Below are 121,896 nucleotides of genomic sequence, written 5' to 3'. Positions count from 1 at the left end.
ACCAGCCGACCCTCAGCCTCCACACTAGTCAGACTACAGGAACAAGAGTGTGCCCCCAGGTGGGAAAGTCAGTGGCGGATCTTGGGAGAAGCCCCTGGCAATGCCCACAAGCCAGGTGCCCAGCAGCCAGCTTCAGAGGGGAGAAGCAGGCTCAGCACACAGAGGCCTCTAAGGGGAGTCTCCCCCACACACTCAAAAATCGCCAAGCACGGGGCGCCTGGGTGGCTCAGTCATTAACGTCTGCCTTCGGCTCAGGTCATGGTCCCAGGGTCCTGGGATCGAGCCCCGCATTGGGCTCCCTGCTCGGTGGGGAGCCTGCTTCTCCCTCTGCCGCTCCCCCTGCTTGTGCTCTCTCTTCTCTGACAAATAAATAATAAAATCTTAAAAAAACAAAAAACAAAAAAAACCACTACCAGTCAAGGCAAGGGGTCTAGAGGAGAGAGCCTTGGGTGGAGAGACCCCTCATAGGATGGGACACAACCGCCACCCTGGAAGGGGGTCCCAGCTCCTGACCACTGCACACATCACACCCCGCCCGACTGAGGGGACAAAACCACCACAAAATGGAGCCACTTCGAGGCCGCTTCCACCCCAGAATTCCACATAAAAAAGCCCCCTCTTGTCTACCGGCCGCCAAAATTGCTGTGTTTGCCAGATCGTCTTATATCCCTCCTCTTTTATCCTTTTATTGTATTTTACTTTGGCAGCGGAGAGATCTTTAAATCAGCCTCCTTGCCTGTTTTCACAGACCCCAAGAGGTAGAACTGCTAGAAAGGAAATCATCGAGAAGCTTAGAGTCTTTGAAACTCAACCCCACACAAGTCACTGTCCTAAGCTTCAGAGGCAGTAGGAATATAACTGTCCCCAATTCTTCGTGTTCAAGGGAATTGCCCCTGCTTTATTGCCCCCCAACCTGGGAGGAGGGTGACACCTGAATTCATCCAAGCTTAAGGGGGTTCAGGGGAACCACAGCCACCTCAGGCAGCCCTTTTCCCAAACTTCTGGGTCCAGGACGGCTGAGGAGAGCCGGGGGGTGCTAACTACAGGTAGATGGCGGGAGACGTCCTCAGAAGGCTGTGTTCTCAGCTTGGCCCCGGGGGCCAAAGAGATGCTCAGCAACCACCTTGCCATCATACTTGGGCAGTGTGCCCCCAAAGTCGGAGGGCAGGATGTCCTCGTCAATCTCCTGGAAGAAGCCAGAGAGGTCATCTCCATGGACATAGACCTGCAGGGAAGCCGGGGAGACAGAGCTGAGTGGGGGGGGGGGTGCCCTCAGGATGGGAGACGGAGGGGAGGAAAGGGACAGGAGGAGAAAGGCACAGCATGCCCCGTCTGCCTGATGGTGTCCGTCTCCACAGTCCTCCGTGTCGTGCTGTCACTCAGCTCAGGACCACGGCACAGAGTCTGAGGAGGGCTCAGGTGGGGTCCCCTCCTCCTCCCACCCTCATCCCCCTTGTCTCGTGAACTCTTTCCTGCTATGGCCACCACCCCCTCACTGGCCAGAGAATTGGTGAGCACCCTCCCTGTGTGACCACGCACTCACCCGTTGGAGCAACTTGTTCTTCAGAAAAGGCTTGACCATGTTGTAGGTGGTGGTGAAGTACCACGGCTGGTGGATGAAGTGGACGGCTTTGAACCGGGCTGGGAAGGAATCCTGCAGTGACAGAGAGTGCTCCAGCCCATGGCCCCAGTGGCCTCAGAGGCTCCCACTCACTCCCCCACTGCCTCCCCCATGACTTGAGGACACACTTGTCTCATCACATGATTGCCCCAAAGGATAGCCCACTAAAGGTTCCATTCCTGGGCCAGCAACTGGGGAGCCTTGGCTTCACCAAGGCTCCAAACTGCAGGGAGGAAATCCCAGAGGCCATCCCTGCTGATGTGTAACACCTTGCCATTAGGCGAAGTGAGGAAATGAAATGCTAGCCTTGCTTGGTTTTTAGGTGACCAAGCTTTTTCAAACCCACTTGCCTGCTGAGTGGACTGAAAACTATTAGAGACCCCAGGGACACTACTATCATACCTCATTGTCCTTCAACACCTACCGCCCCCCATGACCCCCATCTCCCACCCCTCCTTTCCCAGATATACATAAAGCAGATTTCGGAAGGACTTCTGACACATCAGTATACACAGGAGTGAGCTGTCAGGGACATTAACAATCATCCCTTTCTTGGGACAAATTCACATTCAAAGAGAAGCACTGTGACATGTGTGGACAGAGAAGGGGATTCCAGGTCAGAAGGTGTAGGTTCAAGTCTGACCTCTTCCACTTTAGAGTTTTATGATCTTGAGAAGTCACTCAAGTCTCTGAGCCTGGGTTTCAAGGTTTGTAAAATGAAGCAGAGAGGAGGAAGGGTCTGCTCTCAAGGAGTTAAGGAATGAATGTGAATGCTTGGCACACTGTGGATCACCATCCAAGCCTCTGTGGTTGTCATTCCTCATTATGGTGCTAGGTGGTGGTTAGATCTAGGGTCCTGGCGAGCACCATTAAGCAGGGCACCTGGGCCCAGCTTCCCAGCCTCCTGCCCTGTGAGAGGCTCCTGCAGGAGAGAGGGCGGAAGCCTCACCTGGAGCATGTCCACCATCTTCCTAAGATCAGAAGCCCGAAGTCCGGCAGCCTGCTGCATGGTAAAGCCCTTGAAGTTCTCGATGATGCAGAAACCATTAATCTGAGTTTCCTCGTTCTCTAGTAGCTTCTCCAGGATGAAACAATATGCCTGCAAGATCTTGGACACAGAGTGGACAGGCTGTAAGACCCAACATGCAAAGATAATTAAGGCTTAAGGTCCTGAGGGGAGAACTAACTAGTACATCCTTTACCGGAGGAAATTTGTCACAGGCTTTAAATGGGGACATTCCACCTCTGTGGATATGTCCCAAGAAAATAACCTTGAATGTCATATCCATGGTTAGATGCTAGGGTGTTTTTCCTTGCACCCTTTTAATAGTAGAAACATTGGAAACAACCTAAATGCCCAATAATAAGGGACTGGTGAAATTATGGTACATTCATGCCATGGAATATTCTGGAGCAGTTAAAATTATATATATACAATGAAATGATACAGGAAAATATTCATTCGTGATATATTATTGTAGTATATGATCCCATTTTTATAAGAAAAAATTGTGTGTAGTGTGCATGTGTGTGCATGTTTCTAGAAAAAGTAGATTGGGGGATGCCTGGGTGGCTCAGTCAGTTGAGGGTCTGCCTTCAGCTTGGGTCATATCTCGGGGTCCTGGGATCAATTCCCATGAGAGGCTCCCTGCTCAGCGGGGAGTCTGCTTCTCCCTCTTACTCTCCCTCTGTGCTCTCCCCATCTCTCAAATAAATAAATAAAATCTTAAAAAAAAAGAAAGTCGATTGGAAGGATGTCAATGGTAGAAATCTCTGGTAGAATTGTGGATGATTTTTAATTTATTATTTTTTTGCATTTTCTAATAAGTAGATGTCACCATGTAATAAGAAAAAGTATTTTTAAATAGTGTTTTTTGTAAAAGATTTTATTTTTGGGGGGGTGGCTCGGTCAGTTAAGCATCTGACTCGATCTCAGCTTGGGTCTTGATCTCAGGGTTATGAGTTCAAGACCTGCATTGGGCTCCACGCCTACTTTAAAAAAAAATTTTTTTTTTAATTTTTTTAAAGATTTTATTTATTTGAGAAAGAGAGAAGAATGAGCAGGAGGGAGAGAGAAACTGAGGCAGGCTCCGCACTGAGTACAGAGCCTGACACGGGGCTCGATCCCACGACCCTGAGATCATGACCTGAGCCAAAACCAAGAGTCAGATGCTTAACTGACTGAGCCACCCAGGCGCCCCTAAAGATTTATTTTTAAGTAATCTCTACACCCAATGTGGGGCTCGAATTCACAACCCCACGATCAAGAGGTGCATGCTCCACTGACTGAGCCAGCCAGTACCCCAAGAAAAAATATTTTTAAATCTCTCCCACAAACACATACACGCCCCTCAGTCCTAAAGCCAGTATCTTAGTTAGTCTAAGACACCACGCCTGCTCCTAGCATCAGGAACAAGATAGGGATGCTCGCTAGCTCTACACCATTTAACCCTCTGTTGCAGGTGTTAGCCAATGTGACCAAGTGTTTTTAAAAAAATGCGTAAGTAGAGGGGCGCCTGGGTGGCTCAGTCGTTAAGCGTCTGCCTTCAGCTCAGGTCATGATCCCAGGGTCCTGGGATCGAGCCCCGCATCGGGCTCCCTGCTCCGCGGGAAGCCTGCTTCTCCCTCTCCCACTCCCCCTGCTTGTGTTCCCTCTCTCGCTGTGTCTCTCTGTCAAATAAATAAATAAAATCCTAAAAAAAAAAATTCATAAGTAGAAAAGGAAAAGAAAAACTGTCTTTTCTATTTACAATAATATGATAGCATTCTTGGAAAACCCAAGGGAATCAATTAAAAAACTACCATAAATAAAAGAATTCAGGATATAAAACTAATAACCAAAACCAATAATTTCATATATACCAACAATAACCAATCAGAAGATATAATGGCAGAGAAAACCCCATTTATAGCAACACTTAAGACAAACTTAAGGAAAAATGTGCATAATGTTTATGAGGAAAACTTGAAAAGGCTCCTAAAAGTTCAAAAGTAGGGGGCACTTGGCTGGCTTAGTCAGTAGAGTGTGTGACTCTTGATCTTGGGGTCATGAGTTTGAGCCCCATGTTGGGTGCAGAGATTTCTTTAGCTAATTAATTAATTAAAATAATAAAGGGGCTTCTGGGTGGCTCAGTCATTAAGCATCTGCCTTCGGCTCAAGTCATGATCCCAGGGTCCTGGGATCGAGCCCCACATCGGGCTCCCTGCTCCGCGGGAAGCCTGGTCCTCCCTCTCCCACTCCCCCTGCTTGTGTTCCGGCTCTCGCTGTGTCTCTCTCTGTCAAATAAATAAAGAAAATCTTAAAAATAAATAAATGAATAAATAAATAAATATAAATTAAAAAATAAAAAAATAATAAAAATACAAGTTCAAAAGTAGGCATGTAAAAGGGACGGTGAGGCGCTCTTCATTCGTGGGTAGTATGGCAGGACATGATGTTGCATTCATAAAGATGCTAATTTCCCCCAAATTTGCTCCCAATAAAAGTACATTTCTCCTGGAGCTAGACAAGTTAATTCTAAAGTCTATAGGAAAAGGTAGACATAAAAGAATAGCTAGAAAATCCCTGAAAAAGAGGAGTCATAGGACAGAACTAACCTTAACATATTAAACATTCTACACAATCTCTGTAATTAAAACTGTGTGTATTGGAGCATGAATAGACAGAGACTGACACAGAATACAAGTCCAGAGATCATCCCAAATGTATATGAAAATAGAGACTGTGATTAAGATGGCATCTCAAGTCACTGGGAAAAAAGATGGACTGCTCAATAAATCATGCTGAGACAACAAGACAGCGTCTTCAAAAGTGGGTCTGTACATTTTTTTTTTTTTAAGACTTGGAGGCACATGCCAAAGTCCTCCTGAGACAAACCCTAATTCCCCCCACTTAGGGTAGCTCTCTTAAGGGCCTGACAAGCAAAATCACACACATATATATAAATGCAGAGACCAGAAAATACAAAAACACTAATTCAAAGGGATACATGTACCGTTATGTTTATTGCAGCATTATCTACGGTAGCCAAATAATGGAAGCAGCCCAAGTGTCCCTGGAGAGATGAATGGATGAAGAAGACGTGGTACACATGTGCAATGGACTATTACTCAGCCATAGAAAGGAATGAAATCTTGCCATTTGCAATGACGTGGAAGGAGCTAGAGAGTATAATGCTAAGTGAAATAAGTCCATCAGAGAAAGACAAACACCATATGATTTCACTCATATGTGGAATTTAAGAAACAAACGAGCAAAAGGGAAAAAAGAGAGAGAGGCAAACCAAGAAACAGACTCTTAACTATAGAGAACAAACTGATGGTCACCAGAGGGGAGGTGGGTGAGGCGACGGGTAAATAGGTGATGGGGATTACAGAGTACCCTTATCATGAAGAAAAAAATAAAATCACATGATAAAAAAGAAATCAAACGAATACTCTTCAAGTCATATGGTCAAGTAAATAAATATATGCAGAGAACTCAGGCTGCTTAATAGGTTGAAACTTGGGCTTTCCAGAATCTCTCCCAACCCCCAGTCCATTAATCCCCGTTCTCTGTGTCGCTCTCAGCTTTCAGCATTCGGCAGGGCTGACCCACGGCTGTCACTGCCACTTGGCAGGGGTACCAGGGAGTAGTCATGTATGGGCCAATGGGCCCTGCCTGCAAATTCTCCCCTGCCCGGGAAGGTCAGCCCCCACTGACCTCGTCGAAGGTGATTTCTTCGGAGTCCCAGTTCTCGATGTTGAAGAGCATGACCACCCGGCCATACTTGTCCCGAGTGGAAAGGACACCAGGGTAGCCGGCCTCCACGGTGCAGCGGACCGCCTCCAGGGACAGGCTGTCGAAGAGCTCGGGGTACTGCAGCCGGAAGTTCACGTAGCCTGGCGGAGGGAGAGCAGACGAGCCCCTCAGGGAGCCAGCCCCTCGGGGAATGGCACACAGCAAGATTCCAGAGACCCGGACTCCTGCCTGGCTCCTCCACAAGCGTCCTGTGTGCGACCAAGCAGGGCACAAGCAACCTTTCTGAGCCCCTTGTCTCCTCTTCAAAACACGGTTGGCCTATCTCACCAAACTGCTGCAGTAATCAAATGCGATTCTAGGTATGAACCTGTAAACCGTGCCAACATGAGGTGTAATCCTGAATCTGAGGACGATTATTACTTGTTATTTTCTCTTGCCCACGGGCAGAGATTCAGGCTTCCCAGTTGGGCACAGGGTTAGCTGCATAGAAAAGACGCCAAGATCAAACCTCAACCCCACGCAGAAGCCAAAGGCCCTTCCTGATTCCAGAAGCACTTCTCCCACCCACAAACCCCCCCTTACCTGTCCTGAACAAGTCCCCGCCTCTCGACCACCGAACCCTAGAGGGACCAGGCCCAGGAGAGGTTCTTGGGGAGCATTTGCCTAGGGAATGCCACTGACCTCCTCACCGTTCCTACCACCCTCCAGGTATAGCCCCACCCCCATCTCATTTCCTTTGCATTTTTCTTCAGAAGTTCCCTTTGCCCTGGAGCCTTCCTGGCCACTTTACCTAAAACTCCAACCCCTCGGGTCTTTACATCCACCTCCTTTATTTTTTCCTCATTATCCTTTCTTACTACCAAACAGTCTAGGTAATTTTATTTTATTTCTCTGGTTTATTATTCCGCAGTTAGCATATGAAGTCCATGATGGCAGTTCCTGTCTGCTTTGTTCTCTGCTGCATCCTTTGGCCTAAAAGAGTGGTTGGCACAGCGTGGCTGTGAATTCACTTTTGGGGAAGGAAGAAGTAAAAAAAGGAGAATCGTTAGCCTGCAGAGGGCCTGCTGGGACACCCCTTTCTCTCTCCCCCCCTCCCCCCACTAAAGATTGGATTTCCTTAGGAAACCTGTCTTGAGCCAGCCAACAGGCCCAGGCAGTTCTGTCTTCAGGGCTCCTTCCCAGGGCTGGCACCGTCTCCAGCCCCACTCCGCATGAGGCTTAGGTACCTGCAGGGCGACGGGCACACACCCCCCCTTTCCTGCAGCCATGGTCAGCCAAAGCCTAGGCTGGGGTGGGGGTGACGGGAACGCTCTCCAGGCCTGGGAGAAAGGGGAGGGGAGCCAGACCTCTAGGAACGCGGAGGCTGTTGAATTCACACCCCATTTTCCAGGTAAGGAGAAGGAGGCTCCGGGTAAGGATAAGGACTCGCACAAGGTAGGGAACGAGTGGGGAGGGGAGGGGACAGCCTCCTCCGTGCCCGGGTGAGAGTCAACGCCACCCTCACCACCTGGGCGCCCCAGCCTTCGGGAGGCGCTGCCTCGGGGCGCGGGTCTCACCTCTGAGCAGCTCGTAGGCGCGCCCCACGTGGAACTTCCGCGCGCGGATGAAGCGCAGGAAGAAGGCGCTGTCCCTCCCCTGCACGCGCTCGGCCACCGCCCGGGCCAGCTCCTGCCCGGAGGCCGCCTCGGCCTGCACCAGCTCCTGCAGCTCTCGCACCACCTCCTCCCGGGTCTCTTCCCGCTCGTTCAGCTCGTCCTTGGCCTGGAACGGGGTGGGGTGGAGGCAGCGAGGCCCAGACGGGCGCGCGGGTGCGGAGCAGGCCGCCCAGGCGAGGAGTCCCCTGCCAGTGCCAGCCCGGCCGAGGGGCCGAGGGCTTGCCGCTGGGGCCATGGCTCCTCTGCCCCCAAGAGCAGCATCTGCACTGGCAGCCCCTGAGACTGCCGGTTACTTTCGCAGAACATTGGGTCAAACCCGCATCCTGGGTTTGTTGGCAGGAGACCAACAAAGGGGTGAGCGTTTCTAAGGACAGCGGCTTCCCCTTCCTGGAGCCCTTACGTAGCACTCTGCTAAGGCCTTGAAATACCGAAGGCCGAAACCCACCGCCATAAAGTGAGTATCCACATCCCATTTCTCAGGATGAGCAGACTGAGGCCCCTAGAGGTGAAGGTGACCCAAGCAGGAAGGGGTGGAGCTGGGGCTCACACTCAGGCTGGACTTTCAGTCACTTCTCTCTGCAGCCTCCCAGGCTTGATTCTGATCTTTTCAAAAACAAAGATACCCCGCAGAGGGGCGCCTGGGTGGCTCAGTCGTTGAGCGTCTGCCTTCAGCTCAGGTCATGATCCCAGGGTCCTGGGATCGAGCCCCGCATCGGGCTCCCTGCTTGGCAGGAAGCCTGCTTCTCCCTCTCCCACTCCCCTGCTTGTGTTCCCTCTCTCACTGTGTCTCTCTCTGTCAAATAAATAAAAATCTTTAAAAAAAAAAAAAAAAAGATACCCCGCAGACCGCAGCCTGCCCCCTGCCCCAGAGCCTCTTATTCCTCCCCTTGTTTGGGTCTGCAGAACTCTTGCGCATGCCTCAGGCAGCTCTCTCCTTGGACAGCAGGAGTTGGGGGGGAAGGCAAAGGAGGGGGACTCAGGTCTGGGGGAACTCAGAGCGCCTTTCCCTTGGCAACAGAGATGCAAGCTAGGAGCCCAGGCTCAGCTCAGGCCAGGACAGCTCTGCCACTTTCTGCAGAGCACAGTCTGATCCTCTCTGAGCTGGTCCAACAACCTTCTTCAGAGGTACAAAGGGCAAGACCCAGAGAGGGAAAGCTACTTGCTCAAGGTCACACAGCAAGTTGAAAGTTAGGTCTGATTCTAGAGCTCAGGCTTCTTGCCTATCCAGTGGGGGCAGCAGCTGGGTTCCTGTTCCCCTGGGCCACTTGCAAACCAGTGTTCCTCATATCTGCCTCTAGTCACTCAGGGGCTCTAGGTCCTGGCATTGATATCTGTTGGTGCTATAGTCTCGGATTAGGCTAGCCTGGATGCTGGTCAGCGCAGTGTTGCTGCCATGGCCCTGACCTCCAGAACGGCCCCTAGAACAGGCCAGTCCGTTCGCTCCAGGATATCCTGGAGAGCTGGGGCTGGACCCGTCCTACAGGAGAGAGGATGCTGTCAACATTCCCCCTTGTTCGCCCGCCCCAGCCCGCCCCTCCCTGCACCCCGGGCCACCTCACCTTCTGTAAGGTGTGGCGGGGGAGCTGACTGCACGGGCCAAAGACAGGTCCATGGTCCTTGGTCGTAAGCCGCTCCAGCTGGGCACGGAGCTCTTGTTCCTCTTCAGGGACCACTCGGAACGTGCCCACCTAGGCAGAGAGAAGTCAGGAAAAAACAGGGAGAGCCCCCCATCAGCTTGAGCAGGCCAGTGCAATGGGCCTGCTCAGACCCTAAACTAGTACTTTTGTCCAAGGTCACTGTTAAGCCTTCTCCCTTTGGGTGGGGTCCCGGACCACAAAGGGATTGTACGGGTGAGTGCCCATAAGGGTCCTGAGCAGACCAAACAATAGAGAAATGGGGAGGGAGAGAAGGAGGAGGGAAGGCAGATGTGGGGGGAGACCAGAGCACAGGGGTACTCACGCCCTCTGACATGCTGCCTCTCTGGAAGACTGAGTCCTCAGAAAAATAAGGGCCTCACTTCTGTGCTGGCCTCTCCAGGCGGCCTCCTCCCTAGGGCAGGAAGTCAAGGGGGGCAGTAGTCTGGACAGACCATTCTCTTAATGTCTCAGAACAATGGATCTCAAACTTTTGAGTGCATAAGAATCGCCTGAGGAATCTGGTAGAAATACAGGTGCCTGGGTCCTGCATGCACCCTGTGATTCCGACTCAGGGGGTCTGAACTGGGGCCAGGAATCTGCATTTTAAAGCAGCACCCCATCACCCCATCACCACCACGGCCCTGAAGAAAATGATCCTTGGGCTACACTTTGGGAAAGACTCCTTTGAGAAGGAATACACACAAATACCGCAAACCTTAGTTCTTAAGATGAGTTGGTGCAGCCAGGGAGAGCCTAGTTTTGGCCTCCATTCTGAAGTTACATGATCACTGCAGAATAAGGCAATCGCTCCTCCTGTCTGTGGCCCTCCTTCTCCAGCCCAAAGGGGGATCTCGGAAACTTCCCAGCCTAGTGGATGGCCCCTTCTCTGGTGCATTCATTCCCAGGAGGGGTGATGACTAGTTATGTAACCAGAATACCGGGTGTGTGTTCTGTGCTCTGTGATGCGCTAAGTAATTTCAGATGAGTATCTCAGAGCCAGAGCCGGCATTATTCTCCCCATCTTACATGGGAAGGAGCAGACCCCAGGGAGAGTAAGTGACTTGTCCACTGTCGCACAACCAGAAACAGCCAGGGATCAGGCCCGGAGCCCAAGCTGTGACTTCCCATGAGCATCGGGACGCAGCCTCTTGGGGCAAAAGTTGGGCCTGGGTTCAAAGTCTGTCTCTTCCACTTGCAAGCTATGTAATTTAACCTGAGTCTTGGTTGTCCCCTGGAAAAGGGAGGTGGAAGGAGGGTAATGAAGGTTCAATTAAATAACGTGCAGAGAGGCAGTGCTTGGCCACCAGAACAAATCTCATCCATTGCCCACATGACAACCTGCTCAACCCACTGAGTATTTTTGGAGACAGCTTTCCTGTAGCCAGATTTTTTTTCCTCTCCCCCTAAACATCCCCACTGCCTTTAAAGGAGCTGTCACCACCCTGCTCCTGTCTCTGACCAGGTTCCCACTTGTCAGTTCTGTCACCTGCTCATTTTTGGAAAGTAACGAAGGTGAGACTTGAACCACCGCTTTGACAGCTAGGGCCAAGACCTCTCCAGGCAAACTCCCTAGGAGAATGGGTGTTACAGAAAACCCTTTAGGGTCAGAGAAACCTGGGTTGGAACCGAGAGTCGTCATTTACCACCCACATGACCTTAGGCAAGTTATTGAACCATTCTGAGCCTCAGTTTCCCCATCTTCAGATTGGGGATAATAATTGTACCTACCAAATAGAGTTGTAATGAAGAGCCTATCATTTCTGTAAGGTACCTAGCACAATGTTTTGCTCTAAAACGTGATTTCCCTTCCCTTTCTTAGCATCAGACTGATCATTGCCCTAGTGTGCCCAGAGAGACTGAGAGGATCCCAGAGCCCAGGGAATATCTGAGGATCTCCTAATTCCCTGCCTCTCCCACTCCCCAGCTCCAGCCAGGGCAGGGAACCCACCAACTGGAATCAAATCTAAGCCTTGTCTCTGGCAGGTAGACTTCCAACTGTGTGGACACAGAGACAGACTGAAATACTGGTGTGGCCTCCCTCACTTGCGTTTTGCTGGAACAGGAATGGAGAGGCTGATAGAATTGAGCTTAGGCAGGCGAGATAGTGGCAGGACACCCCCAGCCAGTTAAGCAGATCGTTAGGACAAGATCCTAGAGCCTCGAATTAGAAGGTGAAAGTCAGTACAGTAGTTCTTTTAAAAATATGCCCAATCTAATTAATTTTGAGTTTTTAAAATACTGATTTATGAACTATATACAATGAAAACACATTCACCCCCATTCCGTGGTGAAGCTGTTCCCTGCCATCTAGGGTTGCCAGATAAAATACAGAATGCCCAATCCCGTGTCCATTCCAGATGAACAACAAAGACTTTTGAAGCATAAGTATGTCCCATGCAATATTTGGGACATACTTACACTAAAAAAGTCTTTGTTGTTCATCTGAAATTCACATTTAACTGGGTGCCTTGTATTTTTATTTGCTAAATCTGCCATCAGGTTGATCTAGCAGCACTTGGAGAATGGCCAGTTGGTTTCAGTTTTACAGGCAGCCTGGGATGTGGTCTCCCCACCCCCACCCCCCCAATCCTCATCCCAGTCCTGGGCTCCTTGGCCCAGCCAGACCCCTGCTACTGACTTACCTACGAGCTCTCCTTAGGGCTACCTGGTACCTGCGTCCGCCGTCCTCCTCCTCCTCCTCCTCCTCGGGGAGCCTGGAGGTTGCCTCCACTGGGGGCGTGGTCCAGTCAGCAGCCTGGGATTAGTGTGTCACAAGGAACTTCTCAAGGCCCACAGTTTCCCCGTTAAATCAGGCTTACAGGGAGGCCCAGATTGGGGCAAGTGAAGCACCAGGGGGGCGGGGGGATTGGCCTGGGCCTGGCTGCAGCCACCTCAAAGCCCTCTTTTGTGTGCTTCTGCTCCTGAGTTCCTGCTCAGCCATGTGGAAGCTGGGCAGTGGGGGTGGGATCTGGGCCAGCCCCATTCCCTCCTCCTTGCTCACTCGCTCGCTCTCTCTCATTGCAGGGGGGTCTGAGAAAGCACATCGCAGGGTAAGACATGCAAGAGATGGAGGGAAATTTTAAATGTGATTGTGGACGCAGTGGTCTTGGTGGCAGATCCAGGCCTGTCACTCTCCCGCCGGGTGTGGTAGATGTCACCTCCGCAGTGAGTGGGGCGCCTTGGATAAGGCGGAGCGGGAAGAGGGCAAGACAGGCTGAGCCGCCTTCTAGGCAGTACGGCGGAGTGATAGGAGCCTGCTTTGGAATCAGGCTGCCCACTTTTAAATCCTAACTCCAGCACCTTCTAGCTGTGAGAATTAACTTCACCACTCTGACTCAGTGTCCTCCTCTGAGAAGCTGGGATGATGGGAGGACAGGCTCGGGGCTTTAGTGAGGATGAAAGTGCTTAGCTCAGTGACTGACACTTAGTAAATGTAAATACGCGGTGAATGCTGACAATTACCCCAAATGTGCAATTAATATGCATCTGGGTGGAGGGACCCACATTATCCAACCCTCCGTAAGATAAGAAACCCCTCTGCTGCCGCCCCTCAGCAGGTGGCTTCCCAGTCTCCGCTTTGGTATTTCACTGCTGGGGGTGCAGTGGAGGGTGGGCGCGGGATGATTTCTCTAGAGTATTCTTTCTCTGGGATGCCAAGGGCAGGGAGCTCCCTGTTTTTACTACTGGATGATCCTCCTTGTTTTAAAACTCATCCTTGGTCTGACCCCCAAGCAGCCTTCTGTAATGTCACCCTCGGTCCTGATTTTGCCTCCCGGGGGTGTCTGGGACAGGTTCTGTGCACAGGACATTCTCCAGAATCCATCCCCAGAAATGCTTTTTGGTTTTCCCCCGAAATAGTTCTTGGTTTACAACCGATTCCTACTTAGGTAGATTTGGGATCCCTTCATCCTCTTATGCTCTCTCCAGACATCCTGGGGCTTATGAGAGTGTCACGGAGGGGCAGTCCCTCGGAGCAGCGCCTGACCCCCACTTGTCTCTCTAGACCCCTTCCTCTAGAGCAGACCGCAATGCCTGGGCTTGGATCTTGGGGTGCAGCTAAGTAACCTTAATCTCTTTTCTTCTGACAGCCCCTTTCCTGGGCTCCTGCTCAGGCTGCTGTCTGACTTTATTTCCTCCCAAGTCCTCCCCGGAGCTGGAGAACCCCTCATTTCTATCTTTCTGCTCCCTGAGGGTCTAGTCCTGCACTGTCCACTAGCCCGCCGTAGCTTTTTAGCACATGAAATCGGATAATGGCACCAAAGAATTGTAACTTTAATGAACTTAAATTTAAATGGAAAGGTTGGTACTAGATCCAGTTATTGGAAAACTGTGAAGTATGTTTGGAATGACTTAGGTGTGTGCTTCTACTTTTTCAACTGTAAATTCTGTGATCAAGTATTGAGAGTCCAACGTGAGATGTGCTATAAATATAAGATACCTACTGGATTTTGAAGACTAAGCACAAAAAAGAGCATAAAATTTCTTTTTTTTAATTAAAGATTTGTATTTTTTTATTTTAGAGAGAGCACGCGTGCACGAGCGGGGGGAGGGGCAGAGGGAGAGGGAGACTCTCAAGCAGACACCCTGCTAAGCACAGAGCCCAACAAGGGGCTTGATCTCAAGACCACCGTGAGATCATGACCTGAGCCGAAATCAAGAGTCAGATGCTTAACCGACTCAGCCACCTAGGCACCCCAGCATAAAATTTATTAAGGATTTTTACATGACTTAATATTCTGAAGTGGTAGTGCTTTGGAGTATACTGGGTTGAAAATATATGAGTTAATTTCACTTGTTTCTTTCTCCTTTTTTTGATGTGGTTATTAGAAAATTTAAAATTTTCGGGGCGCCTGGGTGGCTCAGTTGGTTAAGCATCTGCCTTCGGCTCAGGTCATGATCCCAGGGTCCTGGGATTGAGCCCCGCATTGGGCTCCCTGCTCGGCGGGGATCCTGCTTCTCCCTCTCCCTCTGCCTGCAGCTCCCCCTGCTTGTTCTCTCTTTCTGTCTCTCTCAAATAAATAAATAAAATCTTTAAAAAAAAATTTTTTTTTTTAATTTTCTAATTTTAATGGCTCTCATTGTATTTCTAATGGACAGTGCTGGTCTAAACCTTACTATTCCTTGGAGTGTGGCCTGTAGCCCAAGAGCATCAGCATCATCTGGGAGCTTGTTAGAAATGCAGAGTCTTAGGCTCTTCCCCAGACAAGCTAACTCAGAATCTGCAGGTTAACAAGGACCACCCCCCCAGTGATTCTTATGCACAGAGAAGTTTGAAAAGCACTGCCCTAGAGTATCTGGCCCTCTCCCCCTCCTGCCTGTGCCCAACTCACTACCTTGCCTGACCTCTCATGCCCCATCAGCTCTGAGGATTGGTGGGGAAGTAGATTGAGGATTATCCTTACCACCACCCTCTTCCTCTTTGGGGCTGGCCAATGGTGAGGTGGGGGGGGGGTGCAGGAAGCGGAGAAAGGAGGATGGGGGGGGATCCTAAGCTAATTCCAGGCCACGATTGCTCTCATGGGTGTGCTGGACACCTGTAAAATGGTGTTACGGACTGAATTGTGTTCCCCCAAATTTACGTATAGGAATTACTATCCCCTCTCAGAAAGTGACTGTATTTGGAGATAAGGCCTTTAAAGGGTAAGGTAAAATGAGGTCATGGGATAGGCCCTAATCTGGCTGGTGTCCTTATATGAAGAGGAAATTTGGACACAGACAGTTACAGAGGGAAGACGATGTGAAGACAGAGGGAGAAGACAGCTATCTACACGCCAAGGAGAGAGGCCTGGGGAGAAACCAGTCCTGCCGATGCCTTGATCTTGGATGCCTAACCTCCAGAACTGTGAGAAAATACATTTCTGTTGTGTAAGTCACTCAGTATGTAGTACTCTGATACGGCAGCTTTAGCAAACTAACATAGATGTGATTCAGGACTTGTCCCCCGGTGCTTCCAAGAGCGTGAGCTTCCAAGAGCGTGAGCTTCGTGGGAGATAAGGGAGGGTGGATGAGAGCTCTGGAGGAAGGAAGGACAGAAGGCCCAGCATAGCCTCAGTCAAAGCCAGCTGAGAGAGTGCCTCGCGAGGAACACTCCTGTGCACCGAGAACACTTGCGGGTTAAAGACCCAAACAAGAGCTTTTCAGGATGCTAGCAGACCATGAGGCCCTTTTTAGGGAGCAGAGCTTCCTGTAACACTATTTTCTGCTCACGGTCCTGCCTCTGCCCTCCCCCCTCCCCCTCCCCCCCCCCCGCCCCCAAGAGTCACGTTCATGTCTAGCTCCTGTGCTAGAACAATAGTTCCCTTGTGTGAGGGGGGACGCTGCCCTCATTGGCCCAGACACCTGTGCTGGCCATGTGGGCAGACAACCGCAGCCTCCCTGGCTCTCTCTCCCAGGCTGGAGGCAGGCAGGGAGGGGGCTCGGATTGGCTGTGCCCCCATTCTGTACTGTGACAGGTCCCTTACCTGTGGTCCTTCCAGATGTGAGGTAGAGAGGATCTTCCCCTTTTTTACAGAATAGGGAGCTGAGAGTCAGAGAGATGGGAGGCCCTGCCCAAAGCCGCACAGTTGGTGGGGAGTGGGGTCCTGGTCATTCTAAAGCCCTCTTACCGTGCAACACGCAGGCTGTGCTCCGTCCTCCAGAAGTGACTGCTCAGGAAAGTCACACCTGCCCCCTGGCTTCTGGGGAAGGTGACATCACCTCACTTTCCTGAGGGCAAGAATCTGGTCACCACCATTCCCTTTTGGCCGGTAATAATTGTCCTGGGCTCAACCCCTCCTTCGGAAAATGGGAAAACCCAGGTCGGGGGACATTCTGCACCTTCCTTACAGTTACACGGTGGGAATGAGGGTGCCTTGACCAGCATGGGCTGCCCCACAGAGCTAAAAAGCTGCAGGTCTCCCGGAGCCATGCTCATTCCCCAAAGAAGGGTCTGCTGTGGTCGTGGGGAAGTGCGCAGTGCCAGGGGTAAAAGCAATGAGGATAAATAAAATCTATCGGTATGCTTGTTCAAAGGTTATTTTTGGTGAGGTAAGGTTTAACAATATGAGGAAAAACAAACAGGGTGTATTTCCAAAAAAAACTAGGGACATTCTCATAATGAACCACGGTATAATGACCAAAATCACAAAATGAACATTGATATAATACAATTGGATAATCTACAAACCTTTATTTAAATTCCAGTTAGGGGGCGCCTGGGTGGCTCAGCCGTTAAGCGTCTGCCTTCGGCTCAGGTCGTGATCTCAGGGTCCTGGGATCGAGCCCCACATTGGGCTCCCTGCTCGGTGGGAAGCCTGCTTCTCCCTCTCCCACTCCCCCTGCTTGTGTTCCCTCTCTCGCTGTGTCTCTGTCAAATAAATAAATAAAATCTTTAAAAAAATAAAAATAAAAAAATAAATTCCAGTTAGTTAGCATACAGTGTACTGGGATAATCTACAAACCTTAATCAAACATCACCAATTGCGAGAGGCCAGTTTTTAAGGATTACTCCCCCCCAGGCCCCCCGTCCTGTCTTTCAGGCCTCTGAGAAAAAAGAGACCAGTAGGGGAAGGGAGCTAACATTTTTATTTGTTGTGGTTGTTCTGAACTTTTCTTTTTCTTTTTTTTTTTTGTTTTTTAAGGCTTATTCATTTATTTGAGAGAGAGAAGGAGGGGCAGAGAGAAAGGCAGAGAGAGTCCCAAGCAGATTCCCCCCTCCAAGCTTGGAGCCCGTTGCGGGGCTCGATCTCATGACCCCGAGATCAGGACCTGAGCCAAAACCAAGAGTCAGACACTCAACAAGTTGTACCGCCCCTGGTGCCCTGTTTTGGACTTTTAATCTTCAAATGATTTCAAATTCACAAAAACCTTTAAAAGTAGTAATATATTTTTAAGTCAAAATCTTGGGTTTGAACTGTTAACATTTCACTGAGATAATTTAAAACTGTATTTTTCTAAGGGTGAGTTCATAATTCTGTACCCATTTAATAAATATTTATGAAGCCACTCTGTGTGTCAGTTTTCTAGACCCTGGGGATACACATAGTAGCTGTTAAACCTCTACCTCAAATCCTACCAGGTTGGAATTTCTTCAGGGTAGACTCAGCTGGTTCTCCTTAACAATCCTATGAGCTGCCCAGATAGTATTGTCCTTTTTTTTTTTTTGGCTAATTATCTTCACCATTTTCAAATGTACACTTTAGTAGTGTGAAGTATTCCTATTATTGTGAAACAGATCTCCAGAACTTTTTCATCTTGCAAAACTGAAACTTCGTATCTATTAAGCAATAATTCCCTATTTCTCCCTCCTCCCCAGACCCTGGTCAAGCATCATCCTACTTTGTGTTTCTGTGAATTTCACTCCTTTTGATACCTCTTATGAGTGGAATCATACAGTACTTGTCTTTTTGTGATGGGCTGATTTCACTTAGCATAATGTCCTTTGGGTTCATCCACGTTGTAGTAAGTGACAGATAGCATTTCTTCCTTTTTAAGGCTGAAGATTATTCCTTTGTCTGGATATATCACATTCTGTTTATCCATTCAATGTCCACGAAGACTTGGGTTGTTTCCACCTTTTACTTCTGTGAACAATGCTGCCGTGAACACGGGTGTACAAATATGTGTTTGAGACCCTGAGTCCAATTCTTCCATATTTAGACCCAAATGTGGGACTGCTGGAGGGAACTAACAGTATGAAGGGTTTCTAAGTGCTAGGCTTTCGATACGTGCTACCTTGATTATTCTCTTAATCGAGTCGCCCTTAAACCCAGGCAACTAGAGCTCTTGGTCTGGGTGGCTGCCTTATTAGCCCCCTTCCTAGATGATGAGATCAAGGATCCTAGAGAGTGTAACCACCAAAACCCACATGCCTGCCTTCAGACCACGCTCTGAGTACCTTCCAAAACATCCCCAAAGTTGCTTCCTTGGCCTATACAGACCCCTTCCTCGGTCCACCCTCTCCAGGGTAGGCGGGCTGGTGTGCACAACTATAGACCCAAAGGGGAGCCAACAGCAGCTCTAGGGGGGAGGCATGGGGTAGATCTTCATGCAAACATATGAAGCCCCTCACACTGCAAGACCCAGTATCCTGAATGAAAGGGGGCCTCCATTTGTCCTTTTTCTCTGGACTCTTGCAAATATCAGTAGTTATAATGTTACCACACAAATGAGAACTACTGACAAGGTCTGAAGAACATTTAGTTCCACTATTGCAAACCTGGTTTTAATTGGCTGTTTCTTCTAAAGTCAGTGTTCTCACCAGCTGCCCAGTGTAGGAATTTAGTTGGTTGAAGCAGATGAATATGGTTTGTTGCTTAGTAAGGAAGCCTGCACCAGGGGGGGAAACACTGTTATTCATTTGAGTCCAGTCTTTTCCTTTGCATGTGTAACAAGAGGGAGAAAAGACACTGAACTGTCGATGCCACTGGGTAGACACTCACACAGGCAGTTTAGTAAGTGCAGCTGGGATGCACGACTGGAGGCTCAAAAAGGCAAATGAGTCTGCTGGATGACACAAACACATACATTCGTGGCTGTATGGCTCAGTCCCATAAGCAGCCGAGAAGGGAGGCTTTGTGGGGAGAAGATGAGGTAAAGTCATCTGTATCCTTGGCAAGCTAAAGGATTCCTTTCAGGAATCATCTTCCAACTCAGCTGCTCTGTTTTAGCCATATATTACAGCTCAGTATTGGGCCAGAAACGTGATAGAAGTAAAAGTTGCTTAAGAAGGGTCATAAGCAAGAAGCAGGCCTGGACAGCTGAGAGGCATCCTTCTCTTCCAGGGGTTGTTTCTTCCAGTACTGGCCAAGTAGACCCATCCCACCCCTGGGGACGGGCGGACGGGGGCGGGGGGGTGGTGGTGGTGTCAGGCTCCACACTGAATACCTCTGATCTTAGCATTCCTTCACATGCCATTTGGCAAGTCCAAATCTGAAGGCTTCCTCATCACCCTGTCCCCAAACCTGCAGCTTTCCCTGTGCTCCCTGTGTCAGTTCCCTGGCATTATCAACCCACCCCCACCTATCACTCAAGCCTGAATATTCCTCAGCTCCTCCCACATCTCCCCCAAGCCGGTGCACTCTACTTCCTAACCTTTTTCACATGCAGTCAACTCCCTTCCGCCTGTCCCCACTGCAACTACCTATTTCCAGGGCAATTTACCTAAAGGGTCCTGCTTTCAGTCCTCCCCGCCCCCATCATCTCTTTTTAAGTCTCTGCAGCACTCACCTACCAGAGAGATTTTTCTACAATGTGAATACAGTCACGTCCTTCCACTTCTGCTGTTTTTCCACACTACCCCTGATGTGAAAAGGACTTCCAAGCCCCTGCTTTCTCACCCCCACCCCAAGCACCTTCACCTCCCGAACTAGTCAGGGGCTTGCTTGCTTGTTGCTCTCAGGCCCTTTGCCCAAGCTGCTCCTTCAACCTAAAATAGATTCTAGATCTGCCCCTCCATTGCTCTTTGCTCTACTGTCGGTTGTTCAGTTAATAAATACTTACTGAGCATTTACTGCTTTGCCAGACTATGCGCTAAATGCTAAGGTTTTGCAGGGGTAAGAACAAAAAGCCGCCTGGCCACTTGGGGCTTACATCTTGGGGGTTACTGGTACCTCCCCTAACGCAAGGAGTGGGACACCTTCATCTGCCTTCCAGGTGCTTCCAATGCAAAGACCTGGAGGTCCCTTGATTCGGCCCATCTCGTGCTCACTCTTTCCCTAACAGTAACCAAGAGGTGTTAACGGGTGAACACCACGCTCCAGGTACGTTCAGGCCACACTGCGCATGCTCTCTGCGGTCCTGAATGCGAGTTCGCCTGCTGCGCCTCCCCGCGACTGGGAGTGGGAACGTCCGAGGACTCCCGACCCCTTCTGCCTTAATGGTACATCCCACGCGCGTGCGCCCGGGCAGCGGAACTAAGCCGCGGGGGGCGGGGCCTGTAGTGTCCCGTGACGGAAGCGCGGCGGCGTGCGGTTGAGCGCGCTTTTTGGAAGTTGGTTGTGGCGGCGAGGCCGAGGTAACTGTGCGGCGGGGGCGGAGGGGGAGGCTTCGCTCGCTGCCCGGGCGTAGGGCCTCAGCGCCTCAGGGAGGGAGTGGGTCTGTGAGGACCGGAGGGCTGCTGTTGCGAGCTGGCGCTCTGGTGTTTTCTCTGGCCTGTCTCCCGCCGCGTCCCTCGGGTTCCGCGGCTCCCTCCTCCCGGGCGGGCCACCCTCTCCGCCCTCCTGTTCTGCGTCTGAGACATCTCACCCCGTTTCGCCTCTGTGGCCCGGTCACGGCCCGCATCGCCAGCCGCTTCGCTTCCAAGTTTGCGTTTCCGTGTTGCTCTCGGGGGAGCCCCGGCCCGGAAACCCGCGCGTTTCCCGTCCCTGAGCCGCGCTGGTGTCTGGACGAGAGGTGCTGCGCGCTTCGCAGTCGCCTGGCAGTTCATCTCTGGTTTTCGGCCGAATTTAGCAAATGCACCCGCTGAGATAGATTTCAGCGTGTTCTCCCTCTGGCTGCAAGGCTCTCTCGGTCAGTGTGCCCTTTCTGCATTTTCTCGGCCCTCCCCAGCCCCCCCACCCCACCTAGGCCCTGACGGGGGCGGGGGTAGTAATTAAGAGCATGGGATCTTGGGGTCTGGAGCTGAACAGGACTGGGTTTCATTTCTGCCTCTGCTACTACTGGCCGCCTAACCCTTGGGACGATTATGTAATCTCTCCAAATCCCGAAAGATCTTCATCTAAATTGGAACTAGTAACACCTACTTCATAGGGTTGGTATGAGGATCAAATTAGTGAATGTAAAGGGCTGGGGCCCAGGGCCTAGGGAGTTCAGTAATTCATTTGTTCAGCCAGTATTTATTGGGCACCTATTACAAGGGAGGTACTGGGGACGCCTGGGTGGCTCAGTCGGTTGGGAGTCTGCCTTCCGCTGGGGTCATGATCCCAGGGTCGTGGGAGGGAGTCCCAAGTGGGGCTCCTTGTTCGGCGGGGAGCCTGCTTTTGCCTCTGCCTGCCATTAACCCTGCTTGTGTGCTCTCTCTCTCTGACAAAATCTGAAAAACAAAAAAACAAGGGAGGTACTGTGATTAAGTACTGGAGGTTCGGTGGTAAACAAGACCAGACATGCCGCCCCCTCCCCCCGCCATGGAGTTTATAGTCAAGTGGGAGATACAGTCCTAATCTAGTAATTACAAAAACGTTAAAGGTGTAGTGAGGGTAAGAGAAATTACTGCTGCCTTGAAAAGATGTAATAGGGGAGTATTTAGGGGCGCCTGGGTGGCTCAGTCAGTTTCTGCTCAGGTCCTGATCTCCGGATCCTGGGTAGGGCTGAGTGGGGAGTCATCTTGAGATTCTCTCTCCCTCTCCCCCTGCTCGCTCCCTCTCTTTCTCTCTAAATAAATAATTCTTAAAAAAAAAAAAAAAAAATAGGGGAACGTTTAACCTAGACTGAGCTTCTGGGGAAGTGTAGATTGAGCTGAGATCTGAAGGATTTGTAGGAATTAAAAGACTGGCGGGCAGGGGATGAAAGGAGGGGTATGTATAGAAGTTCCAGACTGAAAGTTAAGTGTAAGGGCCTGTGGCAGGAGAACTTGGGGGTTCGAAGGACTGAAAGCAAGGAGTATATAGTGATGAAGGGGAGTTAGGTGCTGGCCAGACCCTGCAGGACCTTTTAAACTGACTTCTGGATATTGGACTGCTAGGACAGCAGTGGAAAGGCTCCGAAGACTTTTAAGGTGAGGATGGAGGTGGAAGGAGTGTAAGCCACATAATCTGGTTTCTGTTTCAAAACGATTACTTTAGTTGCTGTGTGGGGGCCAAGTTAAAAGCTTTTGTAGTAGTTCAGGTGAGAGATGGTGGTGGCTGTGGAGTGATACGGCAGTAGTGGAGCCGAGAAGTAGACAGATCTGAGAGATGTTTAGGGGCTGACATTGCCAGGACTTGTCAGTGGATGTGAAGGATGAAGGTGAAATTGTGAAGAATGTTCTCCAGGAAAAAAAAAAAAGGATGTCCAGGCGTCTGGTTTCAGTAGCTGCGTGGAGGATAGTACATTTTATGGGGATGGGAAACAAGAAGAAATACAGGAGGGGAACAGGTCTTCGCACCAGTCTGCATTTCCCCCTTCCCATTATATTCCCATAGCTGCGCACTGAATCCTGCCTCCCAATAGGCTTCCATTTCATCTCTTCCTTTCCACGCCCCAGAGTCACCACCCTAATACAGGCCTTTGTGTCTGTCGCTAAAATAGCCCTCCATAACTTCTTAGTCTCTCCTCTTTGTCCTTACTCTCTCCCCACTTTAATCTATGTGTTGATGCCAGATTGTTTGCTCAAACACTTGTTCAGTCTGAAACAGGCCGAATCTGAATCAGGCAGATTTTCTTTTGCTCCAGAAATTTTGGTTGTTATCATTTACAGAATAAAATCTAAATCCCTTAATCTGTCATTTAAGATCTTGCACAATTTAGGGGCACCAGCCTGGCTCAGTTGGTAGAGCATGTGACTCTTGATCTTGGGGTTGTGAGTTCGAGCCCCATGTTGGGTGTAGAGATTACTTAAAAATAAAATCTTGAAGAAAAAAAAAAAAGATCTTGTACAGTTTATTCTCAGCCTGTCTTTCTAGCCTTTGTACTCATTGCTCCCCTACTTGAACTTCATACCTCTGTCCCTCATTTTCCCTAAATAGGTTTTTCAGATTCTCCTATGAAGAAGTCCTTTGTTCATGACATTCTCCTTCTCAGTAGTGTATAAAGTATACCATCTGGTTATCTTGACTATCTAAATTTAATTTCTAAGTTCCAGTTCAAGCTCTCTGCTGGGAAGCCTTCTTGACCTCTAGGCACACATTTATTTCATTAGTCTTGTTAATTTCTCATTTGTTTTTATACCATTTATTTTTTTTTAATTTATTTTTTTAGAGAGAGCAAGAGAGTGTGCACAAGCGAGGGGAGGGGCAGAGGGAGAAGCAGACTCCCCTCTGAGCAGGGAGCCTGATGCAGGACTTGATCTTAGGACCCTGAGATCATGACCTGAGCCAAAGGCAGACTCTTAACCAGCTGAGCCACCCAGGCACCCTGTTTTTATACCATTTAATTGGCACTTTGCATTTACAGTGTTGTTGATTTATTCATTTATCAAATACTACTTTAAGCTTATAATACATATTCTTGTGTATATGTTTATAATTATTTGATATACTGTTATGTGGCAGCTTTGTTCTAGGCAGTGTGCTAGGGAGATGCTAAAAAAATATAAAAATGTGGGCAAAAATTATGAGACTACTTGATTAGAATACAAGTTTCTAATATGGAAATTCCAGGGAATTCTCCAGATTATTTTGGCTTGGATAAGAATCACCTACTCATACTAGGGACGCCTGGGTGGCTCGGTTGTTAAGCGTCTGCCTTCGGCTCAGGTCATGATCCCAGGGTCCTGGGATCGAGTCCCACATCGGGCTCCTTGCTCAGTGAGGAGCCTGCTTCTCCCTCTCCCTCTGCTGCTCCCCCTGCTTGTGCTCTCTCTCTCTCTCTCACAAATAAATAAATAAAAATCTTAAAAAAAAAAAAAAAAAAAGAATCACCTACTCATACTAATGAGTACCCACTGTTACATGGTCTATAATATGTATGAAATAGTTAACAGGAAAGAAAATAATCATTTAGAGAAAATAATTGTTTACTTCTGGAAGTTTCATCCAGCTCTGATACTTTCCCTACAGTTCCCTGATATGTGCAACAATGGACCAGAAAATAATATCTCTAGCATCAGAGAAAACAGCAGATAGACTGCAGGAATTTCTTCAGACCCTGAAAGAAGATTATGTAAGTATTAGGAAGCATGTTCTCCTAAAACCAAATGTCAAGCATGATGACAAATTCACAGGACATGTTAGAAAAATTATTCTGCCACTTCATCTACCTCCACTCTCCTTAGGAGACAATGATTTATTTGATAACTCAGATGTAAAGAAATGAGGAAGAGAAGTAGACAACATTCGTCTACAACTATATAACATTTAAACATTTATGCAACTGTATGTATATAAACAAATTAGTGTACTTTCAAGGTTCTTAGAACAATCCTATTTGAAGAGAATATCCGGACTATAGTTACATATGAGACATTTTGCCTATTGATATTCCTTTATTAATATTTTCCTTTAAAGAAGATTAGAAGCAGTAAAATATTTTTAAGTTATTATTTGAATCTTCTTACTCTCCTGATATACTTCCCTTTTTCCATAATAAGTGATCTCAGCTTATTCAGATTCCTGCATGGAAAGGAATCCCTGCTTAACATTAACTCTAAACATTAATATGTATGTCTGAACAAGTTAAGACTTTGAGTGTCATGTTTTTAAAGGAATTTTTGCATGCTTGTGTTGTGGTCATTGAAGCTAGGTATAATCTAGCTTGTAATCTCTGTTAATATGTGACACTATTGGGAATTGTTGCAGGCATGGACTCAGGCTCTGTTTTTGGTTGGTTGGGTTTTTTTTTGTTTTTTTTTTGTTGTTGTTGTTACACAGGATTGCTTTTGTAGCACCTTTTTGAGACAATCCACTGCATGAATTTCAACTTGGATCATTCTATAGACATTTAAGATTCGGTTAAAACTAGCTTTTAATTAATGTATTGATTTAGAATTTGTGTTTTATATGCTTCCAAAAGGAGTTTGAAGAGGCTTTAACATTTTAAGTAAAACTAAGAATTAGAACAAAATTCATGATATAAATAGATGCTGTGAATTACTTCTCTGATTCTTACTTATCCCTAGGAAGGATCCCTATCTCTTGGTTTTTGTAAAGATGGAATGAGTTAATGCTCGTAAACCATCTAATATCTAACAGATACTGAGAAATGTTAGCAAAGTTCCTTCACCAATATGGACACAGTCTTCTGAACATTTCTGTTAACATTTCCATTTTAAGTTTTATACCTTAAATTGAACACAGGACTTCACATGTTTTCTACCACTAGAGTAGAATGGACTAATGTTTCTCTTATTTCTCCATTAATGCAGAATCAGCTTGTTGGCCACAATATCATACTGTTGTCCTATTGCTCTTGCAAGCAACCAAAAACCCCAACTCATTTTTGCACATGTTGATATTAGGCTAGTTCCTTCATCTCTGAATTTCTATAGTTAGTTTTTAGAACCCACATACAAAATTTTACATTTGTATCTGTTAATTATCTTTTTAAATTAATTTCATTTTACTCCATCAAGATCTTTTTGTATCTTGATTCTGTTGACCAGTGTATGTCATTTTTTTTATATCTTCTACAAATTTGTTAAGTATTCCAGCAATATATACTTCACTTTATTTAATAAAATGTCCAAAGAAGATGTGCTTAAAATAAAGTATAAAACACATAAAGAAGTCCATGGCAAGACAGACTGACATATCCAGCAATAGGAAAATTCACATTCGAAGATTTAGAGAGACTAGAGGAATCTAAAAGGGACTTTATATTTCACACAAATACTTAATGTGATTTTTAACATATTCAAATATATCAGCGAAGAAGTAGAATCCATAAAATAAGAAGGAATAGATTTGGAAAACAATCAGAAAACTTCTAGAAATGAAAACCTTGATAGTTAACAGTAGACTAAACACTGCTAAAGAGGAAATCAGTGAAAGTGGAATACAGACCTTGGGATACCTAAACAAAGCAAAGATTGTAAAGAGATGGTAAATATGAAGAGTACTTAAAGTATGTGGGAAGACTTTACTAAGAGAATATATCTTCAGGGTGCCTGGCTAGCTCAGTCAGTAGAGCATGCAACTCTTGATCTTGGGATTGTGAGTTTGACCCCCCACATTGAGTGTAGAGCTTACTTAAAAAAAATAGATCTTTAAAGAAATATATATATATCTTCTTAAACATGTAAAATGTTCACAAAAAATGATCATTGTGTCATATACTAGAGCACAAAGAAAACATTGATAGGTCCCATAAGGTAGAAATACATAAACCACCCTCTTTGATCACAACTCAGTAAAAACTAGAAATGAGAAATGAAATAAAAAGTAAAAAAGTGTTTTGTTTTGTTTTGTTTGAGAGAGAGAGGAGGGGCAGAGGGAAAGAGAGAAAGAATCTTAGGTAGACTCCCCACTGAGCGTGGAGCCTGATGCAGGGCTTGATCCCCAATCCTGAGATCATGACCTGAGCCAAAATCAAGAGCTGGCACTTAACTGACTGAGCCACCCAGGTACCCCAAAAAGGTTTTCTACCTTGAAATAAAATACCTTCTAAAAAACTTTTTGATAAAAAGGAATATACCAACAGAAATTACAGGACTTCTAAAAAATAATGAGAACACTACATATCAGTCTGTGGAATACTTTTAAAAATCACCTAAGTCAATTAAGAAATAAAATAAATGAATTAAATTATTGAAAGAGCAGTAAACAAAAGAAAGACACAAAGAAGAAACTACTAAAATGAAAGTGGAAACTAATCAAGTAGAGAACAGAAAACCAGTAGATCAAATTAATACATCAAAAGCCTGATTCTTTGAAAAAAATAGACAAAACCATTATCTAATCAAGAAAGTAATGTGCTAAACACAAATGTACAAAATAAGAAATGAGAAGGGGGAAATAACCTTTTTCTTTTTTTAAAGATTTTATTTATTTATTTGACAGAGAGACACAGCGAGAGAGGGAACACAAGCAGGGGGAGCAGGAGAGGGAGAAGCAGGCTTCCCGCGGAGCAGGGAGCCCGATGCGGGGCTCGATCCCAGGACCCCGAGATCATGACCTGAGCCGAAGGCAGATGCTTAACGACTGAGCCACCCAGGCGCCCCGAAATAACCTTTTTCTAAAAGATTTTTATTTGAGAGCATGAGCAGGGGGAGGGGCGGGGGAGAGGGACAAACAGACTCCTGGAGCCCAAGTCGGGGCTTGATCCCAGGATCCCAAGATCATGACCTGAGCTAAAGTCAGATGCTTAACTGATCAAGCCAACCAGGCGCCCCGGAAATAACTATTAATAAAGAGAAAATGTCAAAAATACTAAGAGACTACTTTGTACACATTTATGCAAATAAATTTGAAAATCTAGAGGAAATGGGTAATTAAGAACACAGAGGTTAATAAAATTGACCCAATTTGAGATGGAAAGCTTAACCAGACCAATTTATATAGAAGAAAAAGAGTTAAGTAGTTAATTCACAAGAAACACCAGGCTCAGATAATTTCATAGGAGACTTCTACCAAACTCTTAGAAATCAGAGATTAGAGATAGACAGTCTCAATGCTACAGAATTTTTTGACAGCGTATATAACACAGAAAAAAATGTACATACATAAGGAAAACTTCTAGATGCTTTTATAAAGCATAACCTTGATACCCTAAACCTGATAAAGATAGCATACAGGAGGGGAGCCTGGGTGGCTGTGTCTCTCCCTGTCAAATAAATAAATAAATAAAATCTTAAAAAAAAAAAGATAGCATATGGGATGCCTGGGTGGCTCAGTCAGTTGGGCGTCTGCCTTCAGCTCAGGTCATGATCCCAGGATCCTGGGATTGAGCCCCACATTGGGCTCCTTGCTCAGCGGGGAGCTTGCTTCTCCCTCTGCCTGCTGCACACTCTCTCTCTCTGACAAATAAATAAAATCTTAAAAAAAAAAATAGAAAAAGAAAATTAAAGGGTATTTTCATTTACGGACATTGATGCAAAAATCTTAAATACTAGGGAACAGATTCCAATACCACATGAAAAGAAAATATGTCATGACTAAGTGGAATTTATTCCAGAAATACAAAGTTGGTTCAGTGTTAGAAAGTCTATTACTCCAAAGACCCTATGATTATCTTCATAAGTTAGAGAAAGCCTTTGAAAAAATCACCCATTCCTGGTAAAAACTCTTTGAGAAAATGGGATTGGGGGTCTATTTCCTTAACATGATAAAATGTATGTGTAAATCCTAAAGTCAGCATCTCAATGGGAAACCCTAGGGGCATGGTAATGAGACTACTGAGATCAGGAACCAGGCAGCCTACTCTTTCCACTGTGATTTAACGTTGTCCTGGTCTGTGAGCCAATGCAGTTAAACTAGAGAAAACAATGAAAGGCATAGGAATAGGAAAAAAAGGTATAAAACCATCTGTCTTTGCAGATGTCATACTAGTATACCTGGAAAACCCTGAAGAATCTGTGATCAAACCATCTACAACAAGAAGTCAGCAAGGTAGCAGAATACAAAATTATGTAAAAATAGCATTTCATACACATAGCAGAAACGAAGTTCATATAGAAAAATAGGCAAGAATAGCTAGGAAAACACTGAAATGGAAGATATCTGAGGAAGGACCAACCCTACAAGATACTAAATGTACCAAAAATCCTCTCTAATTCAGTGTGGTATTGGTGCATGAAGAGAAGAACAGATAATGGAATAACAAAGTCTCAAAATAGACCCAACTACATATAAAATTTAGTATATGATAAAGTGGTATTCCAAATAATTGGGACAAAGATCGTATTTAATAAATGGTGTTGGGACAACTAGATAGCCATTTAGGAAAAAAATAGATAAAATTAGATTTATTCTTCATATACTGTTCAAGAATAAGCTCCACACGAATCAGGTCTAAATGTAAAAAAAAAAAAAATCTAGGGTACCTGGGTGGCTCAGTCGTTTAAGTGTCTGATTGCACCTCAGGTCATGATTTCAGGGTCCTAGGATCAAGCCCCGCCCCCTCCTTTTCAGGCTCTGTGCTCAGTGGGAAGTCTGCTTGTCCCTTCCCCCTTGTGTGTGCACTCTCTCTAAATCTTAAATCTAAATATTAGAAGAAAATGGTTGAGATTCCTCTTTTTAATTTCAGTGCAGAGAAGGCTTTTCTAGGACTCAAAATCTAGATACACTAAAAGATTGATAAATTTACCTACATATAAGTAAAATTTACATGACCAAAAACACCATAAGCAGAATCAAAACACAGATGACAAATTGGGAGAAGATAGTTGCAACGTACCACAGATAAAGGGTTAATATCCCTAATTCATAGATAACTAATAATAATTGAGGGGGGAGGCCAAAAATCCCATAGAAAAAGAGCAAAAGGAATGAAGAGGATAATGACAAAAAGACATAAAAATGGCTGTAAACATAAGAAAAGATGCTTCACTCGTAAGAGAAATACTAATTAAAATGAAACTGCTACTATTATCTGTCAGAGTAGGAAAAAAATGAACACCTTGTCTATACACTCTTGGTGAGATTGGGGAAAGAGTCACTCATACATTGCTGGTAGGAATGCAAAAATGGTAAGACCATGATTAGAATTTGATGCTATCTAACAAAACTACTTAAATATATTTCCCCTCAACCCACTCATCCCACATCTAGGAATACCCTAAAGATGTACCTCCAACAATATGAAATTATATTATGCACTATGTGCTTGAATCTGTAAAAAAGAATGAAGTTCACTATGGACTGATAATGATTTCCAGGAGATATTAAGTTAAAAAGGCAAAATGAAAAATGTGTACTTTCTACCTTTTATATAAGAAAGAAGGGAAATAAAGCATACATATATCTGTGTATCCTTACAAAAAAGAAACTCAGGAAGAATTCCATAACCATACTGAAGGTGAGGAGGTAGAAAAAAAGAACTAATCCAAGTATTTGACTATATACCCTCAGTCTTGGGCAGAGGACTGAAGGGAGAAATATAAATAAACCATGAAGTTTTTAAATAGGATTATTTAATGTAGTGATATGTGCAAAGCAATTCTGAAATGATTTTAGATGTATTACAGGGTTCAGCAAATGAGTAAATGTGTTGACGTTGGGAAGTCAGCATTTCTACTGTGGTAGAAGGGACAAATATAGGATATAGGAAGGCAAGAAAGAACCCTGTGGGGATTAATTAGAAATGGAAGTGTTGATATGAACTTAATGACTTCTCACATATGTGTACATATATGCATATCTACACATACATGTATATTTGTATGTATTTACATATACATGCATATATATATATATATTTAGCTCTGTTCACTGAAAGACCTAAGATGTGGCAACAAAGATGCCACAGTAGTAACAAGCACAGCCATGACTTAGATCTTTGGTCTCTAATACTCATTCCTCACTAAAAGGAACCAGGGCTTTTCAGAGAAATGGCTGCTTTCAAGAGTGGGCCATGATAGATACAAGATGAGCCTGGAACATCTTGCTGAGCCAGAAAGTAAAGAAGTGCTCAGAAAAAATGATGAGGGCATGTCACAAGGACATATGATCTAACTCAGAGGGGTTCTACCACCTAGATCTGAGGCTATTAGAACATCAAAATAATTAAGTTCAGTTATGAATTATAAGACTTTGAAAAATAAATTTGTGATTCCATACTGATAATAAATAAATTTTAGGGAGAAGGAAGGTCTCTTGCTTACTGTGCTAGCATTAGAAAATCATCATTTTGCAGCTGTCATGATGAAGATTGGATCAGGCAAGAAACCAGTGGATGCTAAATCCAGGGAGAATTTTCTTTTTCTTTCTTTTTTTTTGCTTTTTATTTTGAGCTACTTTTAGACTTACAGAAAAGTTGTGTGGGGCGCCTGGGTGGCTCAGTTGGTTAAGCGACTGCCTTCGGCTCAGGTCATGATCCTGGAGTCCCGGGATCGAGTTCCGCATCGGGCTCCCTGTTTGGCAGGGAGTCTGCTTCTCCCTCTGACCCTCCTCCCTCTCATGCTCTCTGTCTCTCATTCTCTCTCTTTCTCAAATAAATAAATAAAATCTTTAAAAAAAAAGAAAAAAAAAAAAGTTGTGTGTATCCCTCCCATAGCATCTTACATAACCTTAGAATTTTAAGAATCAAGAAATTAACATGGGTACAATACCATTAGCAAACCTAAAGACCCTATTCAGACTCTATATGGTAGTTTTTCCACTGATGTCATTTTTTCCCCCAAGAATCCCACTCAGCATACTACATTGCACTTGTTATTTTTCCCTGATTTTTGAGTTTGCAGCATTCCTCAGTCTGTCTTTGTTTCTCATGATCTTGATAACCCTGAGGAGTATTGATCAGTTATTTTGCTGAATGTCCCTCAGTTGGTGCCTGCCTGGTGTGTCTCATGATTGGACTGAGGTCTCATCCCTGGTAGAAGGACCCCAGAGATGGTGCCTTGCCTTTTTCAAGTGTATTGTATCGCTGGGCTCATGATGTCTGTGTCATTCCTGGTGGTATTGACTTTGATAACCTGTTAATGGTAGTTGTTGCTGGGCTTTTCCATTATACAAGGGGAAAACTAGATGAGGAGCAGGATATGTGCATGGTCAAAGTGTCTCCCTACAAACTGCTCACTGGTTGTAATTATAAAGTGGGAAAATCAAGCAAAACATTTGACTGAGTGACCAGAATTAATATTACCAGTGAGGGATAGATGGACATCACATGCCTCCAGGTGTGATACTATGAGAAGGACACAGTATCACCTGTGTTCTGACTGAGAATGCATAAACTCAGTGTAATCATGAGGAAACATCAGACATTGCAAAATGAGGGCTGTTCTATTTAAAAAAAAAAAAAAAAGTCTATATCTGGACTGTGCCATTAACTTGATAGTTTCAGTCTACCAATTAAAAGAAAAATGTTAAAGCCTTCCAAAGTAATATGGATACATAATCTTACTTCGTTTACTTTTGTGTTTTAAAATGCAGTAAATGCAGTAAAAAGCATAAAGTGAAAAAGGAAGAGGAAAGATTATGTAAGTGGAGGGAGGAAGGAGAGCAGAGGACAGAGGGAGTAGAAGAGAACTATTCGTTGAGTACCTGTGTGTTAATTCTCTCCTGTCATCTAATTGAATCCTCCTAACTGTCCTTGGAGGTAGGGAAATGGACACACATACAGTGAAATAACTTGACTGAGATTATGAAGCCAGTAAATGGCATGGCCAGGATTCATCATCTGATTCTAGGTCCAGTTTTTTTTTTTTTTTTTTCCCCATGCCATACTGCCTTCTAATGAAACTGAAATTGTTTCAAGAAGAGTCAGGGTTTCAGTGTTTATAGCAGCAGTGTCCACAACAGCCAAACTATGGAAAGAGCCCAGATGCCCATCGACAAATGAATGAATAAAGAAGATATGATATATATACTCAATGGAATACTAAGCCATCAAAAAAAGAAAAAGAAAAGAAATCTTGCCATTTGCAACGATGTGGATGGAATTAGAGTATTATGCTAAGCGAAATAAGTCAATCAGGAAAAGACAATTATATGATCTCACTCATATGTGGAATTTAAGAAAACAGGATCATAGGGGAAGAGGGGGGGAAAAAGACAAAATCAGAGAGGGAAACAAACCATAAGAGACTCTTAATCGTAGGAAACAGAGGGTGGCTGGAGGGGGAAGGGGTAGAGGAATGGGGTAACTGGGTGCTGGACATGAAGGAGGACACGTGATGTAATGAGCACTGGGTATTATATAAGACTAATGAATCACTGACCTCCACCTCTAAAACCAATAATATGTGTTAATTAATTGAATTTAAATAAAAAAAAGAAACCGGAAAAAAAACCCCGAATTTTAGAAATGCCATTGGAAAACCTACAGGATTTTTTTCTGTTTCTTTTGAAAGGCCAAATATGAATTAGAAATTTGTGGTGTATTATTTTATTAAAAAAAAAAAGTTAAAAATGAATTAAAATAAAATGAGGATAAAAAATTTTAAAAAAAGTAGAGTCGGGGTTTCTCAGCCTTTGCACTGTTCACGTTTTGGACTGGATAATTCTTTGTCGAGGGGTGTTGTCCTGTGCCTAAAACATCCTGTAGGGTGTTTTAGGAGCATCCCTAGTCCTATCCATTAGATGATCGTAATACCCTTCCAGTTATGACAACTGAAAATGTCTCCAAGCATTGCCCAGTGTACTCTGGGGGTTGGGAGGAGGGACAAATTCAGCGCTGGTTGAAAACTACCCTTCTCTGAGGGCTATGTCAAGGGCTGAGTATTCTGCTGGCAGTTCCAAGTGGAGAAGTCAGGTACTTCCTTATTACCTATTTAAAAAGGGAGATAAACAGACTCTAGTCAGAAAGACCAGGCCCATGTAGTTGCGGAAGAGAACAGATTCAGTTTTATTCATCTTGGCTTCTGTGACATTCATTTCTCTGGATATTGTCACCTTCTCCATCTTTGCTGGCTTCTGCTTCTCTTTTTAATCCTTGAATGTTGGTGTTTCTCCTCTCTTTATGTCTCTTCCTGAATCATCTCCTGTGTTCCCATTGAACTCTTCCCAGGTTCCATTTTGGCATATCCAGTTGACTACTTGGCATTTCCACTTGGATATCTTAAGAGTAGTAGTTCTGAGTCCCACGGCAGATTTGCTAAATCAAAAACTGGGGCCTTGCAATTTGTTTTAACAAGCCCTCTGGGTGATTTAGATGCTTAATACCAGATTTTCACCATGTCAGTGGCTGGTGCCACCATCTATCCAGTTAGTTGCTTAAGCCAGAAGTGTAAGAGTTCTTGATTTCTTTTTCTTCAGCACCACCCCCTTTTCACTTCTAAACCATGTGGAGGTCTGTCTTAGTCCATTCAGGCTGCTATAATACGACAGGGGCGCCTGGGTGGCTCAGATGGTTAAGCGTCTGCCTTCGACTCAGGTCGTGATCTCCAGGTCCTGGGATCGAGCCCCACGTCGGGCTCCCGGCTCGGTGGGGAGTCTGCTTCTCCCTCTCCCTCTGCCTCTCCCCCTGCTTGTGTGTTCTCTCTTTCTCTCTCTCTCTAATGAATAAGTAAAATCTTTGAAAAAAAAAGAAAAGAAAATATGACAGACTGGGTGGCTTATAAATGAGGAACATTTATTTCTCATGGTTCTGAGGCTAGAAGTCGGAGATGAGAGTGCCAGTATGGTGAGATGAAGGCCCTCTTCTGTCTGGGTTGCAGGCTTCATGTTGTATCCTTACATGGTGGAAGGGGCTAGAGAGCTCTGTGGGATCTCTTATAAGGGGACTAATCCCATTCATGAGAGCTCTACTCTCATGACCTAATTATCTCCAAAGGTCCCACCTCCAAATACTGTCACATTGGGCATTAGGATTCCAACATGTGCATTTAGGGGAGGACATAAACATTCAGACCACAGCAAAGTCCTATTAATTCGAGCCCTCAAATATATCTTCAGTCTGCTTTTCTTCATCTTCTTTATTAGTTTGCCAGGGCTGCCGATTATAAAAGTAGCACAAACTGAGTAGCTTAAACAAAAATTTATTTTTATAGTTCTGGAGATTCGAAGTCCAAGATCACAGTGCTGGCAGTGTTAGTTTCTTTGAGGCTGTGAGAATCTCACCTAGCTTCTGGTGGTTTGCTGACAATTTTTGGTGTTCCTTAGCTTCTATCACCCTGCTCTGCCTTCATTTTCACACGGCACACTTGTTGTGCATGTGTCTCTGTGTCCAAGATTCCCCATATAATGATAGTCATATTCACACCAACTGTAATGACCTCAACTTAACTAACTACATTTGCAAAAGCCCTATTTTCAAATAAGGTTACATTCTGAGGTCCTGGGGTTTAGAACTCCAACATGAATGGTGGTGATGGGGGGGGACTTTAAAAGTTCAACCAGTAATATCTCCCCTGCTATTTGGGCTAGGCCACTATCGTATCTCACTTTTGAACACTATAGCAGTCTCCTAACATATCCCTATTTCACTCTTAAGCCTCCCACAAGCCATTCTCTACATAAGGAGCAAGAGTGATTAAAAAAAAAAGAAAGTATCCTATCACTATGCTCTTTTCTCTTTAGTAAGTTCTGTTGTACTTAGACAGTTGTAGAGTGAGGATACGAATAAATTTCAGTCTTGACAGCCCTGTATCATGTTAAGTTCTACCCTGCTCTATCTAAATCAGTGATATTTGTGGTACCTGAAGTCTCTGAAGGGTATGAACCTGACAGATGATTCATACTGGGAATGTCGGTCATTGGGGTAGAGAAATTGTTGCCAGAAACTTGTAGCTTTTTCTTTCTTTGATTGCAGTTGGCTGATCTCCTTCAGAATCAGGCAGTGAAAGGAAAAGCTGCTGGAGCACTCCTGCGAGCCATCTTCAAAGGTAATAATTAATGCCACTCCTACCTGCCTGGGTTTGTTAGATTTGTTTACTTTGAGCACATATTGCTGCTTTTCTTACTTTTGAAGCCACACTGAGACTTCCTGTGTTTGGGGGTTTTTACAAAATCAACTAAAGCAGCAGTCTCCTTTCTTAGGGACTCAAATAATTTTACTTAAGGGGATTGAAGTGGGCACTTGAGATTGTATCGCTGGTTTGGGGCCTATAAAGGATGCATTTCATAAAATGCACTTTGGTTTACTTGTGCTTTTAAAATTGTGGAGAAGAGAACAGCAATGTTTACTACTTAACCTGTGCTTAACAAGGGTCAAAGGAGCTCTGGGGTTTAATGACTTGGAATATCTCTGTTGACTTCTATATTACGTTACCACCAGCACTGAGTGAGGATGATGATTTCTCCATATCCTTGTCAACCCTTGTTACTGTCTGTCTTTTTCATTGTAGCCATAGTAGGGAGTGTGAAGTGGTATCTCACTATTGTTTTGATAAGCATTTCCCTGATGGCTGATGATGTTGAGCATCCTTTCATGTGCTTACTGGCCATTTCTGTATCTTCTTTGGAGAACTGTCTATTCATATCATTTGCACTTTAAAAAATTGGGTTGTCTTTTTATTATTGAGTTGTAATAGTTCTTTATATGTTCTAGATACATGTCCCTTATTAAATATATGGTTTGCAAAAATTTTCTCCCATTCGGAGTTGTTTTTCACTTTTTTGATAGTATGCTTTGAAGCATAAAGTTTTTTGACGTCCATTTTATTTTCTTATAGCTTGTGCTTTGAGTGTTTTATCTAAGAAACCGTTGCTTAGTCCAAAGGCATGAAGATTTAAACCTATGTTTTCTTTTCAAAGTTTTATAGCCTTAGCTTTTACATTTAGATCTTTGATCCATTTTGAATTTATGTTTGTATATGGTGTGAGGTAGGAGTCCAACATCATCTTTTCTTGTTTTCAGTAGCACCCTTACTGAAAATCAGTCGCCCATAAATGTGAGGGTTTATATCTAGACTCACAGTTCTAGTCTCTTAATCTATATATCTCCTTATGTCGGCACCACACTGTCTTGATTACTATAATATTGTAGTAAGTTATAAAATTGGGAAGTTTAAGTCCTCCAACTTTGTTTTTCTTCTTCAGGATTATTTTGGATATTCTGGGTCCCTTGTGTTTCCATATGAATTTTAAGTCAGCTTGTCAGTTTCTGAAAAAAAGGAAGCTGGGGTTTTAGTAGGGATTGTGTTGAATCTGTTTATGAATTGGGAAGTATTGCTATCTTAGCATAAGTCTTCCGTTACATGAACATGGGATGTCTTTCCATTTACTTAGGTTCTCTTTATTTCTTTCAGTGATATTTTATAGTCTTCAGAATACAAGTCTTATACATACTTTTCTTAAATTTATTTCTAAGTATTTTTTTGATGCTACTGTAAATGGAATTTTCTTAATTTAGTCATTTAATTGTTCATTGTTAGTATATAGAAATGCATGGGGCACCTGGGTGGCTCAGTCGGTTAAGTGGCTGCCCTTGGCTCAGGTCATGATCCCAGGGTCCTGGGATCGAGCCCCGCGTCAGGCTTCCTGCTCAGTGGAGAGCCTGCTTCTCCCTCTCCCTCTGCCTGCTGCTCGGCCTACTTATGCTCTCTCTCTGTCAAATAAATAAAAACCTTAAAAAAAATAAAAAAAAGAACTGCAGTAAACTTTTTTTTAAGATTTTATTTTTAAATTTATTTATTTGGAGGAAGAGAACGAGCAGGTGGGGGGAGGGGCAGAGGGAGAGAGAGCGAGAATCTCAAGCAGGTTCCATACTTAGCACAGAGCCCGATGCAGGGCTCAATCTCAAGACCCTGAGATAAGATTTTATTTTAAGTAATCTCAAAAGGGGCGCTTGGGTGGCTCAGTCAGTTAAGTGTCTGCCTTTGGTTCAGGTCACGATCCTGGGACCCTGAGATTGAGCCCTGCATCAGGCTCCCTGCTCAGCGGGGAGTCTGCTTCTCCCTCTCCCTCTGCCTGCTGCTCCCCCTGCCTGTGCTCTCTCTCTCTTTGTCAAATAAATAAATAAAGTCTAAAAAAAAAAAAGGTAATCTCTATGCTTAACATCGGACTCAAACTCACAACCCCAGATCAAGAGTCCAATGCTCCACCGACTGAGCCAGCCAGGTACCGCCCTCTAATAATTTATTTTTTGTGGATACTTTAGGGTTTTCTATAAACAAGATTATGTCATTTATGAATAGGGATAATTTTACTTGTTTTTCAAACTAGATGCCTTTTCTTTTTTTCTTTTCTTTTTTTTTTTTTAAGATGTTATTCATCAGAGCACGAGCTGGTGGGGGGGGCGTGCAGAGGGAGAAGCAGGAGACCCGGGGCTCATCCCAGGACCTGGGGACCATGACTTGAGCTGAAGGCAGATGTTTAACCAACTGAGCCACCCAGGCGCCCCTGTCCTTCATTTTTGAAGGATAGTTTTTCTGATTGTAGAATTCTTGGTTGACAGTCCTTCTTTTCAGCAGTTTGACTATGTTATCCCATCTCCTTCTGCCTTTCAATGTTGTGGGGGGTTTTTTTGTTTGTTTTTGTTGTTGTTTTTTTAATGAGAAAACAGCTGTTAATTATATTGAATATCTGTTTCCCAGATGACTTGCTCCTCTGTTATTGCTTTTAAGGTTCTCTCTTTGTCTTTGACTTTTTTTTTAAGTGTACAGTTCAGTGGCCCTAAATACAGTAATTACTCTGTCTAGAATTCCAATACTATGTTGAATAGAAGTGGTGAAAGTGGTAAAAAAAAAAAATCAAAAAAAAAAAAAGTGGTGAAAGTGGGCATCCTTGTATTTTTCATGTTTTATGGAAATGCTTTTAATCTTTAATAATTGGGTATGATGTTAGTTATGGGTTTTTCACATATGGCCTTTGTTATAATGAGGTGTCTTTGATTTTAACTGCTAATATGTCTAGGTGTACTTGTGTTTATCATTGGACTTTATTGAGTTTCTTAAATGTGCAAATTAACATTCATTAAAATTGGGAAGTTTTTGGCCATTTCTTCTTTTGCCCCTTTCTGTCTTTTGGAACTTTCATTATGTCTGTGTTAGCACTCATGATGATACCCCACAGGTCTTTGAGGCTCTGTTCATTTTTCTTCTCTTTCTTTCTGTCCCTCAGACTGGATAATCTCAGTTGCTCTATCTTTGAGTTCTCTGTTTCTTTCTTCCACCAGGTCAGATCTCCTGTTGAGACCTTGTTGTGATTTTTCAGCTCAATTATTGTACTTCTAATTTCAGAATTTTTATTTACTTATTTACAATTTCTTTTTTTCATATTTATTTGAGAGATAGTGTGAGCATGCATGCATGCACATGAGCGGGGGTTGGGGGAGCAGGCAGGAGAGAATCCTCAAGCAGACTCCATGCTGATTGCGGAGCCTGATGAGGGGCTCGGTCTCATGACCCTGAGATCATGACCTGAGCTGAAATCAAGAGTCAGATGCTCAACCAACTGAGCCACAGTGGCGACCCTGCTTATTTACAATTTCTGTCTCTTTGTTGATAGTCTCTATTTAGGAGACAATTCCTTTAGTTCTTTAGGCATCGTTTCCATCTTTGAACATACTGAAAATAGCTGATTTAAAATCTTTGTCTAGTAATCTAACATCTAGTCTCTGTCAGGGACAGTTTCTAGTTCTCTTTTTTCTTGTATATGGCCCATACTTTTGGGACATTTTAAATGATATTTTGTGGGAATTCTGGACATCAGATACCATTTTCCTCTCCCAGGATTGTTGTTGATGGTTTTCATTATTTTGTCAGTTTTCTTACTGCTTTTATGGAGGAGAGGATTTTCTGAGGTCTTTATTATTCTGCCATTCCTGCTGACATTACTCAGTTATGTTTTGAAGTGGAGTATGTTAAAGACATTTAATTTGGGTTACTGGACCCAAAAAGGCTCTAAGGTATATTAAGGTATTTCTCCGGGGCACCTGGGTGGCTCAGTTGGTTAAGCAACTGCCTTCAGCTCAGGTCATGATCCCAGGGTCCTGGGATGGAGCCCTGCATCGGGCTCCTTGCTCAGCAGGGAGCCTGCTTCTCCCTCTCCCTCTGCCTGCTACTCCGCCTGCTTTTGTGCTCTGTCATAAATAAAGAATCTTTAAAAAAAAAAAAGTTATTTCTCCTTTTGGTACTATGAATTTGTTTTAAAAATTAATGATGTAAGTGGAAGAAGAAAAGATGACATTTCTCATCTGCCTAATTTAAGTACTTTTGTAAAGCTCCTAAATATTGCTGTTCTAAACATTCTAGTAGTCAGTAGTTTGATAATTCTACTTCTATATTAAACTATAAAGCTGTTTGTTTTTCCTGTTTGCCCTTCAACTTTTTAAGATTTCTTCCTTTATTCTTTCTTTGTTTCTGTACCACTCGTTTAAAACAATAAGGTTCCCCCTGCTCTGAGGAAGCTGGAGCTCTTAGGAGACTTAAGATATACATTTGTTGTATCCACTTAGTGGAATCAGGGGATTTGCAGAAAGAAGTAGCATCTGAGATCATAGGATTACTAATGCTAGAGGTAAGTTGGAAAAGAAAAACTTTTTTGCTTTTGGGTAGATTTGGGGGCGGGGGTTGTAATTTGTTGAGGGAGGGTAAACTTAAATGTGCCAAACCTAGCATAGTTCCTATTTATGAATAAGAACTACTGTTAAAAAAACAGAATAGGGCACCTGGGTGGCTCAGTCGTTAAGCGTCTGCCTTCGGCTCAGGTCATGATCCCAGGGTCCTGGGATCGAGTCCCACATCAGGCTTCCTGCCCGGCAGGAAGCCTGTTTTTCTCTCTCCCACTCCCCCTGCTTGTGTTCCTGCTCTCGCTATCTCTGTCTCTGTCAATAAATAAATAAAATCTTAAAAAAAAAAAAACAATAGATGATGGATGGGCCATAAACCCATGTTTATGTTAATTTCTGATACTGTGGACATCTGATATCTTTGAAGAGTATTTGAAAACATTGGAGAACTGATGGAGGATTCTGACCTTTGAAATCTTTTACAATTATAAGTTTGTACCAGAGCAGGATCCCTTATAGGACCAGTTCAGGGTTTCAGTGCCAGTTCTATTAGTTCAGCAAGAGGCACTATTTTGTGGAAAGAGATACCAAACATCTGTTCTGCTTAACATTTTCTTTATCCCATGAATTTTTAGGCTCACAATTTTCCAGGATCATTACTGCTTGAATTAGCCAAGGAGTTTATTAGTGCTATCAAAGAGGGCAGCTTAACCAATGGAAAGTCTTTGGAGTTATTACCCATTATTCTCACTGCCCTTGTTGCCAACAAGGAAAATCTGGATTATGAAAAAGGTAATTTTCTTCCAATTTTAGTGGCTTTTTTGCTCGTTACTTAATCAAATTTATTTCTCAGTGTATTTTGCATTTCTAGGTGAACTGAGTGGGGAAGAATGTAAGAAGCAGTTGATTAACACCCTGTGTTCTGGCAGGTAAGTCTTATTAATGTGTAGCACTTTCTCAGATGTACAAGTGGCCAAAAAAAAGGATTACAGTTTATTTCAGGAATTTGTATCACTAAGTCTTTAGTCTTTTTTTTTTTTTTTTTTTTTTTGGTTATAATGTACAACTGTAAAACCATTTATGTAGTCCACGATGAATTTTTGAGAGATTACTTACTATATTTTCTGTTCTAAGACTGCATATAGTTTCTATTTACTTGACTGTTCATCTTAACACAGTTTCGTCCTCTAGCATTAATTTGGAGTCCCAAGGTCCTTAAGGCTGAGAAGTCATCCTGCTGCTATATCTTTTCTATTTTTTTATTTTTATTTTATTTATTTATTTTTTTAAAGATTTATTTGAGAGAGAGAGAATGAGAAAGAGAGAGTACATGAGGGGGGAAGGGTCAGAGGGAGAAGCAGACTCCCTGCTGAGCGGGGAGCCCGATGCGGGACTCGATCCTGGGACTCCAGGATCTGACCTGAGCTGCAAGCAGTTGCTTAACCAACTGAGCCACCCAGGCGCCCCTTATATTTTTTTTTAAATGAGTAGGATATTTAAGTAATGGTTGTATCTTTAAGCCAGAAATATGGGAATCTACCTTAAGGAAAGACTCCAGCATAATAAGAAAATCCTCATACATGAACATGTTCAACCCAGAAAATTGTGACCCACTTATGCATACAATAATAGAGAAATGTAAGTTAAGGTATGTAACCTATGTAAGTTAAGGTAGAGCCACTCCATGAAATTTAAACCCATTAAAAGTGAAATATATAAAACCATCAAAGATGAAAAATCCTTACTAGTCAGTGAAATAAAGAGAATACTAAGTTGTGTAATACAATGATTACATTTGGGTACATTTTTTTTTTTTTAAAGATTTTATTTATTTATTTGAGAGAGAGAGAGAGAGAGAGCATGAGAGGGGGGAGGGTCAGAGGGAGAAGCAGACTCCTTGCTGAGCAGGGAGCCTGATGCAGGACCCAATCCCGGGACTCCAGGATCATGACCTGAGCCAAATGCAGTCGCTTAACCAACTGAGCCACCCAGGCGCCCAACATTTGGGTACATTAAAAAGAAACAGAAGGGAACACCCAGGATTACCTAAATCAGAAATAACAGCTTTTATGGTTCTTTACATAAGATCCTTAACATACATAATTTTAAGTATGTATCAGCTCACATGTGCTTATCCATTTATTCATTTGTTTTTAAATTTAAAAAAAATTTTTTTAAAGATTTTATTTTTGGGACTCCTGGGTGGTTCAGTCAGTTGGGCGGCTGCCTTCGGCTCAGGTCATGATCTCGGGGTCCTGGGATCGAGTCCCACATCGGGCTCCTTGCTCAGCGGGGAGCCTGCTTCTCCCTCTGCCTCTGCCTCTCCGCCTGCTTGTGCTCTCTCTCTCTCTCTGACAAATAAATAAAATCTTAAAAAAAAAAAAAAAAAAGATTTTATTTTTAAGTAATCTCTATACCCAACATGGGGGTCAAACTCAACCCTGAGATCAAGAATCACATGCTCCTCCGACTGATCCAGCCAGGCACCCCTCATTTGTTTTTAATACACTGAAGAGTTTATTCCATACACATTGTAATATACCTTGCATTTTTCATTTAACACATCTGTTCATGTCAGTATACACAACTCTACATCATTCTTTTTAATAGTTCCGTACTGTTCTGTTATAAATGGCTAATCTCCAGTTGTTAAGAGTGGTGTTTTTTTTTCCCAATAAATAATATATGGTTATTTGGTTTTTTGCTGTCATAAAAAGTGTTGCAATGAACATCCTTATGTATCTAGGTGACTTTTTATAAGCATGTACTTGGGATATATTTCTAATACTGTAGAAATTAGGGGGGTTTCTGGTTATGTGCATTTTTAAACTTGATAAGTATTGCCAGCTTGTCTTTCCAGAAGGTTTATACCAGTATACTCTCTAAAATAGTATGTGGAGAGCATTTGTTTCCCAAAATTCCCAGCATTGAATATCATCAGACTTTGATTTTTGCAGTTTTATAGGTTAAGAGCTGTTATTTCATTGATTCTTTGATCTTGTTTTCCAGTGGTACCAAATCAAACTTGAAATGGCCTTAATTTTTTCCCTCCTTATTAATTTTACAAAGTAATACGCAAATAAGTTAAATTGAGATATTCTTTGTCCTTTTCTTTAACCAGATGGGATCGGCAATATGTAATCCAACTCACCTCCATGTTCAAGTAAGCATCATTATTCCCTTTCCTCGTTTTACCCTGCTATGTGAACTTGCCTGCTAGAAATTGAAATTTAGCAAGCTCAAACGCTACTGTCCTCCAAGTAAGAGTATTGGTGCCTCTCTTTTCTGTTATAGGATTTTCTCCCCTCCTTTTTACTTTAATTGCTTATTTAAACTATAACTATGAACTATATTTAAACTGTATTATTTAAACTATAACTATATAAACTATGATTTTTTTCCAATATGACTTTGCTTATGTAAGGCTTTGGCCCCCTTTAAGGTTCTCTGTTAGATAAAAACCAAAGAGGCACTTATAATATTCTAATATCTCCCGAATTAGACCATAGCTCTGGCCTTGAGAGTCTTTGATTCACAGGGATGTCCCTCTGACTGCGGAAGAGGTGGAATTTGTGGTGGAAAAAGTGTTGAGGATGTTCTCCAAGTTGAATCTTCAAGAAATACCACCTCTGGTCTATCAGCTTCTGGTTCTCTCCTCAAAGGTATTAAAAAAAAAAAAAAAAAAAAAAAAAAATATATATATATATATATATATATGTATATTTTAAACTTCAGTGGAATGATCAGTTAGGACCATTCAGCTTATTCATACTCTTGATTTACATACTAGGGCATAGATGCTTTCATTTCATGTCTGATGATATGATGGATAAAAGGGTCATACTCTTCAGCCAAGGAAAGCATACATGACTCTTGTACTCCCACAGCCTGTGGGGGGGGGGGCGTGGGGGGGGAAGCAGAAGGGATAAAGATCTCACAAAAGGGTGGACTATCAGTCCCTTAACTTAAGTCTGACACTAAGATGCATTTCAAACCCAATCTCAACATGAAAAAGTGTTCTGTAAAGGCTTAGTGTGGCTTTAGGTTGTAATTTACCTATTTAGGTTCCTATTTGAGAATCCTCTAAGCTGAAAAGTACTTTAAGTTCAACTTGGTGATCTTGATCTTTATGGGGAGACCTTACCTATTTTGTATTTTTTCAGGGAAACAGGAGGAGAGCTTTGGAAGGAATCATAACTTTCTTCAACGAGCTAGATAAGCATCACAATGAGGAACAGAGTGGTGATGAGTGAGTAATACAGTACAGAAATAAAATCATTTTGACAGATGTATCTTCTTACGTGTGTTTTACTTCCTTGTTAGTTAACCTTTCAGTCCCTGCCTTCACCTTAGCACAGAACTTCCGTAGTCCTCTCTGAGCTGCTCAGTACTAAAGCATCCTCTTCACCTCCCTCATTTGTAGCTCTCCAGGAGAATAGCCATAATTGTTGTGTAAGGTGTGAGTTTATAAGCTGTTTATGAAGTGTCTACTCTGTGCCAGGAACTCTTTGGCCCTGGGACTATAGTGATGAACCAGTCAGACAAGGTCCCTGCTCTCAGAGTTTAAATACTGGTGAGAAGAGAACAGAAAATAAATAAGAAAAATATTAGAAAGTGCTATGCAGATAACTCAAATAATGTGATAGTGACAGTGTAGCTACTTTAGAGTGGGTGGTCAAGGAAAACCTCTTAGAGACAGTGCTACTTTAACTAAAGCCTGAATGGTAAGAACTACTATATGCAGATCAGGGAAAAGAACATTCTCAGTTAGTGGAATAGTTAGTACGAATGCAGGACACAGCTTGGCATGTCTGAAAAAGATTTTTTCTAAAGCAAGTATGTGTAGAGTGTTTACCTGTGCCAGGTGCTGTTCTAAGCACGTAAACCTCACAACTACCCTATTTTGCCTCTACTTTATGCATGTGGAAACTGAGGCACAGAGAAATTAAGGAATATCCCAAGGTTATAGAGCAGTGGAGCTGAGATTTCAATCAGGGCAGCTTGGCTGCAGGGCTCATGCTGTTAATCTGATTGCAGCCTACCACTTCTGTAGGGTAGCTTTTTGTTATGTGGCTTGAGCAATTGATTAGTAGGTGGTCTTATATACTGAATTAGGAAAGACTGATAGAAAAGCAGGTGTAGGACAAAATAAGCTCAGTTTTAACCATGTTAAGTTTGAGAGGTATATTAGCATCCCATATGGAGGTATTAAGCAGACAGTCTAGAGCTAGAGGGAGAGGTCAGGACTGGAGATAAGAGATTGGAAAGAACTAAAACCATGGGACTGGATAGGGAATCCTAGGGAAATTGTGAAGAAAAAGAAACCCAAGACTGAGCTTAGAGGCATTCCACCATTTAAAGGGAGGATGAGCCAGCCCTCCCCCCCCAAAAAAGAAAGAAAAATTGGAGAAGATTTCAGTGACAGTGTCTCAGAAGAGAAGAGAGTGTTTCAAGAAGGAAGTGGTCAATTGTGTCATATCTGCTGGGTATTAAGGTGGGACTTGATTATTGGTTTTGGCAACATAGAGGTCATTTGTAACCCTTGGAAGAATAGTCAAATGGCATTGAGGGGAGTGGGTAGGGAGGAGACAGAAGCCTGGTTGAATTGGATTTAACTGAGAACATGTAAAGAAGTGGAATTGATGATAATAGACAATTCATGCTTTCAGGAAGTTTTGTTACAAAGAAGCAAGGAATGAGGCAGTAGAATTTACACTTCCTGCCTCCAGTGATGGTATGAGTTCAGCTTGAGTTCATCTGAGTATCTGCACTCTTGTCTCTTGCTCAAACTGTAGCTCATACCTTTCTGTTGAATCTTGTAGGCTGTTGGATCTTGTTACCGTGCCATCAGGTGAACTACGTCATGTGGAAGGCACCATTATTCTACACATCGTGTTTGCCATCAAACTGGACTGTGAACTAGGCAGAGAACTCCTGAAACACCTAAAGGTAGCCCCGGACTCCTACGGTGACCCAGGAGCTCTTTATGAAACGGGTGTTTCGACTCAGGCCTCTCTGATGCCCGTTAATGACAGGAGATGGAGGGGAAGCATTGTACAGTGGCCCTAGATCTAGAGGATGCCTTTTACTTTGAAAGTAGAAAATACATGTCACCACATTCTTAAGCAAGTTCCGTTCTAAAACCATGCTTAAATGTTTGGGTGTTTAAAAAGAAAAAAAAGACGAGGACTGTTCAGGAAACTTAACATTTAATCATAACTCCATCATCTGTTTCTGACCTCTGTTTCTCCATTTAAGAATTGGCATAGTGCCTATTTCTAGTAGTATATTACGGAGTTTTGTGAAACTAAGTCATTCATCATTAAATATTTGTGAAGTAGTAAGATTAAAATTAGAAGTGTTTTGAGCTCTTTTAAAGAACAGTATTGTACAGATAAAGGACTGTTTTTTCTTTTGGTCAAGACAGTGACCATCATTTTTCTTCATTTGCAAAGATCTGTGTTTCCTTTTGTAATTAGAAAATAATCCGTGGGCCCATAATTTAGATCATGTGAAAATCCTTTTCCTCAGCAACCTTTCACACAGTGGTTTTCATTTTCCCATCTACTGACTATTCTTAGCCTTAATCAGTAACTATACTGGGAGTTGCAAAATGGTAGAACTAAAATAAAAAATTTTTAAGTCTATTATTCCTTCTACATTATTATTAGCTGGCTTCTGTAAAAAAAGCCTCCCCCTCCTATTTTTTTGAATATTGTTATGCACCAACTAACCTTTTTTAATTCCTTAATTCATTATTCGTTACTCCAAATGACCCATATTTGGCCACTTGGATCCTTCGAGTTGGCTCTTGTGTCCTTCTGACATGACCCTTTGAACACTGCTATCCAAGGCTCTCCTTGTACTTGGTTTGCCCCATATGGATACCATTTCTCCAAGGAGCCCTGGGTCCCTTTTGTAGGAAAGGATATTTAAAGATCATGATGTGGAGCTCGACTTTAAAGCTTCTTGATCTCCTCTGTATCTGTTCAGTCTTCTTTTTATTTAGGTTTATAGTAACTACATTATTGATCTTTTCAAAGAACCAGTTTTGTATTTTTTTTTTTTAAGATTTTATTTCAGAGAGAGAGAGCCTACGTGCTCAAAAGCATGGGGGAGGGCAGAGAAGCCGACTCCCTGCTGAGCAGAGAGTCTGATGCGGGCTTGATCCCAGGACCCTGGGATCATGACCTGAGTTGAAGGCAGACGCTTAACGACTGAGCCACCCAGGCGCATCACCAGTTTAGTATTTTTTTAAAGATTTTATTTATTTATTTGACAGAGACACAGCAAGAGAGGGAATACAAGCAGGGGGGGTGGGAGAGGGAGAAGCAGGCTTCCTGCAGAGCAGGGAACCCAATTCGGGGCTGGATCCCAGGACCCTGGGACCATGACCTGAGCCGAAGGCAGATGCTTAACAACTGAGCCACCCAGGCGCCCTCAGTTTGGTATATCTTGATCTATTCCACTGTATTATTTTTGTTTGTTGGTTTTTTTTTTTAATTTATTGTCTTTTGGGTATCATTTCTTTTAGGCCTCAAAGACCTATTTTTTAAACTTTATTGAGATATAATTTTTTTTATTTAAATTCAATTCAGTTAACATATAGTGTATTATTAGTTTCAGAGGTAGAATTTAGTGATTCATCAGTTGCATATGACACCCAGTGCTCATTACATCAACTGCCCTCCTTAATGCCCATCACCCGGTTACCCCATCCCCCCACCCACTTCCCCTCCAGCATCATTTGTTTCCTAGAGTTAAGAGTCTCTTATGGTTTGCCTCCCTCTCTGTTTTCATCTTATTTTATTTTTCCTTCCCTTCCCTTATGTTCACTGTTTTGTTTCTTAAATTCCATATATGAGTGAAATCATACGGTGTTTGTCTTTCTCTGAGATAAAATTTACATAACATAAAATTCATCCATTTTAAGTTTACAGTTGAGTGATTTTTCATAAGTTTACCTCATTGTGCAACCATCACCATAATCCAGGTTTAGAACATTTTCATCACCCTGTAAAATCCCTCATGCCCATTTATAGTAAATTCACATTCCCAGGCCCATACCACCACTCATCTACTGTCTCTATAGATTTACCTTTGCTAGACAGTTCATATAAATGGAATTATACAATATGTGATCTTTTGTGTATGGCTTCTTTCATTTAGCATGATGTTTTCAAAGTTATCCATGTGTTGTAGCCCATGTCAGTATTTCATTCTTTTTTATTGTTTAATAGTATTCCACTGTGTGGATCTATCAGTTGGTTTAGCTGTTCACCAGTTGATGGACATTTGAATTGTTTCCACTTGGGGGCTATTATGAATAATACTGTTATGAACATTCACTTGCAGGTCTTTGTGTGGACATATTTTTCACTTCTCTTAGATAGATACCTACAAGTGGAATTTCTGGGTTATGTGATAAATGTATATTTACATTTTTAAGAAACTACCAAAGTGGCTACATCATTTTACGTTCCCACCAGCACTGCATGAGGGTTCGTTTCTCTACATCCTCGCCAACATTTGTTATTGTCCGTCTTTTTTATCATAGCTGTTTCAGCGTGTTTGAAATAGTATTTCACTGAGGTTTTGCTTTGCAGTCCCTTAATGATTGATAATTGAGCACTTTTTCATGTGCTGATTAGCTGTTCTGATATCTTCTCTGGGGAAATGTCTCTTTAAATCTTCTGCCCTTTTTTTGATTGCATGTCTTACTGAGTTTTAGGAATTCTTTATATATTCTGAGTATAAGTCCTTTATCATGTATATAATTAGCAAGTATTTCTTCCAGTCTGTGGCTAATCTTTCTATCTTCTTAATGGTGTCTTTTGAAGCACAAATGTTTGAATTTTTATGAAGTCCAATTTATCAATTTTTTCTTGTATAAATTATGGTTTTGGTATTATATCTGAGTAATCTTTGCCTCATCCAAGGTTTTAAAGATTTTCCAATATGTTTTATGTTTAAGTTTTATAGTTTTAGGTCTTAAGTTTAAGTTTTGATCCATTTAAGGACCTGTTTTCAATAGGTTATGTTATACTTTTAAGATGTAAATAATGACTCCTTTTTGGTTTCTCTGTAGGCCGGACAGCAAGATTTCAGTAATAACATATGTCCCTTCAGCATTGCCCTCCTGCTCTCTGTAACAAGAATACAAAGATTTGAGGAACAGGTATTTATTAACGACTTTTTGGTTCTGTAGTTGATAAAGAGCACAAGAGCCCTTTTTTAGCCCATTCTGCTAGCAGGAAATTCCTCTGTAAGGCATGTAGGCCCATGCTGTTTTCTGGGGGCTGCCTGGAGACTCGTTCAGGTACTTCGTGTATGTCTTTACTTCCTGTGGTGTGGTAAGCCAGATGGTGAGTGGGAAGAAGGGTAGAAACATACCACACAGTCCAGGTGGCAAGAATGGGAAGTTTAGCTGGGAATTCACCAGCAGTTTTATTATGTTGCAGTTTTCTAAGAAATTATCCCTGAATGAGTTGAAATTAATGAGAACAATGTAGTTGTGAGGATGGAAATATAAAATCCTTTACCATTTTTTCTCATATGTGTTCCCTGATTGTGGGTAATATTAACATTGATGTTAGCCCTTTTCTTCTCTCACTCTTTTTTTTTTTTTTTTTTCCTTTTTTTAGAGAATGAGGGGGTAGGGAGAGGGAGAGAATCTTTTTTTTAAGATTTTATTTATTTGAGAGCAAGAGTGAGAAAAAGCACAAGTAGGAAGAGGGGCAGCGGGTGAGGGAGAAGCAGAATCCCCGCTGAGCAGGGAGCCCAATGGGGGCTCGATCTCAGGACCCTGGGATCATGACCTGGACCGAAGGCAGATGCTTAACTGACTGAGCCACCCAGGCGCCACAGAGCAAGAGAATCTTTTTTTTTCTTTTTCTTTTTTTTTTTTTTAAAGATTTTATTTATTTATTTGATAGAGACACAGCGAGAGAGGGAACAGAAGCAGGGGGAGTGGGAGTGGGAGAGGGAGAAGCAGGCTTCCTGCCAAGCAGGGAGCCCGATGTGGGGCTTGATCCCAGGACCCTGGAATCATGACCTGAGCCGAAGGCAGATCAGAGCAAGAGAATCTTAAGCCGACTCCATGCTGGGCATGGAGCCCGATGTGGGGCTCGATCTCACAACCCTGAGACCATGACCTGAGCCAAAATCAAGAGTTGGACACTTAACCAACTGAGCCACCCAGGCACTCCTGCCCTTTTTCTCTCTTAAGGAGTGCCTGCCTGTCTTCAAGTCTTAAGTGCCCACTGAAAGTCACGATTTTTGTATCATACTCATCTAGTAAAACAGCTGTCTTAGGAATGCGAGTGTATGGCAGCAAATAGGAACAGTTAACAGAGTTAAGATTCTGTTGCATGGGCTATCATTTTTTGCTTCATTTTCCTGTTTCTTTCGTTATATTAGGTGTTTGACCTTTTAAAAGCTTCAGTTGTAAAAAGCTTTAAGGATCTTCAGCTTCTCCAAGGCTCAAAATTTCTTCAGAATCTAGTCCCTCATAGGTCTTGTGTTTCAACCATGATCTTGGAAGTCGTAAAGAATAGGTGAGTTCTTAAAAAAAAAAAAAAAAGAATAGGTGAGTTCACGAATCAAACCCCAGTAGGTTCATAAATTATTTAGTGTTAGAAAATGCAGTGTGATGCCATACTTGGGGCTCATCAGAAAATTGATGACTATGGCTGTTGACTTCGCATATCGCTGTTTAATCCCTTGAAATTGGTCACACGAGCTTTTCCTATATCGAAAAATCCTTAAATCCCAAGGCTTGATTTCTTGGCCACCTTGATAGCAAGAATACAAAACTAAAGTGGGTGCCTTTGATCCTATCATGATATTATACCTTTCTTGGCCTGAGTCTTCATTGACTTTTTAGGTGAGTAAAAAAACGTTAAAAGTTTTATTTACTTTTAACTGTTGAAGTTTGGGGCTGATGGATAAAATTGAATCAGCAGTTTTAGACAAATCCATTTTATTTTTAATTTTTAAAATATTTTATTTATTTATTTGAGAGAGAGCACGAGTGGGGGAGAATGGCAGAGGGGGAGAAGCAGATTCCATGCCAAGCAGGGAGTCTGATGCAGGGCTTGATCCCAGGACCCTGAGATCATGACCTGAGCCGAAGGCAGATGCTCAACTGACTGAGCCACCCAGGCGCCCCTAGAAAAACCCATTTTAAACCAAATTGAAAAGATTGGTAACCACACTGGTTTTTATTTTAATTTCAAGTTACACATTAGCTGTTGTAACCGTCTTTACTGTGTCATGTTTGCTTTGTGGATTAAATGTTTTAAAGCTTTATAATTTAAGCCATAATTTGATGTAAATCTCATTCCACGTCCTGGAATTCTGACTTAGATTGAATTTACATGAGGTTGACACATAAGGCAAATTTCAGACTAGAATCCTTTGTTTCTGAGTGGTTTACCCATTGATAGGCTTTAAAGCTCCTTTATCTCCTCTGTATCTGGTTATTCTTTTTTCCTGAGGTTTATAGTTGTATCTCCTGTATTTTCCCAACCCAATGTCTTCAGTTTGGACTAAAGATACAGGCATATTAGCTAGCCAGGAAATTCATGGAAAGCTGCCTTTCTGGAAGTCCCAGTCAGCCAAAGGACCTGGAGTCCTGTCTCCGTCTGTAATTAGGGTGGAGTGGGCTGTTAACACCAGGTAGGACCAAAACCTCAGCAGGGAGGGATTTGGAGAATATTACTAGACTCCCTAAAATAACCAACTGGTTAGTTATACATGCTTTCCCTAGTCAGTTAACCTCTAAATAATTTTATGTTGTATGTGATTAAACTTTTGGACCCCACTTACCACATTTTAATGGTATTTTATTGTATTTAGACTTAGACTTGCCTGTTAGTGTGTAGAGTTAATTTAGTAACGTTGATTTTTCACATTTCTGCTGTAACACAGTATATTCCTGAAAAACCTTCTGTTTTTTAAAATCAACACTCTAAAAATGACAGTATTTGTGGGGAAGATAGGGCTGAGAAGACTTATAATATATTTGACATTATAACCAGAGCATTGAGATTATTTTTAATTGAGATATAACTGACATATAGCATTATATTAGTTTTAGGTGTACAACATAATGATTCAATGTTTGTATCATAAAATGATCACCACAGTAAGTCTAGTTAATATCCAATGTGTTTTTTTCAAGTATAATCGACATGCAATGTTATATTAGTTTCAGGTGTACAGCATATTGATTTGACAATTATGCACATTGCTCAGTGCTCACCATGATAATTCTATTCACCATCTGTCACCATACAACATTATTATTATAGACTATTCCCTGTACTACTCTTTTCATCTCTGTGACTTACTTATTTTATAACTGGAATTTCCTCTTTTTTTTTTTTTTTTTAAGATTTTATTTATTTATTTGACAGAGAGATAGAGAGAGAGAACAAGTAGGCAGAGAGGCAGGTGGAGGGAGAGAGAGAAGCAGGCTCCCCGCTGAGCTGGGAGCCTGATGCGGGGCTCGATCCCAGGACCCTGGGATCATGACCTGAGCCGAAGGCAGCTGCTTAACCAACTGAGCCACCCAGGCGCCCCTGGAATTTCCTCTTAATCTCCTTTATCTGTTTCTCCATAGCCAAGATATGAAAGCAACCCAAGTGTCCATCAATAGAAGAATGGATAAAGAAGATATGATACATACACACACACACTAAAATATCACTCAGCCATAAAAAAGAATGACATTTGATATGTTCTTTTTGCATATATTCTTTTTTTTTTTCCTAAGATTTATTTATTTTAGAGAGCACATGAGGGGGAGAGAGAGAAAGTCTTTTTTGTTGTTGTTCTGTTTCGCTTTGAGGGACAGAAACTGTTAAGAAAACTCCACACTGGGGCGCCTGGGTGGCTCAGTCGTTAAGCGTCTGCCTTCGGCTCAGGTCATGATCCCAGCGTCCTGGGATCGAGCCCCGCATCAGGCTCCCTGCTCCGCAGGAAGCCTGCTTCTCTCTCTCATGCTCCCCCTGCTTGTGTTTCCTCTCTCGCTGTGTCTCTCCCTGTCAAATAAATAAAATCTTTAAAAAAAAAAAAAAAAAGAAAACTCCACACTGAGTGTGGAGCCTGACTCGGGGCTTGATATCACGACCTAAGCCAAAACCAAGAGCTAGAAGCTTAACTGACTGAGCCACCCAGGCGCCCCTCCCAGATATTCTTAATATAAAAGTTCTGCTACAGTAAATATGGGACTTTACCTTAAACAAGTTGTGGTAACCTGGAAAGGCACAGTACGGGAGTATTGAAGCTGAATTCTGGAGACTAGAACCAAATGCACAAATATTGGGGAGAACCACACAATAAACACTTCAAAGATATCAGTTTGCATGTGGCCTAAGCCAAAAGGAAGAAAATAGGCTGGGGCGCCTGGGTGGCTCACTCGGTTAAGCGTCTGCCTTCAGCTTGGGTCATGATCCCGGGTCCTGGGATTGAGGCCCCACCTCAGGCTCCCTGCTCAGCAGGGAGTCTGCTTCTTCTCCCTCTGCCTCTCCCCTGGCTTGTGTACTCGTTCTCAAATAAATAAATAAAATCTTACAAAAGAAAACAACAGGCTGAAGGGCATCATGATCAGTAGTACTATATTCCTCTGTGGTTTGCTGTGTTCAGTTCTGTTGATATACTTTGTCTTTACCTGCAGATACTTCGAGGTCCAAAACGTTAAATGTGCTAGGAAAAAATCACTTGTGAACCAGTTCAACTTCCAGGTTATATTTACTCCCCCAGTTAACAATCATGTCTGAGCTCTTTCCTGTAACTGTTACAGGTAGACATTTTCTAGCAAATGGACTGTCTCCTTTCTCCAAGATTAGAACCTTACTACACATATTATTTCTCCACTTCCTTCTTGCTAAGATTGTTATTAACAGTTATTTAGATTTTGTAGTAAATTTTACTGTTTCTTTGTTTATCTTTTGAATTTGGAAATATGCCATTAGTATATAATTTTTACTATAATCCTTTCTGATATGGTTTATGGATAGTAAACTTTCTGAGTCTTGTCATATCTGGAAATGTCTTGATTTGCCCTCCCTCTGAACAGTAGTTTGACCAGGTAAAAATTTTAAGTTTATAATCATTTTCCATTGTCTTTGCATCTAGAATTACTGGTGAAAAGGCTGATGATTATCTGATTCTTTGTACTGTTGTAGATAATCTGTTATTTTCTTCATGGGAACTTGTAAGACTTCCTTTCTATTTTTGATGTTCTGAAATTTAACACAATTTATATAAGTTCCTTTTTAATTCATTCCTGGTTGATACCTGGTGTGCGTTTTCATCTTAAGGATTCGTGTCTTTCTAAACTCTGTTTTTCTCCTTATTTTCTTTAATTAATCCCTTCCTTTTTTATCTCCATTCTCTCCTATTAGCTGTTGGAATATTTTTGTATCCCGTGTCTCTTAATTTTTCATTCAAGCTTTTCTTTTTTTTTTTTTTTTTTTAAAGATTTTATTTATTTATTTGACACAGAGAGACCCAGTGAGAGAGGGAACACAAGCAGGGGGAGTGGGAGAGGGAGAAGCAGGCTTCCCGCGGAGCAGGGAGTCCGATGCGGGGCTCGATCCCAGGACCCTGGGACCATGACCCGAGCCGAAGGCAGACGCTTGACGACTGAGCCACCCAGGCGCCCCTCTTTCAAGCTTTTCATACTTTTGTCTTTTTATGTGAAATTCTACAAAAATCCCTTAGTTCTTTTATTTCATTAATTTGTTCTTCAGTCCTGTTTATTTTACTCTTAGGTTTATCTATTGACTTTCACACTCCAGAAATCATGTTTTTCATTTCTAAAATTCTAGTTGGTTCTTTTTTCATAAGTCTGTTTTTTGTTTCATGCTGTAATATTCTCATTTAAGGATATTTATTAGACTTTCTAAATCTACTTCTTTGTGTTCCATTAACCTTTTTCCTCAGGTATTCTCTTCATTGAGTTTTGTTGCTTCTCTTTCAAGGTGGTCTTTTTTCTTATATTTGGTGATTATTGGCTGTCTCCTTGTTATTGCTGGTGTTCCCCGTTAGTTTGTCTGAGAGTCCCATATTGTTGCATAGTTTGCCTCTGATGTGAAGGTAGTGGTAGGATATGCCAAGGGCTGACCTCCCTCATTGTCCAGCATGTTGCCAGACTCAGAGTGCTTCTCTGCGCCTGAGGCCCACGCTCCTCTACTCACAGATCCCACCTAAGGACAGCCTCATTGTTACTCATTTCTTCCCATAAACTGGGGGTGCAATGGGCTGTTGGAGAAGAAGGTAGAGAAGGATGCTGTGTACCTAACTGTTCATACTGGGGAATTCCAGCCAGTAATCACACAGGTGGCCCCAGAGTCCCTTCCAGTTCCCAGCTTATCTGCCTTTGGTATCTGCTTTTGGAGCCACCCCTTCATTTTGCACTCTGTGGTCTGTGGCTTCATCTTTCATTCTTGTGTTACATTTCTTTCACTTTTTAAGGATTCTTTATAATTTCTATTCAGTCAAAAACACCTCTTATTTTTCCACATTATCATGGATTGTACAAGTGCACTGTATATAGGCGTACACGTACAGATGTGTGTATGTTTTCCGTCATTTGTAGGTTTTGGGGGTGAGAAGAATAGAGCATGTGCTCAGTCTGTTATCTTGATCCCAGATCTCCAAAGTGTGAATATTATTAAAATCTGTTGGAATGTTATGAGAATCTGTTCACAACTGTCTCCTTTATTCTTTAATGCTGTATTATAATTTGTTGCTCTTTAGCAGGTAGAAATAATGATACAGAGGTTATTATAAGCATATCATTTCCTCTACTGTGGGTAACATTAAATGGTATAAAATCACCAAGGATTGGGCGCCTGGGTGGCTCAGTTGGTTAAGCGACTGCCTTCGGCTCAGGTCATGATCCTGGAGTCCCGGGATTGAGTCCCACGTTGCGCTCCCTGCTGAGCAGGGGGTCTGCTTCTCCTTCTGACCCTCTTCCCTCTCGTGCTCTCTGTCTCTCATTCTCTCTCAAATAAATAAATAAAATCTTTAAAAAAATAAATAAAATCACCAAGGATTCTACTGCTGTGCAAGAGGTTATTTGTAGGTTTGGCTCATGCTTTTGGAACCAAATCATGCATTGATTCGTACTATAAATGTGAATATGATATAAATATAAATATGTGGATATATAAATTTGAATATAAATATTCCCGCTGTAAACATTTTTACCTTCTAAATGTTAGTCGTGTGTAAGGCTGTATGAGTAAAAATATGACTACAAGATGGTCTCTACCATGGAGAAATTCATTCTGGGGAGGGAGGCAAACTTGTGTGTATAGATTATAAGTGTTGTTAGTGTCATGGGGGAAATAAAAGAAGCAACAATTAGCTTCCAGTCATGAAATCTTGAATGGAAATGTGTAATGGTCAGTACATTGAGATATTCCAGCTTCATCTGTATGTTTTTGAATATTCTGTAGTTTCTGGATTTTTCCCAGTGTTCTGTCAGTGGAAATACAGGAATTCAGAATTCTGACAGGTAAGGATGCATGAAAAGAAAAGGTTCATGTGAAGAATGTTGGTGATCCAGGTCAAATTTGGGAAATGTGTAAACATGACAATGAGTATAAAGGTAAGGTATCTTCCTAAGTTTTTCTTTTTAACTAAGCTTTGTTTTCTTGCAGTGTTCATAGTTGGGATCATGTTACTCAGGGTCTGGTGGAACTTGGCTTCATTTTAATGGATTCATATGGGCCAAAGAAGATTCTTGATGGAAAAACTATTGAAACCGGCTCAGGTCTTTCAAAAATACCAAACCAGCATGCATGTAAGCTGGGTGCTAATATCCTGTTGGAAACTTTTAAGGTGAGTCTCTAGTTTGGCAACCATTCCCTAATTTGGTAAAATTGTATTATAAACAAGGCATGACATTTGCTTGGGAGCTTGGAGGACAAGGCAATTTGAGTATGCAGCAGTTTCCAGGAACAGAGGTTGGGATAGTAATTGAAACTACTACAACAAGTAATTGATGGAATATTTGCTTTTTCGTCCTTTATTTATATGAGGTTTTTATTTATTTTAATTTCTCCTTTTTCTGTTCCTTAGAAGTTTGAATATAAATTAGCTTTTCATGATTTACTCTTCTTCCTCCAGTAGTAAATAATTTTTGATCATTTTCTGTTTTGGGCCATGCTTTTGGATGCTATTATACAAAAAATAATCTTTTAGATTCTTTTTAGATAATGTAGAACTGTAGAACATCAAGCTTGAAGAATCATGCTTATCAGTTCATTGTTTTTGAAGAAACCAAAATAGTTCTTACATTTTTAAATTCATTACCATATAACGACTGTCATCTCAATCTTAATTTCTGAAACAGCTTTCAAAAACGCATTTCCTTTCAATTAAAACAAAAGCTAGGTTATGTCTGAGGCTAAACAACTTTGCTAATGATTCCTCTATGTCATTTTCTTGACATTGAATTAATGTAGCTACACGCCAAAAGTGTCTGCTGAAAATGTTATTTGGAGGCTAATTTGAATGTAAATCTAGTGTTCTGATCCAGAATTGTCAAGTGAATGTGTATAATACTCCTTGAGAGTTGTCTGTTAGATGATATAAATGACCCTTTTTAATAGTAATCTGATTAAAAGAGTGAGAGATTTTAATATTTTTTGTTTTAAGATTAATGCTTTTTTAAAACTAGTGAGGTTCTCTTTGGTTTCACAAAGATGTTGTCTTTGTTAAGGCATCTATAAAGCATATAATTTACTACTAATCTAGTGTTAGTCTGAGGTCTGAAAGAAATTAGTCTGTACCTTAAAGTAATCAAGTTGAGGTAAGAATTTTAATGAAAATTTGAGTGAAAATTCAAAACATCTTTTTTTTTTTTTTTTTTTTTTAGGTGACTACTGTGCTTCCAGAAACTGAGGAAGGGTTTGGTGAAGATTTTTCAGATTTCCAGAAATTTTCATGGGCTTTTAAATTTTCAGATGAAAGTCATACATAGCATACTGTCAGAAATAAGGGTTTTGGCATGTAATGGATACCTAAGTAGAATTATTCCTGTTTGATGCTGAACCTAACACATAGTAGTACTTTCACGTGAGCTCTCTTGTAGGCTAATAAACATGGTAGTTTGCCCTGCTAATGAATCTTCTGAGCACAGAATAAGGATAGAATTGAGTGATTCTGTCTTTCCAGACGATTCACAGTATATTTGTCTTTGAAATAAACAGTCAAGTTTTACCCATATCCAAACTGTTCCTCATTCTGCCTAACATGAATTGGTGCAGCTGTAAGCTGAAGGTCACCATGGAATATTTTATTGACTGTTCTGTTCTTTTTAGATCCATGAGATGATCAGACAAGAAATTCTGGAGCAAGTACTCAACAGGGTTGTTACCAGAGCATCCTCTCCCATCAGTCATTTCTTAGGTATTGAACTGTGAAAGGGTGAAAAGGTGTGAAAGTTCTAAGGAATATTTTCATGTAAATATCATACTGTTTTGGTCCTGGAATTTTTTTTTTTTTTTTAATGTGGCGCTTGAACTCAGATGCTGAGATCAAGACCTGAGTGGGGATCAAGAGTCAGACACTTAACTGACTGAGCCACCCAGGTGCCCTGGTCCTGGAAGAAAATTTTTAATGATGCAGTACTTTAATGCAATATCTTTGATTATGATGTCAATGAGACATAAGTCCATTTACATCGTGGCCGTCAAGAAGGAAAGGAGCATATGTAACTAATGAGTAAAACTTCTGTCTTGCATCAGCTCTCTCTCTTCTGTTTTACTGTTTCTGTAGTGAGTGTTGTACTTATGCTGCAACTCATTGACCACCCATCTCCTTAACCCTTGACGTTCTAGCTTCAGTACTCCTCTCTTTGTATTTTAATACATATTTTCTAATGCCAAATCCACTGGTCTTTTCTTAGCCACCGACTTTCCTAATTTCTGTATCATTCAACACCGTTTACAATTCCCCTGAAACTTTCTTAGATAGGTTCTCTGGTAACTAACAGTTTGCTTCGTATCGTGCGTGTGATCAGTTCTTCTCTTCCGCCTTTAGTGGTTCCTTTTCTTCTAACCTTAAGCATCAGGATTCTGCAAAGTTCAGTCCTTGACACTCTATTCTACTTTTTTTCCTTCTTTCCAGCTTTATTGAAGTATAATTGAAGTACAGTAATCTCTACATATTTAAAGTCTTAAGAGTTTGATGACTTTTAACATGTGTACAGCTGTGAAACCATCTACACAATGAAGATGAACTATCACCCACAGATGTTTCCTGGTGCCTCTTTGTAATTCTTTCCTCCGTCCCACTCTTGCTCCCCACCGCCTGTCTCCAGATCAGTCTGCTTTCTGTCTATAAATTAAATGCCATTTTTCAAATTTTATGTAAATGGAATCCTACTGTATGCACTCCTTTTTTTGTCTGACTTCTTTCACTTAGAATAATTTTTCCATGGTTGTTGCATGGATCAGTAGTTGGTCCCTTTTTATTAGTAGTAGTAATACCTGGTGAGAACATGACCTCAGTTTATTCATTTGCCTGTGGACAGGTTATGTAGGTTGTTTCTGTTTTGGGGCTATTATGAATAAAGCTGCTATGAACATTCATGTTTAAGTCTTTCTGAGGAAATACGCTTTCATTTCTCTTGGGAAAATACCTGGTAGTGGAATGGGTGCATCATATGGTAGATCTATGTTTAATAGTTTAAGAAACTGCCAGACTGTTTTCCAAAGTGGTTGTACCATTTTACATTTCTACCAACAGTGTTGCTCGTCACTCCACATTGTGGCCAATACTAGGTATGGTTAGTCTTTTTAATTTTAGTCATTCTGATAGGTGCATGATAGTATCTCATTGTGGTTTTCAAATGTCTGTTGAAATCTTTTGTCCATTTTTAAAAATTGAGTTGTTTGCCCCCTTATTACTGAGTTGTAAAAGTTCTTTATATATTCTAAACACAAATCCTTTGTCAGATATGTGGGGTTTTTTTTTTAAGATTATTTATTTATTTATTAGAACACAGAGGGAGAGTCAGAGGGAGAAGCAGACTCCCTGCCGAGTGGAGAGCCCAACGTGGGGCTCGATCCCAGAACCCCGAGATCACAACCTGAGCCGAAGGCAGACTCTTAACTGACTGAGCCACCCAGGCACCCCCGATATGTGTTTTGCAAATATTTTCTCCTCGTCTGCGGTTTGACTTAATGTTTGTAACAGTGTTGTTTGAAGAGCAAGTATTTTTAATTTATCAGTTATCAATTTATCAGTTTCTTTTTATATTTCCTGCTCTTTGTGTCATGTGTTAAAGAATCCTTGCCTACACTGAAAATCACTAAGATTCACTAAGATTTTTTCCTGTTTTCTACTAGAAGCTTTATAGTTACAGCTTTTATACTTAGGTCTGTGATCCATTTTTGTTAAATTTTATATATGGTGTGAAGTAACCGAGTCCCCCGACCCTTTGGCTATTCAGTTGCTCCAGCACAATTTTTTAAAAAGATTGTCTTGGCATTACCATGGAATCTTGGAATTACCATGGCATCTTTGCTGAAATCAACCAACCATGTGTATGTGGGTCTATTTTAGGAATCTGTTCCAATGATCTGTTTATTGTCTTGATTAATATACCTTTATAATAAGTCTTAAAATCAAGTAGTGTAAATCTTTCAACTTTGTTCTTTTTCAAAATAGTTTTGGCTAATCTAGGTGCTTTGCATTTCCAAATAAGTTGTAGAATTAGCTTGTCAATTTTTATAAAAGACCTGCTCGGGTTTTGATTGAGATTTCCTTGAATGTATGGATCAATTTGGGAGACAATTGGCATCTTAACAATATTGAGTCTTCTAACCCATCCATGAACACAGTACATCTCTCCATTTATTTAGATCTTCTTTAATTTCTTTTAGCAATGTTTGTAGACTTCAGTATAGATCTTGCATATCTTTTGTCAGCTTTATCCCTAAGTATTTCATTTTTTTGATGCTATTGTACATGATAATTTTTAAAATTTCGATTTCTAATTGTTAATTGTTAGCATGTAGAAATGGTTGCTTTTTTATACTGATCTTATATCCTGCAACATTGCTAAACCCATTTTATTAGTTATAATTGCTTTTTGACAGTTCTTTAGGATTTTCTACATACAAATCATGTCACCTGCAAATCAAAACATTCCTGATATCAGTAATTTGCATCTTCCTTATCAGTTTGGGTTAGAGACTTGTCAGTTTTACTGATCTTTTAAAGAATGAGCTTCTGGTTTGAATTCTCTCCATTGTTTTCTGTTTGTAATTTCATTGATTTCTGCTTATTTCTTCTTTTTTTTAAAATTTGATTTATTTACTTGAGAGAGAGAGAGAGGAAAAAAAAAACACAAGTGGGGGAAGGAGCAGAGGAAGGGGGAAAGAATCTCAAGCAGACTCTGTGCTGAGCTCGGAGCCTGACACAGGGCTTGATCACATGACCCTGAGATCATGACCTGAGCTGAGACCAAGAGTTGGATGCTTAACAGACTGAGCCACCCAAACACCCTTCTGCTTCTTATTTCTTACCTTTTGCTTGCTTTGGGTTTATTTTGCTCTTGTAAGTGGTTGAAAAAAAAATCAAAAAGAATATTTCATGTCCTGTGAAAAATTTAGATTTCAGAGTTCATAAAGTACAGTATTATTGGAATATAGCCAAGCTTAATTATTTATGTGTTTTCTATCTTGCTTTTACGTTATACCAGCGGACTTGAGTAGTTGTCATTTATACGTGGCCCATAAAGCCTAAAATAGTTACTATCTGGCCCTTTATAGAAAAAGTGTGCCAACTTGTGGTCTCTTATATTTACCTGGATGTTTACATTGCTTTTTCTTCCTTCCTGATGTCCAGGTTTCCTTTTGTTTGTGTGAAGGGTTTGAACTAACATTTGTTTCATAAAAACAGGGCTGTTCAGGTTATCTAAATCTTCTAGGTAAACATTGGTAGTTTATGTCTTTCAAGGAATTTAACCATTTCATCTTGATTTATCAAATTTATTGCCATAAAGTCGTCAGATTCCTTTTAATGACTCTAGGTTCTATATCGATGTACCCATTCTTATTCCTGAGAGCCATGATGTGCATCTTCTTTTTTCTTATCACTGAAGCACAAGATTTATCGATTTTATTAATCTTAAAAAACCAGCTTTTGGTTTCACTGAATTTATGTTTTTGTTTTTAGTTTCATTTATTTCTGCTCTTTTTTGTTTCCTTTCTACTGCTTGCTTTGGGTTTAATCTGTGCTTTTTTTGGTTAGAAGCTTAGGCCATTAATTTGAGACTTTTTTTTTTAATACAAGCATTAAACTATAAATTTCCATCAAAGATTGCCTTACCTACATCCCATAAATTTTGTTTTTAATTTTCATTCAGGTCCAAATACTTTCTAATTTCCCTTGTGATTTGTTCTTTGACCTATGTGTTATTTAGAAGTATGTTGTTCAGCTTTTGAATATTTGGAGATTTTCCAGCTATTTTTCTGTTGTTGATTTCTAATTTGTTATAAAACATACTGTCTATGACATGAGTGTTTTTTTTAAGCTTATTTGTTTATTTAAGTAATCTCTACCCCCAGCACGGAGTCCAAACTCAAAACCCTAAGATTAAGAGTCACATGCTCTTGTGATGGAGTCAGCCAGGCGCTCCTATGACATGAATTTTTAAAAATTCATTGAGACTTGTTTCATTCTCAGAATATGGTCTATTTTGAAAAATGTTCTGTGTGCTTTCGTGAAAAGAATAGGTGCAGTTTTCCATAACTCAAATTAGATGATTGAAGTCTTCTGTATCCTTACAGATTTTCTGTCTACTTTTTAAGAGAGGAGTGTTGAGATCTATGACTTTGTAATTATAGATGTGTCTGCTTCTTCTAGTTCTATCAGTTCTTGCTTTATGTATCTTAAAACTTTGTTAATAGGGACATACTCATTTAGGATTGTTATGTCCTCATGGTTAATTGACCTATTAATTGTTATGAAATGATCTTTTTTGTTTCTGGGAATATTATTTGTTCTGAAGTCTACTTTGATATTAATATAACTTCTCCAGTTTTCTTTCTTTCTTTTTTAAGATTTATTTATTTTAGAGAGAGCTTTGAATGGGAGGGGCAGAGGGACAGGGAAAGAGAATCTTAAGCAGGCTCTGCGCTGAGTGCAGAGCTCAATGTAGGGCTCCGTCTCACAACCCTGAGATCACGACCTGAGCCAAAATCAAGAGTCAGATGCTTAACCCACTGTACCACCCAGGCACCCCTCTCCAGTTTTCTTTTGGTCAGTGTTAGTGTGGTATATTTTTTTCATCTTTTTAGTTTTAACTTATTTATATCTTTATAGTTAACATGGGTTTCTTGTAGAAAACATACAATTATGTCTTTTTTAATCTTTTTTGATCATCTTGTAATTTAAATTGGGGCATGCTGTTTACATTTAATGTGATTTAAAAAATGTGATTATTGTCTGGCTCTTTGTTTTCTATTTTGTCCATCTGTACTTGGTTCCCTTTTTTCTCCTTTTCTGCCTTCATTTGGGTTGAATTTTTTCTTAATTCCATTTTATCTTGCTAATTTGATTACTTCTACCTCTATTTTATTTTCTTTCGGGTTGCTTTAGCGTTTATGGTACATCTTTAACTTACTATAGTTTACCTTTAAGTAGTGGTGTACCTCAACAGTATACATCCATTTCTTACCTCTGTTCTTATGATTTGTGCTATTCTCATACATTTTACTTCTCTATTTATTGAATTATGTCTACATGGTTATGTTTGCTTTAAACAGTCAATTGTTTTTCAAGAATTTTTTAAAATAAGAAAATGTCTTTTATTTTTACCCATGCATTTACTATCTCTGGTGCTTTTTCCTTTGTGTAGATCTAGATTTCTTTCCTTTCTTTTTCTTTCTTTCTTTCTTTCTTTCTTTCTTTAAGAGTTTATTTATTTATTAGCACAAGCAGGGTGAGGGTCAGAAGGAGAAGCAGGCTCCCCGCTGAGCAGGGAGCCCGATGCAGGCCTTGATCACGAGACTCCGAGATCATGATCCAAGCTGAAGGCAGATGCTTAACCAACTGAGCGACCCAGGTGCCCCTAGATCCGGATTTTTATCCAGTATCATTTTCTGTCTGACTGCCTTTAACTTTTGATCTGCCATTGTTGGATTCTTCTGTATGTCACAAAAAGTTTTCATTTAGTGTTAGTTTTTTGGATTTTTTTGTTTTAATTTTTTTTTTTAATATTTTATTTATTTATTTGACAGAGAGGGGAACAGAAGCAGGGGGAGTGGGAGAGGGAGAGGGAGAAGCAGGCTTTCCACGGAGCAGGGAGCCCGATGGAGGGCTCGATCCCAGGACCCTGGGATCATGACCTGAGCCGAAGGCCAATGCCTAACGACTAAGCCACCCAGGCACCTCTAGTGTTAGTTCTTTGAAAGGTATTTTTGCTCGGTATAGAATTCCAGATTGACAGGATTTTTTTTTTTTTTAAGATTTTATTTATCTATTTGACAGCGAGACAGGGAACACAAGCAGGGGGAGTGGGAGAGGGAGAAGCAGGCTTCCCGTGGAGCAGAGAGCACGATGCGGGGCTCGATCCCAGGACTCTGGGATCATGACCTGAGCTGAAGGCAGACGTTTAATGACTGAGCCACCCAGGTGCCCCGACGGTATTTTTTTCTCTTAGTGCTCTAAAAATGTTACTTTACTGTTCTTTTGGTTTTCATCATTTCTAATAAAAAGTCAGCTTTTGTTCATACCCTTTTCCTCTCTATATAATTTTTTTATTTTCAGATTTTATCAGTGGTTTTAAGCAATTTAATTATGATGTGCTTTAGTGTAGCTTTCTCCATGTTTCTGGTGGTTGGAGTTTGTCAAGCTTCTTGGATCTGTAGGTTTATGGTTTTCATCGAGTTTGGAACGTTTTGAGATTATTTCTTCAAAAACTTTTTTCTCTCATCTCCCTCCCACTAGCACACACTTCCCCCACCCCACCCCCGCCCCACAGCAGTACGTATGTAGTAGGCTGCCTTACATTGTTACATAGCTCACAGATTTTCATTTTTAGTCTTTTTTAACTGTTTCATTTTAGATAATGTGTATTGGTATAACTTCTAGCTCCCAAATCTTTTCTTCTGCAGTGATCTTTTCCTCTGCTGTTAATCTCATCCAGTAAATTTTTCATATTTAGACATTTGTATCTTTCTGAGTATAGGACCTTTTATATTATGAGGTGTCTGCACTGTGGTTCTTGTGAATGTGAACTATTTCCTGTCCTTTGTGACCTCTGAGAATATATCTGCCTGCTCTTTGCTGGTGAGTCTTTCCTTGGCTTATGGTAGCTTCCTTACAATCATACACCTACCAGAGCACAGCTGACTTACAAAGGGGGCTTCTTGCACATCTCCAGAGCCTTCTTCCCATATAGCTCTTTCCTTTCTAGTACTCTGCCCTGTGAATTCTTGCCACCTTAGTTTTCCTGAATTCCCATCTCCATCCCTTTAAATTGGGAAAACCACTGGACTCGGAGTTTCCCCTCTCTGCTGCTGCCTTGAAACTCTCCAGGCAGTAAGATGGGACAGTCATAAGGCTCACCCTCTGTGTTTCCCTTCTCTCAGGGATCATGGTCCTGTACTACTTGTTGTCTGGTATCTGAAAATTATTATTTAGTGTAATTTGACCTTTTTCGTTATTATTGTTTAAAGTGGGAGGACAGGTCTCCTGAGAGGCTCAGTCAGTTAAGCGTCTGCCTTTGGCTCAGGTCATGATCCCAGGGTCCTGGGATCAAATCCCGCATCGGGCTCCTTGCTCAGCGGGCAGTCTGCTTCTCCCTCTGCCTGCCACTCCCCACGCTTGTGCTCACTCGCCCTCTCTGTCCCTCTGACAAATAAATAAAAATTTAAAAATAAACAAAGAAATAAACTGGGAGGATAAATCGATTCACCATTATTCCATGATGGTGGGAAGCAGAAGTCTGTTACTGCTTTTATACGTTCTCTTCCTTATAGATGTCATGCCTATTTTCATGGCTTCGGTTATTTTTGTGGACTTTGGTGGACATGGCTTCCAAATCTTTATGTCAAGACTGTCTTCTTTCCTGAGTTCAGTGCCTCCATTCCTGTTGGTTATTTCTAGTTAGGTTTTTCTTTTTCCTTTTATTTCAAATGCAATACAGTGTCCTTCAAACAAATTCCCCTTTCAATTATTTGTATTTCTATTATTTAAAGCCTGGCTTTCCAAGTTCCAGAAGCTGGAATTCCTTTTTGTCTTCTCCAACATACTTGATACCTAAGTTCTCTCTTTTTTTCTCTTACTGTTCATTTTTTCTTCATTTTGTACCCTTCTTCCCTACCCATTGCCTAGCTTGCAGTCTTACAGCCTTGCACTTAGACCATCGCCACAGCTTCCAACTGATGACCCTGCTTTCTCTTCTCTCTGCAGCAACTCAACCTGCATATGCCACCAGATAAGTATTCCTAAAATACCTCTCTGTGACTCAGAAGTCACCAATACCTTCTTTAATAAATAATTAGCTCTTTATCCTGGCCCTTAAAGTCCTTGACAATTTGATCCATCCTGCCTTTTCAACATTCACTTCACTTACTTATTTTTCTGAATCCTTCACCCTGGCTTCACAGATTTCTCACTGTTTTCTGAATTTGTCCTGTATTTACTTTATGTATTTTGTCTCCTACTTTTCCTTTTACATCTAGTAGGCCTTTCTGGTTCTTGGTGCATCTGAATGTCAGCCTTCTTTCAGAATCCAGCTTAAATTCTCTTTATTCTCCAAAAGCACACCAACTCATGATAATCTCCTCTTCCTTTGAGCTCCTCTTTAGACTCTCTCTTTAACATTTAAGGAATGTTACATTTGCTAGGAATAATAAACTGTGTTTGGGATTATTAGATATTTGGTGTTGATCTGTTATTTACCTCTTTCATTCTTTCAGAATGTGTTTTTCTTGACTCCTAACTAAATTAATATTCTTGAAGGAAGAGAGACCATGTTTTATGGTTAAGACTATACTATGTATACACATAATAAAAGTTCATTTATTGATTTACTTTAGCTTGGAAATATGAAGATGTATGCTACTTGTCAGTAAAATGGATTTCTTCCCTTCTTTTAGATTAATTTTTATGGTCTTAATACTATCACAGAACAAAGTTCGAAGTATTCTGGTTACACTGACCATAGAAAAAGTATATAGGATCAGTAGAAATTTATTTTGCAGTATACTTCGGAAAAGAAACAAAAAACTTTCTACCATTTCATTTCCCATATTTATTTTCCTTTTACTTGTTAAATCTTTATTGTTGGAGGCAACTCACTATAGATTCTGTTTTTCAGATCTGCTTTCAAATATCATCATGTATGCACCCTTAGTTCTTCAGAGTTGTTCTTCTAAAATCACAGAAGCTTTTGACTATTTATCCTTTCTGCCCCTTCAAACTGTACAAGGGCTGCTGAAGGCAGTGCAGGTAAGTCTTCTGACTCCGAAGGAATTTGACAAGACTAAGGTTGAAGTGCCTAATGGAAGTCTGATGTGATTTTTCATAAATATAAATGTCTGAGAAATTTTATATCCCTTGATTCTTAAGCATAAAGTTTTGTATTAAAAGGGCAGGGGCACTGAGCTAGACTCTGTTTCCAAGTTTACACCTTCTTCCTGTCACAATTCTCTCTCCTTTGACTCATTTTCAAGTTAGTGAAGTGATTGAAAAGCCCTTAGAAAACTGAGGACAGTAGGTTTAAAGGCATTAATGATTAGTTTCAATTTAGTATTTCAAAGGATGCTATTGTCCTTATTACTAAGTGTAATAAATATTGAAACATGTATTTAAAAACAGAACCAGATTTCCCTCTATAAGCCTAATTGTAACAGTATTGGGTAGAAATGAGCTAAGGCTAATAAATTTGGGTTGTGTTTTTGTTTTTTTTTTTCTTACCCACTTATTCTTTGTCTTTCAGCCCCTTCTCAAAGTCAGCATGTCAGTGAGAGACTCCTTGATACTTGTCCTTCGGAAAGCCATGTTTGCCAGGTATGGAGCATCCCGTGAGACCCTAGCAAGTAATGCCTTCTGACACTACTCACTGTCCTCTCTGCCATCTCCTCGTGTAGTCTGTTCACAGTGGTCATGCAGATGTCTGACCCAACAGAACAGCTTCCATCAAGCAAGGCCTCGTGCAGCTTTCCTTCTCTCATTCCGTTTTTAGATTAACCATATAAAGACAGAATTATTACAGTTTTCACCATACAGATCAGGAAACTCTGGCTCAGAGACTTTCCAAAAGTCAAACGGAGGTTGGTGGGGCTAGAATTTGAGCTTGTGATCTCAGGTACGCTGCTAACACCCCTGGAATAATCTTCAGGACAAAGTTCGGTGCCAGTTGCCAACAGTTCTGAAGAGGAAAACACCTTAATTAAAATATTCAGGAAACTTACTCTAGTGAACATCGATCGGAATTGTGGTCTGGTGGCTGTAGACCACATAAACTGTTAAGCAGTCTGAGGGCTTTTTTTGACTTAGCCAATGCGTCCTGACCTCTCTTCCTTTATTTCTTAGTCTATAAGCTAGAGATGATGAGACTACCTCCTAAAAAGTATTATGAGACCAGTAATGGGTAGAAAGCATTTGGTACTTTAAATGTGAGATGCTCAATATCACATTGGTTTTTTTTTTTATAGTGCATTCGTGGATATCCAGGGGAACAACTAGTAATTATCCCTCTTCTAGAATTGACAGTTTTTTGTTATTGCTTACCCAGAGGCATGTCTGCTAGGCCGAGGTTTATATGTTGTAGCATCTCCATGAATTAGTCTGGGCCTCAGTGAGATGAGTGTATCATTTTTCTGAATGGAGGGTTTACAAGGCACCAAGCACTAGACTCCTCTGTGAGGAAGGGAAGTAGTCCTTCAGGCATTTGGCCCGTTGGATAGCTTCTCAGTACTCCTGTTCTCATTCCCCACATAGAAGAAAGGATAGATAGTGTCAGGAGGTTGAGTAGATAGTGAAACGTCTTCTGAATTCCTCTACCACTAACTGCCAGGAACAGCTGATGCTTTATTTTGAGTATTTAAATTCATTTTATTTTGCTCTGTGCTTCATGGCTTATTCCTTCCCTGTATAGAGCTAACGACTTTTCTGACCCAGAAGCCTATTCCTGTGAACTTAGTACTGTTTGTTAACTACTTCTCTGTCTATTCCTGAGCTAGCCAGCTTGATGCCCGAAAATCTGCAGTTGCTGGCTTTTTGCTGCTCCTGAAGAACTTTAAGGTTCTGGGCAGCTTGTCGTCCTCTCAGTGCAGTCAGCCCATCGGCGTCAGCCAGGTAAGCGGTGTGCACACGGCACCATGGCGTGTATCGGTGCAGGAGCTGATGATGTGCAAGCTGTGCTTTTCTCCTCCTGTTCAGGTTGTACAAATGATCCTGAGACTGACAGTCTGAGTCTAGATGCTATTATTATCCCCATTTTTAATAGTTTATTTACTTTGCACATGAACTTTTATCAAGCCTAGTAATCTGAGAAAATAAAACTTTTCACAATTTTTTTGGTGGTCCGGACTTTGGAGCAATAAAATTGTTTTTATAACTTAAATTACGTACTATATGACTTATAAATAACAAGTTAATGTGACAATTTTATCAGGAATCCTTTATTGCTCTAGTGTAATTATACAAAACTTCTGTTTATAACATATGGCACAGATTAAATATTAGGAGCACAGGGTATCAGTTTATTGTTATCAGCATCCCCATCTTAAGTATGAGAAGACTAAGGCCCAGGAAGGTTAAATAACTTGCCCAGAGTGATACAAGCAGCAACGGGTAGAGCGGGGATTCTATGGCTCCGTATGACCTACCTCGAGGACAGGCCTGTAGTAATGATTACGAGTCTTGGTCTACAGTTGCTGGATTTATTATGTAAATCAAACAAGGGCTATTCTTTGTCTTGTCCATTTCTAAACTAAAAATTACCCACCTCTAAACCTCTCAGGATTTTGTGGAAGCAAAAAGAGCTAGATTCTGCTAGCTACTGAAGACATTTAAAGGAAGCACTTTAGGCCTTTTAAGTAAAACCAAGTATATTATGACTCCTGGATTCTAGAGGCATGAAATCATCTGTGTGCCTTCCTAAGCAGCTGACTTTGTCAAGGAAGACCTTAAGGGATGGACAAGATTTAATCTTAAAATGCTTGAAAATTGTTACTCTAAACCAGAATAAGAGTGGCACTTATCATAGCCTCGTGATGATTGTAATGTCAGCCTCAGTCCTGGGTTTTGGCATGTGAGGAAAGCTAAGTCAAAGTTTCTGACCAAGAACATAGGTTCATTTTACCTCCTTTATGAAAATTAATTTGGTAAAATACATAAAACTGGCCTCTCCTCCTTTCAGGTCCATGTGGATGTTCACAGCCGTTACAATTCTGTTGCCAACGAAACTTTTTGCCTTGAGATCATGGACAGTTTGAGGAGATGCTTAGGCCAGCAGGCTGATGTTCGACTCATGCTTTACGAGGTAAATCAGAATGGAAGGAATGTGTAGTTCACTCTTACTTGAGGCAGTTAGGATTGGTAGTTTGTGATGGTTAGCCACAATTCCAAACACCCAGAAGAAAATCAAGGTATTAAGCATAAATCACATTGTACAGTTTACACACAATAAACCTGTCGTTTAGGGAAAGCTTTGTATCGGTGTAGGAGACTTTACGAGCCAGATTCCCAGCCACCCACCAAGGGTCAGTCTCGTAAGCAGGCTTTACTGAGGATGACAGTCTCACACCTACTGTGTTGACTCTTTTCTGCAGTCATCCATGTGCAAAAAAGAATCTGCCCTTATCTAGCTCCAAATTTTAAAAATTAACTTGATATGGATCATAGACTAATCTGTTAGGATATTGGAGTTCATTTATTCATTAAAGATGTTACATCATCAGTTTGTAAAAACTCTTTTATATATTGATATTAACATTCTTGGTCATATTCATTGCAAGTGTGTGCCAGATTGCCATTTGCTTGGTGGTGGTGGCGATGATGATGATACTTTTAGACCTACAAAAATACTAATTTTTGGTTCTTTTTTTATCTTTTCCTTTAAGGTATGCTATTTTTATGTGTGAAGAGTCCATAGCCTTCCAATGAATATTCACTAATATTGTCTTCTGGTTTTTTATGATTTTGTTTTTTATGTTTAGCTGCTTAGTCCATCTGAAATTTGTCTTGCTGTAATATATAAGGAGTTAACTTTTCTCCAGGTTAACCAGTTGTCCAGATATTATTGCCTTCTTTATGTGTACTAAGTCTGTTTCTGTTTTGTATGTTATTCCTTGATTACATCTATAGATTTTTGTGCCAAGACCAAAGTATCTTTTATCATTATACATTTATAAAAAATTAGGGCTAATTTTCCTTTGTGTCTTTTCTTTAACAAATTATTTTAGGGGGTCAACTCTCATTTGCTTTTTCTCAAAGATGAACTGTACAATCTCTTTTCCTGGTTCCAAAAAGAAAGTTCTCCCCAGGATTTTAATTTAAATAGGTTGGCGGTGGGGCAGAGGGAGAGAGGATCTTAAGCAGGCTCTGTGCCCAGCACAGAGCTTGACATGGGGCTTGATCTCACGACCCTGAGATCATGACCTGAGCCAAAGTCAAGAGTCGGATGCTTAACCGACTGAGCCACCCAGGCGCCCTTTCATTTAAGTAGTTTTAAACTATGACTGGGAAATTTGGGATGGGAAGAAATACCACAGTCATTTACATTAAGGTGCTTAGGGCCAGGAGACACTTTTGAAGCACTGGAAACTAAGTGGACATAAAGTCCTAGAAGAGAAGACTTAATGAAGGATGAGAGAAAAGAATGAAGCTTGGGACATTCTTGACTGTAAAAGAGCAAAGGACTCCAAAGCCTGAAGTGACCTGTTGTTTAAAAATTGTAACAGTTGTGGTCAGTTTATTAATCCAGTTCTCAGTGATCAGAGATCTCTTTTTAGGCAAATAATCTAAACTTCCTGAATTGTTCCTCCTTCTGCAAATATGGTCTCAATCTTTTTCAAAGAATTGAGAATAGGGTAAAATAAAGTATTGTTTCAAAGTTATGATTGTTCAAATCACTAGTATATCTGTTAAAGAGCTTACTATTTGTTTCCTCTTAGGGTTTCTATGATGTCCTTCGAAGGAACTCTCAGCTGGCTAATTCAATCATGCATACTCTACTTTCACAGGTAATATATGTTTTTTATTTTATGGCTATACAGAACAGATAAGAAGGCATGAAGAGATTGACATTTTCCAAACTTTTCAAAATATAAAATAATTCCCAAATAGTACACTGGTTGGTACATTGTGAACATGTCTGGGTATGTGATGATGTCCTGATGTTTTATTTTAATTACCACTTACCTGTCCGCCCTATTGCCATCGTCTTAACAGTTATCCTCCCAGTTAATGGTGTGCACCCTAAGTCAGAAGGACATTTTAAAGAACCATTTGTATAAGGGCTATCAGCAGCTGTGTCTGTTTGTTTTACTTCTAGAAGAAAAGAGAGATCTGAAGCAAATGTAGCAAAATATGGGCATGTTAAATCTGGGTTACAGATCCATGGGTGTCTATTGGTTATTTTCTGTACTTTTCAGTTTAAAAAAATATTTTTTAAATTAAGAAATTTTTCATAGGATAATCACAAGGAGAAGAATTCAGCTGGAGAATATTTGGCATAAATAAAACCTTTTACCCTGAACATTTATTCATTAAACATTATTTGAATCTTTTTTTTAAATTGCTTTATTGAGAAATAATTTACATACTATACAATTCACCCATTTAAAGTATACAACTCATTGGTTTTTAGTATTCATAGAATTGTGCAACCATCAACACAATCAATTTTAGAACATTTCATCGCCTCAGAAAAAAGCCTCACACCCTTTAGCTACCACCCCGTAATTTTCTCATCCTTCTCCCACCCACCTAACCCTAAGCAACCACTAATCTGCTTTCTGTGTTTATAGATTTGCTTATTGTGGACATTTCATATGAATGGAATCATACAATATGTGGTCTTTTGTGACTGATGTCTTTCACTTAATGTTTTCACGGTTTATCTGTGTTGTTTCATCTATCAGTACTTCATTCCCTTTTATGGCTAAATAATATTTTATTATATGGTATTTGAATCTTTTTATATATATATATTTTTTTTTTTTTTTTTAAGATTTTATTTATTTATTTGACAGGGAGAGACAGCCAGAGAGAGAACACAAGCAGGGTAAGTGGGAGAGAGAGAAGCAGGCTTCCCACCAAGCAGGGAGCCCGATGTGGGGCTCGATCCCAGGACCCTGGGATCATGACCTGAGCCGAAGGCAGACGCTTAACGACTGAGCCACCCAGGCGCCCTGAATCTTTTTATATATTGAGAGTTTGTTGGTTTATAACCCTCACAGAGCTTCCCAGGTATAATCTGAAATCGGCCCTTATACTCAGAGGGCAGGGAGGGACCAGCAAAAGAGGCAGGCTGCTCCAGGTTGGTAGGTAGCAGCTTTAAGAAGCAAAAGGAACTTATATGTGAGGCTTGTCTTGGGCAGCAGCAAGACCAGTGCATCCCTGTGCAGTCACCTGCCACATCCATAGAAGGTTAAATAGAGGCCTTAACTGGGCTTAGTCACATATACTGTGTAGATGTTCTCAGCATCATCACCATCTCAAGGCTATGTCCTTGGAGCAGCCTCTGGGAGCAGGAAGGCAAGCAGAACCCACATTCCAAGGACAGGGGAAGGGAGGGTAAGGACCTCTGATCCCCCAGGTCCAGCTCATGGGTAAACTGGTGGTCACATCTTCTTGGTAACTTCCCTAACAGAGTTCAGGATGCAGTTATGTACTGATAATAACAACAATGCCATACTGTATTATAGAGAGGGCCAAGTGTGTATGAGGCACTATAAGGTGGGTGATCTCATTTGATCGTACAAAACCCTGTGAAATAAAAATTATCTCCATTTTAGATTCTGAAAGGTTAAGTAATTTGGCCAAGATCACATAGGTAGGAAGTGGCAGAGCTGGGATTTGAACTCAAATCTTCCTGGCTCAAGAGCCCAAGCATGAAAATCCTCACGTAAAAAGCACTAGATTAAAAACAAGGAGAGGGCGCCTGGGTGGCTCAGTTGGTTAAGCGACTGCCTTCGGCTCAGGTCATGATCCTGGAGTCCCTGGATCGAGTCCCGCATCGGGCTCCCTGCTCGGCAGGGAGTCTGCTTCTCCCTCTGACCCTCCCCCCTCTCATGTGCTTGCTCTCTTTCATTCTCTCTCTCTCAAATAAATAAATAAAAAATCTTTAAAAAAAAAAAATAAAAAAAATAAAAAAAAAATAAAAACGAGAATCTTGGGGTACCTGGGTGGCTCAGATGGTTAAGCATCTGCCTTAGGCTCAGGTTGTGATCTCCAGGTCCTGGGATCGAGCCCCATGTCAGACTCCCTGCTCAGCGGGGAGTCTGCTTCTCCCTCTCCCTCTGCCTCTCCCCCTGCTTGGGCTCATTCTCTCTCGAATGAATGAATGAATGAGTAAGTAAGTAAAATAAATAAATAAATAAAAACAAGGAGAATCTTTTCAGCAAATGATGTTAAATGATGTTGTGAAAACTGGATGTTCACATTCTGAAAATGAATTTGGATTCTTACCTTACACGGTATACAAAAATTAACCCAGTATGGATCAAAGACCAAAACATTAAGAGCTAAAATTATAAACCTCCTAAAATATAAGGGAAAGGCTTCATGACATTGGATTTGTTAATGACTTCTTGGACATTAACCAGAAGAACAGGTAACAAAAGAACACCAAAATTAAAAACTTTTGTTCAAAGAACACTATTTACAGAGTGAAAAGGCAATCCACAGAGTGGGAGAAAATACTTATAAATCATATATCCAATAAGGGATTAATATCTAGGATATACAAAGAATTCCTACAAATCAACAACAACAAAAACAAACCAATTAAAAAATGGGCAAAGGACTTGAATAGACATTCATCCAAAATATGTATATACACAAATAGCCAATAAACACATGAAAAGATGCTCAACATTACTAATTATTAGGAAAAAGCAAATCACAGCCACAGTGAGATACCACTTCATACCCATTAGGCCGTCTACCACCAAAGTGAAAAATGGTGGTGTGTATACAGAAATTGGAACCCTTGTGCATTAATGGTGGTAAGGTAAAATGGTACAGCTGCTGTGGAAAAAAGTATGGCAGTCCTTTAAGAAAAATTAAGCACAATTACCATTTGATCCAGCATTTCCCCTTTGGGTATATACCCAAAAGAAGTGAAAGCAGGGATCTTGCATTTTTAATCCAATATGACACCCCTCCTTTAGATGGGAATGTCTAGTCAATTCACATTTAACGTAATTATTGTTACAGTTGGATTTAGGTCTATTTTGCTATTTAATTGTTTTACTGACTTTTTACCTATACTTTGAATATTTTTAAATTTTTTTTAAAGATTTACTTTAGAGAGAGCACGCGCATGAGAAAGCAGGTTGGGGGAGGGGCAGGGGGAGAGCATCTTCAAGCAGACTCCCTGCTGAGCACGGAGCCCAACATGGGACTCCACCCCACAACACATGAGATCATGACCTGAGCCAAAACCAGGAGTCAGACGCTCAACCCACTGAGCTACCCAAGTGCCCCTTTTGTTGTATTTTAATTCATTTTTATTTGTTTATTTTTCCCCCCTTTTGTTGTATTTTTAATTTTGCTCTGGAGATTACAGTGTGTGTCTTTAATTTATTACTATATATTTAGGTTAATACTGACATACTTCAGTAAAATATAGGAACTTTGATCCATCCTCCTGCCTTTATGCTATTGTCATACATGTTACATCTATCTATGTTAAAATCCCAGCAAGATGGTGTTATATTTTGTTTTAAACAGTTATATGTATGTCTTCTATAGAAATTAAGAAAAAACAAAGTGTACAGACACAATCTTTTATACATACCAACTTTTTACCATTGCCAAAGCTCTTCATGTGGATTCAGGTTTACCATCTTCAGTAACTTCTGTTCAGCCTGAGGAGCTTTTGTTTAGTATTTCTGTTGTGCAGGTCTGCCAGCAGTGACTTCTCAGTTTTCATCTATATAGAGATACATCGTTTTGCCTTCATTTTTGAAGCACAGTTTCACTGGAAGTAGAATTCGTAGTTGACAGTTTCTTCTTTCGGTACTTTGAGTATATCATTCCAGTGTCTTCTGGTTTCCATTGTTTCTCAAGGAGCTGATTCCTGAGTGAACCAATTATTGTGTCTTTGGTTTCTGTATTTTCTATGTCATTTTTCTCTTATTCCTTTGAAAATTTTTCTCCTTGTCTTAGGATTTTAAGAGTTTGACTTATGTTTACATGTGATTTTTGTGTGTGTGTTTCTATTTGAGTTCATTAAGCTTCATGGGATCTATAAGTTGATGCTTTTCACCAAATTGAAGAAACGTTCACTCATTATCGCATCAAATATTTTTTCTGCCCCCTCTCCTTTCATTCTGGGACTTCAGTTGTATATATATATTGGAATGCCTGATTTTGTTCCACAGATCTTTGAGATTTGATTCATTTTTCTTCAATACTTTTTACCCTTCATATTTGATATTTTCTCATAATCTATCTTCAAGTTTACTTGTTCTTTCTACTGTCATCTCAGATCTGTTGTTTTACTCTTGAATGTGTCTTAAATATTAGCAAATGCGTTTTTGTATCTATTGAAATGACCATGTGATTTTTCTCCTTTAATGTGTTATTGTGGTGAATTGTATTATTTGATCTTCTAAACCAGCGTTGCCCTCCCAAGATAAACTCAAATTAATTACAATATATTACCTTTTTTGTACATTATTGGATTCAGCTTACTAATATTTCATTTAGAATTTTTACATATATGTTTATAAGAGAATGGCCTGTAATTTTTATTTCTCATACTGAACTTCTTGGTTTAATATGAGCTTAATGATTATTAACATGAGTTAAAATGATTGGGAAATGTTCCCTCTTTTTCCAGTTCGTATAAAATTTGAAATTAGTTATTTCTCTTCTTCCTTCTCTTCCCTTGCTTGGAAGGTATGTACTATGTTTCTTTAATCTAAACTTCAAATTTTTGGCTTTTGATTCTTCAGACCACACAAGTGGTGTGAATTCTAGCCCAAACTACATTTGGAGATTAGCTTATGGTTAGAAATTCCCAGGGGAGGCTTTTTGCCTTTTCCATACAGAAGATTTATTTTTTTTGTTTTTTGTTTTGTTTTTCCATAAGGGATATCTCCTTTTGAGAATTCCAGCTTTGTGTGAAGTTCTCCGATTCAGCCTTCACCCCATGAGGGCCCTAGGCTTTGTCTTCAGGTCCATGAGCCCTACAACTATAAGTTCTAGGCCTCCAGAATTGGCAGGTGCTGGCAGAAGAAACACCAGTTTCAGAGTTCATTTGCTCATGTAGTTGCTAGATTCAGGCTTTATGACATTTTCTAATACAATGAGATGTCTGAGGACTTCTCTTACTTTCCCATCATCTTAGCTATCTATTTAAAATTTTTAATACATCTTTTAAATTGTTTTCTACCAGGAGGGTTTCTCTAGACCCCTTGTCTACCACTTTGCTAAAAATGGAAGTTCTTTTCTCTCCCTTTCCCCCCACTTTTGTATGCCATTGCTCTGTTACAGTTCTGCTGAAGAAGCTGCATTTGAAGTTAAGATTTGAGATGTGTAGAAATTATTGGAAGGTACTATACTATTTATTAAAAGCTTTCCATTGGGCCTCAAGCCTGATCCTATATAAAACTTATAACCTGTTAACTATAGTGTACCCTTCAAACTGTAATAATCAGCTCATCAACATTCACACACTTAACAAGCATAAAAAGTTGTGATGAAAGCATAGAGCAGTGCTTCCCAACTCAGGTTAGTATGTAGACCAGTAAACTTGTGCAGACTCCAAAGGTAAAAAAGAGAAAAATAATAGCTAATGTTTCTTGAGTTACTCTAAGTAGTGGGGTTTTTTTTTTTAGCATTTTACATGTATTAGCATGTTCAGTCCTTATACAGCCTTATTTGTTTAGAGTAATAATAATCTCATCAGAGATGAGGAACCAAGGCATGGATGCCTTTACCAAAATTATTAATAGGTGGTCGTACTGGGACTTAGACTCAGCCATTCTGACTCTGGAGCCTATACTTAACTATCAAGCTATACTAAAAATGCTGATTCCTTATGCAGATTTAGGAATTGGTGTGAGAGAGTATGATGTGTTTTGGGGAGTTAGTAGAAATGGAGTAAGAAAGAATATCTCAACATGATGCCTGAAGCAAGGGTAAAGGATGTGCACGAGCCCAAGCAACACAAATTTTGCCGCGTTGTTCTTTGGACACTTGGGAAATACGTCTTAGAAGATATCAGACATTAAAGGTGCCATTAGTTTGACCAATTAAAGAAGTGAAAAGCATTCCTGAGCTGTGGTATCTTTTTTTCGTTATCATATATAGTTAAAACAGTTCTATGAGCCAGAACCTGATGTGCTGCCGCCTCTGAAATTAGAAGCCTGTATTTTGAACCAAGGAGATCAGATCTCTCTACAAGAACCACTGGTGAGTCTTTTATTCCTTCTATAACCATTATTTTTACTGTTAAGTAAAAACATCAACCCTGTTGATAGTCAGTCTTTGGGAAGAGATATCTTTCTGAAAGCACTCTTCTGGTACTCTCAATGAAACTTTACTCTTAAATCTTCCCTCCTTTTCTTTTCTGATCCATCATCACATTGGATCTGTTGGTAAGATATCTCCATGTCAGCACTTTACTAAATCAAGGCATCCATCACTCCCCCCAGGGAGCATTTTATCTCCCACTTATGGCTCTTTGACTATATAATATGCTAAAATAGGCTTTGGAATGGGGAAGAGAGGTCACCCAATAGCAGATGAACCTGCTAAGGGAACCTGCCTTATTAGTCTGAGGGGAGTATGTGATTTATGCTAAGCTAGAATTGGCATTCTTGAACCTTCAGGGGAACTAGGACAGGTTGTTTTTGTATTCTTGTGCTCTAGCCTCAGAAAGAGAGGATAAAAACTGAAACTTCACCATCCCAAGTAACTTAGAGCTCATGACAGGGGAGGGAAGTGGTCTTTAAGTTGTCAGATCCTGCCTTCATAAATGGGCCTTCTTGTGCCATGAGACAGAGATGCTCAGAGTAATAAAAAGATCCTCTCTTTATTTTTTTTTTAAGATTTTATTTATTTCTTTTTGCCAGAGAGCGAGCATACGAGGCAGCATGAGCTGAGGGAGAGGCAGACTCCCTGCTGAGCAGGGAGCCCAGTGTAGGCCTCGATCCCAGGACCCTGGATCATGACCTGAGCCCAAGGCAGACGCTTAACCGACTGAGCCACCCAGGTGCCCCGGCCCCTATCTTTAAAACAGCCTCTGGGACTCGAATCAGAATTTAACTTCACAACCTCCGTGGTGTGGCCACTAAGGCAGAAGTAGCACATTCTGATGTTGCGTTCTGAGGTGTCTGGTACTTACAAAGCCAGTTTTTGGGAAAGGTCAGGAAAGAATGCCTTCGTTGGTTCAATTAATTTTTTCCAGTTTTGCTAATTCAGGTTGACTTAATTCGTGATGCTAATGAATAACTTATTTTAGCCTTGTAGGTAAGAATTATTTGTTGATTATCAACAGCCTCATAGGTTGTCCCTTAAACACTCAAAAATGTTTACTATTGTCTTCTACAGGATCATCTGCTGTGTTGTGTCCAGCACTGTTTGGCCTGGTATAAGAGTAGAGTGATGCCCCTACAGCAGGAAGAAGAGGAGGAAGAAGAGTTCTACAAAGACTTAGAGGATATGTTGGAGTCTATTACTAGTAGAATGATTAAGAGTGAACTAGAGGACTTTGAATTGGTAATTGCTAAGTCTCAGCTGTATTGAATGATGTAGGTTTTTAATAGCTTATTAATTTTTTAAAGATTTCATTTTTAAGTAATCTCTACACCCAGTGTGGGGCTCAGACTCACAACCCTGAGATCAAGAGTCACTCGCTCTACTGATTGAGCCAGCCAGGCACCCCAATAGCTCATTAATTTTTATCTTGTGTCTTTTAGGATAAATCGGCAGATTTTTCTCAGAGCAGTGGTGTTGGCATCAAGAATAATATCTGTGCTTCTCTTGTGATGGGAATTTGTGAGGTTCTAATAGAATATAATTTCTCCATAAGTAATTTTAGGTAAGGTATTGCTATGACTCTTTGCAATTTGATGAATACTTCCATTTTGTGTTTTTTTGTTTTTTGTTTCTTAACTCTAACAGTGCACTAGGCACTGGACAGACCACAGGCCGTGACACTGTCTCTTAGGTGGACATCTAGCCTAAGACCAGACTGTGCTCTTTCTACCAGAGAACACCAAACATGTATCACAGGGGTAGCAGGCTTTCATTTATAACAAATTCCCAAACACTGAACTCAAGAGGTTCTGATTTCAATAGAGAAATTTTGTTTGGTTGGTAGTATTGGACTTTCATGCTCTGCATTGACTGGTATAAATAAGAGAGAAAAAAAATAACATAGATGGATTAGAGTGATCTGGAAGTTACTGCAAATTCATTCATTTATAATGTGTTTAAAATAGAACACCTAAAGAAACATTGTGATCTCCTTATTATTGGGTGTGAAAGTTAAACCACAATATTCTGATGCTTGTCCTTAGTGGTCTCTTTCCTTTTATACAGTAAGAACAAGTTTGAGGAGGTTCTGAACTTATTTATGTGTTACAAGAAACTCTCTGACATCCTTAACGAAAAAGCTGGTAAAGGCAAAACTAAAATGGCCAACAAAATGGATAGTTTTTGGTCCATGAAATTTGTGTCTGATCTCCTCACTGCTCTTTTCAGGTAAGTTTATAACAGAGCACTTAGAGACATCTGTGCAGTAAAGATAGTAACAGGTTCACTAGTATTATCTAGTTTGGATTCACAATTCTTAATATATATATATAATAAGTACGTCAGGAGGTTTGTAAGTTTCTTGACATGAAAGCTGGATAATCCTAGGTAGGCACTTTAAAGAACTACCTTGAATTATTAATAGAGAAAACTCAGAAACAATGGACTACTGAGGACAAGAATGGATTGCAATAAGGTATTGTAGGAAAATCTACCTAAGTAGCTTGAACACTGTAACAGATAAAAAGGGAAGAAAGAAAAACCTGAATTGAAAAAGTAGGAAAAACAGCAATAAAAAAACATAGGAAACTAAGACTGACATTTAAATCTTATCAAAGTAAAGGGATTGGGGAGGGGAGGAAAGGAGATCACACTGAGAATGAGGGCTGTAAAAGGGAGCTGAGGCAGTGATAGCGGCTGCCTGGTGGCTGTCGTTAAGGGCTTACTGGGTCCTGCTCTTCTAAACAGTCCCCAGAAAACCTAATTCCAGATCCCAGGAGCAGTAGTGGACTCTCTTCTCTTTCTCTCTCTCCCTTTCCCCCTCTGTCTCTCTAGGGACAGTACCCAAAGTCACGAAGAGAGCCTTTCTGTTCTGAGGTCCAGCAGTGAGTTCATGCGCCACGCGGTGAGTGTAGCTCTGCAGAAGGTGCAGCAGCTCAAGGAGACGGGGCGTGTGAGCGGTCCTGACGGCCAAAACCCGGAGAAGGTCTTTCAGAATCTCTGTGATGTAACTCGGTAAGTCACTCTCACCCTCAGAAACCTGTTCCCCTTGCTGTGGAGTCTCCAAGGGGGGAAGCTGGGCGTGGGGAGGGAGGCAGTTTGAAGTTGGGCATGCCTTAAGAGTAAAAGTGCACTCACTCATATTGTCCTGCTTTGATGTGGAATGTTAGGTAGATAGAAAATGTTATTCTATTACCAGGAATAAAGAGCAATATTACATAATGACTAATTCATCAGCAGGTAGACATAACAACTTTAACTGTATATGCACCTAACAACAAAGCACCAAAATACTTGAAGTAAAAATTGATAGAACTGAAGGAGAAATAAACAATTTATCCCCTCTCAGAAATCACTAGAGAACTGGTAGTTGGAATATCAGGAAGGACATAGAAGACTTGAGCCACACTTGTCATCCAGCTTAACTTAACGGGTATTTATACAATATTTAACAGTAGTTTCAGAATGCACATTTTTTTAATGTGCACATGGTGTATTCATCAAAATGGACCATATTTTGGACCATAAAACAAACTAAACACATTTTTAAAATAGAAATCAGTATGTTCTCTGAGCACAACGGAATTAAACAAGAAAGCAGTAACAAAAATATTTTTAATTTTTAATATTTAGTTTTTTCTTTAAAGATTTTATTTATTTATTTGACAGAGAGAGAGACAGCAAGAAAGGGAACACAAACGGGGGGAGTGGGAGAGGGAGAAGCAGGCTTCCTGCCGAGCAGGGAGTGTGATGTGGGACTTGATCCCAGGACCCTGAGATCATGACCTGAGCCGAAGGCAGAGGCTTAACGACTGAGCCACCCAGGCGCCCCTAATATTTTTTTTTTAAACAACTGGATTATCCTTGTATGTTTGGAAATTAAATGCATTTCTAAATAACTCATAGTCTAAGAGGAAGTCAGAAATCAGAAAATACTTTGAACAGAATGAAAATGAACACACTACATTTCCAAAATTTGTATGATTCAGCTAAAGCAGTGCTTAGGTAGAAATTTGTAACTGTCAGTGGTTATATTAGAAGAAAAATATCAAATCTCTAAGCTTACACATTAAGAAAAGAAAAAAAGATTAAAATGAAAGTAAATAGAAGGAAGGAAGTAATAAAGACAAAATAGAATCATTGAAAAAAGAAACAACAGAGAAAAATGAATGAAACCAGAAGCTGATTCTTTGAGATCAGTAAATGCAATGAATTGTAACCAGACTGATGAGGAAAAGAGAGAGGACACAAATTACAAGTATCAGATATGAGGAAGAGGAGATAATCACTACTAGACTGCAAAAATTGATAATAATAGAATGCTAACAACTTTACGCCAATAAACTGGATTAAATGGACAAATTTTTTGAAACTCAGGAAGAAACAGGTAAGCTGAATAATCCTGTGCCTACTTAAAGAAATTGAGAGGCGCCTGGCTGGCTAGTCAGTGGAGCATGTGACTCTTGATCTTGGGGTTTGTAAGTTCAAGCCCCACATTGGGTGTAGAGATTGCTTAAAATCAAAATATTTTAGGACGCCTGGGTGGCTCAGTCGGTTAAGCATCTGCCTTCGGCTCAGGTCGTAATTCCAGGGTCCTGGTATCGAGTCCCACATTGGGCTCCTTGCTCAGCGGGGAGCCTGCTTCTCCCTCTGCCACTCCCCATGCTTGTGTGTGCGTGTGCTCTCTCTCTCTCTCTCCCCCACCTCCCCCCCCATCAAATAAAATCTTTACCAAAAAAATTAAAATCTTAAAAAAAAAAATTGAATTTGTGGTTCAAAATTTTCCCTCAAAGAAAACTCCATACCTATATGTCTAATTGGTGAATTTTGCCAAACATTTAAGGAAAAAATAATACAGGGCACCTGGGTGGCTCAGTCGGTTAAGCATCTGACTCTTGATTTCGGCTCAGGTCATGGTCTCAGGGTCATGGGATCAAGCCCTGCATCAGGCTCTGTGCTAGACGTGTAGCCTGCTTAAAATTCTCCCTCTCCCGCCCACTAAAAGAAAGAGAGAGAGAGAGAAAGAATACCAATTTATGCAGCTCTTCCAGAAAATAGAATAGGAGGAAACATGTCCTGACTCATTTTATGACGCCAGCATTACTGTAATGCCAAACCCAGTCAAAGACATGATAAGAAAACTACTGACCAATTTCCTTTATGAATATAGATGTAAAAAATATTAGCAAATAAGCCCAACAGTTTGTAAGAAGGATGATATAATTAAGTGGAATATTTTCTCAGGAATGCAAAGTTGGCTCAAAATTTATAAATCAGTCATAATTCATCATATCAACAGACTAAAGGAAAACACCCTATCATCTCAATCAGTGCAGAAAATTCGACATAAATTCGTGATCAAATCTCTCAGGACACTAGGAATAAAAGAGAACTTTATCAGTCCAATAAAGGGAATATGTCAGCACCATACTTAATGATTCAGTGGACTGAATGCTTTTCCCCCTGTGCTCTCACCATTGCTATTCAACATTATACTGGAGACATAGCCAGTGCAGTAAGACAGGAAAAAGAAATAAAAGGCATCCAGATTGGGAAGGAAGAAATAATAGTGTCTTCAGGGATATTATAATTATCTACATAAAAAATTCCAAAGACATTTTTTAAAAGCTACTAGATAGGGACGCCTGGGTGGCTCAGTTGGTTGAGCCTCTGCCTTCGGCTCAGGTCATGATCCCAGGGTCCTGGGATTGAGTCCCGCATCGGGCTCCCTGCTCAGGAGGGAGCCTGCTTCTCCCTCTGCCTGCCGCTCCCCCCTGCTTGTGCTCTCTCTCTGATAAATAAATAAATAAAATCTTTAAAAAAAATAAAATAATAAAAAAATAAAAATAAAAATAAAAGCTACTAGATATATTAAATAAGCAATTTAGCAAGGCTGCAGGAAACAAGGGCAGTATTTTTTAAATTGTATTTTTATTGACATGCTAGCAGTGAACATTTGGAAATTGAAGTTTAAAAACAGAACCACTTGGGGCACCTGGGTGGCTCAGTCGTTAAGCGTCTGCCTTCGGCTCAGGTCATGATCCCAGGGTCCTGGGATCGAGCCCCGCATCAGGCTCCCGGCTCATCAGGGAGCCTGCTTCTCCCTCTGACCCTATCCCCTCTCATGCTGTTTCTCTCTCTCTCTCTCAAATAAATAAATAAATAAAATCTTTTAAAAAAATAAATAAATAAAAATAAAAACAGAACCCCTTGGGGCACCTGGGTGGCTCAGTCGTTAAGCATCTGCCTTCGGCTCAGGTCATGATCCCAGGGTCCTGGGATCAAGCCCCGCATCAGGCTCCCTGCTCCGCGGGAAGCCTGCTTCTCCCTCTCCCGCTGCTTGTGTTCCCTCTCTCGCTGTGTCTCTGTCAAATAAATAAAATCTTAAAAAAAAAAAAAAAACAGCATCACAAAATGTGAACTTCCTGGCGATAAATCTAACATGTAAGATTTATGTGATGAAAACTCAAACATTTGAGCAAAGAAGACCCAAGTAAATGTAAAGATACGCAGTGTCCACAGATTCGAAGGTTCAGTATCGTCAAGGTGTTAATTCTTCGCAGATTGACCCATAGATTCAACACAATTTTAATCACAATCCTATCAAGCTTTGTTAGTAATTGACAAGATGATTCTAGAATTTATGTGAAAATGTAAGACCTAGAATAACTAAAACAGGTTTGAAATAAAAGAACCAAGTTAGAGGACTCACTACCTGGTATCAGGTCATATCAAGTTACTTTATTTAAGATAGTGTGGTATTGGCAGAATCATTGGAGCAGAATAGATCAGAAATAGATGCCACAAATATGGTCATTTGATTTTTGACAAAGGTATTGAGGTAATTTAATGGAGAAAGAAAATTCTTTCAACAAATGGTTTTAGAACAGTTGACATCCATTGTTTTAAAAAATGAACCTTTATTCATTCCACATGTCTTAAAAAATTAACTTGAAATGGGTCAAAGACGTAAAACCAAAACTTGTAAAACATCTAGTGGAAAACAGAAAAATCTTTGTGATCTTGTTTTCGGTAAAGATTTCTTAGAACACCAGAAGCACAAGCTATATTTTAAAAAAAAGAAATTTAACTCTGCTCTTTGAAAAACACTCTTAAGGAGATTAAAAGACAAGTCACAGATGAGGAGGAAATATTTGCAAAGCACATGCCTGATGGACTGGTAACCAGAGTATATAAAGAACTCTCAAGTTTAATTAAGTTTAAAACAGCAAACAACCAAATTTAAAAATGGGCAAAATATATGAACAGATACTTGACCAAAGAAGATCTATAGATGGCAAATAAGGACACAAAAGGATGGTCAACATAATAAGTTCATAAACTTTAAAAAATAATAAAAAGATTGACAATACCAAAATGTCATGGTTCTGGAGGAATTTGAACTCTTTTTTTTTTTTTAAAGATTTTATTCATTTATTCATCAGAGGCACAGGGAGAAGCAGGCTCCCTGCGGAGCAGAGAGCCCGATGTGGGACTTAATCCCAGGACCCTGGGATCATGACCTGAGCTGAAGGCAGACGCTTAACCGACTGAGCCACCCAGGTATCCCAAGGAATTTGAACTCTTATACACTGTTGATGGAAATGTAAAAAGGAACAACCCTTTGAGAAAACATTTTGGTATTCAAAAGTTAAACACACACCTACCATATGATCTACACATTTCACTCTTAGGTATTTACCCAAGAGAAATGAAAGCATATATCCATATGAAGGTTTGTGATTTGCAACTTTATCTATAATAGAATTTGGAAACAACCCAAACATCCGCATCCAGTTGAATGGAGAAACTGGTACATCTATACAATGGAATGCTACTTAGCAATAAAATGGGATAAACTACCCATACATGCAGCAACATAGGTGAATCTCAGAAGCATATGCTAAATTAACAGAGCTAGACTCAGAAGGGCTACATACTGAATGCTAGCATTTTTATATGCTATTTTGTAAACAGTAAAACCATAGGGACAGGGATCAGATCAGTGATTGTTTGGAAAATCGGGGGGAGAAAATCCAGAACAGCATAAGGGAACTTTTGGGATGACAGAAATATCTTGATTGTGGAGATGATTATACAACTGTATGTTTGTCCAGATTCATTGAAATGTACATGTACGGGGGCGCCTGGGTGGCTCAGTCGTTAAGCGTCTGCCTTCGGCTCAGGTCATGATCCCAGGGTCCTGGGATCGAGTCCCACATCGGGCTCCCTGCTCGGCAGGAAGCCCGCTTCTCCCTCTCCCACTCCCCCTGCTTGTGTTCCTGCTCTCGCTATCTCTCTGTCAAATAAATAAATAAAATCTTTAAAAAAAAAAAAAAGAAAGAAATGTACATGTACGGGGTATGAATTTTACAGCATATAAAATTGAACCTCCGTGAACCCGACATTAATAAAATCACTTTTCTGGGGCACCCGGCTGGCTCAGTCAGTAGAGCCTGTGACTCTGGATCTCAGGGTCATGAGTTCCAGCCCCACGTGGGTTGTAGAGATTACTTAAAAATAAAATCTTTTCATAAATAATGACTTTTCTTCTTTTTAGGGTCTTACTTTGGAGATATACTTCCATTCCTACTTCAGTGGAAGATTTAGGAAAGAAAGAAAAAGGAAAGAGCATCTCATTGCTGTGCTTGGAGGGTTTGCAGAAGATATTCAGTGCTGTGCAACAGTTCTATCAGCCCAAGATTCACCACTTTCTCAGGGCTCTGGGTGAGCATTTCAGCTTTGATAAATTGGCTTGTCTTGGTTTTTCTTTCTTAACCAAACCTCTTGATTCTATTTGCTAATCTACCAGAGGACACCTGAGAGCAGTCCTGTTGTTGCTAAGGAGTGACATCTAGTGGATTCAGAATTGGCATTTACTGGCTTTTACACGTGACCACAAATAGTGACTGGAAATTGAAAGATAGTGCTAAGAAACTGCAGAATGTTAGGAATACATTTAAATCTGCCCCCTGTCTTTTTTTGGCTTTCTAAAAATTTAGCTTAATATTAAAAGGCCAAAAAAGCATAGTGAGTCAGTCCATTTCAAAGATCACATTCTTTTCCTTTCCTAGATGTCCCAGATAATGAGGGAGAAGAGGTGGAAGGCAGTGTCAGTCACAGAGCAGCGTTCCAGATCCGGCAGTTTCAGGTAGGAAGCCTTGGCACGCTGCCCTGCTTGCCTGAGGGCCCCTAGAGGGACTGTCAGCTCGGCCAGCTGGTGGGAGCGGGGAGACGGCGAGCAAGTGGGACAGGATTTCTGGGTCATCGTCCAAGCAACAGGACATAGCTCTACTGGGTGGAAGGTAATGCATTTAAAAGGATTCTAGGGAGGATGGGTGTTGAGCCACCCTAACCTGCAGCACTGTTGCTTCCAAGAATCACTGTTTGAGTTGATATGAAGAGCTAGCCAGGAGCGCATTAAGGTGTGGAGTGTACGTCTTTGGTTCGTGTGCGTGGTATAGTTTGGCTTTGTCGGATTGCATAAAGACTGGACAGTGAAGCCTGTTAGTTTCTAACCATTTGTTGTCACACTATCATGACCTTCTGTCACAGAGGATTTCTTTAACAAATAAATTTAGAGTTCCTACTATGTGCCAGGGACTGTTCTAGGTGTTGGGGATCTAGCAGGAAACAAAAGAAACAAAATCCCTACCCTTGGGGAGCTTACACTGAGTGGGGAAAGAGACTGACAGACAAAAGAGAGCGTATTTCAGGTGGTGAGAGAGGAACGGGGCAAGGGAAACAGGGAAAGTGTGTGGGCAGTGCTGGGGCTGGGGCCCCATCTACGCCTGAGGTCAGTGGAGGGGCCTTAGGAGGTGATAAGCCACCCAAAGTTGGGTGCACTGTTCATTCCTAACGTACATGTGGCAGGGGGTTAGAGGAGAAGGAGTCTGTAGTTTTCAAGGAACAGTCAGATTTGTGGTCGGGAACAGGGTAGGAAACTACTTGTTTAATCCAGGTTTATTTTCACATTTTGTCCTCTGGAATTTTGATAGCTTTGAATCCTTTCTGTCCCCACCTTACGAATCTCTGGCTAGATTCTCTTCTCCGTGACAGGAACGTATCTGCTAACGTTTCCGTGTGTACCTTCCTTTCCCAGAGGTCCTTGTTGAACTTACTGAGCAGCCAAGAGGAAGACTTTAACAGCAAAGAAGCCCTCCTGCTAGTCACCGTTCTCTCCAACTTGTCCAGGCTGCTGGAGCCGTCCTCCCCTCAGGTAGAAGCACCACTTCTTCAGGCCCACGGGGCAGCCCTCAGCAGGCCAGGAGTATTGCATCTTCGAAGTTCAGTTGACTCTTGAGTAACACAGGCTTGAACTGTGTGGGTCCCCTTATACATGGATTTTTTGTGATCAGTACAGTACTGTAAATATATTTTCTCCTTAGGATTTTCTCAGTAACCTTTTCTTTTCTCTAGCCTACCTTATTATAAGAATACAGTATGTAATACAGCATACAGAATAAGCGCTAATCGACTGTTGATATGATTGGTAAGGCTTCTGGTCAGCAGTAGGCTATTAGTAGTCACGGTTCTGAGGAGTCAGAAGTTCTACGTGGAGTTTTGACTGTGCAGGGGTCAGCGCCCCTAACTAGTTTTCAAGGATGAACTGTATATACCTGAATGTCCTCTTTAAATCTTATCTTTAAGTAATAGAAGGTCTGGAATATGTACCTTCCTCACATGGTGCTTCTACCATGACATAATTACATGCAGCCGTGGAGGGCAAGAACATACTGCTTTTTGTTTGGCCACTGCCCTGACCCTTGTCAGCAGAAAGCACTGTAGAAAAAAGTCTTGTTTATCTTTGGTGTCTTCAACGTTCTCTGTGTTTTTACTCACTCTTGGTGTTTGCTCTTTTCTAAGATGAAAGTATATTAATTATCAATAAGATAGCTGACATTGAGCAGTTGACTTCCTCAGCAAGGTTAGCTGGTACAAAGTTTGGGAGAAATTCAACAAAAGGTTATTAAGTCAGAAAGCGAGACTACAGTCCCAAAGCAGAAAGAACTCTGTGAGATGGGTTGTGTGTATAAGCATGTAGGTATGCACACATCCGGAGAAATGTGTACCACATGAGCATGCACACACACGGAAGAGAAGGGCCACATTTTGTGGGCCTGTTCCGCTCAGGAGTGATTTCCCTATAGGATGACCAAGAGTGTCCTTGATGCCTAGGGGGTGTGCTACCGCATCTGCTTCCTGATCTGTGAGCAAGACCGGCTCCTCGTGTGAGCCCTTGCCTCAGGAAGAGCTAGTCCTTAGGAGACTGTAGCCCGGGAGCATGGTGGTGTCAGAGTGCTGAAAAGTGAGCCCGAGCTTCCAGTTCTTGGGAGCCCAGAGAAAGTCCCTCTTGCTAGCCACTCGCATCATCCTAGTGCCAAGCCGCTCCTCCCTGCTTCACTTTCTGCTTCATTGTTTCCTACCACTGCAGCGAACAGAGCATTAGGAAGGAAACAGCCACAGCGAAGTGGGGCTGGGGGAGGTTTGAGGAAATAGATGGATTTGGAAAGGCTCATATATACAGGAAAATATTTTCATTCAAAATTCGTTATCCACCCATCCCTGTAACTTCAGGGAATCTCTTTCAAATTTTTTTTTAATTTAATTTTGGATGGATAATAAAGTCCTGTGATTTGAAAACCAGAAATGATAAGATTTGCAGTGAATGGTCTCCCTCCTGTCCCTGTCCTCCTCCACCTGTTCAGTTCTTTTCCCCCAAATAAGTAAATAACCTTTTTTAGTTTCTGATGGATCCTTCAAGAGTTCCTTTATTCCTGCGGAAGCAAATATGAATATAGATTCTTATTCCCAACTCTGTCCGTGTTCACACAAAAGCTTGTTTGCATCCTGCTTATTACATTTAACACCGTATTCTGGAGACCTTTTTATATCCATTCACAGAGACCTTTCAGAATTAGCCTCTGAATTTATTTTTTACCCCAACAGATCAAAATTTGAGTTTTTACTGGTCATTTTGCACTTAAGCACACTGCATTTCAGTGCCTTTGAGGCTGAAAACCTGTTCCAAAGAACTGCTGAAGCAGCGAGCTTGAGCGTGTATCTGGCAGCTCAGGACCCTGCCGTCCCAAGACCTAAAGCCACCTCTCCTTACCTGAGGAAACTCCATCTGGTTGTTTGCCTCTTTTTCCCTTTTTTTCCCTACTCCCTTCTAACCTCCTCTGGCCTTTTGACTCCTAGAAGCTGATTTTGCTGCCTCTACGGCCCGGATCTTACTCTCCTCTCCTGCATCTCTCCATTAGATTGACCTTAAAAATGTCTCCGATGCGGAGAGTGTGTGGCATGGGAAGGGAAAAGGCGCATCAGCCCTAGACCGTGGTGGGAGTGGGGAGAGGAAGCTCAGGGGGGCAAGAGCCCAGACGCCAGGACTTTCTGTCCTTAATGCGGGCACAGACTGAGAACTGAGTCATATGTTACTGTATTATGAGAGAAGGATCAGTAATTCTTCTTATAATTCTGGACTTATTTTTATGCTGTTCTTAGTAGATTACCACTTTGGATCCAGGCACATGTTTTGGCAGGTGGTGAGAATTGGAAAGGTCTCTGTAGTCTGACACCTAGATCTGTCTCATGGCATGTTTCTTTAATATCTGAATGCTCTCTAGTTTGTGCAGATGTTATCCTGGACATCGAATATTTGCAAGGAAAACAACCAGGGTAAGTTTCCTTCCTTGTTTCCTTTTAGGCTTTATGTAAAATCATCATTCCCAATAGCATTTAAAAAAGGAAAGGTACTCATTATACAGTCACCAGAGTGACCAAAATGAAAAAAAGCCACGCCCATGGCTGGTAAGCATGCAGAGTGGTCGGCCCTCCCGTCCAGCACCAGCGGAGGGCTGCGTTCAGGAGCCGCCCAGGAGGACTGTTGGGCGGTGTCTGGTTACGGCCCGGCAGTCCCACTCCAGGCCCCACAGGCGGCCGGCAGCACTGTTCGTGTAGGCAGGAACAAACCCGTGTGTCGGTCAGCAGGGGAGGGGGTGGAAGGAGTGGCGATGTGCACACGCAGCCGAACCCTGAGCAGCAGTGAGGACGGCAAACCACCGACACACAACATGCAGGAATTGCACAAACATGCCTTTGAACAAAAGCTAGGCACAGAAGGAGTACTTCCTGCATGAGTCCATTTAGATCAAGTTCAAAATCGGACACAGCTAGATGTGATGGTAGAAGTCAGGAGAGGCAGGTTCCTTGCTGGGGCGAGTGAGGTAGGAGGGGGTTTCTGGGGTGTGGGTAGCATTCTGTTTCTTGATCTGGGTGCTAGTTCCTCAGCGATAGTGACTGGAGAATAATAGGAAACCTCTGCCTTCGTTGGGCCTACGGACAGGAGTGTAGCTTTGTGGGAGAGCTGCCTTGGATGGACTGTGTCCAGCCCTGGGATAGCGTACGTGGGACGTGGCAAGCTGCATTTCTGGTTAGGCCCCCTGTCCCCTGAAGAATGACTGGGTTAGAACTTACCTTTTAATTTGCTTTCCTTCCCACTCTTAGAGGATGCCTCGTTTTGCAAGGGCTTGTTGAATTTGCTCTTCAGCCTCCATGTTTTGTACAAGAGTCCTGCCATCCTGCTGCGTGACTTGTCCCAGGATATTCATGGGCATCTCGGAGACATAGACCAGGTACTGCAGCAAGCATTCGCTGCGACACCCTGAGTGGGGGGGAGAGGTCGGGGGCCAGCCTTCCTCCAATTGCATCCCCTCTTTCTGCCTCCTCAGGATGTAGAGGTGGAGAAAACAGACCACTTTGCGATAGTGAATTTGAGAACAGCTGCCCCTACTGTTTGTGTAAGTGTGGACCCCCGAGCCGTGGGAAATGGCCTCGTCACTCCTTCCATTTTATTCCCTGTGAAGAGCACACTGTGGTGGCTCGTGTGCTGGGGCCCGTAGCCCACCCGCGGGTGCCCACGGTGGTTCTGTTAGGCCAGCAGCTATGCACAGGGAGCCATGCCAGGCATTCTTCTCTTTCACAGTTACTTGTTCTCAGTCAGGCTGAGAAAGTCCTAGAAGAAGTGGACTGGCTGATCACCAAGCTTAAGGGACAAGTGAGCCAAGAAATTGTATCAGGTAAGATGCATTCAGGGTGGAATGGAGAGAGTCCACCAAAATCCAGATTCGACGGTTGCGTAAACGTGCAGCTCGATTTGAGTCAGTTTGAGCCGGATTTCCAGTGTGATGGACAAAGTAGATGGTAGCGTGGCTTATGATGCAATGGCTGTTGATTGACTCTGCATGATGAATTACATGCTCGTTGTCCCTACAGATTTCCCGTTTAATCGCAGCTAGTGGATTTCTAAATCTCCTTCACTTTAACTAGAAAATAAGGTCAGTTGGTTTGAATGTGCAATTTCATTTCCCTTCAGACGAGGCCTCTTCTCAGGCAACCCTACCAAATCATCCCATCGAGAAAGCCATCATCGTACAGCTGGGAACTCTGCTTACCTTCTTCCATGAGCTGGTGCAGACGGCCCTGCCATCGGGCAGCTGTGTGGACATCTTGTTAAAGGACCTTTGCAAAATGTACACCATTCTCACAGCACTTGTCAGATATGTGAGTATCTGAGAGATGACCCGAGTCACTTCTGCCACGCTGCCCCAGCCAGCTGGAGACTCGGCCCGGGCAGCAGCTCACCGCAGTGGAATGCCCCCGTGCAGAGCTCTTGCCTGCCCCTGTGCGTGCAGGTGGTGGTTTGATTCTGTTGCCTCGGAGGCTCAGGAGCTTTGAGGAGGGGACGGAGGAAGCCTGGTGTGTAGGGTTCTCTGTGAATGTGCTGGCGTGTTTCCTTTTCCCCCTCCCGTAGCAGTGAGTCCCACCCCCTAGCTTGCTGACTCACCTGTAGGTGTCGGGACGTTGATAGAGGATGTGGGCTAAATCTGGGAATCTTTGGTTAGTATCTCCAGGTGTGTCAGAGCTCCGGAGGAATTCCCAAAAACATGGAGAAGTTGGTGAGTTGAAAATTCCTTTCCTAGGAATGGGGGAAGCCTTCTATTCCTCAAGTTACATTGGTTTCCTTCTCTTTTGCTGCAGGTGAAACTGTCCGGTTCTCATCTGACCCCCCTATGCTATTCTTTCATTTCTTACATACAGGTAAGTGATTCAGAGTCAATACCAAAATAGATCTTCCAGGAAGAAAGGACTCCTTGTGTCCCCAGGGGACTGCTTGATCCCGTGAGCCCAGTGTCCATGCAGTTTCTTCCCTACTTACCATAAGCCAAAGGTGCATTTGGATGCAATGCTTGCATTTGGAGCAGGGAAGGAACACACATGCTGGGGCTGCGACTTGGTTCATTTCTGGGTGATTCTAAATCCGTGCCATGGGCCATCCTTTGGCGTGTGAGGAAAGTAGCAGTGAGCACATAAAGGGCTGAGGTCAGATGGTGCTGTGTACGTGGGAGCACCAGCCCTTTCAAGGAGCAGAGGGCAGCTGGGCTGTTCTTGTCAGGTGCCCAGACCCCTTTTCTTCTCTTCCTAAGTTAATTAAGTAATGGGCTCTTTCAGGATTAGGAGAAATTTTAAATGTCATTGAGTCACAAACACCACCAGGTTCTTGTCATACCTGACGACTGTTACTGTTGACTTAAACCAGGGATTTTAGGCCTCTGCATTATTGACATCTCTTGAGCCAGATAATTCCTTGATGTGGGGTCTCTTCCGTGCATTCTGGGTTATTTAGCAGCATCCCTGGCCTCTACTTACCCGATGCCAGGAGCAGCCCTCCAGTTGTGACAACGGAAAATGTCTCTAGAAATTGCCAAATGTCTCAAAAGGGCAAAATCATCCCCAGTTGAGAATCTCTGGCTTAAACACATGAAGACCCATGGTCTCCCAAGGCCACTTAGTCTAGTCACAAGTCAGATGAGAAGAGTATTGCAGGGCGGTTACTAATCTTCAGAGAACCAAGCAGATGTGCACGAATGGGTCAACCCCAGCCAAAACCCCAACTCCAGAACCAGTTGTTACAGCAGTGGATTGGAACCACTTTTGTAGCGATGCCCCATTTGCTTTCTGCCTCTGTGTTGTGCACGGGCACATCTTCCTGTCAGTAACCCCTTCATTCTGTGCATGAAGGGTGCTTCCTCCCCTCCCCTGGTGAATCCATGACCGAGTGGCCGGTCATCTGGGTTTGGCCAGAGGAGTTCTGAGTCGTGTGCTGATAGTTGAGGTTGTGTCACCTTGCCTTTTTTGTACCAGGTTTGTGATCTGGGTCAGGCCTCCTGTCTGGCCACAGGGTATGGCCTACTGTCACCAAGCTGTTGCTTCTGGTCCTCTCCTTTAACCCCACCTGCGTGCTTGCTCAGTGTTCACAAAGGTGCCATCCTGTCAAGACACATCTCTTGTCTGAATAGAGGATGTATCCCTCCATTCCTCAGGTCAGGTTTGGAGTTCCCCATCTCCAGTGGGGCCCCATTTCACAGAGTACCCTGTATAGACCGAGACGGTCCTCATAAAAAAGGATTCTGTGAGAAGTGCTTGTACATATTTCTCATCTTAGAGATTTATGGTACCCGTGAGCATAGTAAAGTTGCCGAGAGGTCCAACAATAATTAAATATGTTCGTAGTAGTTTTCAAATCTGTTCAAGAACTTTTCTTTTTTAATAACAAGTGCTGTTTGGCAGAATAGCGGTCCAAAGAGTACAGCTTGGGAACCATCTTCATCTCACCAGAGCAGCGAACATGCAGAGAACCCTCACCTGGCTCTCTACGACCCTGGCCTGGTGTCATGTCAGGCTCTTCTCACTCAGCCCCTCATTCCTCCTCACCACCCCTCGTGATCGGTAGTTGCCCCATGGAAGCGATGGGAAAGGAGGAAGCGAATGCAAAGAACAGAGCGCTAGCTCAGAGGCAAAGACTTAAACCTGGGTAGTTTGACCCAACAACAGGGGTCAGCAAACTTTTCCTCTAGAAGGCCAGAGAGTAAACGTTACAGGCCGTGGGCAGTCGCACTGTCCACCTCTCCCAGCGCACAGAGCCCGTGTGCAACTGCGTGTGACCGCTCTAACAAGACTGCTTGGGGGGAGCAGCAGTGGCTGTGGTTTGCCAGCCCCCGCTCTAGAATCACAGCTGCTATTAGGCTATTGGAGGGGTTTGAGTTTGTGTTTCTGACCCCATTCTCAAGCATTATCTTCTGTGAGTCACCAGGCATCTCCCAGACTCTTCGCCCCCCCCCACCCCCCGCCCACATTCACAAAAACCAATTTGTGTATTCTCAGGCCGCTCTCCCCCTTCCGCATCTACATTTGACTTAAAACTGTACTGACAAATCAGCTGATCCACAGGCAGACATTTTTCTCTGACCGTGAGATGTGCTTCGTGAGCAACCCTGGGCAAAAACCTATGGTTCCGTTAATTCCAATTCTCATCTAGAAACCAGGATTGCATTTCCCACATCTTTCAGGGAGCTGTTGATTCTCTTACAGCCCCTTCATTTTTTCCCCCACAGCCTTGGCTCTCAGTGGGAAGCAAGCAATGAAAACCAATACTCCCAAAACCCTTAGCATCGTGCTCAGAGCTGTGCACCTTTAAAAGATGCCTCTTGGGATGCTTGGGTGGCTCAGTCAGTTAAGCATCTGCCTTCGGCTCAGGTCATGATCCCAGAGTCCTGGGATCGAGCCCTTCATCGGGCTCCCTGCTCCGCGGGAAGCCTGCTTCTCCTTCTCTCTCTGCCTTTTCCCTCTGCTTGTGCTCTCTTTCCCTCTCTCTCAAATAAATAAATAAAATCTTTAAAAAAAAATAGAAGATACCTCTTCTGGCTAGGATTTTAGTCATCCTGAATCAGCAGGAATGGGCAATGGACAGGGATTGATGTAAGGAGTTTCAACAGGGTCCCATCTTGGGTCTCACCTCTGGAGACACCTCGCTTCCCGCTTGGTCACATGAGTTCTGTCTACAGCTGCCTCCCTGCGCATCTCTTAAAAGGGCCTCACCCTCTACCCTGTGTTCCAGGGCTAAAGGTAGACTTCTTCACACCAGCCCCTCTGGAATCCCTGCCATTTCTCAGGTTCTAGAATGTGTGACGTGGATTAAGCCTCCTGCCTTTCATGGTTCCAGTGGTACGGTTCTCCCCATTTTCAGGTCTCTGTTTTTCATTCTTACTTGTCCCATGGGGCAGGGGTGTTCATTCTTAGCAGACACAGACGCCCCTTCAGGTAAAAGTGCCTGTTTTGTGTAGCTCACATGTGGTGCAGGTCTTGACTCTCTTCTGTTTTATCCTTGGTTCCCTTATTCTTTCTCCAGGAGCTCTTTATTCTGTGACATTTAAAACATAAGGAAGTGTTCCTATGCCCTTTAAACCCTTCTCAAGCACGTAACCACAGGGCACACAAGACATGGCTGAGGTCTGCCCCTAAGTGGCAAGACGGAAGGCCCTGGGAGCAGCCTCTCCAGCTTCCTCTCCTTCACGGAAACCCTTTGAGCCAACTGCCCAGTTGGGAAATCCCTGTTCCTCCCGCCATCCTGACAGCCCCCATTGTCATCATCCTCTGGCCTGGTATAAGAACAGTCGGTCCTGCCCTCACTTCCATGGGCTTAGTTGTAAGAGCAAAATTGTAAGCCTCCCAACAACAAAACCTCCAAAATATCTGAGGATCATAAAGTGTCACAAAATGTTCCCCATCTTCCAGCATCTGCCACTGGTTCTCTCTCCGCCCAGACTTGGTCCCCTCACCAGCTCCCCATATTCTGCTGTAATTACCTTTTTAGAAAATTCCCACCAGCGTCTTCAGAAATGAGAGAACTTGTTTCTATGTCTTTAGAACAAGAAGAGTCAGAGCCTGAAATGTGCAGGAGAGAAGAAGGGGAAAGCCGCTGCCGTTGCCACAGCCATGGTAAGCAGCCGCTGACCGGGAAACACGGCCGTGCTGGGGAACCATGACAACATGTGGTGACAGAAGCCAGTCACCAGGAGCCCACGCGAGGAGGGATTCCATGTATAGGACAGGTCCAGGACAGGCAGATCTAGACAGACAGAATGTAGATGAGTGGTTGTCCAGAGCTGGGGGTCCCTCCTGAAATGGGTACGCGATTCCTGCAGGGGATGAAAATGCCCTGAACTTGATCATGGAGGTGGTTGCACAACTCTCGATGTACTGAGCACTAGACTGTGCAGTGTAGATGGGTCAGCTCTGAGAAAAACGCGTGTGTGTGTGTGTGTGTGTGTGTGGTTTCTCAGCTCACAGATTGTTCAGAGGGCCACACACTTTATTTAGGAAGCACTCTTAAGCTCTGTCTTTAAAAAATGGCAATGGCTAAGGATTCTCATTGGGAAGGAGTTCTTTTAGGAAGAGTTAATGAGCCCAGAAGATGCTCCCTAAAGGACACACAAGGGGCGGGTGCAGGGACGAGAGCGCTCTAGGGCGCTGCTGGCGAGGGTGCCCGTCCGCAGCATCAGGGGGCAGCTGGGCCGTAATTGCTGAATTTCAGGAGTTCCGCACTTGTGCGCTTTCCAGCAGTTGTGTTTGCCCAGAGTGGAGACTAAAGGCCCACGTACAGGACAGTCCTAAGCAATGTTGTTTGTAAAAGCAAAGTATTGGAAAAACCAAGATGCCCATCAAGTGGACTGGCTGAATGGGTTTTATAGTGCATTATATCGTAGGACACAGGCATGAGAAAAATACAAAGGTAAATGTTCAGATATAGAATTATCTCCAAGGTAATGTTCCCATCACATCCTCATTTGTGGCCTTTATTAAAAAAACAAAACAAAAAACATCGATTGTATATAGTTTGGGAGGACTTACGAATTAGAGTCCGACTGGGAGAAAGAATCCCAACAGTGAGAAGGTCACATAGACCAGAAAGGGGAGACAGAGCTGGTGCAGAGTGAGCTTCCAGTGTCCGAGTATCAGTCAGGTTAGGGCGGCAACCGGATTTCTACAAGTAGCCCTTCTTTCAGCCGGTCTGCGGAACAGTGAGTACCGAGGAATTATCAATGGGAGGATTCGGTGCTGTCTTTACCATCCTTTGAGATTTAACTGCCAGAAATCTTAGATTACCAGAACATAAGGAATCCTGCATTTGACTGGCAGACAGACTAGCTTTTTCCTGCCAAGCCCAGAGCAGTTCTGCTGACTGCTGTGGAGGACAACTTCCAAAACCTCCGAACCTGGAATTGAGGTCTTCTCTTCTTTGCCCTGTAGGCCAGAGTTCTTCGAGAAACCAAGCCAATCCCTAATCTCATCTTCGCCATTGAACAGTATGAAAAATTCCTCATCCACCTTTCGAAGAAGTCCAAGGTAAACACGCTGTTCTTTTCTACCATTTGTTTACCTGGGAGGGGCCATGGCACACTGAAGCCGCACAGGGCCGTGGGGAAGAAACTAGAACCCTTTCCGCTCTTTGTGATCTGATGGCCTGAGTTCAGACATCACGTAGGAACTATGGAAAAACAGGTCAAGTGGGTGTGCGTGCTTTAAGGAACTGAAGGGTCTGTCAAAAGCAGTTGAGGCTGTCCCTGACGGGCCCTCTTCTAGCCAGAGAATGTGCCCACGCCTACAATTCTGTCGTAGGTGAACCTGATGCAGCACATGAAGCTCAGCACCTCACGAGACTTCAAGATCAAAGGAAACATCCTGGACATGGTTCTTCGAGAGGATGAGGAGGACGAACACGAAGAGGTCAGTGCCTGCTTCCGACCGGAGCACGGGAAGCCGGCTGCCCTTCTGACTGGTTGGGGGCAGCCTCGCCGGGAGCAGCACAGAGGAGTGCCGGGAGCCCCCCCCCCCCCCACCCTGCGCCCCGGAAAAGCTAAGGAGGTCAGGCCGGGAGTCAGGCACGGCTGAGACTAAGGCCTCTAGATTTTAGACCACACGATTACCCACATGGGTGTCATGTGGGGTAGACCTTTCCAGAAAGGGGGTGAGGACACAAGTTCTTAGTTTGGGTCTTCCCCGTGCCCTTTAGAACCATGAGAAAATGACTAGTTGGTGAAAGCTCTCTCCGTGTGGCCGCCTGGCTCGCGTGTGGCTTCCTCCACTGTCCGCCCCCCTCCCCGCCACCCGCTCCCCGGCCTCCTGTGCCCTGTAGTTGGGTGGTCGCAGAGCACACCCCAGGGAGCTCCCAGACGCTTCAGCAGCTCAGCTGTGTCCAAGATGGAAGTTTACTAAGACACCCTTATTTCTGGCTTCTCAAAAGTGCGAAGCTCCCATTCTAGGCCGTCCTGTGCCCGGTCCCGCCCGTCACCGAGCTGGCAGGGGGCTCACGGAGGGCACGGAGGCGCCTGTCCTCTCACCCCCTGCCTCTGCCCCAAGGAAGGACTTCAGCGCTGGCTGCTCAGCCCCTTGGGAGGCCTCCCTTTTCTTCCACAGACAGAAGCACCTCCTAGGAGTGGGAAGGAGGAGAAAGCAGGACTACCACAGGCTTTGATGAGAAGATAAAGGATTTTTGTTTTTATTTCCACTGTCTCTGAGCAGGCTTATCACATTGGAGCATTACTTCTCTCCCCCGCTAGGGCACTGCATCAGAGCACGAGGGACAGAACAAAGAACCAGCCAAGAAGAAAAGGAAAAAAGAAATGAAATGCCTGAGTTAATGTGAACTTTGGGGCTTCTGCTTTCTTCTGACCCGACGAGCAATAGTGCCCCCTTGTCCTACCGCCTGCACCGCCGCTGGCAGCTTGGCTCTGAACCCGCTGAACTCCACTGCACCTTCCCTCGGAGGCCGTCGTTCTTGGCAGGTCCTGCTACGGAAGAGCGCTGGCCTCCCGCAAGCCCTTTTGCAAAAAGCACAGCTGCGAGCCTGAGTGTGGGAGCCTGCGCCGCCCCGACCGAGCTCCACGGGAGCAAATCCGGGGCCTGCAGGCAGAGCTACGGTCCAGGCTGGCTTCACGGTTCCAAGGAGCCTTTGGTGAGTTCAATTATCTGGTAAATATCCAGCGCTTCACCTGAAAGAGCATGCAGAGTGGTTAGCGGTGCCCGGGAGCCAGCAAGGAGCGGGGAGGAAGGCAGGGCAACTGCCAGGGATGGGGAGGTGCTGTTTGGGAGGGTCTGCTGTCTTTCCGTATAAAATAAGTTTCTCTCAGCTTCTTTTTCTTTTTAAATGTATCTTTCTGTTTTACTTGTTTGGTATTCAAAGCACAGTTGTTTGTACCTAAGAATGCACTTTGATCTTATACAAGAATTCTTCTTAAAATAAATACTCCCTCTTCAACCACACCAGAAATAGGAGTTCTGGTGTCTTCCTTCCTGTGCTGTGAACATCTCGTTCACTGTGGGCCCAGGGCACACTAGCCACCGGAACCAGCCCGCAGCAGCTGTCGCAAGCCTCCTGTGGTCCGAGACTACTTTGGAGTCCACTTTACAGTCTACACGTAATGAACTCACCCTGGGGAATCCCGTATCTCCTTTCCATCCCAGTTGGGTTGGAAGGCGTTTTACAATCCATGGTCACTTCCTTCCTGAGGCACTGGTCAATATCGACTGTGCTGAAAAAGGCGACTGACTGGGGCAGGTCGTTCAGACCCAGCTTGTAGGCAAACATGCACCTGCAAGAGAGACCCGATCTCCTCTCAGGCCCGGCCCCTACCCCCGACAGACCGCCATGCAGTTAGCGGTTCGAAACACACCTTTCCCCCACAAAGTTCAGCCTGCTTTATTGGTATAAAAAAAAAATGCCCTTCCTGAGCCACTCAGTATTCAAATACACAAGGCCTCTGTCAGCTCGGTCAGGCACGACCCCCCGGGGAAGTGAGAGAGGGCTGTGGACAGTGTTAAGTCCCGGGTACGTGATCTACCCCTCAGGACAGAGCTGCTTCCCAGCTAGTTCCGAATGGCAGACGGACATGGAACTATAATTACTGAATTCAACCCTGTAAACTAGGAATCTTACTACAAGAAAATATAGCTCAACGTAGAAAATATTTTTTAAGCCACGTCTGAGTTTCAGACTACCGCCGGAAAACATTGTGAACGAGGAATTACAAACTTCTGGCACTGAAGGAAAAACATCTTAATTTTGCAGGAACTGAGAAAAGCTTTCTGTCGTTTGATTTTCAAAACAAAGGTGTGTGTCTAGAGGCGTCCACGATGGCAGCTGCTCCTGGAACACCTCCCTGACCTCCTCACTACCTCCATGATCTAGTCTGGCTTTACGGTCTTTTCAAACCCAAGAAATCTCATTTAAAAGTTGAGGCCAATCTTTTTAGGACACTTTGTTTCAACTAGAGATAAAAACGGAAACCTTCATCGCTAGGGAGAGGCCATGCACAGAGCGTGCTCGGCCCGGGGAGAGCCCGCAGCGGGGCGGCCCCGGGCCCCGCGTACCTGGTCAGGAGGTTGGTGACCTGCAGGGCCAGGGCTGCGCGGTAGCGGTCGTCCTCCCGCACCAGGTAGCGGACCTCGTCGTGGATGCTGATGCAGAAGCGCCCGTCGATGGCAAACTCCTCAAAAAGCCACTTCATGGCCACGAGCATGAGGTGTAAATAGTCCACGGCGGAACTCTGCACCACCCAGTTCACCCGGCTGGTCATGAACTGGGGGAACAGGGGCCACAGGTCGGAGGGGTTCTGCCACACCCCGGCTCACCGTGGGGGGGAGGTGGCACGGGAGCCCCACCCCTCCCTGTGACCCTCTCCCTGGGCTCCAAGGACAGCGAGCTACCTCCCCCTGGACAGCCGAGGGCTCCAGGGCCCGGCTGATGCGGCAGCCCAGCACTGGGGTACGCGGGGTGTCAGACATGGCAATGCTCTCCAGCTTATTGAACATTTCGGACTCTGTGCCCCCCATCCACGCTCGTTCGGCAACCACCTCCCACTTCTTCCAGCGTGACCTGGGCACCAAGACAGAAGAAGGCGGGGCGGGGGGGGCAAGCTTTGCCTTTCAGCATCTCAGAGCCACAAACGGCTTCCCGGCTCTCCCGGGGCCAGCCCGGACCCTCCCTCCCTCCATAATACACAGGTTCTTACTTCCTCGAAGCTTCTCTCTGGATCTTGCGCAGATCCTGCAGGGAAACCCAGCCATCTTCAGTCCTGTCCACGGGGAGGTCCAACTCCCTCACGAGCCACTCGCCCTCATCCGACAGCCGATACCTGGGGGCAGTGTCGCCACCATCATTCCCGTGGGAGTGCCTGTGTGCCTAGCGCCGGGCTCCAGTGTCCCCGGGTACCGGGGCTCATGCGTATCCGCACAGGCTCTACCTCAGAGAGGGAGACGGGCTGAGGGGGGGTAAGTGACGTGCCAGGAAGAGGTGAAGCCAGATGGGAACCCAGGCTTCTGTGGGCTGTGCTGTGATAGCCCAGTGAGGGACCGAGTCCAACACAGAAGCCAGCACTGTTAACCAGTGTCCTCATGCCACAGACACGGAACTGCCCAGTGACCCCCCGGCGCCATGTTTTACTTCAGGAGGCACAAGGGCTCCGACCCCAGAAGGGAGGGACGGGAGGCAATGGGACACTCCGTGGAAGGAAAAGGGCATTTGGAGAAGACGACCTAGAGCCAGGCCAGGCTGACCACCTCAGGTCCCCCCGCCCTCCAACACCAGGCCAGAGCTGCCCCGGGGCTTCCCCTCCCCCTGTGCCCTCGGTCCAGACCCCCATGGGACGCCTTCAAAGGTCTCAGCTAAGGCCCGAACTCCTGTGTCATCACCGCTCTGCTCCCCACCCCCCCAGCACACAGCTGCACCCCTGCACCATCACTTGCTTACCCTTCAGCCTCCCCCCGGGGGGCCCGCTAGTTACATGTGGCCTCGGTAGAGTGCACCTATGGGAGGTGGAAATGCCCCTCTCCTCCCTCACCCTTGCTTCAGGAGCCCTCCCGGGACCCCACCAAGACCCTGAGCGCACACGAGGTGGGACCACCGCCAGAAACAAGCCGCAGCCACCAGGGCTCCGCAGCCTGCAGCCCCCGCCTGCTTCCCGCACTCGCGCACCGCTGTTCGTTCTGCACCGCAGCTGCGGACATGCTACCGCTTGGGAGCAACGCAAAAATCCAGCCTTAACTCTGACGAAAACCAAGGTTATTCGATACGCAAACGTCACAATCCCAGAGCCAACCATCCTGGAGCCAAGCCAGAGGCCGGGAGGGAGAGGGGCCGAGAGAGGGCTCAGGTAACAGGGAAAGGGAAACGGGATGAGGGCGGGAAAGGGGAGCAGAGCAGGCCTAAGGCCCTGGGGGTGAGTGGATGCGGGAGGGCCCCTCACCGGCGAAGGCCCTTGGTGACGGCGTACATCTGCTGGGCCTTCTCGGCTGCCTCCTGCCGGCTGAGCCGGTGGTTGAACTGCATTAGCAGGCGCTCAGCGAAGGGCTGCCCCGCCCCGTAGATGCGGCCGTAGTTGAAGATCTTGGCGTGCTCCCGGCTGATGCCCACGGTCGCGGCGGTCTTACTGTGTAGGTCGGTGCCCCTGCTCTTCCTGCCCTGCAGTGTCATCCAGCCAAAGGCCGTGCAGCCTGGGGGGGGCGGGTGGGGTTGCGGAGGGAGGCAGGTGTGAGAAAGGCGGCTCGGAGACGTCCTGCCGGCGACACGGCCGCCTCGGCTCTGGCCCGGCCCGGCTCCCGCTCACCGTGCATGCCGGCGAAGTGGGCGTCTCCGAGCACAGCGGCGATCCACAGCTCCTGCGAGTCCACGTCGGCGCCCACGAGCACGTAGCCAGGCGGGGCCTGCACCATGGCCTTCAACTCACTGCCCACTCGGTCAGGCTGCAGAAGACAGAGGTCAGGCCCTACCCAGATGCCCCAGTCGTGCAGCCACGCTTGGCTGAGGACGCTGGGCCTTTCCTGAGGAGCTGCTTTCAGGAAATGCCAAGCGCTGCCCCAAACTCCACTCCCACGTGGGGCCGGGACGGCCGCCTAGCAGTGGGGGGTGACAGGTCAGGAACCCCTCCCTCCACGCCCGGCCTGACCCCCGGGGCCCCACCTCCACTCCACCACAGCTGCACGCATCACGCCTCGTCAGCGTCTGGCTACGAGGAGGGGCTCGGGTCAAGTTTGCGGAAGGAACCGAGGAGCTGCGGAGCTAGATCCGAACCAGAGTCCTGCCCGCCCCAGACCTTACGCTCCTTTTCATGCTCCTCACTGAGCGCCCTCTGCGCCCCGGTTTCTGAGAGACGCAGGAGAGGAAGAGCAGGGACCCGCGGTGCAGAGGGCACGTACCCGGGCGTTGCTGGCGGTCAGCCACGTGGGCTCCACGGCCCGGCGGGTGATGGTGCCGGCGGTCACCACCTGAGGCAAGATGGCCCCGTAGCGGCCTTCGTCGTCGTAGCTGGGGTGCCTGGCAGGGTGGGGGAGAGCAGGAGGCTCGGCAGCTTGCTGTGCTCCTAGGTCCTCCGCCCCCCTCAGTTCTCCTGTCCCCACCACCACTCGGCAGGCCGTACCTGGTCACAGCACGGGGCAGAGCCGACCTGGGCAGCCACACCACCATCTGGGAGCTGTACGGACGGAGGGGCTGAGGCTTAGGACAGCCCCGAGGAGCAGAATCCACCCCCACGCCCAGCTTTGGGGGCTACTGCGCCCCGTCCCGGCCCCGCCTCACCCTCTTCCCACTGACTTCATTCAGGGTGGGCCGTAACACGGCCAAGGCCTGGGACCCTAGCATCTACCAGCCGGGAGCATACGAACGCCATCGGAGAACCGGCCAGGCCTCCCACATAGCTTCTGCCCTAGCCCAGAGTGTCTGCGAGGAGTCCGGCCTCGGCCACAAGCGCCTCGGCCACGCTTGGGGCGGACCTCAGCAGCCAGGGCAGCGGGGCAGGCCCCCGCCATCGTCAGCCTCAGGTCCCGGGCCAGCTGCCCTCCACGCTCCTCGGCCACATCCAAGGCTCCAGCAGCTCCGCCCTCCAGGCCCTACCACGCCCCTTTCTACAGAACCCCGGAAGCTGAGGCTAGGAAGGAAAGGGACTTGCCCGCAGTCACACGGCTCGAGAACCACGAGCAGCCGAGCCCGAGACTGCAGGTGGGCTGTCCCTCCAGGACAACATGGGGGGGGGGGTGTTGGGGCCCCTGGGTGGGAGGTGGGAGAAGGGGGTCTCAGGGCTGCCGTAACCTGGCCAGGGCACAGACGACATGTCCGCACCCTCCCACGGTGGCCCACCTGATTCGCTTATGGGCATTCCTCCAGAAAGAAATCATCTTGTTGATTTCCAAGGCACGGGGCCCACTGGCGCCTCCTGGGCCGGCCTGCAGGGTGCCATCCTCCATCTTGGGCAAGAAGTCCTTGGCGAAGGGGCTGCCCACATTGTAGTTGCCACCATCCTGAAAGGGCAAAGGAAGTAGGGGCTGGAAGCTGGCGGCAGACCCCTGACGAGGGAACCCATCGAGCCGTGTGCACCTCAACTCTGCCCACCACTGAGCCCAGAAGCTCGAGCAGAGCAGTCTGGGGCAGATCCCACGGGCAGCACGCACACAAGCACGGGGACGCAAACACGCCTGGCTCCCTCCGCAAGGCAGCCGTCCCTCCTGGTCTGTGGGGGTGCGTTCCAAGATCCCCAGCAGATGCCTCAAACCGCAGAGTGCTGACCCACACGTGCTCGGTTTTCCTACGCGTATGTGTTTATGATAAAACATAAATTACGCACAGCGGGTGGTGAGAAATACCTAATGAAACTGAAGTGTAACAATAAACTGCAATAAAAGTTCCACGAAAGTGGCTTCTCTCTCTCAAAACATCTCATGTACGGTCTCCGCCCTTCCTGTGCTGACGTGATGCTAAGACACCTCGGTGAGGGGATGAAGTGAGGTGAGCGACAAGCATGGTGCCAAAGCCCCAGGCGACTGGTGACCTCCCGAGGACACGTCAGCAGGAAGATCATCGGCTCCTGAACTGAGGTGGACCTGGGTAACCGACTGCCATCAGTCAGAACCCATCACGTAACACACATGGTGACAGACACCTGACCGGCCCTGTCATTTAATCGCAGCACCACGCCCCTCGCCACCAAACTTTCAGGGGGCAAAGACTCGGAGATGGGGAACTGTCTGGAACCACGCCCTGCCCCACCACGGGCGTGTCGTTCCTGCGCAAGGGCACTTCTGGGCTGAGTCACTCTGGGGACCCGGGGCCCCGGCCACCGTGAGGGCAGCGTGGGACAGGCATGAACCAGGACACACACCTTGTGAGGCAGCTTGAAGAACCAGCAGCCGGGGACATCCACGTCGTTGTGAGGTCCATTGCCATGGTGATAGGCTGGCTGGCTGGCTTTGGGGTCACCAGCGGCAGTCTGTGGGGGCCACACACCTAGATGAGGCCCTGCTCCAGCACCTGCATTCGGCGAGGGCCACGGGGTAGGGCATGGGAAAAGGGCCTGAGGCAGCCAACGGCGAGCTGAGAAATGGCACCCTCCTTGGCCTCCAGCAAACGCGGGGCCACCCAAGGGCAAGGCAGCGTCTCCCCACCCCCCGTCCCCGGGACCCTGGGGACTCTCTCGCGGGGGGAGAGCTACTTGGGCACAAGAGCAGAGCCCTGCCACCCAGCGCCCGCCGAGCACCCGCCCAGCCAACCCGAGAGCAGAAGCCCCGCTCACCAGAGCCGGGGGCTGACCCGGGACTGCCGCTCCGCAGCGCTCCGCCCTGGCCTCCGCCTCCGCCTCGGCCTCCAGGCAGCCCAGTTCTTCCACCTGGATGGGCCCACGTGCCCAGGAAGTGAAGCAGGGGGGCCGGCCCGGGGCGAGCCACCCAGTGCCCCCTGCCGCCCCCCCCCGCCCCGGCCCGGGGAGCCGCCCCCACCCCGGAGGCCGCCCGTCCTTGGGAGGGAGCAGGACTCCAGAGCCCAGGTTCGGGGCCGCCCTCACCGTCTGCCACATGGCGCCGCCGTCCGTGAGCAGGAACTCCTCCGCCAGGCCTGCGGGCTGCTCCGGCTGCTGCTTCCCCTGTTCAAGACAGTGCCTCCTGTACAGGGACTCGATGGCTCTGGGCAGAGAACAGCACGAGCAGCCTGGTCACCAGGGGCCCGCTCCGCGCCAGGCGGCCCGCCAGGCCTTCCGCAGTCCCTTTGCTTAGGCCTCAGCACCCGCTCGGGGGCAAAGGCCACAGCGCTCCCCCGGGTTTTCAGACAGGGAGTGACAAATGGCGAGCAGAGCACAACACGCCGGTGGCAGGCGAGGGTGCGAGGGCTGGTCTGACCCAAACCTGAGCTCCTCGCCAGCTCGCAGCTGCCGCCTCCCCTGCGAAAGCTCTGGGAGCGGAGGGGCCGCCCCTGCTGGACCCCGCCCCCCCTTCTGTCCCAAGGGCCCCACAGGTGACTCGGGCTGTCCTACAGAGCCGGGCCTCCCAACCTGGGCCACGTCAGGTGCCATGGCTTGTCCCCAACACCCGCCTGGCCAGAGCTCGGGGTTTAGGATCCAAGACAAGTCAAAGCACTGCCCTAGGCCTTTACTTTGCCAACTGCCCGACGTGGATAACCACTCTCTCCGCGAACACACGAGGGAGCGCTGTGAAAGGTTGCGGATCACAGAGGAGGACCAGCGCCCGATACGCTCCCCACGAAGGAACACGGCCCATGCCCCCTGCTGCTTCCAACAGCCCCCGCCCCGCATGCTCCCGAGCAGGGAGCCGGGCCATTGGCCCCAGGCGCAGGGCCTCAGGCCTCCAAGCCCCCGCGGGGCTCGGACCCCACAAGGGAAGGGCAGCCGTGGAAGAAAGGACTCACACCCAGACTCTCAGACCCCAGCTCATCCCACTGGCCGGAGCCGGGCCTGGGTTCTCCGCAGCAAGCGGAGGGGGTCCCCAGACCCCACCCTTTCCTCCCCTGAGCCTGAGCCTGACCTGTAGGGGCAGGCCACCCCAGCCGAGGCCGGGGCGGATTCCGCGGGCGCCGGGGCCAGGTTGTCCTGCCGCCCGGGCACCAGGTACCCCCAGCCGTGCCGCTCCGAGTAGTGCAGAGGGAAGCCATCCCAGGTCATCGCCATGAGTTTTGGAGTGACCCGCATCTGCAGGCTGAGGAGGCTGGGGCCCGGGGTCCATGCAGGGTCATCTAGCCGGGGGCAGAGCTTCCGGTACCACCTACGCCCCGCCAGAGGAGAGCAGTGTTACCGTGGTGGGGGGAGGACAGCATGTGGCAGCAAGCAGGCTCCCTCTCCTGTGACCTCACCCACCCACCCCCCCTTCAAAGCCCCGAGGCTTTCTGGTGACCTCAGCCTATAGTCACAGTCTCCTCCCTCTGGGGGTACACCCATGACCCCCATGAAGTCCCCTAGAATATTCAAGTATCTGAAAAGGAAGATCCTAGGTCAGGCCCACCGGACCAGTCAGAAGCCAGGGCCCACAGGCACGGCGCAGCACTGGGCTCCTGCCCAAGCCCCGTTCCGCACAGGGAAACTGGCCAGAGGAGACAGCCGATCTGCCCCCCGCTGCTCCAGGGACACACCAGGGCCTTCACAGCCCCGTCTCTCACATGCTGGTCACCACGGCCAACCCGAAGGTGAGGCAAGTAAAGCACCCAACTTAAGGAGACCACCCTCTCAGGGTCCTGGAAGTGCCAAGTCCGCACCCTGCTATTCACCCTGGCTACTCCTATCTTCTCATCTCTGCCAGTCCGTGAGGCTCGAATTAAAAATCCCCTCCTCAAGGAAGCCCTCCCTCATTTCTCCAGGCAGACTTAGGTATTGCCTCAAGCCTGCTCACTCTTCCTTCTCATCATGAATATAAAGACCAGCTGCACGGGGTGGTTTTCATGCCTAGCTCCTCCTAGGAAAGGAACTGTTCCTAGCTGTACCCCAAGCGGCCGCGGTGGGCCCAGCATACAGCGGGCGCTCAGTGCACTTGTACTGAATGAGACCAGTGAGCCGGGGGTCAAGGGAGCAAATGACTGGAAGACAGAACGAACGGCAGCAGGTCAGTAAGGGCCCCCCCACACACCACCCGGTGCTGGGGCCCAGGACAAGGGAGGACAAGGGTCGACTCTGGATATATGAGGGGCTGGGGCTCACCCAGGGTGTCCAGGAAGGTGCTGGGGCCGTTTGGGCAGGACCTCTGCGGTCCCCTTCAGGTGCTCCAAGCAGGCGCGAGCCATGCCATCTCGCTGAACCTCCTCCTCCTCACTGGGGGGGCCAGGGTCTGCACAGGGTGGGGCAGGACCATCAGGACCAGAAGGGTCCCTCCGGAAGACCTGCCCACAGCCTACTCATCTCTGGAAGGCCGGAGCGACCCCTTCCAACGGCCCCCTGGGTCCCAGGACCTTCCCAGGGACCATCCCTGCCCCACTTCCCGCCCATGCTCCCCACCTTCCTGATCCTCGGGATCCCCAGGGGCCCCAGCCCCCTCGATGGGCAACTTGCTGGCTGCAGGTGGCTCCTTCCTCTTCACCTTCTTTGCCTTCTTCTGCTTAAACTCTTGCAGGTCCCACTCCAGGTCCCAGAGCCAGGGGTCTTCCTTGTACCTACAGAGCCGGGCCACCGGGGCGGGTAAGGCCGCGCCTGCCCGTACTCACCGGGACCCTACCCCCCAAGGCCTGCCTGCCTCTGTCCGGAGCACAGCAGACAGGCGTCGTTGGCCAGCTCCATCAGCGACTTCTTCATCTCCCGCTGGAGCTCCGCGTACGTGCTCTGCGCCTCCGCCACGTACCGCTCCCAGTTGTGGTTGACGGGCAGGTAGGAGACCCCCATCTCCAGCATGCCAGCCAGAGTCACCGGGTGGGGGCACCTGGGGGGAGAGGGGGGCAAACACCGGGGCGGTCAAAAATGGCCACGAAGGCAAGGCCTGGGCCCAAACCCTGAGCCGGTCTGGCGAGCCTCAACCCAACCACACAGGTGGCGGAGCTCGGACATCAGACCAGGGGCTCGGGCCCTTCGGAGCCATGAGACGCTGGGGAAGGCGCTTCGCCTCTCTAAGCCTCAGTTCCTTTATCTACCAAGTGGATACGGTATCATCCCGTCCTCAGGGGGAACGTGGCAGTTATAGGTAAAAGCGAAAACAGGTGTCATCTCCTGAGTCACGACTAAGTGCCAGGCACTGTGCTAGATCGCAGACCAACCTCACGACTGGGGTGCTCAAGTATTCTTTGTGTGTGCTTCAGACAAAAACACTGAGGCTCAGAGAAACCAAGTGACCTGCCCAACAGCAAATGCGTGAGGTAGGACAGTCAACGCGAACCAGGTCTAGGTGACGCTTGTGACTGGCCACACCGTAAGAGTAACTCCCTAGCAAACAGGACCAAGATGGACGTGAAGCCCTGGGCTCAGGATGTGGGTACAGAGAGTGCTGAATCACCCAGGACCACGCGCATGAGACTCCAGCACAGCCCTCCCTCCCCTCCAGGGCCTCCGTAGAAACCCAGAGTCCAGGACCCAGGTGGCCACCACTCCACTCAATGGCTCCATTCTTTCAACCCAGAAAGGCTAAGGTCCACAGGTTGAGAAAGAGCCGGCACCACCTTTTGACAGAGGACCCAGGTACCAGGACCCTGCTGATCCCCTGGGGTTCCCATCGGGGCTCCCCCTCACCTCTCCAAGAAGAGCGGTAGCTGCTGCTGGAAGACCTCATAGGTGGCCCACACGTCCTGGGCACAGTACTGCATCAGGTCCTGGCACAGGTGACAGGAAGGCGCTGGGTGGGCAGCCATCCCACTGTCATCGCCGGGCCTCGGGGTCAGGTCGGGCAGCTATGCTCCCTGGGGTCAGCTAGGGGCTGCCACGGCCCAGCCCCCCAGAGCCCCTCTCCAGCACTGTACCTGGAAGTTCTCACGGATGTCCTTCATGCTACCCTTGACAAACAGTTCTCGAGGCTCCTTCTCTAAGGGAGGCCCCCCCACATAGAGGCCGTGCACGTCTGCCAGATTATTGACACTGCTGATGTCCACCCAGTCCCAGGATGAGATCTGGGGGCCACAGCAAGGGATCCAGATCAGCTCGGCCTCGGGACAGGCAGGCTGGTTAAGGCAGTCCCAAGCGCCCCACTCCTCCAGCCTCCCGCAGTGAGCTCTCACCACTGGGCCACTGGCTTTGTGTGGGGACTTCTGGCCTCGCTGCGTGGGGTGCCGGGCCTTGCGCTTGCCCTGCTTGGCTGCCATCCACAGACTGCGCTGGAAGCCGCTGAGCCCTGAGATGGCCATGTGCATGCTCATGGTGTCCAGGAAGCGCATGCGGGAGCCCTGAGGAGGAGAGAGGCTGGAGCTGAGGCCACTCGGCACTGCTTTAGTGGTGTCACCCCACCAGCCCCACCTCAGCCTCCTCTCATCACACGGCCTTCCAACACTAAAGACTCAGGCTTGCTCACGCTTAGCCCTCTGGCCGTGACAGGCTCACCCTCCCACATCCTCGCTACCCTTGAAGGGACAGGCCCGGCTCAATCCCAACACACAAGTCCTTCCCAGCATCCAGCAACAGCTCCGAGGGCTGCCTTGGGAACACAGGGGCCAAATCAAGGCCTTCGGAGCTCCCGGGCTCGGCCTCCACCCCAGCCCTGCCGCTCAAGCTCTGTAGCCCTGTTCAGGTCAACAAGGCTGCCCTCCTCTGGCCTGCCTTTCTGCTGCGGTGGTTATGAGGATGCACTGTTCAAACCTCCCCAGCAATCCTGCCAGGTGGCTTCCGCTAGCTCCCCCTTTTTGCAGATAAGGACCTGAGGCTCAGGGACGTTAAGGTGCTCACGCTGCTTGTCTCTGGCTGAGGCAGGATGTGAGCCCAGGCTGGTGGCTCAAAGCCTCCACAGACCCACGCTAAGCTCTAAAACTGCACACGGAGAGAAGGGGTAGGAGTACTCCTTGACAACTCAGGTCCTGTACCAGGCAAGTCCTGGGGAATGAACAGCTGGGCACAGGGACCAGGGGCGGGGCAGGACTGGTCAACAGGGGGCCCCCACAGCTGCCACAAAGACGAAGGCGACGCTGACCGGGAAAGGCAATGCCTTCCCTAGCCCCCGGGATCAGAGCTCTTAGGCCACCCCCTGCCAGAAGCCACGCTGGCCCCAGGAACCTTACCTGGATCAGGTACTGCTCCCTGATATGGGCTCGATCAAAGCAAACGTTGTGCCCCACCACCAACTGCTCCTGCCAACCGCGCCGGGGGGGGCCGCCGGCAGCGGCAGGGACCTCCAGAGGAATGAGGTCAGCCGGCGACAGCTGGCTGGTCCAAGAGTAACGCTCTTCCACCAGCCGCCGGCTGCACCAAGAATACCTGAGGGAGGCGAGAGGCAGCCGGGCTCGGCACGGAGGCGGCACACTTCCGCTCCGCACACCCACCGCACGCCTACCGCCGCGAGCCGGCTCCCGCGCTAGCAGCTGGGACCGAGCAAGACCTGGGGGTGCTCCCGACCCTCACGGAGCCGGAGAGCAGGCGGGCCCCGTGTGAGGGAGGTCACAGAAGCGCCTTTTCCCTTCCACAGATAAAAGTGGGAGCTAAATGCCACGGCGCTGGGTGTCCTACCCGGGCACCCGGCCGGGACCCCGCCAAGGTGTCTGCTGGGTCCAGCGTTCAGTCTGGGCTGTTTACGGGCACTGTCTACCCCTCGGGTCTATAAGCACCAAACAGCAGGTGTTCAAAACGCTAGTAAGGGACACAGACAATTACAACCGAATCCAAAGTGGAAAGTTTCTTTTTCTGGTTGAAAGTGGCAAAAAAAAGAAAAGAAAAAGACAAATGCTGCACATGTACAGGATGAATCATCGAACGGCTGGAAAGATTCTGAAGGACAAAGAGCACATCACGCACCTTGGAGCAGGTGCTGGGCCTCTCTGAGCCGCCCCGGGAGAGCCGAGGGCAAGCGCAGGACTGGAGGGGCCTGGAGGGGCCTGGAGGGGCCGGCCACCCACGGGCTGGGGCAGGCCGGGAGGGCAGAGGAAGAGCGCTGCCTGCGGGCGCCTAACCCCGACTCCGGAAAAAGGCTGAAGGGTGCTCAAGATCCATGAGGATGAGTGTGGGGAAACGGCCACTGAGGAAAAGCCCACAGTGAACCGCAGATGACGCCAAAGGGTAAGAGCCACTCAGCATCAGGGGGAGTGACGAGGCCGCATGTGGCCGCCGCAGCTGGGCAGGAGCTTCCGGGCAACCCTGCGGGGGGGTGGGTGGGGGGGCATTTGCCTCCAGAGTTTCAACAAACACAACGGTGGTTTCCACAGGGGAGGGGGCTCCCGGCAGAAAACAGTTCCTCGTTTGAAACCCGCTAACGTCTAACTCACACTCCAAATGACGGCGACACACTCGGGCTCAGGCTGCAACCGCCTCCCCCTTCAGAGCCCTTACAAACAACACCAAAGAAGAGGCTGGCAAATGTCAAATGTCTGAGGCTATGGTGACGGCAGGAACTGCAGGTGCAATAAGGCCAGACTGGTGTCAGGATCCAGGTCTGCGGCTGCACAGAACCGTCTTACTACACGTGTGTGATAAACGAGCCAACGTGCAAACACGTCTGGTACGTTCAAGAAGATTCAGGCCAATGCCATTAACTCTCTACACTTGTCCTGTGAATCTCAAATGGTGGCACCTGTGCGACGTCCCCCCCTAGTGTGACGACCACAGTCCTCAGCCACAGCCTTCGGGAAGCTGCTCTGTGGGATGTCTAAGCTGCACCCCCCCGCCCCCCCACCCCTGCTCTGAAATTTCAGGCTGGCCTGGAACGTGAGGTTACACAGCCACGGGACTGCTCGAGGGCCCCATGCGGTACCCCCGCACCCACCCCCACCCCGGTCAGGCTCCCGGGAGGAAGGCCCTCAGGGGAGCCCAGGCCTCGGCAGGGACTCCTGAGCAGTGCCGCCAGTACCACTGGCAGGAATGGAATGAGGATGAGAGGATGGGGAGGACAGGGAGGGAGGAGGAGGAGGGAGAAAAGGGGACTTGAGGTAAAATGGCCAAAAATGACTGAGAGATCAAAAAGCAAGTCTTTCTTGTCACTGGTTTCCTAATTTCCCTTCGGCCACCACAGCCTGCTGTATCCTCTCAACGGGGGGCGGGACTCCCTCTGCTTGGACCATCAAGTCACAGAGTAAGCACTGAGGTTCTCAACTGGAACTAAATCAATGCGGAATCTGGTTGTGCTCTTGTCAGCCATTAATGCCTACCTTATCTATTTAGCCATGTTTTCACCATTTTCAACTGCATATTTAACATTTCGCAGCTTTCTTTACAAAGATGTAGCTTCCAATAGGAATAAAGAAACTGCTAACTTTTGTGCTGGCCATGCCTGAAAGCATTAGGGTTGTAAATAGTATTTTAATCCTGGAATGAAGAATAAAAAAGGGGAGAAACAGGACTGCCATCATTGTTTGAAAAAGAAACGTGGGTAGCACTTAGAAAGTTACTTAAAAAGAAGAGAGAGAGATTTGGATATACCTTTTGGGGACCAAAATGCCTGTTTGGGAGGCTGGGGGCAGGAAGCAATGTCTCTCAACCTGCTACCTCGGGCTGGGAGTGTGTGTGGCGACATGGCAGGGATATTGGGTCTGGCATTTAAGGGAGCGGCTGGGGACGCTAAATGTCTCGTACCGTCTGGGACAGTCCCGCAAAAGGGAGATTTCTCCTGCCCACGATAACCAACAGTGTCCCCAAATAGAAACACTGTTCAAATGTCTTGGACTAACTTCTCAGGAAGCTATTAGGGGAGGGGGAAAGGCACCGAATCAAGGTGGCCTCAAGTGGTCTCCCCTAGGATCCCAAGTACAAGCTACTGTTGTTCTCCACATAGCCCCTATCACCACCTGCCATTTGCTTGGGTGTTTGTTTACTGCCTGGATCTTCCCACCAGAAAGTAAGCTCCGTGAAAGCTGGGGTCAAGCCTACTTTAGTTCACCACGGAATCCGCAGTCCCTAGAAAAGCACCCGCAAGGCACGTAGTGGGAGCTCAGTAAATGTTCACGGACCCGAACTATTAAGCTGGGCTCCCCACCCGTGCTAAAGTCCCCCGAGCCCAGCCCCTACTTACCAGGCCGAGGGGGATATGGCCACCGCCAATGTGGGGCAAGTTCCCTCTGCCAAGCAGACCTCCACGTCGAACACCAGGGCCCGCTCCTCGGGGATGGCCACGGGTACGGCCTCCCCCGCGGGGCCGTACCGGGTCCAGCCCTCCGCCCAGGCCCAGCTCGGGGGCCGCGGGGGCAGCTGGGCCTGCAATAACGAGTTGGCCGCCTCCAGGTAGGGCAGGCTCTGCTTCTGGGCCAGGAGGCGGAAGTGCTGGTCCAGGCTGCCCCCGTAGAGGGGCGGCAGGCGCAGCTCCACGTCCGGCAAGGGCGCGGTCGGCTGCCCCCAGAGCCCGTGCTTCTGCAGGTGCTCGACGCTGCGGCGCACCGCGGCCTCGCCGGGCGTCTCCGCGCCGCGCCCGAAGATTTGCTCGTGAAGCCCTCTCGAGAGCATCTGGATGTGCAACGGGTTGTACCGCTGCTGCCCGCCCTCCGAGGATGGCACTTGCGGCGGCGGCGGCGGCGGCTGCCCGTCGCTGGGGACGGGGGCGGGGCCGGAGCTGGAGACCCAGCGCCCCGGAGCTGGAGCTGGAGCTGGAACTGGCCCTGGCCCGACGGTGGTGGCGCCGGCCACCCTCTTCCAGAGCAGGCGGCTCATGGTTGGTGCAGGGAGCCCCCCGCTGGGAGTCAGGACACCTGGCTTTGGGCTCCAGCTTGGCTGCTTTTACTGGCCGAAAGACGTGGAGGGAGACACGTCCTGTCTCTGCTTTCCCGTCAGTGAAATGGGTCTGACCATGCCTGCCTTCCACCCACAAATCCTGAAGGAGACAGACGATACCAAGCGTTATTTCTTAGATGTGCGTTACGTGGTCCGTGACGAGCCGTCACTCCTCGAGCACTTACTGCGTCCCAGGCAGCGTGCCAGGAGCTTTTAGGGACATTTTCTCAGTGAAGCCCCAAACCACCACCGGAATTGCCAATACCCCTCCTGAGGACACTGAGGTTCAAGCAGGTGCATCAGTGAACTTGGGGGAAGAGGAGGCAGTGGTTAAGAGCGACGGTCCCGGAGGAGGACGCGGCGGGTTTGAATCCCGGCTCTGGCTGTTAGGAGATGCGTGACCTTGGGCGAGCTCCCTAAGGCCCCAATCTCCTGCTCCGTAAAATGGGGTTACGGATTCTGTCACACGGGACCGCTGTTTGGGTGACTCAGGGCGAACAAGTCGCGAGACCCGACCCTCGGCAAACGCTCGCCAAATGGTGGCTGCCAGCACCGCGACCGGCGCGGCCCGAGGGCCTAGCGCCGCCAGGTGCCAGCCCCCGGATTCGAACCCGCAGGGAGGGCCGCCGGCCCCCGGGGCCCCCACCCACGCGCGGGCCGTGGCCCCGCCGGCCCAGGGCGCCCTGCAGGAGGCAGCGGCCCCCGCGCGCCCGGCCGCCCGCCGGTGCCCGTGCCCGGCGGCGGCGCCGCGGTGCGCCCTGGGACGAGCCTCCGCCCAGCTCCGGGCCTCGCTCCCTGACTGGAGAGGGAGGGGCCGCGCCGCCGCTCGGCGACCCGGCCTCCCCCCCCCCCCACTCCCCGCCCCCGGGCCGAACCCGCCGGAAACCTCGGTCCGTCCGGTGCTTCCCGGGCCGCGGCTCCCGACCCCAGGCCGACGGAGCGGCGTTTCCCTCCGCGCGGCCTACGCAGCCTCGGGGTGGCGTGTGGCCTCCACCCGACCAGTCCGCCTCGCTGGCAGCCGCAACTTCCCGTCTGCGCCCCGCTCCGTCCCGCGGCTACCCGAGAGGCAGGCGGGAGACTCCCGGCGCTACCAATAGGAGGGCCGCGAGTGGACCGGTCCGCCCGCAGGGGGGAGAGGGAGACTTCCGGGTGGGCTCTCCCTGCGAAACTCTGGGAGCCAAAGTCCAACCTCCCCTGCCCAAGAAACAAGTGGATTGGTCCCAGGCAAGCCGGTGGGCGGTAATGATACTTTTCAGATTGTCCAAAGAGCACTAGACGTCGGGCGGCCGCGTGGCCTAATGGATAAGGCGTCTGACTTCGGATCAGAAGATTGCAGGTTCGAGTCCTGCCGCGGTCGCAGAGGGTGTGTTTATAATTTTTGGTCTACTCCTCCCTAAAAAGGTAGCGTCGGGACCTTAGGAAATGTTGTCTCGGGTTTCCACCCCACACTGAGATCTGGGAACTCCCGCCCGGCACCTCCCTGTGAAGTTACTCGTAAGCCTACCTGTCCCAGGCGCGGGGGCGCATTTCTAAATTGCACCAGCCGCGCGTACCCCACACGCAGGTGGAGGGGAGTGGAGAGCGAGGGGCATTCTTTACGGAAATCCCAGTTCACAATCGATTGGTATGTGGGAATGACAGGGGTTCGCAGCTAGAAGGGAGCCGCGTCCTCCCCCAGCCCCGGGCTCCCCGTCTTCATCCTGGGCAATCCTGGTGGGTAAACATGCTGCCTTTCGTGGAACCCGAATCTGCACACCGGTCGCCGGCCCCCGCCCGAGCGCCTGCGGCTCCCGCCGGCCTGGGGAACCTTCCGGTCTTTGCGGTCTCCCGCCTCTGTATCCACCTCCTCTTGCTCCAGGGGCCGCAGCCGCTCTGCTTTCCGTGCTCCTTGGTCCGTGGTTGATAAACTGTAAAGTACCCGGCGGAATAAGGCCCACGTGAATAACAAGAGCCTGAGGGTTGGAGCTCAGGGAGCCAGCTGCGCGGGTTTGAGGTCAAGATAGATCGCAGGTCGACCTGAGCTCGCAGAGCTGATTAGGGACCAAATTCAGGCCTCGCTAAAAGTCAGTCACCACCTTCCAGCCTGTGCATGTGTCGGGACACCCTGAACTTACTTGACAAACTGACTTTGGTATTTTTCAAGGGTAGGGTGGGGAGATACCCAGGCAAACACACTCCTGGTGCGGCGGCTGATGCGGCCCCGCAGGCCCCCCACCCCCCTGTTGCCCCCAGAGGAGCAGCGAGAAGCCCCAGGCCAAGGCTTGGGAAGGCAACACTGAGCCTCGATTTTCCATACATTTCCCCTTTATTTTTCATATACTGTTCTAGGTGTATTTAATATACACATAAATGGTTTATTTTGTTTTTCTTTTGGCAAAAAAAAAAAAAAAAAAAAAAATATATATATATATATATATATATATATATATGATCAACTGAAAATCCACTGTATCATAATCTATTTGTTGTTGGGTTTGTTTGTTGTTGTTGTTGTTTTTCACTTAATCTTATACTGTTCACATTTTTGCAGAATGCCAGAGGATCTCAGCTTAAATCAGGGAGTCCCTGAGTGTGGAAAATGCTTGCCTTATTTCTCCTAATCTAGTGAAATGTAGCTTCTCCTTCAATTGTGAGGTTAGGTGACCAGCGACAGTCCTAGGAGCAGTACCTGAGACTTTGTTCCCAATAGCAATCACAGATCTTTTCATAACACATTCCAGTTGCTGCAGATTTTTCAAAATATTGCTTGCACTCAACTGTCCTTCAAAATAACAATGTCACTGCTAGATCTTGTCATTTAATTAATTAGGAATACATAGTACCTATTCTTTCTGATATTTCATTATCTTTCGTTTCCTTTGTAATCCTGTGTTCTGTGCATTTAAAAACATTATTCTCAGAAGGTGTCTATGGCACAAAAAAAGAAAGAAAGAAAGAAAGAAAGAAAAAGAAAAAAAAAAGTTAAGAACGGACCCCTGGCCCAACCAAATGTCATTTCCAGGGGATACTGTTTGTTGGGTCTGCCTGGTATCCACTGGGAGAACAACGCTCCCCTTAGGTTCAGTGCCAGAAATATCCATCAAGATGCCTGCCCCTCTCACATGGCTAGTTCAGGCCAGTCTGGTGCCCTCACCCCAGAATTAAAATCTTCAGCAAGGACAAAATTGGTCTTCATGGATTTCTGACCAGGGAGGGTACCCAGAGGCGTGAGCCCTTCCTGCTGAGCTGCACCGTTTCTAGGATTCTGAGCCCAGTTCCTCCACCTTCCCTCTCTCCTTTTTTGGGAGCTCTCTCACATCCTTCTAGAAAAGTCTATCCTGCTGGTAATACCTGAGAAACCAGATACATTTTCCCACAATTTCCTGGACTTCTCTTCCCACACAGCAAAGGACAAAGTTCATTAGAAGCCCCTTCCTAATGAAAACACTCTGTACTTTCTTGCAAAGCATGTACCTCAGTTGTAACAAACGCTGATTTTTGAAAAATCTCCCCTTCCACTACTGCTGTAAATTCCCGTGAAGACCAACTTGTGTCTCCTTGTATGTCCTATTCCAGGGCCAGGCTGGAGCTTAGTAATAACAACCAGCACTTAGTAGATGCCAGGTCCTGTTCTAAAGGCTGACACAGTCAACTAAATTAATCCTCACACTGACCCTAGGGCAGAGGTACTGTTATTATCCCCTTTTAGTGGTGGGGAAACTGAGGCACAGAGAGGTGAAGTAGTGTGCCTAAAGCCCTACAGCTGGGATTTGAACCCAGGGAGACCTGCTTTATCGCAAGGAGCTCGATAACTGAATAATACAGTGAATACCCGCTGACCTTGAAAGCTGGGAACCCCTGCTCCAAGGTTGGGTGCCAGGCACCGAGCTGATGCTGGGGATGTGGGTCGGTGCAGACTCCACATCACTACTGCTGACAGAGGGACTCCCTCTGAGGGAGGGACTCCTCCAGGTCCCTCTAGTGAGCTTACTTCCCGGTGACCCTTTTCTGTACTGTTTGCTAAGCCCAGCTTCGGCAGTTTCTGTCTCCGAGAAGAAAACCTCTCTCCTCTTCCTTTTTATGAAGAGCAGAACCACTTCCAAATGAGCCAGGCTAAACACCTAGGGTACCGTCTCGTTTAATCCCCCTGATAACCTTATTGGTACTACTGGTACATATGTACTATCATTAATTCCATTTTGCAGAGAAGAGGAAGGCTCTCATAACAAGTGTGAAGTTGGGGCGCCTGGGTGGCTCAGTCGTTAAGCGTCTGCCTTCGGCTCCGGTCATGATCCAGGGTCCTGGGATGGAGCCCCGCATCGAGCCCCGCATCGGGCTCCCTGCTCGGCGGGAAGCCTGCTTCTCCCTCTCCCACTCGCCCTGCTTGTGTTCCCTCTCCCGCTGTGTCTCTCTCTGTCAAATAAATAAATAAAATCTTAAAAAAAAAAAAACAAGTGTGAAGTTGACTCACTCACCCAAAAACCACACAGTGAGTAGGGGGCCTGGACAGAACCCAAGCACTTCTACGATTCCAAAGCCACCAGGCACTTCATCAAGCCCCCTAAACAAGAAAAGCAAGTTTGGGGAGACAGAAAGCCACCCCTGATCATTGGTTTGCCACCACCCCACACCAGAGTGATTGGGGTAAGACCCCAGGTCACAGGAATAGCGGCCCCTCCGATATTTGTCAGAAAGCAGCATGCTTTTCATGAGACTTCCTCCTTTGTGCTTGACCAATGGGAACCCCCCTAAGGGAGTTGAGCAAGGGGACCAGGATGAGGAAAAGGGAGGGGGGGTTGTCTTTTAACTAAACAGTGTATTCATTCTGCAGTTCATTAGGTTCCTCGTCTGTAAAACGGGGCAATTAGAGCACCAACCCCACGGAGTCGCTGTGAGGGTCAAATGAGTTCTATGTGGAAAGTATTGAGAGTAATTACTCACAGATCGTAAGGTACGATCATTCTGTGTCAGCACCTTCATGAAAGCTGTGCCGGGGCTGAGCACTTCTGGGGCATTTGTAGATGGTTATTTGAAATAACCAGACCTGTCTGACCAGGCTTCAGAAGGTAGAAGGCACCAATCTCTTCGGAGCTGTTTCTAGCAGAAACATATGGGAAAGGGAGGGCTTCTTCGGGGTCAGCTCATGACATGCTGGGTCTCCATCTACCACCTATGGGACCAAACTGGCATGTCTATGAAATTCAGGATGAGAGTTAATATATGTTTTCAACAATATGCTTCTTAGTTCAGGGGGATACTTGGTTCTGTCAGACCTGGGTAGTTTAGGTCTGGAAAAAAGGAAATGGATGGAAGTGTAAACCATTGTTTCTGTGGATGAGAAGCTCCCTGACAGGAAGAGACTGTGCCCCATCCGTTTTTGCATCCCTAGCATGGAACTGATCATGGAGAGACAGACGCTTGTTGTCCCCACTGTCAATGTCCCTCCCTGGCTCCCGGCCAAGGGCTGAGGAGCTCTCGTTCCCCCCCC

The 121,896-nt window shown here is 45.2% G+C and overlaps 3 protein-coding genes and 1 non-coding gene across 5 annotated transcripts; 2 read left to right on the top strand and 2 right to left on the bottom strand.

Annotated features, from left to right (window-relative positions):
* Window positions 1–868: 868 nt before the first annotated feature.
* On the bottom strand, window positions 869–12,479 carry RLBP1 (retinaldehyde binding protein 1). The gene is made up of 8 exons (XM_036072644.2): window positions 12,297–12,479; window positions 9,977–10,066; window positions 9,577–9,705; window positions 7,919–8,123; window positions 6,324–6,502; window positions 2,571–2,729; window positions 1,544–1,654; window positions 869–1,225 (listed from the first exon to the last, which is right to left on the bottom strand). Exons 2-8 carry the CDS (start codon window positions 9,986–9,988, stop codon window positions 1,067–1,069), a joined length of 954 nt encoding a protein of 317 aa, XP_035928537.1. The 5' UTR covers window positions 9,989–10,066; window positions 12,297–12,479; the 3' UTR covers window positions 869–1,066.
* An 8,083-nt stretch (window positions 12,480–20,562) lies between these two features.
* FANCI (FA complementation group I) lies at window positions 20,563–101,125 on the top strand. 2 transcript variants are annotated; one of them, XM_078078890.1, is made up of 38 exons: window positions 20,563–20,647; window positions 24,327–24,429; window positions 35,614–35,686; window positions 40,132–40,262; window positions 40,890–41,046; window positions 41,126–41,183; window positions 43,376–43,417; window positions 43,793–43,916; window positions 44,418–44,503; window positions 46,077–46,203; window positions 49,343–49,432; window positions 50,674–50,810; window positions 56,931–57,111; window positions 58,596–58,683; window positions 67,613–67,743; window positions 68,234–68,304; window positions 69,480–69,594; window positions 70,661–70,783; window positions 72,417–72,485; window positions 78,790–78,891; window positions 80,032–80,199; window positions 80,400–80,521; window positions 81,025–81,186; window positions 81,793–81,972; window positions 87,518–87,684; window positions 88,032–88,108; window positions 89,060–89,176; window positions 91,584–91,635; window positions 92,464–92,591; window positions 92,688–92,756; window positions 92,942–93,035; window positions 93,332–93,519; window positions 93,861–93,914; window positions 93,997–94,056; window positions 97,723–97,794; window positions 99,106–99,201; window positions 99,475–99,582; window positions 100,416–101,125. In XM_078078890.1, exons 2-38 carry the CDS (start codon window positions 24,346–24,348, stop codon window positions 100,494–100,496), a joined length of 3,984 nt encoding a protein of 1,327 aa, XP_077935016.1. In that variant the 5' UTR covers window positions 20,563–20,647; window positions 24,327–24,345; the 3' UTR covers window positions 100,497–101,125. The 2 variants fall into 2 exon arrangements, with proteins under 2 accessions (XP_077935016.1, XP_077935017.1); XM_078078891.1 differs by lacking the exon at window positions 20,563–20,647 and adding an exon at window positions 20,730–21,141.
* POLG (DNA polymerase gamma, catalytic subunit) lies at window positions 100,708–117,489 on the bottom strand. Its single transcript, XM_036072615.2, has 23 exons — window positions 117,316–117,489; window positions 115,738–116,529; window positions 112,802–112,997; window positions 111,812–111,976; window positions 111,557–111,703; window positions 111,330–111,409; window positions 110,347–110,529; window positions 110,112–110,266; window positions 109,818–109,944; window positions 108,655–108,891; window positions 107,682–107,799; window positions 107,415–107,507; window positions 107,004–107,111; window positions 105,986–106,146; window positions 105,270–105,323; window positions 105,049–105,166; window positions 104,460–104,595; window positions 104,100–104,346; window positions 102,867–102,989; window positions 102,562–102,730; window positions 102,226–102,434; window positions 101,287–101,447; window positions 100,708–100,847 (listed from the first exon to the last, which is right to left on the bottom strand). The coding sequence occupies exons 2-23, from the start codon at window positions 116,367–116,369 to the stop codon at window positions 100,789–100,791; spliced, it is 3,678 nt and encodes a 1,225-aa protein (XP_035928508.2). The 5' UTR covers window positions 116,370–116,529; window positions 117,316–117,489; the 3' UTR covers window positions 100,708–100,788.
* Window positions 117,490–117,713: 224 nt separating this feature from the next.
* TRNAR-UCG (transfer RNA arginine (anticodon UCG)) lies at window positions 117,714–117,786 on the top strand. The gene has a single exon. It is a non-coding gene; the product is annotated as a tRNA-Arg (tRNA).
* Window positions 117,787–121,896: the final 4,110 nt, after the last annotated feature.

Source organism: Halichoerus grypus, chromosome 8 (assembly GCF_964656455.1).
Source record: "Halichoerus grypus chromosome 8, mHalGry1.hap1.1, whole genome shotgun sequence".
In the NCBI taxonomy this organism is placed as follows: Eukaryota; Metazoa; Chordata; class Mammalia; order Carnivora; family Phocidae; genus Halichoerus; species Halichoerus grypus.
Note: the sequence above shows the minus strand (reverse complement) of the source record. Positions and strands in the feature narration are given on the sequence as shown.

Coding starts and splice junctions, on each gene's coding strand:
- RLBP1 (XM_036072644.2), bottom strand. Junction 1,655..2,570: donor AGATGGTGGACATGCTCCAG/GTGAGGCTTCCG, acceptor CTGTCACTGCAG/GATTCCTTCCCAGCCCGGTT. Junction 1,226..1,543: donor AGAACAAGTTGCTCCAACGG/GTGAGTGCGTGG, acceptor GCTTCCCTGCAG/GTCTATGTCCATGGAGATGA.
- POLG (XM_036072615.2), bottom strand. CDS start 116,369: ATGAGCCGCCTGCTCTGGAAGAGGGTGGCCGGCGCCACCACCGTCGGG. Junction 110,530..111,329: donor CTACCGCTCTTCTTGGAGAG/GTGAGGGGGAGC, acceptor CTCTCCCCCCAG/GTGCCCCCACCCGGTGACTC. Junction 105,167..105,269: donor CTGCCCCGTGCTGTGACCAG/GTACGGCCTGCC, acceptor CCACCCTGCCAG/GCACCCCAGCTACGACGACG.
- FANCI (XM_078078890.1), top strand. CDS start 24,346: ATGGACCAGAAAATAATATCTCTAGCATCAGAGAAAACAGCAGATAGA. Junction 24,430..35,613: donor AGACCCTGAAAGAAGATTAT/GTAAGTATTAGG, acceptor CTTTGATTGCAG/TTGGCTGATCTCCTTCAGAA. Junction 81,973..87,517: donor AATCTCTGTGATGTAACTCG/GTAAGTCACTCT, acceptor TCTTCTTTTTAG/GGTCTTACTTTGGAGATATA.